General features: G+C 41.8%; 1 protein-coding gene across 4 annotated transcripts; it reads left to right on the forward strand.

Moving 5' to 3' along the window:
- Positions 1-20634: 20634 nt before the first annotated feature.
- CNKSR3 (CNKSR family member 3) lies at positions 20635-120871 on the forward strand. Of its 4 annotated transcripts, none has more exons than XM_068550739.1 (14): positions 20635-21285; positions 83255-83418; positions 90251-90453; positions 90969-91056; positions 96401-96442; positions 98984-99103; positions 101132-101191; positions 105754-105822; positions 106063-106209; positions 111565-111689; positions 114618-114823; positions 115312-115401; positions 117108-117140; positions 118134-120871. In XM_068550739.1, exons 1-14 carry the CDS (start codon positions 21234-21236, stop codon positions 118430-118432), a joined length of 1698 nt encoding a protein of 565 aa, XP_068406840.1. In that variant the 5' UTR covers positions 20635-21233; the 3' UTR covers positions 118433-120871. The 4 variants fall into 4 exon arrangements, with proteins under 4 accessions (XP_068406840.1, XP_068406843.1, XP_068406841.1 ...); XM_068550742.1 differs by lacking the exon at positions 118134-120871 and adding an exon at positions 117936-118103; XM_068550740.1 differs by lacking the exon at positions 117108-117140.
- Positions 120872-144179: the final 23308 nt, after the last annotated feature.

Consider the following 144179-nt stretch of genomic DNA (forward strand, 5'->3'; position numbering starts at 1 on the left):
CTTCTGAGTCTCAGGTTTGCATTTCCATAAACTCCCACGTTACGTTCCTGGTCCGTACCGGACTTGATCACAAAAACCTTAGCTTCTGCTTTACCTAATTTTTTCTGTTCTTAACTCAGAGTATCTGCTTTTCTAATTATTTCCAAAAAAGTTTTATAATGCATGTGTACTGCATCAATCTTTGCGGTGATCTAAATACCACATAAAAGTGAATCCACGTACCTGAAAATGGCATCAGGGAATGTGTGGTTGGGGAAGGAATTTAGTATTTAAAAACTGAAAGCCGGACTCCCCTGGTGGTGCAGTGGTTAAGAATCCGCCTGCCAATGCAGGGGACGTGGGTTCGAGCCCTGGTCCAGGAAGATGCCACATGCCACAAAGCAACTAAGCCCATAAGCCACAGCTACTGAGCCTGTGCTCCAAAGCCTCCGAGCCACAACTACTGAGCCCGCGCACTGCAATGAAGAGTAGCCCCCGCTCACCGCAACTAGGGAAAGCCCGCGCACAGCAACGAAGACCCAACACAGCCAAAAATAAAATAAAATAAATAAATAAATTAAAAAAAAAACTAAAAGCAAATTGACAAATAGACACAACAAAACAAAAAAAATTTCATTTCACTGACTAACATCTTCATACAGGTTGTGCTGCTTAAAAAATTATCATTGATTATTGCTAAATCTGTTCAGAAGATTTTGATAACGTACTGTAATATAGGCATTTTTTTGCCCTCCTTTTCTTTTTTTTAACCTTAAACTTTAAAGAAAATATAAAACTTTTTGTTCTGCAGTTTCTTAGTGCATTGCTAAATGGGAAAAGGCCATAACATCTCCTTATATCACAGTTACAGTATCCACGACTGTCTGACCCTTGTACTATGTTGTAATGCCTCTGAAATCAGGGCTGGATTTTATTTATTTTTGCATTTTCCCCTGGCTCTTAACTTGTCAAATAAATTATGAGGGGAAAAAATCCTTCTCATCACTGCTTTTTCTCTTCCTGGAAGATGATTTACAAAAAGTAATACGGTCACTTGTCAGCATATACCCTCCAGAAAGAAATAAAATTTAATTTGTGCCAACTAGTCATTTATTTCAATAGGAAAGAATAAAGGATGAAAAATCAGGACAGTGTCTCCAGATCCTTTTCTAGCTAAAAAAATCACACAAGGATCTTTTTTGTTTGAATGTTTTAGTTTGCTGCTGCTATTAAAAGAACTCTTAAGTCACTACTCCAGACGCAGTTATTGTGGGCAAGTCTTCAAGATTCACCAACCTTTTCTCTTCAAACTAAAGCAGATCAATAAAAGGGAGAGATGGAAGACACAGAGAAGGAGGAACACACACACACACACACACACACACACACACACACGTGCACACTAACAAATGGCTGCCTCTGTGACGGCCCTGCAGACTCATCTGGTGTTTTATGGCCTTTATTGTCTTGCTCAGGACAGGGAACTGATGACCATACCACATGGTGACCTGTGAACACCCAGATGCAGCTGTGTGCTATTGTTGTCAAAGAAAACAATACAGGTAAGCTCACACATGCCTAGTAATAAACATAATTGTCACAGAGATGCATGGTAATTAAGCAGAAATGTTCAGCATTTTATATAAATTGCTATAATAATTATTATATTTTTACAGAAAACACAGGTTTTTAATTTTTTGCTTGGGTGTATTTGTAATCAGTCCAGAATATTCCCTGTAAAACCTACCATTCCTTTCTGTCATCCTCATCACCAAATCCAGCTGCATTTACTCACAGAGTACCTGGGACCCCTTGCCTTCTGTGGCATCCCTCCTGTATCCCCAAGCCAGTGTCCTGCCTGCGCACTCGGACCCTCGCCCAGCCTCCTCCATCCTCCCACACTACTCACACCAACAGGGTCCGTACACCGTGCTCCCTGCCCCCAGAACCAGGGGGGTGAGCGCGAGGTCAAAGGGCTGTGGACTCCACGGTGGCTGAGAAAGAAGATAATAATCCAGTGTAAAAGGGTGAGTAAGAAGGTAACAGTCCGACATAAAAGGGATGGGAGGCTGAAGTTCAGGGACAGTCATATAGGAATAAAAGGATCCATTGAGATTAAGGGCTGACTCCCCAGAATCCTTGAATTGTGATCACATGTGCTGAGGGAGACGCGGCAGGAAGGAAGGACGGCAAGGGCCTGTCGCAAGCACCGTGTCGACCCTCCACTCAGCTTCGCCTCCCACCCTGACCCGAAGCCACAGACTTCTAACCTGGCTCCCCTTCAGGACTCACAGCGGGTCTCTAGCACCCCCACCTAGTATGGGGCATGCCTAGTGCGCATATTCTACATGGATGTGAATTTTAGTAGGTTAATAATTATACCATGCCTATTGTGTTCGGAGCTATATAATTTTAAAGGACCGTTCTCATTTTACTCCAGTAACCCTGTGTGGTAGGCATTATTATCATTCCCATTTAAAAAATAATTCTTGAATTTCAGCTTCATCGAGTTATAATTGTAAGATACTTAAAGTGTATATCACGGTAATCTGATACGTGTATATATTGTGAAAGGATTCCCCCTATTTGGTTAATGAACATGTCCATCAGCTCACATATTTATCTTTTTTTTTTTCCCCTTGGTGAGAACACTTAAGTTCTACTCTCTTAGCAAATTTCAATTATACCCATTTTTAAACAAGTCAGTTGAGGCTCGGAGATGAGCTGCCCCATAGTTAGCCGGTGGTCAAGCCGGAACCCTGACTCATGAAGCAGGGAACTCAGAGGAGATGCTGTGAAGGTGAAGGGAAAGAAAACGGAAGATGGGGGCCCAAGAAGAGACATTCGTGTCTCCCCCTCCCCATTTTTTTGGGCTGGCCTCAGTTTACCTTCATCTTTGTGCAGTCAGTTAAGAACTGTCACAAGGGACTTCCCTGGTGGTGCAGTGGCTAAGATTCTGCTCTCCCAATGCAGGGGGCCCGGGTTTGATCCCTAGTCGGGGAACTAGATCCCACATGCATGCTGCAACTAAGAGTTCTCATGCCACAACTAAGGATCCGGTGAGCCACAACTAAGGAGCCAGAGAGCTGCAACTGAGACCCGGTGCAACCAAATAAATAAATAAATTAATTAATTTAAAAAAAAAAGAGAGAGAACTGTCACAAAGGGGAATTGGGCCCTTGGAGGGCCTACTTTTTTATCTCAGCAAGAATTATTAGCTGCAGTTTTGAAAAACTGAAAATAAAACTATCCTATCTTTGGAAATTGCTTCCTACAGTCTTCATTCTAGTCATATTATCACATTCTGTTTATAATGAATTTGAAGGGACCATAAAAATCCTTCAACTGTGCTGACATCTGGCATCAAATATTGCTTCTATGAGACATCTTAGGAAGCTTGCTTTCTCTTGGAATAGCTGAGTTCTGTTGTTTTAATGCCACCTATAAAATATTCTACCATAGAGTATTAAATATTGAACCGCTTCCCTGCTAATCCTACTCTTTTCTACTTTTAAAATAAGAAAAGAGGTTCATTTAATTTTTAAATGAGATTAAAAAAATCTGTTGTTTTTATATGGCAAGATATTCTCGGCCCACTCTTAGCAGCTGGGGAAGTTGCTCTTATGGACTTTTGCTTTTTACTCTTGCCTTTTGAATTCCACGTTCAGATCATTTTTCTATGAGCAGAGACAGGTTTATGTTACTTATAATGTACCAGCAGGTCTGTAAATGACCAGATCAGTGGTTCTCAAACTTTTTAGTCTTAGGATCTTTTACACTCTTAAAAATTATCAAAGAACCCCAGAGAATTCTTATGTGGGTTTTTCTGGGGTATATCTACCAATGTTTACCCATAATAGAAATTAAAACTAAGAAAATTGCAAAATATTTATTTATAATTCATTTAAAATAGCAATAATAATCTTAACAGAAGTAACATTTTTTTAATAAAAAAATGCCAAACCAAAAGAATTTTATGAGAATGGCATTGTTTTACATTTTTGCAAATGTCTTCAATATCTGTTTTAATAGAAGACAGCTGAATTCTCATATCTGTTTCTGCTTCAGTCCGTTGCAATATCACACATCATGTAGTTTCTGGAAAACTCTGCTGCAAAAAAGGCAAATAACTTTGTTTTATTATGAAAATAATTTTTTTTTAGAATAACATCTTTTTTTAAAATTATTTTTGGTTGCGTTGGGTCTCGGTTGCTGCAGGTAGGCTTTCTCTAGTTGAGGCGAGCGAGGGCTACTCTTCATTGCAGTGTGCGGGCTTCATTGAGGTGGCTTCTCTTGTTGCAGAGCATGGGCTCTAGGTACGCAGGCTTCAGTAGTTGTGGCACGCAGGCTCAGTAGTTGTGGCACACGGGCTTAGTTGCTCCGTGGCATGTGGGATCTTCCCGGACCAGGGCTTTAACCCCTGTCCCCTGCATTGGCAGGCGGAGTCTTAACCACTGTGCCACCAGGGAAGTTCCTTGACCTGTTTCTTACCCATTTTTTTTAACCTGTAAATTGAAGTTATTGCTAGTATCTACCTCATAAGATTACTGTAAGTATTAAATGAGAAAGTAAAATAATATCTTGTTCTTGGCCCATAGAAGCGTGTGTTTTACTTATTATTGCTAATCATAATTATCATCACTTTATGAAGCAAAGGCTTATTTTGAAAGTCACTAATCATTCTTTAATTTTCCTGTTATTGGGTGATTTGAAGTTTCATTAGACAACTATGGCAATGAAATTGCAATCATGATCTGCTCATTGAGAGGTTGTTAAAAAGTCCAGATTAGTCTATCAATTTTTGACTGCATCTTTTCATCTTTCTGCCGAATATTGTTTGTGCATAATCATACATCCTATGCCTCACACATGTCCTTGGTCAAACTTAACTTGGGCCTGGCTCATAGGTCCATGTTTCCTTTACTCCACGGCAGAAGCCCTAGCTCTAGGCCAGCCAGTCTGAACTGGCTTTTTGCCCTTTTTATGCTTGAACGTGCTTCATTCTGCCCTGTCATTCTTATATTGGATTTGGAATCATCTATTTTTAGTAAACTTCTTATTTCTTGATTATTCTCTTAGCTAGGATAAATTTTTAAGTTCCGGCTCCTCTGGTTTTGATTCTGTGTTTGTTCCTGCCCTGAATGCATTACTCGCTTCCTACTTAACTTAATATCCATATGATTACTTACTGCATGCATCCCATCCCATCATTCGGGTTTGATCCTTGATGGTCACTTCACAAGTATCTGAGCTTCATCTGCTAATTATTGGTGCCTAACAAATCTAAATACTCCTATCTCGGTAATGTAAAGGTTTGTATGAGAAGCGGATTACGTGGCTTGATGAGCAGTGGAGGACATAGAAATATCATTCTCTGATACATGTGAAATACATAGTGTACTCTAGCAGAGATGGGTCTGGTTGAGACAGCATTCTGTAAAGGGTGCTGTTTATTAGATTTTGCCAGAATCTTGGTAGCAATTGTTGTGAGTTCACCCAGCCCAGATATCTGTATAAAATAATAGCTATGAAATTATTAGGAAGACAGAAAGATTTATTGAGTAAGAAATGAGAAATACATGCATTTTTCTATAGACCTATCCTAAATAAATTCTTATGGATTTATAGTAGGTTCAGATATCAATCTTTAGGTCCTTTTCAGTAAGGAGATGGTGGTAAACTTAAGGAGTATAGCTAAGAAAATAGCCTCTATTTCAGTCTAGTTCAGTTTCTCAGCCTGGACACCACTGACATTTTGAGTGGGTAATTCTATGTTGTCAGGGGCTGTCCTGGGCATTGTCAAATGTTTAGCAGCTTCCCTGGCCCAACCTGCTAGATGCCAGTAGCACCCCCTTAGCCACGACGATCACAAATATCTCCAGACTTTGCGAAATGTCCTCTGGGGTTAAAAATCATCTCCTGTTGAGAACTGCTGGTCTAGTCTTTGTAAGTTTATGACAGTATAGTCTAACTTGATTTTTCAGCAAAATGGGTACAAGAATATTGAACTTAATTTCTGCCTTTAATTTTTTCATTTTGTGAAAATATTTTATTATTGTAGCTTTTTGTTTTCATTCTTTTATTTTTTTGTTTCCCTTACCAGAATATTAAATTATTATATTGCACATATTTTGTGAAATTGTTATTATGATTACAATTATTATTAATCATTATCTGTTTTCCCCAGTAGCTTCTAAGCACCGCATGGAAACAAACTTTTTCTAGACCAGTGTATGTCCTTGTCTATATTAATGGCTATCAGTTGGTAGGTGCTTAATAAATATTTGTGAAGTGAGTGAATGAATGAATTCCTATGCTTGAATGGGGAGGCAGGATGTTCACGCAGGACTAGAAAAAGAGTCAGAAGGTCTTAGTTCACTGTGGGATCTTTGGCAAATCTTTTCATTTCACTGGCTTTCCATTTCCTCATAGGTAAAATGATGACCCTTGAAAGATCTTGTGTTAGTTTCCTAGGGCTCCTGTAACAAAGTACCAAGTACTGGGTGGCTTAAAACAGAAATTTATCTTTGCTCTTAGGCTGGAAGTCTGAAATCAAAGTGTCCGCAGGGCCATGATCTCTCTCTGAAACCTGTAGGGGAGAATCCTTCCTTGCCTCTTCTCGCTTATGATGTTTGTCAGTAATCCTTGGAGTTCCTTAGCTTCTAGATGCATTGCTCCAGTCTCTACCTCCATTGTTACACAATGTTCTTCCCGGCATATGTCTCTGTCTCTGTGGCTCTTCTTACCTTATAAGGATTACCTTGTAAGGACACTACTTGTATTGAATTAGAACCCACCCTAATGACCTCATCTTAACTTCATTACATCTGCAAAGACCCTATTCCCAAATAAGGTCACATTCACAGGAAGCAGGGGTTAAGACTTCAACATATTTTTTTTGGAGGGGTGGGCACATTTCAACCCGTAACAGATCCTATTTTGTCTGGATGCTGCTATTATGGTCTTTGCCTTTGTCCATTGCTCTTAAATTATAGATCATAATTAATATTGAGAAGAGAATTAGAATCTGAATCCAGTTTCCTGGTTAGGTCCCTTGGAAAGAAATGGCTGAAATCTAACAGTGCTAGAGGAATCTCTCAGGGTTGGCTTTGTTTCACCGTCACCTACACTCTAATGTTGCTATCATGCGGACACCCACGCTTCATCTCCACCCCCTACACATAACCACACCGTAGAACTTGGGAGGGCACACTGGCAGCCTGTCCACACTTGGGAAGAGGGACTTGAGGAAGAGATTTGCACGGGCACTGACAGCAGACTTGGGTATATTGGGGCAGTATTATTTTCCTAAACTAAGGGCTGTTATAACAAAGTACCACAAATGGGTGGTTTCAACAACAGAAATTTATTGCCTCACAGTTCTGGTGGCCGAAGTCTGAATCAAGATGTTGGCAAAATTGGTTCCTTCTGAGGGTTGGGAGGCCTCTCCTCTTGGCTTGTAGATGGCCGTCTCCTCCCTGGGTGTCTTCCCATCATCTTCCGTCTACCCGTGTTTGCCCCTGTGCTCAAATTTCCTTTTTTTTTTTTTAAATAAGGGCACCAGTCATACTAGAGTAGGGTCCACTCTAATGACATCATTTTGGTACTTCCCTGGCGGTCCAGTGGTTAAGACTCTATGCTTCCATTGCAGGGGGCATGGGTTTGACCCCTGGTTGGGGAACTAAGATCCTGCATGCCACACGGCACAGCCAAACAAACAAACCAACCAACAAAACAAACATACAAATATCTAATGACATCATTTTAACTTATCTTTATAAAGACCCAATCTCCAAATGAGATCACATTCTGAGGTACTGGTGGTTAGGACTCCAACATATTTTTTATTTGGAGGATACAATTTACCCTTACCAGGCAGGAATTCTGGGATCCCATGGAGTGTGGTCCAGAAGGGGTTCCATGGATTCCGTGTGGCCATGTCCTCTTAGCTCCATGTCCTCTATACAGAGGAAGACCACAGGGACTCAGTCAGTAGTGTGCCTGTGAGCAATGTACTCTATAATGTAGCATATATAATTATAAACTGTACCAAATTCTGCCCTACCCTTTCCCCCAGGCTTTGCCATTTCAGAGCAAGCTGGGTCTATGACCTACTGCCAGCATCTACATCCCTCGGCTAAAGGAGCGTGCTCTGTGCCAGGGAATTAACATTCCCCTGGGAGCAGCCCTCAACCCATGACTGAGGACGGCTGGGACACAGATGCCTCAGTTCCCTAGCTCCTTGGGAAGGATAATTCTGTGGAAAGGGTAAGTATGTGGGTCAATATCAAAGACTTTCCCCACTTTGTTTTAAAATTTCGTTGCGAGATATGTGTCTAATGTGAAAAAAATTAACACTGAATTGCCGTATATAGACATATTTTTTTCCTTCTGTATTTTATTTATTGTCTGTTTCCTCCACATTAAATAGAAAGCCCCAAGAATACAGGGATTTTTGTCTGTTTAGTTGACTGCTGGATGCCCAAGCCGACACAGGGCCTGGCACGTGAGCAGGTAAGCAGTGCCTCCTGGGGATGTGGACGATGAGAGGGTGAGAATGACAGCACTCATGGGGTGGGGGAGGAAAGCAAGGAGGCCAAGTTCAGATTACTTTTTAAAAGAACATTTTTATCGGAGTATAGTTGGTTTACAATGTTGTGTTAGTTTCTGCTGTGTAGCAAAGTGAATCGGTTATATATATACATATATCCACTCTTTTTTAGATTCTTTTCCCATATAGGTCATTACAGAGTATTGAGTACAGTTCCCTGTGCTATACATTAGGTCCTTATTAGTTATCTATTTTATATATAGTAGAGTGTATATGTCAGATTACTTATGGTGTTGTGTTTAATCGTCTTATTTTGTTTTTACCATGATTTTCCTTCCCTCTAATATTATGATTATTTGAGAGCTGTTTCTACTTGGCTCATGATGTTTATTGGTATTTACATTTCCAAAATATCTGACCAAGGAAGAGATGTGGTCTTGCCTGACTGGACCCATCCTAGGAACCATTCCGGTTACATACACACCCCTCAACCTACCCCCTGCTCTCTCTCCTTCCACACAAAAAATCATACAACAATTTAAATTCTTTCCCCTGCCACCAATAATTCATAAAGAATCAATTGTCATTTTTCTATTAAAGGAGGATCCCATTATTTAGTCAGTTTTTATGTAACTAATTGACTTGTGCACTATTATTTTTCTCTGTTCATTCTCTTTTTCTTTTTTTATTTCCTAAGATTGTTTTCTTCAAGACGTGTAAGCCAATTTGGTTTTAGCTCAGACAACCCATACAAGACCCGGCATTAAAGTTTTCTCCTTCTGAAATGTTGATCTATTTCTGATTTCACTGAACTTCCACAGTTTCCATTTCTGTGACACAATTCAGCTAGGAAATTGAATTAATTAATATACAACTTCCCCAGTTGCCTAACATAAGACTAGTGTGATGATCTTGTTTATTACAGTAACATTTTGGGGGTGGGTTATATTTCCTTTTAGAAAAGATTATCTAATTAAAAAAAATCTTGTTTCATTTACATCACCTAGAACAGTAGGGGCTGGTGGTAGATATCAACTCCTTGTTGAATTGATAACAAGATCAGCGCAGACTTTTTAAAGCTGTCTTAGACCTGAATGGTAAAATATAGCATAGTCATTTACTCAGCATTTCTTTTATATCCAGTGGGTACAAAGAAAATAAAATGACACAATGACTGCCATGGAAGAGTACAGAGGAATTGTACAACTTTAAAAAAGAGGTAATGTAATAGAGAAAGATTCAGCTGGACATGGGTAGAAAATAATTAGATTGACTTGATGGGTCTTTAGATGCAAATAGGAAAGCTACTGAAATGGAGAAAACCAATGGACATATCTGAGTCTGTAGTAAACACAGTAAAGCAACAGCTTTGTAAGTGTTGAAAATGAACACTGTACTATTTATTTTGGCTCTGAGAAGACTTACCACATTGTACTCATGTTATGGTCCCTCAGCATTTTCAAGTTATGGATAGAGTTAATCACACGATTTAGAGAAGTTTAGTCCATTCTTCCACACTGGATTCTGGGGTGGGGTGTGTGTGTGTTTGTGTGTGTTATTATCTTGATTTTTGTTTGTTGTTTTTTAATTGGATTCTCTTCTCGTACTTATTTGTTTGTTAACACTACGTGGAGAGATTATAGAATTTATCTCCAGTTGAGCCTGTTCCTTTTGTCAACAAATTTCACAGATATTATATCTATCTAATGAAAATTATCTTAACATTAGAAAGGCTATTCCACCCTTACTATAAATATTATTACCACTTAGCCCCCTTACTGAACTTTATTTCGTTTACTACTGATGAAACAGTAGTTGAAAACGTTTTTTTTAACCTGCACTCTTCATCTGATAGAGATTATGACAAATTCATCAAATGAATCATACACTTAAGAAATATTTATTGAGCACCCACTCTGTGCCATGCACTGTTTTCCACTGTAAATGCACAGCACAAAACAGGAATTTTCTGCTTTCAGGCAGCTTACATTCTATTGAGATGGGTTTGACAATGGAAAAGTTAATAATGTTTGAGATAGTGACATATTGTATATTTATGTGAAAGAAATCTTAATGTAAAAATGGTTCAAATATTCTCTATTAGTTACCTAGTGCTGCAGAGCTTAACCCCAAATTTAGCTACTAAATAAATGCCTATTATCTCACCCACTTTCCATGAGTCAGGGATCCAGGATCGGCCTAGCTAATGGTTCAGCCCAGGGTCTCTCATGAGGTTGGAGTCAAGATGCTGGCCAAGGCTGGAGTTATCTGAGGGTGGACTGGGGTTGAAGGAGTCCTTCCAAGGAAGCTGACTCCCAGGGCTGGTATGTTGGTGCTGGTCTTTGGCAGGAGGCCTCAGTTCCTCCCCACGTGGACCTCTCTGCAGGGCTGCTTGGGATGCCCACAGCATAGAGGCTGGCTTCCCCCACCAGAGGGCGATCCAAGAGCAAGAGGCAGAAGCCACATGTCCTGTAAGCCTTGGTCTCAAAATCACTTATCTTCACCTCTGCCATATTCTGTTAGAAGAGAGTCACTCACTCAAGGAGAGGAGAATTTAGAGTCTACCTTTTGAAGGGGTGGTATCAAAGAATTTGCACATTCTAAAAAAACCACCATAATTACTTAGATACATTTAAGAGCAAATTAAGCAAATTAAATGGTATGTTGCAGAGATATTTCACAATGAATTATACCTTGTTTTATACTCATTGTTTGTTAGTATATAATGCCTTGTTATGCCTTATTTTGCAGCTGTTTTTTTTTAATTGCTTTTTAGTGTTACTTTTGGACCCAGAATCATTGAAAATGTAGGTTTCTTCTTACTCTTTTCTTCCTGCTTTGGTTGCTTTGCTACAATGCTGTCAACATTGTTTAGGGTTCCATAGATGAAAATATTTGAGATTTTTTTTTTCATTTCTGGGATTAGTTGATGAATTCAAGATTATTTATATTACTTTGTGTTTGTATTGAACATGATTTGTCTAAGTGACTGGGAGAATGGAATTTCATGGCCCAGGGGTAAAATAAAATCCCCTTTGGTTCTCAAATAAGTTACTTTTGGTGGGGCATCTAAAGTCTACAGACACGTAGCTCCTGTGTGGAATCCACTTAAGCCTGTCTGCACATAAATGCTGTACAATGGGATGACCATTTAAAATTGCGGTCAGCTCCACTTTAGCTTCGAAAGCTGGTGAGAGATTGTGTATGGCTGTTCAGAGGATAGAAATAACATATAGAGAAATGTGGGTGAAGGATAATTCTTTGGCTACTTGGCTATAATATTTGTATATTTGACTAGAATAGATGAGAGGCTCCCCTTTGTGGCCCATGTCTGATGACAGTTCCAGGGCTTATCTCTTAATGACTGAAATGATAAATTTGGAATTCATCAAACTTAACTTTTCTCCACGACTGGACTTCCCCTTTGGGCAGTCTTCCATGGGAAGCCTTTAGTGAGTCATTAAAAGTACGGCAGCTCTACTGGAGATTGACAATGATTTAACCTTTGGACCTTTAAAGATGAAGGACTCTTGTCAACTGTATAAGGCCTCCTTTTCTCAGAAGGGAAGAATGCTTTTAAGTTTCTTAGTGGATTAATTAGTAACTGAAAATAGCACCATTCTTTGAATTGTTCCCACTTTTACAACAAATAACAATGGAAACGAGTGCTGTCAGAAGGAGAAATAAGAAAAAAACATATAAAAGATGATCAAATTTCAGACCTTGTCATTTATGTGGAGATTTTATTCCCACTCCTAGATCCTGCCCTAAATAGAAGAAGCTGTTGACGGAGTCAGGTGTTAAAGAGGAAAGGGGGAGCAGGAGAGGTATTTTTCTCCCCCTGCATTGGTGGGAGTTTAGAGTCTTGGATATTTGAGACATTTCTAGTTGTACAGACAAGGATGGAAGCTTGTTGTCTCGGAAAGACATACTATTTTACACAGTGAGAGTGAAATGAAGACTAAAAAAGAAATCAAGTGCTGATTAAAGCCATGCTTGGATCTGGGAATTCTTTTGGGTCGGAGGAGGCAATCCTCAAAAGTATTTATGTTGATCTTTAAACAATGTTAGGCAGCGTTGCAATGGTTAAATTTATGATGACACAGAGCTGGGAGAGACTTTGTAGATGTTTTGGTTCTGACCCCAGAGAGATGAAATGATTTGGTGAATCATTACTTGGTGAAGGGATGTGGTCGGAGCTAGTTCTAGAAACTTCCAGTACATTTTTTTCTGGAAAAACCGAACCACTGATTTTGGATTTTTACATTTGGTAAAACAGTAATTTAATTAGAGGTTATTTTGTGGATATGTTTTCATCTGAGGGGTAGGAAAAAAAAAAAAAAAGACCAAGAGCCACAGAATTAAATAGAATAGGAATTGTAAAAAAAAAAAAAAAAAAAAAAAATACATTGAAATTATAATTCAAATAGTGTTTGCCTATGAGACCTCTTGGGCTGGGAAGAAGGCAGGGCGAAGGGGACAGGAAGTGAGACAGTGGTTTGGGTCCTAAATGAAATTGGGGCACCTCCCTTCACACCAGGTGACATTTCTTTCTTGGGGAGCCAGACCCTCAAGAGGAGTCAGAGTTGGCATCTGATGACTAGCAATAGTAATAAGCACTTCTCTGTGCATTTAATATTTTTGTTTATTTTGTTTTGATACTGACAGACGTGAGACCCTTGGTTTGACAACCAAAGTATGATTTGCTATCATTACATTATTGATAGCTTCTCACAAATGGCACAACTTCATTCTGACAAATTGCATATCTCCACTCTGTGTTAAAATCTATAAACCATATACACAATACTGAATCTCTGTTTTCTCCTCTTATCATTATTCCACATCCTACTTTCAAAGCCAACGTCAGCAAGTCAGTTTACACAACTATAGTGAGTCCTGCAGATTTACAGTAGACAGAAAGGAAGGGCTCAGGTCCCTCATGCAAAACAGCCTTCCTCCCGGGTCTGCCCTCAACCACTGATATTGCAGCATTAGACAAGAGAATTTTTTAAAAAATTAAATTTATTTATTTTATTTATTTATTTTTGGCTGCGTTGAGTCTTCACTGCTGCACGTGGGCTTCCTCTAGTTGGACAAGCGGGGGCTACTCTTCGTTGCGGTGCGCAGGCTTCTCATTGAAGTGGCTTCTCTTGTTGCGGAGCACAGGCTCTAGGCACACGGGCTTCAGTAGTTGTGGCTCGTGGGCTCTAGAGCGCAGGCTCAGTAGTTGTGGAGCACGGGCTTAGTTGCTCCGCGGCATGTGGAATCTTCCTGGACCAGGGATCGAACCCGTGTCCCCTGCATTGGCAGGCAGATTCTTAACCATTGTGCCACTTGGGAAGTCCCAGAAGAGGGAATTTTGAAGCTAGATGGATCCTCAGAGTTCCTTTAGACCTAAATCCTCAATATATAGGCCCAAAGAAGCTGGTTTTCTCAAGGTTACAGGGCTGGTTATAGACCGCTTCAGGATTGGGGTCATAAAGTCAGCTGGGATCTCAAAGAATTTTCCTTCAAGATGAATTCTCTGAGAAAAGGACCATCTTAGGCCAGAATCTTAGTAGAGATGAAGTTATCTAACCACAAGACATGGACACAAAGGGGGAGGAGGTGGCCCTGGGAGCAGAGGTGATACAGGAGGCGGTCTTGGCCTCCTTGACCATGTTGCCTGGGTCCTCACAGGTGAGGCCAGCATCGTATTTCTCCTCTTCTTATCTCCTGCTCCACCTGGCTGGTGACCGTGTGGCATGCACAGGGGACATTATTTGGAGCAGGACAGAGGTGAGGCTTGCTGGTTTGCTCCCCTGGTGTTATGCAGGTCCCCCCCTTTGTTTCATTCCTCCCAGCACCAAGGATTTCCTAGGACCCAGGTAGCACGAGCTCAACCACCGAAGAGCTTTCTGTTGACCCCTGAACTGAGGTTCCTCCAGCTCCTGCAATCCCCCACACCCTCACCCCACAGTTGTTTTACTGGGGCTAAGCCCAGGAGAAGGAAAACAACGTGGAAAAGGAACGAATACAACCCCATTCCTCTGTAACTCAAAGCAAAACTTATATGGAACACAAATGGAAAAAGAGATTTGATCTGGGAGTTTTTTTTTCCAGAGTGGAATGCATACCGTAAAATGATTACTGTAAAACAATTACTGTTGCTAGCATTTGTGAGTTAGTTGGTTGTGGGTTTTAACAACCATTTTGCTGACTTTTAGGCAGCAAGTGTGAGTTTTCCTGTTCAATTAGACCTTTGGGAGTGCTCTTAAAATCCTGTGGAATCATCTGACTTCCTCCGGGAAAACACTGATTGGTATTAACTTTCATCCTTTCCCTTTTGATGCCGAAGTAGACTGAAATACTTCCTGCTTTTCTAATATGTTCTCTTTCTTTCCACCATTCCCCCATCCCCAATGATTACAGTATTTCCAAATACAAGGGACTAGTTGTGGAAAATTAAGGAATAGGCTCCTGTTACAGGCTCACATGTCTAAGGATCCCAAATGGGAGGCGTAAACGTGCTTTTAGTGAAAATGTGGGCGTGTTGAATAGCAGGAGCTGCAGAATTTAAATACCCTTGATAGGTTACAACTAGAAGAAAGTTTCCTCTTCTGTGTGCAATTGTAACTATGTAATGAAAGAGCAAGCACCCTTTAGACTGAACTCAAAGTTCATTAAAGCTGCTTAATTACAGTCTGGAGCACTTGAATTTATATTTCTTTTTCTTTTTAAAATATTTACTTATTTATTTGGCTGTGCCAGGTCTTTAGTTGTGGCATGTGGGATCTTTGTTGCGACGTGCAGAATCTTTAGTTGTGGCATGCAAACTCTTAGTTGCAGCATATGGGATCTAGTTCCCTGATCAGGAATTGAACCTGGGCTCCCCTGAACTGGGAGCGTGGAGTCTTAGCCACTGGACCACTAGGGAAGTCAAATATTTCTATTTGATCTGAAGTGGCATTATAAAATGTCTCTGTTATGCCAAAGTCAAATTAGGAAAGTACAAAATAGTAAACAAATTATTTTTACATTCTTCTTGTTAACACTTTAGAGAATTTTGTAAAATTGTGGCTTAGTGTGTTTATGACCCTCAAATCTGTTTTTTATTTCTAATGTTAAAAGTGTACTTTGTTTACTATGGAGAACAATATGGAGGTTCCTTAAGAAACTAAAAATAGTGTCACCATATGATCCAGCAATCCCACTCCTGGGCATATACCCAGAAAAGACCAAAGCTCTAATTAGAAAAGATACATGCACCCCAAAATTCTAAGCAGCACTATTTACAATAGCCAAGACACAGAAACAACCTAAATGTCCATCGACAGATGAATGGATAAGGAAGATGTGGTACATATGTACAATGGAATATTGCACAGCCATAAAAAAGAATGAAATAATGCCATTTGTAGCAACATGGACGGACCTAGAGATTATCATACTAAGTGAAGTAAACCAGACACAGAAAGAAAAATACCATGTGATATCACTTATATGTGGAATCTAAAAAATGATACAAATGAACTTATTTACAAAACAGAAAGAGACTCAGACATAGAAAACAAACTTACGGTTACCAAAGGGGAAAGCAGGGTTGGGGGGAGGCATAAATTAGGAATTTGGGATTAATAGATACACACTACTATATATAAAATGGATACAAAATAAGGACCTACTGTATAGCACAGGGAACTATACTCAAAATCTTATAATAGCCTAGGATGGAAAAGAATCTGAAAAAGAAAATATATATATATATATATACATATATATATACACACACACATATATACGTATATATGTGTGTGTGTATAACTAAATCACTTTGCTGTACACCTGAAACATTGTAAATCAACTATACTTCAATTAAAAAAATGTAAAAAGTATTTTTACTTGGCCTAATTTATAGTTTTATTTTTAGGTTTAGCATGACAAACATTAATCTTTTTTCACCCTGAGCTTTTGTGTGTCATTATCAACATGGAACTTATGTTTGAAACAGAAGTCGTTGGGTCTGAAACTCTTGGCATTAGATTTACTGGTTCAGAGATGCTGAGCCCCACAATGTTAAACTGAAACTGTAAGAGCCACTGGTGCAAATGGAATTTGGTTCTTTCTGGACACTCTGCAACTTGATAGCTGGAAGGAAGGGTAGCATAAATCTGGGGGGGAATGTGTAGGATTGATTGTTTCTTTTTGGTCTATAGCATGCTCCCCCTGTTAGCTACTTTAACAGTTGCACATAAAGAAGCTCAACTTCTTTTCTGGGTATGGCCTCATATAACAACTCTTCAAAAATACAGCTATAAATCCTGGAAAAGAGGATTTAACGGTGTCAAATGCTTCTCTTTTGTGCTGGAAAAGTGTCATCAACTTCTTCAAGTCTGATTTAAAATAGGTGAAGTTTTTGAACATTTATCCAATCAACATTGATGTCTGAGTTACAAATAGGGCTCAGTTAAAGAAAGCCAAATATCAGCTTTCCTACTGTTAGGAGGACTTAATTAATGTAACCGATCAGAAGAATTTGAATAAGTAGGGCAGCCCCTGTGAGACTTAAAAAAACAAAAAAAAATGTTGGAGGACTTTCCTACCTGAATTATCTGATAGGGAACCCGGCATATTTAGGGAGATAACTACATGACTATGGGGTGAAGAATTCAGACCAAATGGAATTGAATGAAAGACAAGATCATCAAGAGCCTGGATAATTTACTTAACTGATGACTTTGCAGTGAGGTAATGTCACAGATAAGAATGCTTAATGCAAACCAAGTAGGATATTTCCCAGGCAGCATTTTGAAGAATTGTTTGGGATCTCTCAAGATAAAAGATGGCGTAAGAGACATACATGAGACAATATGTGCAGAGAATGTTAAGTAATTTTGAATGTTCTGAAAAGAGTCAAAAAGCAATGTGATGGGAAAAAAGTGATAATCAAGGGAAAGATCATAGATGGTGAGATACAGCAGATTATTTGGAGCAGCTCCCTTTTTTCATTTTTTCTTTCATTCTGGAAAATATTGTTTTGAATTGGGGAAGGAGCCTGGGTCTTTACAGGTTAATTTGTTTAAAAGCTTGCTTATTTTGCTCCTTTTGTGTTTATCAAACAAAGTATGGTAATAACTACTAATTCAAAATGCTCCATTCCTAGTTCTCAAAAAATTAATAAAATATGGACTGGCTCAAAATGTTGATATCACATCGATCCTTAGAACTCTCTGTCTGGGTCTAGCAGGGTACTTTCCTCTGATTAAAGACCAGAGAAGAAAATCCACCCTCTGAAAATCACATGATATCTTTGATCTACAAAGGCTACTTGGCATTTGTTTCTGAACCCTCCCTGTGCCTAGTTTAGTGCCTTACAAGTACAGAATAAATAAATGACCTAAATGTGCGACCCCCAAGTCAGAAAAATAAAGGTGCTGAAAAGAGAAATCTAGGGAACCTGGGCTCTAGTATCAGTTCTACAAATTCAATTCAATTAAAAAAAAAGGATTTATTCAGCTCTTTGTTCTGTGTCAGGGATTGCGGTAAACATCAAGCTGCCCATGAGGAATTCTGCTTCTCAAGAAGATGGCCTGGCTTCGTTTGGTAATGTGCATGCATATACAGTGTAATAGGATGGCAAAGATTATAGGTAGCAGAGAAGAAAAATTAGCACATTCATAAATGATCATTTTGTATCCACTGTAATTTCCAAAGCTATTTACCTAAGATTCTGCCTTTATTATCTGCCATTAGTGACACTGGATGTCTTCAAGTTTGCATTTCAGACAAGAAGGCCTCCCTCAAACTTTCACGTGCTAACAACTGTAATTAAGGTAGAAGGCCTTATTTAGGCAGTAATTAGCCTTCAGGACTTGAAGTGTAAACAGACTGCTAACTCGTTTAGATAGTTAATTGGTCTTCTGGGTTGGAGATCTTAGCATGGCCTTCCTCTTCAGCAATGGTGCATTTATCATCAACATACAGATAGTGTGTTGACTTAGTGCAATGAAATTTTTCAAACTCTTATTTGACTCTCAGAATTTTAGCTTTTAACTCTCTGGTAATGATGAATGCAAATGAATTTGAAAACATCATGAAAATATCAAGTAAAATTCTGTGGCAAAATCATTAGCAGTTGACTTTTTCTTCATAATTACAGTGTCCATATGGCTCAATCTATTCATGTGATTCCAATGTAAGTATTGATAAATCCCCTTTCAGATTCAGGAATATCTTGGTTTGGAGATAAATTATGTGGTCACACTGATCATCATTAAAGATGATACAAAATACAGTGATTGCTGTAACTAAAGGTGTGGGTAAGATTGGTTACATTTTCCAGTGACTCCAATGACAGATGTTAAGATGCTCCCTTCTTGCTTCCATAAAGAAAAGATGGTGAACAATTGACGTTATTAAGTTTTAAAAGTCATTTCTTTTCTGAAGGACAACTACGCCATCTGGAATTTTGTCATTGCCTTTACCAAGTTTCCTGGTCAACCAGCAACTCTTGCTCAAAAAATGACAACAAAAAATTATTGTATTTGATAACTGCATGTCTTTGTGGCACCTCTGCTGTAGATGAGTTGCATGGAAGGTGAGTCCGATGTTTCACTTTTTAAAGTAGGTTTCTTCTTCTTGGGTACTCCAGCTCATCACACTATGCAACAGACGCTTAAGCTTTCTGCTAGCCATCCTTCCAACATGTGCATCCAAGTTGACCTGTATAAATAGTCCATATCATACTAATTCAACAGATATTTCATGAATGAAGTGGCTGGCACACAGGAGGCATCCAGGTATATATTAAATGAATGAATAAATACCAACCGCACCTTTGACTCCCTGCTAGGTGGTACCAGCTAGGTGGTAGGGAGAGGGAGAGGAGAAAAAGCTCTATATAATATCAGGTAAGTTCTGCCTCCCAGGGCTTAACAGTCTCCAAGGGGAAGATGTAAATAAATAACGCAATGGAAGGTAAGAATCACTAAGTGCCAGAGCATCTGTGAGTGGGAGGTAGAGCTCACTGGGGCTGGAGAGGAGGGGGTGAAGTGAGGCTTGAAGGAGGAGAGGTGAGTATTCAAATTTAGGATTTTCCCCCAGTTCAGGGTTAACTCTGGCCCCAGATTGAGCCCCTGAAAGTAAAAGGGCCCTTCTGTCAGTCGCGGAAACTGCACACAGTATCTTTTTTTTTTGGAGCTGGCTAACAACTTTCCCTTCACGATTGATGACTAATTCAAATGAGCATTAGCTCACTTTGCAAATATGAATATTACAGTATGGCAATATAGAACGCTAAAAGCTACCAGTTTAGTATGATTCATTTTAGTTGAGAAGTTGAAATATTGCAGTAGCATTAAAAGAGAAGTGAGTTACAGACAGAGAGAACGGGTTGCCAAGGGGGAGGGGAGGTGGGAGAGGGATGGATTGGGAGTTTGGGATTAGCAGATGCAAACTGTTATGTAGAGAATGGATAAACAAGGTCCTACTGTATAGCACAGGGAATTGTATTCAGTGTCCTGTGATAAACCGTAATGGGAAAGGATATGAAAAGGAATGTATATGTATATGTATAACTGAATCACTTTGTTGTAGAACAGAAGTTAACACATGGTAAATCAACTATACTTCAATAAAATAAATTTAAAAAGAAGTGAATTAGATTGTCACAATGTCATCCAAAATATAAATGAAATAAAATAATTTTCCCTTAAGAAATGTAAAAGGAGGAGGGCTTAATCGCATAGCAGTATTGACCCACAGCACTTAAAACGAACAGAACGTGCAGGTCTCACTTTAGTTTTGATTTTATTATTACCTTTTTTAGTGCACTGTTGCTCACAGCCGGACGGCCTGTACTGCTACCAACAGGACCCGGGCCTCACCAAAGCCAACGGGCTCTGTAGGATGCACGCGTATCTACAACCCGCCCCCTGAGAAAGAAAGTCCGGCCCGGGCCACTCCGAGTGTGCGGAGACCAGCTGAGAGAGGGAAAGTAACCGGAGTCGGCTGGCTGGGCGGCCCCGCCCCCTCCCACGAGTTTCGCTGGGTGTCCGGCCCCGCCCCTTCTTTTATTCCGAGCGCGCAGGCTGGAGCTGGAACTTTGTAACCGGAGCGCGCTCGCTCTGCGCTCCTCCCCGTCCCGGTGCAGCCAGCCAGGGAGGCGCAGGAGGTGGGACCTGCGGGCGGGAAGACTCCGGACGCCGGCGCGCGAGGAGCGGGGACCCGGGAGAGCTCGCAGCCCAGAGGAGGAGCTGGAGGGGGAGCGGAGCGCGCGGCCCGAGAACCCGAGGCAGCGGTCCCGGCCGGAGGCGCAGAGGGGCGGCGGGGAGCAGCAGGGCCGGGAGAGTCCCGCTCGGAGCCGAGGCCGGGGGATCTGGGCTCACAGCCCTGAGTCTCAGCAGCTGCCGTCGCCCAGGAGCAGCAGCTGTGCCCGGGGTCCCGGCCGCGGCGGCCGCGGGAGGAGGAGGAGGAGCTGCAGCTGGACGGTGGCAGCTGGAGGAGGAGCCGCGCCGCTGTCCCGTGCGCCGGGGAGAGGGCCGCGCCGCCCGGGCTGAGCCGTGCTGGGATGTCCCGCTGACCGCGGCAGTCATGCAGCCTTGACGGGGCGCTCGGGCGCGGGGACCAGCCGCGGGGCGCGCCCTCCCGGGAAGGGGCAACGGGCGCGGGCAGCAGGACTTCACCGCCGACTCCAGCCCCGCTGGGTGCCCAGCCCTCCACCATGGAGCCCGTGACCAAGTGGAGCCCCAAACAAGTGGTGGACTGGACTAGAGGTGAGCGAGCCTTGGGGGGGGAGGGGCTCGGCGTCTCCGGCCCCGGGCATCGGCTGGCGGGGAGCTGGTGTAGGGGGTGCTCAGCCCTTCCTGCAGGCGAGGAGCGTTGAGAGCGCAGCGCGGTGACAATGCAAACTTCTTCCCACTGGCTTGTGCGCCCCTAGCTCTCGTGCCTGCTTGCGGGGGTGCGAGTGGTGACAAGCCGAGGAGAGGCCCATCTTGAAACCGGGGGCGGGGTAGGGGTGGCCTCTGAATGGAGGGAGGGGGCCGGGCGTGCGGATCTCGGACGCGGGGGCGCCCTCCCTGCCCTTCCCGGCGCCCCGGCTGCCTGTCCCGGGGCGCAGAGGCACAAGGCGCCTTTGTGTGGGTGACTCGCCTCGGACGTCGTCAACGCCGCCTGCCCAGAGCAGTTCGCAGGCGTGACGAGGCGGTTGGACAGGTAAAGGGAGACCCCGGCGGCTCGGCGAGCCTCCCTGTTTTTGTCGGAGAGGGAGGGAGGGCAGCGCAAGAACCAACGCTGAGGCATTCGCGCCGGCGACGAGCCTTGAGCCAGACTCCCCGGGACTCGGCGACTTTCGCTCCGGGAAGGCGCCAGTACCCCCGGTGGCGCCGCATTTTTAGGCCATATTTAAATCCTGGGAAGAAGTCGTCTGACTGCTTGGAACCTTTTCCCTGAGTTATGCCGTCATTGGGATGAGGAAAAGCGGTGGGTTGGTTGGACAGGCGGCCGGTGGTAGAGCAGGGGTGGCTGGAAGCTTGGACTCCGAGCTGTCACGGTTACTTTTAAGTACCTGCCAAGATTTCGAGGGAAAAGTGACGGAGGTTCCTCAAGCCTCTTTGAACCCTTTCAAGAGAACAAGCCCTCCAAGAACAACCAGTGTTTTGGTGGGCTCTTCACCCCCCTCCCAACTCAGCATCTCTCTGTTTCAAGTTACTATTTTTTTTTTTTTTACTTTCTTCTATCTGCTCTTCTAGGTGAGGGGAATAGTGTCCTTTCTCAATAATAATAACTAGAATTGTATAGCGCGTTACGGTTTGGTAAGAGCTCTCTCTCTGTTATTACCCTTGGTCATCAGTAAGCCTGAGAGGTAGGTAAACACTGGTAAGATCAGGTCATCTTTCTAACTGTCTCACCCATGGCTGCGGCATCACAAACGCTGGTCATCTCTGCATCTCATTTCTCATGCCTGCGTAGTACACACAGACCACGTGGAATAGGATGTCCCCGATGTATGGGAGGTATGGCACGTGCCAGCGGAGTATGTCTGACCGTTTCCTGCTCCTTTGGGAGAAGGGACAGGGTACATCGCTCCTGAGAAGAGGTTTGCCCAGGGACCAAAATTTCCTGGGCTCTTATTTAAAACAAACATGAAAACACCAAGTACTTGTATATTGAGTAATGTGTAAACAGCAGTGTCACTGCTTGATACGAAACATAAACTTAAAAGCTATAAAGACCCAGATCCTATTTTGAAATGGGGTGTGTTCCCCCATTCAAGATACTACTAGGTCCCCTGTCTAGCGACTTGCCCAGTCTGAGTTGGTTGATCTGTTTTACCAGTGTATCCATCATAGAAGCAAACTAAGAAACTGATGACTTCAGCAGTTTTTGACCTCAAGAGCTGGTCTGTCCAAAATGGTAGCCAGACCACAAGTGGCTTTTGGGCCCTTGAAATATGGCTGGTCCACATTGCCATGTGCTGTAAGTGTAAAATACACACTCGTGTGAAAAACAGCATATAAACTATCTCATTGCTAGTTTTTTATACTTATTACATGTTGAAATAATATTTTGATATATTGGGGTAAATAAAGTTTATTCCTAAAATTAACTTCACCTATTTATTTTTACCTTCTGAAAGGTGGCTCCTAAAAAATTTAAAATTACACAGGCGGCTGACTTTTGCAGCTCACATTATATTTGTACGGGACAGTACTGCTCCTGAGTAAAAGAAAGGGTTACAGTTTATCACTCTGGCTTTTCTGAGCCACTGCCAGCCTACTTGATAAGGTACAACCAGAAAACCGGTAACAGGCAAACAGGGAGATTATGGAGTGAGGTCTTCACACCCTCAAGATTTGTGTCCTTTTTTTTTTTTGGTCCCTCTTGGGATTGGGAGAGGAGAAGCATAAATTCACATCCGGTTATGTTTGTTTAGCATTTAAGTCAGAGCAGATTAAACTGTTTTTGGTATCCTGTTGCCTTGACATTGTGACTTAGTTGAGATCGCTTTCACCCAGGGAAAGTTTTATACTGACCTGAAAGAGGAATTAATGGGTGGTTCAGTATCTTGGTGTCTGGAGCGTTGGATACTGATTAGGTTACATACCTGTGGCTAGTACGTGGCAACTTTATATAAAATGCTTGTGCCCTTTTGGACCCTTAAGTACAGCCTAATCGAATGACCTGGATACTTTTTGTGTTAGAATCTAGAGAAGAGAAAAGGAGGAAGTGTGTGGCGAACTCTTAGACGAGAGGCTGCATTCTCCCAAATTGGGTGACACATTACTTGAATATTTCTCATAGTCATGATGTGAAAATATCGACTTTTTAATGAACTATTGGCTTATGCAAACTTGTTTGCTTATAGGACTATTTTTAGCTGTCTTTGCTAACCTCCCTGCCCAACCCCCATTTTATAAATACATCCTACTGATAAGCAGCTCTTCTTGTAGATTGCCACTCTTGGCATTGCATGAGTGTGGCAGTGGTGATCGTGAGCACTGTAGAAAGCCTTAGATTTAAAACTGTCTAAATCTGGCCACAACCTCTAGCTTGCTCTCATGTTGATGTTATTAGGCAGATGCATATATTAGGAAAAAGGCTGCTGTCTACAGAATGAAGTAATTCATCTGGCTTTTATTATTATTACTATTTTATTATAATTTTTATTTGTATTAATCCCTAGCTCTAGCAACACCAGTGTTATGATATTAGTAGATACTCAGTGCATGTTAGCGCAGGTCTAAGCATTGTACAAGTGTTAGCTCATTTAAATGCGTAAACACCCTTTGAGGTAGGAACTATCATTTCCATTTTGCAGTTGAGGACACCGAGGCATAGGAAGGTTAAGTACTCTGACCAGTGTCACACAGCCACGAAGTGACAGAGCAGCGTTTGACCCCAGACAGTTTGGCTTCATTTCCTTCCATCTTCTTGGGAGGTTCTTCCCAGGGTCACCCCCAGAGGACGCTCTCATCTTCACCACATGGATGAATAGACCATCAGGATCCCTGTGATGAGTTATACATCATGTGTTAGTGGAGGAGAGTCATTTGCTATATGTGTGTCTTATTCTACCTATTCCGTATATGTCAGGAAAGTTATTTGTTAATAAAATTAATTCATAGTTTCATGGCACCTTGCCTTCCAGATGATTTGGTGAAGGCTTTTGCAAAGCAGATGAACTTTTACAATGTGTATCAGGCAAGAATAGGGTCAGCTGCATATAACAGAAAACCCAGTTTTTGGTGGACTCTCCAAATGAGAGTTTTGATTTTTCCTTGGAAAAGAAGTCTGGAAATAGGGAATTCAGGATTGTGTGGGGTTTCCGTGGTGCCATCAGGACTCCACGCTTCTTCTGTCATCCTGTTCAGCCATTCTGAGCAGGGGGCTGAACCCTTTATACCAAACACCTCCGTGCAGGATGGCTGCTCCGCCACCAGGATCACGTTCTTGTTCCAGGCTGGAGAAAGGAGACCCAGAGGAGACAAAACACTGGTGGTAGCCAAGTCCTCCCCTTCAAAGAGCTCTCCTAGAGGTTCCATCAAATGACTTGGCTTACATTGTAGTTGATACAGCTGTCACGTGACTACCTCATGCTACAGGGGAAGCTGGTCACTGTAGTTTTTTTTAAAGTTTCGTACACTGTGGCCTTGAAAAAAATTTGGAGTTTATTCAGTAAGGAAGAGGGGGAGAATAGATATTGGTAGGCAGCCAGTAGTGTCTGACATACAGTAATTTACATGTCCTGATATTCATAGATCAGCTCTCAAAGTAGGACACATGTCACAATTTCCCACTTCCCTCAAGCCCATGGGTCCGCCTTGTTTTAGAAATAGTGTTGTATTTTCATCCCTGTTAAGTTTTCTCAGGTCAGAACCCTAAGCTGATTATGAGGTCTTTGTCTCTAAGCCTGATTTTTTTTACTTGTTATATTTAATATGCTCATTTCATTTACAACAAAGATGTTTCATTGAAAACAGTTAATTGCAACTTTATGGTAAAGAATTAAATTAAAAAATTCACATCTGGAGTTCCTTGTAACAATGGGAAAAGTTGGAAAGAGTCTGACTTAAAGCCAAATCATTCTAAACTTGATTTAAATAAATATTAGAAGTTGCGTTGTAAAATGCCGCGTCCCAAGTTGTGTTCCTGCTTTCAGGCCATTGGAGTGTCTTCAGCAAGGAGGAAGGGTTACTGGTTTGTCCCTGCAGCCCCGTCCGTCCAGCCCTTGGTCATTGATCGGTCTGCGACGGACAGTCTCGAAATATGTGTGTTTGTTGTTGAGAGAGCACATCTATAAAACCAGCTTTAGTCCCAGAACAGAAGTCTCTCTGGCCACCTTCTGGTGCTGACAGTGTGGTTAATGTTTCCCCATCACCAACCAAGACGAAAGGGAGCTTTCTTGTTTGAGGTCTGAGCATGTGCTCAGGACATCTGCTCATTTTCTATATCTGGCCGTGGGCACTGCTTTTTTCCTGATGTGTCTGTAACATGTGGCAGGTCAGCAGTTTTAAAGTGCCTCACTGTCTGGTCACAGAGGAGCTGGAGTTCCCTTGTTAACGGTAGAGATCTTGTTCGTGGCTGGTCAAAGGCCAGTTCTTTTTGTCGTTCTGATTCCAGTTAGGTTGTCCTTCTTCCTTTAGCCTCTAGGGTCGCTGGAAAAGGGAGGTCGTTTCTTTTGGCAGTTGTAGGTCCACCATTTGGCTATAGGTCAAGAACTCTTTTCTTTAGTCCAATTTCTTGCCAGTTCTATCTCCTGGACTCCAGCCACAGAGTTTTCTTAATCATAATAATAGAAAAACATTCATTGAAGTATTTATTATGTATCAGACACTGGGCTAAGTGCTTTATTTAGACTCCCTCGTTGACTCCTCAGAAAACCTGGTGAGGTGTGCGAACAATTATTAGCCCGTATTAAAGGCGAAGAAACTAAAGCAGAGACGGGGAGTCTCTGGTCTCGTGCTGATGGGCGGTGGCGCTCTTAAATGCTGTCCTCTCCTCCATCACTTCATCGCTCCTGTGGCTTGTACCAGGCATTGGAACTTAGAGGTGAGAGTGTGGGCTCTGGAATCAGTCTCTGGCTTTGTATCCCGGTACCACCTCTGCCTGTGTGATCTTATGTAAGCTCTCAATAAATTACTGCTTGTTTTTATTGCTTCCTCTCCTCTTTTATCCTACAGCTCCAGGACATAAATTACTCTCTCTGAGCCGCGTGGTCTGTCATAAGGTTGATTCTTACCATTCAGGGACACCAGTCAGTGCCGTGGAGATTTCCCTGCCATTTGTCAACCACTCAGAGGACCCGGGGTGGGACTTGCAGCTGGTCAGGAAGGTTCTTGTTTTTGTTTTTTGCTTTCTCTATGTTGATGTTTTACTAAATTCTTTACGTTTTATACTCACAACAATACTATTGCATCCTCTGTGCAAAGTAAATTCTAGGTGTATCTAAAGCTTAATTATGAAGAGCAAACTTAAAAATATTAGAACAAGTATACGAAGGACCCTATTAATTCCTCTTAGGCAAATTTCTTTTAAAAATACTAAGAAGCAGAAATAATAAAAAGTGATGAGACAGACAGATGCCCAACAAGTATATAAAAGGATGCTCAACATCACTAATCAGGGGAAGGTTCTTGGTGAGCTGAGTGGTAGATGCCTCTTGCCAGTATCCTGAGCCCTCTTGGGGTAAATAAGTTCAAACTGTATTTTCTCAACTTTTTTCTTATAGTCACTGGACTTCCAGTGAGCATGGCATTAGGACTGGCTCTTGCTTTGGACCGTTGACCCCTCTGTGGCACCTGGTCCATGACTAGTGGTACCCGCATCACCCGGGAGCTTGTTGGAGATGCAGAAGCACAAGCCTGCTAACTTCATTCTAACAAGATCCCCTGGTGATCCATGTGCACATTGCAGCTTGAGAAGCTCTGCTCCAGCAGCCGCTGCAAACGCGTTTTCCCACTTCGCTGGTAGGTCCTGCTGTCTGATCTGACATGGGCTCCACCTATTTTATTTAAGTTCCCTGGTGACGACACTTGACTTGGCCACTAATTAAAACAGAAAAGCAATCTTAGGGAGTGTGCTTATATTTATATATTTATAAGCACCACCTAGCAACAACATCAGGTGATTCTCTGTAAACTAAATGAGACGTTTCCCTTGAGCTGTCTTCCATATTTCTTGGGATTTGAAGAGTTCTCATAACAATCCTTTTTTTTTTTTTTTTTAAAGCCAAGTAGGAAGAAGGGAGTCATGGGGTGGTCAGTGGGCTTGTGTGGTTGAAGTGTGTTCTCAGGATCCTTAGGTGGACTTTGGAGGATGAGCTGGGCTTTTGGCCAGTCACATGGTCCTGTAGTCTGGGACTGCACCGGGTTTACCAAACTTAGATGATTTTGCGGGGGAGATTTCATTGTTGCTGGAAAGTGACACTGAATGTCATTCAGGGCGGTTCTCAAAATTTGGAAGTACGTGCTGTGCCGAGGCCGGGTGTCTGAGTTCTGTGTCGGTGGAGATTGGGAGGTGACCTCTCCTTGTTCAGGCCTCACCTGCATGCTTCCTTTTTGCGTTCACATCATTGTGGAGAGCTGCGGGTACCTCAGTTTTCTGTCTTGCTGTTTCTGTGTCACCGCCTTGATGTTTGTTCATTCCAAGCCTGTTGTGTTCTAGCTCTGGGACATCTATGTTCTCACCTCCTTTTCCTCTTTGCTTTCATTTTGTGAGGTTTCTGGTGTTTTCACCACTGGTATAGCCATTAACTAGGCTTTAAAGCAAGTTTTATTTACACAAGCTCTTCCATGTTTGTTCGCATTTGATATTTTCACAAGACCGAGAGGAGCACAGTGAAGGCCCAGTGAGGATAGAGGCTTTCGGACATGAAGTGAGTTGTCCAAGGTCAGAAGGCCAGGAGTTGGGACCAGACTCCACAGGCTTCTTCTGTTCTCTTGTTCTGTGCAGCCCCTGGTTCCTCCTGTGGTCAACGTGGTGCTTTTCGTTCTCTCTTCATCAAGTGTCGGGAGGGGCAACTTCAAAGAACTTTTGACTTTTGTGTTCCCTGATTATCCCTTCAGGATTTACACTCATGGGATACATTCCTTTTCTTTCTCTTTCTTTTTTTTTCTTTCTTTCTTTTTTTTAATTACACAGCTTAAGCAGGACCCTACGTATTCTGAACCTGACCTTTTAGCATTTGAGACACTTACTGACAGTTATTTATTTTTATTGTAGTTTGTTGACTGTGTTGTATTGTTTCAGAATGCTACTCAGTAATGAATCATTTCTCTTTTTGACTCTCTTAATCTAATTTTTATTTTATCTTGAGTGTCATATGGCAGATTTTTTGTCTGGTACAATTAACATTTCTATTTGGTGGAATCACATCTATCCATCCATCCATCCATTTAACTTTCTTAAACGATTTTTATGGCTTCATTTCCTGCTTGCCTTTGATTCTTCACAGCATTTTCATTTTAACTGCTGAGGGAGAGATTGGGCATGGTAAGTAACACACAGGCTTTGGAATAAAATAGAGCTGGATTCAGATTCTGTATTTTTTTAAAAAAATTTTTATTGAAGTGTAGTTGCTTCACAACAGATTCTGTATTTGATACTAACTGGTTTGAAAACTTAGTAAAGTATCTTAACTTCCCCAAGCCTGCCTTAGGCTTCTCATTTGTGAAATGTGACTGATAATTAACTCACAGTGTTTTTGTTAGAATTAAAAGAGGTAACGTAGGGAAAGCATTTTGCATAATGTATGGCATATAAATGTTCACAAACTCATTATTGATTAATTCATAATAACTCCAAGTTAATATGTAGTATAATTGGATTATTGTTGCTTAAATATTTAATGCTGTTGTGGCTGATAGTCACCTTTCGCGTGTTTACTAATCATTTACGACAGTTCCATCCTTCTCTGTATTGGTGGATAGGTGGTGAGTTAAATTAACTCTATTTTTTGTCTTCTCCTCGTTGTTTCCTTGGACACTTTTCCCTCACTTCCTTTGAGGACCTCGTATGTCCTGGAGGAAGGTGGCGCCATGGAAAGGTTTAGTAGTAGTTCTCTTGGAGACAGCTTTGGAGGAACACTTTCCTCGATGACAAATTCCACCCTGTAGTAATGAGAGAGTTGCATTCATTCAACAAGTGATTACTGAGGACCTACTAAGTTCCAGGTGCTGGAAATCCAGCTGTGTTCTAGGTGCAGGGTTCCAGCTGGCTCTCTCCTTTAATATGGTAGATGTGGGGATGACAGACAACGATACCAAAACCACCACCACAACGAAGCAGATGAACAAGAAGATATTCACTAGTGATAAGTGCTAAGAAGAAAGTAAAGCAGAGAGGTGAGGGAGAGTGACCGGGTGGGAGACTTCTTGGGATGGTGTCACTGGGGAAGCCTCTCTGAGAAGATGACACTTGGGTATGAATGACAAGAAGGAACCAGCCATTGGAAAATTAGGGGGAAGAGCATTGTAGGCAGAAGGCACAGCCAGTGCAAAGGCCCTGAGGTGCAAATGAGCTTGAAGTGTTTGAGGAAAGGAAGCGCAGTGGCGTCATGAGGAGCAAGGACGGTGGGGTTGTGGTGGGTGGGGTGAGAGACACAGCTGTCAGATCATGGAGGGTCTCATAAGTCTTGGACAGGCATTTGCAACATTTTCTCATCATGAAAAGCAGGGGAGTGACATGATCTGATTTGGGTTCTTGGGGCAGAAATGAGTTTAGGGAGCCCAGATGGAAGGCATTGCAGTACTCTGGAGATGATGGTGTCTTGCATGAAGGTATTGGTGGTTCTAGCATTTGTGAAGCCAAGTTCTAGGTAGAGTTGGTTCACTGATAGCTTCACATCCAGATAATTTAAAAACTATATTTGAACTTGGGGTGTAGATTCAGTTTTTTCTTTCTCTGCCAGGGTTAAGAGCTCTCCCTGCCCTTCCCTCATCCTGATTACTCTCTTGTCATTTAAAAGGGAGAGCACAATCTGTCTTTCTGCGTTCACATACTTTGTTTACATCATTGTTCTCTTCTGGCACATTTTGCAGGGAGCTCCAGTTTCTGAAGCTGTTTATTCATCTATGAATAGGGTTTTTGTGAAAGTGGACTTAGCCTAGTTTGTTTTCTTTGACATCAGATGGCTGATGGAACAGTTTTTAACCTGGGATCAGAAGGGCAGATGCAGTTGTGTTTACTAGAGCAAAACAGTTCCTTAGAATGCAGATCAGTAGTTGTCAAAATTAGAAAGTCTTTTTATGAAAACGAAAAATAGTTGAGTCAAAGGAACTGGTCAATAGATCTAATTTAAAATACTTTGCTCTGCTGATAGACTGTCCTAATTTTACTTTGGAAAATAGAGTCATCATTTTTTGATTGAGTAGATGGTATTTTGAGAAATTTCAACAGGTAGGAGTTGAACACATTTTTTTTTTTTTTTTAAACACTCGATGCATCGCTTATCAACAGAGTAGGAGTGAGTGGGAGAGAATCGAAGGTTGGTAGGTTTATATTAGAATAACCTAGAAACTTTACAACACACACCTCATGTCACCCCCTATAGGGAGAGTATCTTTCAGACTTTTAGAGGAAAAACCCCTATATGTCATCAATCAGAAAAGGCAGTGATTATGATCATCTGAATCATGCTTTCCTGAGGAAAACCTTTTAGTGAAAAGAAACACTCTATTTCCTATTTTCAGAGATTTGCAGCAGAAGGGAAATTCAGTGCTTTTGGGTTTAGGAGTGGATGTGTGTACACGAGTGTGTGTGTCTGTGTGTGTTTACGTGTTTCTAACTTTAACCTGTGTTAACTGAACAGATTTTCATGTTCTCAGGGTAATTTTATATTACCGTGTCTTAGGGAGAATCAAGTCAAAAGTCTACCTGGAATATGACCTTTGAAACAGGAAAACTAGCTTAATGTGTAGAGTGGAACAGATTTCACGAGGCACCATCTTAACATGGATTCCAACTGGAGTCTTAAACTAACCATGAGCCGATGACAGAGCTGTGAGTAGCGTTTATGAAAATGACTGTCTACACTAAAGCCTAAAATTGTTGGTAATAAGTGTTAAATAAAAAACACAAATACTGCTTGTGAGTAAGACATCTAAAGACAGATGGTATGAAGTGGTTTGGTTACAAGCACCCCTAGGCCAAGTTGAAGAATCTCATCTAAAACTGATCTGTAAAGAAAGACTCTTTTTGGAGGTGGAGAAACTCTTTGTTCTTCTTATTTGGCGCCATCTAATCGGGATACTTAATGAGCACCTGTAAATCTATGACAATTGTCCCTGACTCCTGATGTTTTTAAACTGAGATTTTCAGGAAACCCTTTCCCAGCCACATATATGTGGCTCAACATCTTGTCACCGTTGTTCTTGAACTTCCTCTATTTTTTTTTTTAGTGTTTGCAAAGTGTAATCTACTTTGTTTTAAACAAATATACACATTTAAAACCTAGATCCTGTTTTAATTATCAGTTTTGTAAAAAATTTTATTGAAGTATAGTTGATTTACAATGTCGTGTTTAATTTCTGCTGTACAACAGAGTGACTCAGTTACACATATACATTGATATATTCTTTTTCATATTCTTTTCCATTATAGTTTATCACAGGCTATTGAATATAGTTCCTTGTGCTATACAGTAGGACCTTGTTGTTTATCCATGGACCTTCCTTTTTCAACATTAGAGCTTAGACATGTAAATTCTCAGGCCCCATCCCAGACTCACAGAATCAGAAACTCTGGGGGTGGGATGCAGGAAGCTGTGGTCTCTCAGTGATTCTAGTGCTGGCTAAAATTTGAGGACCACCAGTCTATACCACTCGTGTGGAGCCTAGAAAAATAAATAATGTATGTCAGACCATCCCTCATAATTCTTGTCTGCAGTTGGTTTTCAGCTAATACATAGTGATTGAGTAGGAAGGAGAACTTTTCTAGTAGGGACAGTTGTTGCATATTTCCGTAGGTGCATTAATGCACTGAGGTCTGTAAGTGTCCTTCCCACAGAGTGGGCAGGGAAGAGTTAAAGCCTTTGTCCCCATGGGCTCCTAGACAGCTGCGCCACCCCAGGCCCAGGGGACCCTTTTGCTGTGTACCTCTGTGAGTGTTCAGCCCCAGGAAGACAGAATGAGGGGAATGTTTCATGGTCTGAAGGGACCTGTTTAGGTTTTGTGTGGAATTTCCAGGCCTCGCTCTCACAGAAGAGTAGAATGTGACACCCCGTCCCCCATTCCATTTGAGGGAGAGTGGATAGTTGTTCTCTTTCACGTAGCACTCAGGTTTTGGCTTTGAACAATGCATGCAGATGCAAAGGGAAATGAGAGGAAGAAAAAGCAGAAGACAGAAATACTCAGAGTGGCAAATATGCTGCAGGCCAAGGTGAAAAGCTCTTTTGTTTTAGTTCATGGACATCGAATCAGTGCAGATGGAGTTTGAGAGTTCCCCATTTCCCCCCCTCCCCGCCTCCCCACCCCCCGCCCCCCTACGCAGTCGACAAAGGCCAAGAGAGTCCAAAATAAAAAAGCTGCTACAGAAGTGAACACTGAGGACCGGGAATGGCCCTGAGACTTGCAACAAGAGTTGCAAACTTAGACGCCTACAGGGGCCAGGAGGCAATGTCAGAAATTGAAATGTAGGGGCAACTGAGACAGTAGGGAGTGGTGGAGACTGTGGCAAACCCAAAGATACATGGGCTGCTCAGTTTCTGCTGACTGTGGACCTACAGTTTCTAGAATCTTATGCTTCTTTGTTGTTGTTCTTGTTGTTTTCAAATGAAGTTGGGTGTCTGTATTTCTTTGTGACATTTTCCAGTTTTTAGAAATCTGTCAACAGTTTTTTTTTGGTATAGGCCAAGCATAACATATCTGTGGGCTAGTGTGTTGATTCCCTCTGTGGACAGCTGTGGTCAGGTTTGTCTTAGTGAGAAACAGACGTATAATATGTGAATACAAGTAGCGGTAGAGCAACTCATTAATTATTTAGTAAATCTGTTTGTTAACCTATAATTTCATTTTGCTACTTAACTAATTACCTTATTTCTAAAATTGTAACATGTAACTCCCTACAGGTATTGTTAAGCCAGAAATACCGATGCCTTGATGAACCCAGCAGGCCATTGAGTAGTTACTCTTCAGTGTAAAAGCAAGAATTTGGCTTCTTCTGAGTGAGTTTACTTTGCCACTCACTGGCTGTGTGGTACTGGTCCCTGACAGGAACTGTTTCTGTTTGTACAGAAAGATTCTATGTGTAAGATAAAGCATATACCTTGGAAATAAGGTATGTGCTCCTAACTTCCGTGCTGGCTTGTGGGGTCCTGTTTGAAATAGTAAGTTATCAGTTTACTCAAGGTCTTTCTATCTTCCTGGTGCTCTGAATTGGGAGACAAAACAAACAGGAAAAGCACTAGTTTTAGTACTTAAACTGGAGTGGTACTGAACCCAGGATACAATCTGCAAAACTTCTCAATAAAAATCTCAGAATGTTGGGCTTCCCTGGTGGCGCAGTGGTTGAGAATCTGCCTGCCAATGCAGGGGACACGGGTTCGAGCCCTGGTCTGGGAAGATCCCACATGCCGCAGAGCAACTAAGCCCGTGAGCCACAACTACTGAGCCCACGTGCCACAACTACTGAAGCCTGTGCGCCTAGAGCCCATGCTCCGCAACAAGAGAAGCCATCGCAGTGAGAAGCCCGTGCACCACAATGAAGAGTAGCCCCCGCTCACGCAACTAGAGGAAGCCCGCACGCAGCAATGAAGACCCAACGCAGCCAAAAATAAATAAATAAATAAATAAATAAACAAATAACTTAAAAAAAAATTTCAGAATGTTTTAACTTTTCAGCTTGTTTTGTAAGTGAACAGTCCATATGCGTGTCTATATACACATGCACACATATAAGTATACAGACTATATTTACATATATATACACACACGTATTTTCATTATGGATGATATTTTGTTAAACCTTCATGAGGTGTTTCTTTCAACCATTTATTCCCTTTAAAAACTTAAAATGAAAAAATATATAGATTTCCTTTTTAGTACCAGTTCCTCCGCTTCATGCTAGGAGCAAAAAGATGAATTAGATGTAAGCAAAGCCTGTCATGAAGAAGCACACGCCTTGGTGAGGGAGGCAGCAGTTAACAGGTGACATTTACTGAGATTTCTTACGTGCTCGGCCCTTGCTATGGCTTTTCGTGAATTATCTCGTTTAGTTCTCACAATACTTGTTTGACGGCAGCACTTTTATCGTCTTCATTTCAGAGTTAAGGAGGCCAGGCCCTGACCCCTCTGAGGTTGTGTACACAGTAGATGGGGTTTGAGTCAAGAAACGTTTGATTCTAGAACCTGACCTTACCTGGCTGCTCTTGGGTAGGCACCGACGTAAGTTCGTCCTGATAGTAAGTTTTGAGGGCAAGAGGAGAGCACTGATGTTAGTAACAGTATGGTCTGAATTGCTCTACTTGAATTTAACCTGTAATTTTACCACTCGATAAAAATAATTGTAGGGAATACTGTATCTATATTTTTTCTCTTTTTAATATTTGATAGGGTGACTGGAAATGGAAGAAGAGGGATTTAAAAATATACTTGATAGGGATTATGCACTTTTGGATAGTCAATGTTTTCAAGTTCTAGTTTTGCCTAAGTTAAATTTCCGAGATTGTATGAATATATATGTACAAAGACTAGAAGGAAATATATTACAATACCAGCATTGGTTCTCTATGGATGATGGAATTAGAGACGATTTTTGTTCTCTTGTTTGTACATTCTAGGGTAATCAGATGATTTTCCTACTATATTCAGAGCCAGGGCTCCTTTCTGCTTGGCCTCATCCTTAGGCTGCTGGGGACTCAGAAAGGCCATAAAGGGCCTCATGGGAGAGAATGTGGGACTCACTTTCCTGTCTTTCTCACCAGGATCTTGAACCCTTAAGTTTGGCAGCCTTAGCGGTTCTCTCTTACCTTCCAACTGCTAGCCCATCTTTTAAAAAATTTCGTTGTTAGTCTTATGGGTTGGTTTGATATGTGTTAATCCAGCACAGCCAGATGTGTCCAGCCATGATGCTTGAATGCAAGACGTAGGGTGTTGGCACTTAGATTTTAGTGGGCCTGAGAGTCACTCACTAATAAGGGTCAAATGATTCCCGGCCCTAACTCCCCAGAGCCTGCTGCCGTAGGTGTGGGCATAGGTGATGCCCTGGTTGCTGGGTGCTTAGCAGGCAGCCCGTGAATCTTTTTCAGGTGTTCTGTGGACCGCAGTTTGGGAGCCACTGACTTTTAGGAAGTTTGTACTTAATTCAGTGGATAATGGAGAAATGATAGAGGGGTTTGAAAGGAGGTGTGTTGCTGGCAGAACTGTGGGATGTAGGGAGGACTTTGCAGGCAGGAGTGATTGGAATCTGAGAGACCAGCTCTGGGAGGCGTTTGGGGTGGTCTCTTGGAGAGAGTTGAAGAGGCCTGAGTGAGAGCAGGGGCCTTGAGAGAGAGAGAGAGACGGGGGAAGGGCTGCCGAGAGAAGCACCGCCCACGAGTGTTCCAGAAGCTTTGGCAGGGTCTGCATGTGAGAGTGGAGAGAAGGGGACTTTCATGTCCACGCTTTGTGCCTCAGTGCCTTAGCATGGCAGTACCATTGAAGTGTGCTGAATTCTGGGAACAGCTGCTTTGCAGGTTCGAGAGTGAGCACACCTTACGGGTAGCAACCTCAAAAGCCGTTCTAGTTTGTAGAGGAGACAATCTTGCATGCTACCAGCATCTTGCATGATTCAAATACTTCAGAAAACTCAGTGCCCTCTCTCACTGCAGCACTCTGATTGTCTCATGTTTTAATGAGGTGGAAATATCATGCAGCTTGGCACATGGAATGTGTTAAAATAGGAGAGTGTTAGCTGAAATTTTGGTCCTCCAACTTGAGTGTGAAATGATGCAATATACATGAATATGGCACCCTGAATTATTTCTGTACATCGCAGTCTAAGACATAGAACACCTAGTGAAGTAGAGAAGATTAGGGTCCTGCAGGAAGCTTGTCAATGGAGATATAAAATCAGTGCTGATAAATGCTAAATGCATCGTAGAGTAATCCCTGCAGTCTTGTCCAGTGCTTAGTGAGATCAGCAGTTCTGGCTGCACTTGCATGTGTGGGACGGGGAGCCGGTTCCCTGAGATCAGTGCCTCCTTTGGGTCGTACCGGCTGGGAGAGAGCCAAGGGTGTGGAGGGCTCTTCCAGGGCGTGCCGCTCAAGGGGGTGGCAGGTCCGTCCTTCATAGGCATGATGGGGCCCGTTTTCTTGTTCGTCATTGGCCCATCCAACCCTTAGAAGTAGATGTGATTTCTTCTGTGAGTTTCAGGTAAAATGAACAGATTCTTTACTTAATAGGATCAGCTATAAAACAGTAGATGATTTTTCTTATAACATCTCCCCGGTATTCTGCACAGCTGACGTTTCCATTAAAATTTGCTCATTTCTGGGACTTCCTTGGTGGTCCAGTGGGTAAGACTCCTCGTTTCCGCTGCAGGGGGGCACAGGTTCAGTCCCTGGTTGGGGAACTAAAATCTTGCATGCCGCACGGCGCGGCCAAAAAAAGAAAATTTTTTTTTGCTCGTTTCTCGTCTATGATTTTTAAAGTAATACTAACTGCACAACCTGGTATTCTGAAATGATGCGCTTGTCTTTCACGTTAATTCGGGAAACGAAGTTTTGGATGAAGTAGTGCACCAGGTCACATTAGGAGAAATAGAACTAACTCTTTGCATTTAACTTTTCGTCTGCTAACTAGAGTGCCCTGTTAACTGACACTTCCACTAAGTCTGATGAAAGTAGCTAGTCACCATGCATTCATTCAGCAGTGCTTATTGAGTGCTGACCCTGTACCAGGAGCTGTTCCGAGAGAGCTGAGGATACAGCAGTGAATATAAGAGACGGTAAGTAGTTCCTGTCTTCCCGGATCTGACATTCTAGTGGGGGTTGACACACAGTAAGTAAAACTCGTAGCACATGGGTGTGGTACATGTTGCAGGCAAGGGCCATAGGTGGATGCAGGAGGGAAGTGGGGATGCAGTGTTAACCGGGACGGCTGGGGGAAAGCTTTCAGTGGGCACTCGGCTAACAGGCGGAGGGATGTCCTTGGCAGAGGGAACAGTAAGTGCCTGAGACAGGCCAGAGCCTGACACGTGGAGGGAGCAGGGAGACCAGCGTGGCTGGAACAGAGGGAGCTGAGGGCAGAGCAGCAAGAGATGAGATCAGGGGAGGGGGAGGCCAGATGGTGCAGAGCCTTAGAGACCGTTATATATGTTTTGGCTTTAATTTGGTGTTTGGGGAGAAATTGGAGGCTTTGGAGCCAAGGAGTGATACCAGATTTACATTTTAAGATTACAGTGGTTGCTGTGTTGAGTAGACAGAAGTTAGCAAGGGTGGAATCAGGGAGCCAGTTAAGATACTGGGGCAATAACCATCTGAAAGATGACGCTTGGACCAGGTGGCAGCTGTGGTCACCATCACGAGAGGCGGCCATGTTCTGGGTGTTCCGAAAGGCCAGTGGGATTTACCCAGAGATCGGGTGGTGGTGTGAGAGGATACCCGTGGCGTCTTTGGTCTGGGGAATTGGAAGTTTAGAGTTGCCGTCCGCAGAGAGCTGGAAGAGTGTGGGAGGAGACGGTGAAGGGAGTATTTGGGTTCGAAACATCCGTGCTTGTTAGTTCGCCAAGTGAAGTAGAGATGTGTGCCTGCATTAATGGGGGAGTTTGGGACTAGATAGAAATTTGGTGGCCATTGGGGTATATACGTGGTATTAAATGTCTGAGACTGGATGATATCACCCAATGAGTGGGCAGAGGGAGACAAGGGGAGAGAAGAGATCTAGGGCGTTCCCACCCTTACAAGTCTGGGGGTTGAGCAACCAGCAAGTTGCTGCCAGTAAGTACAGGAAATCTCGGGAAGGGTGGTGTCCTGAAGCCAGTGAGGAAATTGCTCCCAGAAGGAAAGAGTGGTCAACTGGGCCCGGTACTGCTGGTGGGCTAATAAGGGGAGACTGAGAATTGACCAGTGTATTTAGTGTGTGGAGGACATTAAACTTGAAAGTTAGTTTTGGTGGGTTGATGGGTGCAAGAAACTGAGAATTGACCAGTGTATTTAGTGTGTGGTGGACATTGAACTTGGAAGTTAGTTTTGGTGGGTTGATGGGTGCAAACATCTGAGTAAATTCAAGGGCAAATGGGAGAAGAGGCATCGACGTCCCAAGAGATCACGCTGTGTTAAAGCATCTTCCTGAATGAACACAGCACAGTCTCAGTATGACTTAAGCACGGAATGCATTTTATTTGAATTCTTTAAAATCTGTAACCATGTTTTGGAATAGATGACTGTTTGGTAAAGTAGATGTTTGATGAATTGGGACATGTTCCGCCCTCCCTGAACTGGGTAACAGAACACCATAGATTATGCAGTCTCTTACTTTAATACTAACAGAGCTATTCATTCATTGAATGACTATGTACTAGTGGCTTCTATAGAGAAGAGTTATTCCACAGAAACTCTCTCTCTACTCCACGTTTTCCCACAATTTTTTTTTTTTTGGAAATGAGAGTAAATGCCTCTCTACCTGGGTTCTGTATTATTCCATAGTTTAACCATTTAGGTAGAAAAGATTTGTTATGGACGGACCCAAAACCTTGGAAGAATACCTTGTTGCTTTTGATTTACCTTCATATATTGTAGGATTTATCTGAAATATTCTGAATGCCTTGAAATTTTGTATAAATAATGTCTAGTACAGCCCAGAGGTGGAAGCCATTTGTTAGCAGGAAAATTGGTGCAAATAGAGATTAACTAACTTTAAATATAAGTCATCAAACATATATAGAGCACCTATCATGTGTAATGTCTCTACTAGGTACAGTGAAGTGGACAGGGTCCCTGTCTTTGGCACCTTCCATTGAGTGGAGAACACAGACAAGCCCACAGGTATGTCAGCAGAAAAGTAATTCACTCAGAGTTTGAACAGGCACAGCACGGAGGGCTTCTTGGAGGAAGCCACATCCAAATCCAGACCTGTAGGATGAGCAGGGGTAGTCAGGCCTAGAGGAGGGGAAAGAAAATATTTGGGAGAAAACTGGGAGGCAAGAGAGATAAGGCATTTACTCACAACTGAAAGAACTTGATTGTGCTGGCTCTGTCCTGAGGTGGGGTGGAGAGAGGTGAACCTGGAGGGGTGGTGTGTGGGGAGGTGGGCTATATCACCAAGGTCCAGTTTATGCCTCTTAGTAGGTGGAGGCCAGTGGAGGACTTCATGTCTTTGGCCTTTCTTTGTGGAGGAAGTGCGTGTGTGTGTGTGTGTGTGTGTGTGTGTGTGTGTGTGTGTTTATACGTATGTAATACATATATAAATATCTATATCTATTTATCTATCCTCACACACATGTATAGAACTATACACATATGTGTATGAATTTTTTCGGGCTCCTAAATGTTATTTGATTCAGGATTCTATTAGGGAGGCACTTGCCTTTCTCTTAAGGAACACGGCAGTCTGCTGGGTTTTAGACGGGGGTGAACTGGTCCTTCTACTGTAGGGGAAGCCCCTGAATCTCAAGGAGAAAAACCAGTTAAAGGCTCTGTGCAAAACTTAACTTGACTTCCTGGGTATTTATTTCCTTTGATCTGTGAAGTGTGAAATTGACTGGACTTTTATAGCATAAGGAAACATAAAACCTCTTCATTGAAAAAAGGAGGAACTACTAAAACATTGACTAGAGTGAAAAAAGAGATAGGAGTTTGGGCTGCCAGGCAGTGCGGGTGGGAGAGGGAGAAGGCGGTGAGGACCGGAGAGGAAAGGAGTCTGCAGAGGAGGCTGCTGTGGGAGGTGAGGGCTGAGGGGGTGTGGCCTGCAGGTCACACCTGGAGCTGTGGGTGTCCTGTGTGTTAGCACCTGCAGTCTGCTGCCCGTGACTGATCAGTGATTAACCATCGCTCCTAGCTCCACATATAATGTAGCCTTTATATGTTCAGATTCTTCACTCTAGTGGTTGAGCCAAAGCAATAGCAGAGCATTTGTAGGAATGTATGCTCTAGAAGTGGTCAGAAATAGCGTGCAAGCATTTGTTTGTTTTTTTGGCCACACCTGCGTGTGGGCTCTTAGCTCCCCCATCAGGGGTCGAACCTGTGCCCCACCCCCTGCAATGGATGCCCAGAGTTTTAATCACTGGACCACCAGGGAAGTCCCAATCCAAGTGTTTGGAAGTCTCCCCACTCTTGCCACCCCAGAAGGATGCTGGAGCATGTAAGAAACACTGCCCCCTACTCCCATTTCCACTTTTAGCTTGGTGCATGGTGTACCGAAGTCTTAAAAATATATACTCTGAGCATTTCAGACCCAGGCCCAGAGGAATCATAATGGCTCTACCAGATCCAGAAGCAGCCGCATGGGTGTTCATTTCTGAGGTCTTGAACTCTGGAAGAACACACAGATTATACTTAAAACTAATGGGGCTAGATTATGATAGGATGAAAAAAAAAATGAGGACCCACCTCTGCAGGGTGTGGCTGCGCTTTCTCTTGCTCTGCATTGTTTCCCAGATTGTTGTGGGCGGTTGCCATTGCCACATCATTCCCAGGGTTAAACATATACTCAGTTCTGGGAAAGCTTCCATCTTCAGCCGTCCACAGTGACAGTTCAGGGGAATGTGGTTTTAAAAATAATTTAACAAGGTAAATTTTTACTTTTTAGTAGTTACCACTTAAAAAAACCAACCAGTTTTTCTGCTTCTATTTCCGCCTCGCTCCTTCCCCATGATTTCTGAGTATGTGATCCCTTGGAGGATATTTATAGCTATTACTTTAATCAATTTAACACCTTTCTCTGTATATTTTAGCAATTTGAAATTCTGTTTGGTAACTTCTTCTTGCATCACTGAGGGTGTTTCTGTTTCTCCCTCATCTTTTTTAAAAAAGCCCTAGAATGGACATTGCAAAAGTATTTTATTAACTACTGTATAGCATAGGAACTCTGCTCAATATTCTGTAATAACCTAAATGGGAAAAGAATTTGAAAAAGAATAGATACTTGCATATGTATAATTGAATCCACTTTGCTGTACACCTAAAACTAACACAACATTGTTAATCAACTCTACTCCAATACAAAATAAAAATTAAAAAAAAATCTTATGAAGGTAGCATGCATATTGGTACCTTTTTCCTATTTTCTGATTTGAAAACTAACTTAATGTTACATAATATGTAATGTTCCAGCTCAGCTGTAGAAATTGCATCTCCTAAAATCATGTTCTAATGAATCAGGGAGAAAAGAAACATTTAAGACTAACTAATAACAACAAAAAAAGAAAAGTATAAATGCCTAGAAGCAACCGTAGGAATTCAGGGAGACCGTTGAGGGGGTAAGAGGAAGCGATCTTATTAAATGTGGTTGTGGTGGACTTTCTGGAAGTGATACGTGTAGTGAAATCAGTCGCTTATAATGACTAAATTGTCACCAGAAGATCTAAAAACAGTTTTGTGGGTTAAGGTAGGTAATTTTCATCCTTGGTGGTAACTATAATGACTATAATGTTCTAAAAACATTATAAGATTTTTTCTTATAAAAGCAGACTTCATATTATAGATCTTTTTATTATAATTGTTGGTTTTGTTTGCTTTTTATAGATTCAAAGGTACAATATAATGAAAGTAACATATTGTTGCAGTGAGATGGAAGGAGTAGAGTTGTTTTGTTTTGTTTTTTTTGTTCCATGCAGTTAACATTCTTTTCCTCTTTAAAAAAAACCAAACAAACATTTTCATTCCAAAGCCCAGTGACAGGATTAACATTTGCACTTGAGGTGGTCAGGGATGGTGTCTGTTTATCTGCCCAAATCAGGGCTCGTGCAATAAAGGCCTTTGGTCAACACTTGATGTGGGAGAAGGTAAAACCTGGGAGTCTCCCTAACAAAGTTGGAATTAGTTTTTAAAAATCATGGCTCTCAATGGAATGTGTCTACTTTGGATGCCTGTAGTTAATTGCCTGCAATAGAGGAATAACTGTTTTACTCTTAAGGATTTTGCCTGGAGAGAAAAGGTATTCATGTATCCATTCATAGTCTCTCTGTTTTCTGTCTGTTACGGTTGTCTAAATTTGTCTGTTTGTGTTTGGGCCATTCCTCATTCTAAAAACATCTGTGGCTGCTACAGTAGTACATGGTGGTTAAGACCAGGGCTGGCTGCTTACGTTTGGATCCTTTACCAATCACTTACTAGATGTGTGATGTTGGCCAATTTCTATGCATTGCTTAGTCAACTAGCTTATTTTTAAATTTGGGGTCATGCCGTTACTAAACTTTGAGGGTTTATGTTGAGGATTCAGTGAGATAATGCAGGTGAAGCATTTACCACAATAAATGGTAAAATAAACTGTATAGCATATAGTAAGTGCTGAAAAAAACTCTAGCCGTTGTTTTGTTGCATACATTACAGGGATATCCTGGGGAAGATTTTTCACATTTCTGACAGAATAGTTTCGAAGTGAACACATACGCTGCCTTTTACAGATGGTAAGTTACAACTCAGTGAGAAGAATGGTGAAGAGAAAGATTGGATCACATACCCTTTGCGGAGTGTGTCGACATCACATGGCATTAAAAAGGGGAGGTGCCAATTATACCTCTTAAATTGCAAGATATGGATGATTTCTTAAATTTCTCTCCCTGGTTATTCCGCTAATGTAGTGTTCTGAGGCTTGACAGCTGCTAATAGTAATCTGTAGAATACAGTCACTGAAAGTCAGAGGGAAGGCTGTCGCCAAAGTCAGGCCCTTCAAGTCTGTATTTCCTGTTTTATCACAATTGATGTCCCCGGCTTATTCCATTTCCTGCCTTGCTGTGGCATTTGATAACCGGTGGGTGTGACGGTGATCTCTGGGTGTGTCCCTGGTGTAGTGTATGTTCCTCTGAGTAATCGTCTTCTGTGATCAACTGGCCCATTAGCCCCCGATGGAAGGCAGTCTGTCTCACCAAGTCCAATTAAGGAAACCAGCCCGATTTCTTCTTGGGAGCCAAGAAGTTATTTCGTAAGATGTGCTCCTGTAAGCACTGTGGGAATAGCTGTCAGAATGGTGATTACTTCTGTTCTTTAGTCACCAGAGTTGATGCCCTCAGTTTCAAAACCGCAGAAAGTTGCAAACTTCTCAAAGGACTTTTATTTAGGGTTACACGTGCAAAGGGAGACAGAATGGTCCCCACAGGTCTCAAAGAGGCACCTTTGCAGGTAGGCACCTGGAGTGATGTGGAGCTTGCTGTTAGTGCTAGAGCAGACCCGGGCTTATGGGCAAGACTCATCCCTGATGTTTCTCTGGGAGGCATAGGGAGTGAAAGAAAGAGCTTCAGAGTTTACCTGACTTGCTTATCTATAGATGGAGTACTTTTTGTAAGACGTCCTTGAGCTGAGGGTATAAGTATTTTTATATTTTAGACCATGTGTACCTGCTTCCGGAACAGGATTTCAGCAGTGTTGAATGTAGACAAATTGTCTTAAAACTAGATTAATCTCTATTAGCCAGAGAAGGCCCTTTTCCCCCTTGAGAAACTGTCACATGATTTCTTCTAGATCAGTTTCCAACTTAATATATTTGCTTGATTAGTTTCTATTTATTATTGCTTTAAAAATATGTGTTTGTAAGCTACCTATACTACTCCCCCCTCCCTCCCCCATTACAGCTTCAGAACTCTGTGTAGGGAGATGCAATCCATTGTTAATGAATTAATGCGCAGCATATTTTAGACGCTATCCATTTTTAGCTTATACACTGAATTTTTAAAAAATTATTTATTTTTAAAATTGAAGTATAGTTGATTTACAGTGTTGTGTTAGTTTCAGGTGTACAGCAAAGAGATTCAGTTTTTTATATATATATATATCTATATATATATATCTATATATATATCTATATATATATATATATATTCTTTTTCAGATTCTTTTCCCTTATAGGTTATTACAGAATAATGAGTATAGTTTCCTGTGCTATACAGTGTACACTGAATGCAGAAGTTGAAAAAAAATCCACCGAAAATCCCATAAAGAGAGAGTGAAAATCTGTGTTAATCGGCTGCACTGTCTTCAGGGGACCTGCAGTTTTGCTCTCGAGGAAAGCAGGGGTGACGACTCAAGCTACAAATCCCCCGTGCAGGGGCCTGAAGCAGTCAGGCTGGGAGCAGCCCCCAGGCCTGGGTGGCTACATTACCATCCGTTTACAAGCCTTGAAGACCCAGGGTTCACTGTCAGTGTCCTTTGCTGCTTAAAATTGCAACAGAGGACTTTGCCGCAATTAAGATATTAGCGATTTATTTTTATTTTCATATTTTTTCTTCATTTTGTTTGGAGGAAGGTGTAGGGGAAAATCATATTAGGTTTGAGATAAGGGAGACCAGGAGGATCTTTCTAGTGAAGGACTATTACATGTTTGGAAATGCTAAGATGTTCATCTTGTTTCGGTCTGTGAACGGGAAGACGGCCTGTGTATTGGGAAAATTGGGGTGTTTCTTGACTTCTGTTGGGAAAGGAAAGGACATTTTTCCTAGGGCTGTGGTTCCAACACTCTGATTTCCATGTTTTTTTCCCATCGCTAACTATCTAATCTTGAGGGTTGGTGATAACCGTAGGTCACGCAGTCCAAATACGTGTTCTTTGGAGTGAATAAATTGTTTCAGTTTAACGCTAAAGACACTGTGGCCCAGAGAGTTCCATGGCTAAGATGTAATGGCAGGACCCAGACTAGAATGGAATTCTCCAGACTCGCAGTTCTGGATGTTTCTGAATATACTGTTTTCCCAACCTTACCCGAATTGCCCTCTACCCCCAAATCCTATAAAACTCATGGCCTTGTAGGTCCCGCCCACCAGCAGTAGTGTGGGGCATCGCTTGCCCGTCTGTACTGCCATCCAGGGCAGTGAGCCTGGTTAACCGTGTGTGATGCAGACTCAGTGTTGGCTTATGGGGGTCCAGTGGGGAGGCGCTTTCCGTCTAGCAGGGAGGTAGGTGGCAACACTGATTATGATACCATACTGTGTGGTGCATTCGATGATGGACATGTTTACAGGTCTAGGAGCTGTTCAGAGGAGCATAGAATGCATTATGTGTGTGTGTGTGTGTGTGTGTGCATGTAGTTTAGGGGGAAGTTTGCAGAGGGTTTTCAAGGATAAAGGGGAATTTGCCAGCCAGATTGGGGTTGAAGATGGATTCCTCTAGGTGAAGAGATTTGGGAAACTAAAAACCAGTCCATTGGCAGTGCTGGAGGGTGAACTCGGTGGTAGGATCATGGCCCCCTGCAGATGCCTACAGGTTGTACTCACATCGTTCACCTGCTCCAGCCTGTTTCAGAATGGAGAGAGGTGTTGAAAGTTCATCAGTGATCCTCTGTTTTCTTTCGGGCTAAAGAACATGAAATGTCTTTGAATAGGTATGACGTGGAGAGGCGGTGACGAGTGTGGACTGCCAGGTGCCTGGAGGCTCTGTGACTCAGGTGTGATCAGGGAAGAAAGTTTAGGAATAGTGCTTTGCTTTGGACTCAGAAATATAAAGGCAACAGGTTCTGTCCGGAGCCTTCCTGCCCGTCCTCCATGGTGCCATTGGGGTGAAGGGGTGGATGCAGGTTTACATGTTCAGCTTCTGGAACCAGACACAACTGCCTTTCAGTTTTCACGGCCTTGGAGGAAACAGATAATGAATGATAGGAAACAGCTGCTCCTAACGTGGCAGGCAGAAATGCAGCCTCATGGAGCAACGTGGTAATCACGAGAATATTAATGGAAAGTCCTCTCTGATTAAACACTGGGAGCTGTGGAATGTGATTTGTTTTCATATATTTACCTCTCCCCCCCATTGTCTTTCTGTTGCCTGCAGATTTTATTTTTATTTGTCCAATCATACAGAAATACTTTCTTGTAAAGTATTACAAGAAAGTTATCTAGAGTAGATAATTTTAAAAAAATAGATAATTAAAAAAAAAAACCGAATTTCCTGCTAAACTCTTCACTTTTTTCAGAGTTGAGTGTGAGCACCTTCCAGAATCCTTCCTGGACATTTGCATACATGTTTATACAGATTAATGTATACTTATTTTCATTTACATAAATGGATTCACATGTAGCTTGAATCCGATCCAAAGTTTCTTTTTACGTTTCATACTGTCTTAAGGGTCTTCCCACATCACTCTATTTAGATAATCCTCAACCATTGCAGAAGTAATTTTTTATACAATCAAACTTAATTAACTTTGTCAGTAATGTAGGAATGGCTGTATGGAAATATGGGTGCCTCTTAGGAACAGGAGGGTGTGATGGTTTACCCACATGGGTGCCGAACAAGGATTCAGGATGTCTTACGGCAGACTGGCTGGCACCTGGCAAAATATCTTGGATCAGCCTGACAAGAGAGAACTGATCTCTTGCTCTGAGAGTTTATTACTGTGACACCGGCTCTGCTTCAAGCACACCTTTAGTCTTTTCTTGCCAGAATCATATTAAAGTGAGAGGTGGCCTGATACATAATCTTTGAGATCTCCGACTAAGGCATCAGGAGAATGTGGGACTTGAATCTTTCTCCGAAGCTTGCTTCATAAACCTGCAAAGCTTGTTTAAGAGAAGTTGACCCAAAGGACAAGCGGACTTTGAATTTTAACCCAGAGAAGTGGGACCCAGAATTGATGAGGGGGAACACCCTTTGGAAGGGGAAATGGGACAGGTCATTGTTTTGATACATTCATGGGCTGCTGACATGGGAAGCAGTTGGTGACATCTTGCTAAAATTGTACATTTGAGCTTGCCAGACCCAAACAGACCACGGGCATTTGTGGCAGCTCCCCAGAGCGCAACAGCAGTTGTCCCAGGAGCTGTTGGAATGCCGTCGTTACGACCTCGGTACACGTTGTTTAGACAAAAGGGGAAGACGCCTTCTTGGCTTGACAATTTGCCAACCACCTGCTGTCATTCTTTTTCTCCAGTGCTTTGAAAGTGGCCAGAATCTGGTCATCAGGCCTCTTTTAAAAATAACAACGCAGGCATGTATAAAATCACAAAATCCAAAAAGCTGATGTAATTATAGAGGACACATGGCAATGGGTGCCTATTTTCCTCATCTCTTCTCTTGAAGGCATCGGGTCTCTTATATTTCACGTGGCCAGTTGGCCTTAAAGAGGGAAATTCTAGAGGAGAGATAGACTTTCATGGGAAAGTTCCTCAGATCTTTTACCGGAACGAACTGTTATCAAATAAGCATCAAAATGACCTTCAAATTTCTCGACGATGTGTGGCCATGTCGTGGCTTTATAAAGAAATCGTAATCTCTAGATAAAATGGCACACGCGCAGTGAACTATTTTTATCTGGTTTTCAAGGAAGTTGGGGTTTGTGGGAGATTAAGAGGTTGGGAACGTGGTATTTCTTCTGTTGGCTGTGAAATTGCTCTTTCCAGGTCCGTGGTGTCATGTCACAGTGGCTAATAGGGACAGGCTTACACATTTGTTTTTTTTTTTTCACCCACTGCCTTCCTTCACTTAAGCATCACTTAAACATCAGCCAGTTTGATCACACAGAGGACCAGTCAGGTAAACAGCTCTGTTTCCCTGTATCCATCCTGCTCTTGAGACCCTCCCCCACTCGAGAGCATTACTTGCCTGGGGAGGACACACTGCCGGAAGGGAGCTTCACATGCTGTCACCTGCTGTAGGGAGAAGGTGGAGCCAGCCTGGGGCGGAGCAGAGAAGCCTGTGCGGAGTTTTCACTCCAGTGCTTTCTCTGGTGGGATAACCTTACACATTAAGCCCTTCAGAGCTTGCTTCCTCATCTGCCAAACGGGGATCATAATCCATCATGTGGTCCTTCTGAGAATTAATCAGACCCTGGGAGTGAGTGCCCAGCCCATGTTAGGGACTACAGAAAGGCCTAGGAAATGGTGCTTGGGTGATTTCTTTCTTTTTCTTTTTCTTTCGTATTCCCTGTCCCGAAATTCTGGTGCTTGGTTCTCATTCACCAGGGATAACTTTCTTTTGTTGACAGTCAACAAAAAGAAAGTTGACTTCTCCAAAAATTACCCTTCTGGAGTTGCAGCCATTCTGCCATCGATTTGCCTCCGTCCCTCCCACACCCTGACCTCTGCAGTGCAGTAAACCCCAGATCGGTTCAAGGGCAGAACTAGTTTTAACCACAGTGTGAAGGAGTCTGGGGGCTGGGGGAACCAACAATATAGAGTTACAGTGAGTTGCATGTACAAAATCTCAGATTACTTTGGCACAAGTTTTACATTTGAAAGTCTCTTCCAGGTGCTTGCTCTAGACTGAAGAAGTTAGAATTCCACAGAAAAGGACACTTCAATTTTTGAAAAGCCATTTTGAAATACGTAAACACAAACTTTTCACAATAGGGATGGTCACTGCTGTAGCTGTGGGTTGTACATCTCCGTATTAATCTTTAGCAGGGGGCTCAATTTGTGTGGTGATCGCTGTCAGCCCTGGTTTGACTCATGCATTCCTCACCGCCACAGTAAGATCTGTGTTTATGTGAAATATGGAAACGATTTCTTCCCCCTCTTTCTTTTGTGCTTGAGTTGGGATGGAGCCGCTGAGTTGTTTTCCTTTGTTATTTTTAAAGGGTCTTCAGTTGCAGAGCTCCACTCGGGGCTTGAGCGGTACAACTGGCCGTGTGGCTTAGGCTGGTCCTCGTGAGATCTGGCTCTGAATCCAGCATCCTTATGCTGAAGCAGGAGGCTCTCCTTTCTACAACTTTGATTTGCCCAACCCTAAAAACCGAATGGAAACTAAAATAGGGTAGAGGAATTTTCACTGAACGAAGAGTTTTTTACCCTGAATTTGTCTTCTTTATCAAGACCCATAGGCCTTGTGTCCTGCTCTCTTTCTTTTTTTTTTCCTTCTCCTCAACTGCTTGGGTACCGTGAGGATGGGGAAGGTGTAGGCCGAGTCGTTAAAGGTCCGGAGTTTAATTGTACAAAAAGAAGAACCAAAAAAAAAAAAAAAAAAAAGAGTGTGTGTTCCTCCCCATTTTTGAACAATTTATCCTCCTAAAAAAGAAAGTTTTGTGAGAAGGATCCCAGGCTATAAAAGAGAGGATTAGCTGCTTTCATTGGGTCCAACACCACATTCTCACTGCATCGTTGGCAATCCTTGTAAAGTGTCTTGGCAGATAGGGGCTCTTCCTTCACAGTGTAATGTTTTTCCAACTGCAGAGTTAGAGCTGCTTCATGTGCCATGACGCATGGCTAGGTGTCAAGATCGTTTTATGGGACGAAAAACCCAAAAAGACTTTTAAAACGTGCAGCTTTCGGGAAAAAAACAAGTCAGTTTTACAAAGAGAGTTTTAAATAAAAGGGCATTCATGGGTTTATGTTTTCCCCACGGGCAGATCTTTTCAAAGACGGAATTGTAAAAAGAGGACATACATTTCTTTCATTCATTACCTGAGTCCTTAAGGTACAGCTGTCTTGAAGGACCAGGTGCTGGGGATACAGGGATGAGTGTCACCCTCTGGCCTTTAAGTAGCTCCCTTTTTCTCAGGAGCCAGAGACATGAGTCAAAATACCTGGTCCAGATGGCAGGAAGGGAGGGGGTGATGAACTTTGCTGGGGTGGGAGGAGCTGGGTGGCTGGTGTCCAGAGACGGCCTCATAAAGGAAGAGAAGCTTCAAGTGAATCTCGAAAGATCAGGAGGAATTTGCCGGGTCAGATAGGAGTGTGGTAGGCATTGCAGGCAGAAGAAGAGCAAATGCAGAGGCTCAAATCTATGAAGCAGCAGGGTGTTGGGAGAAGGAATCCCAGCCCAGGGAGGCCCCAGTAGTCGCATGCAGGAGGGACAAAGCAGGGGAGGAGCGTGGCCAGGAAGCCCAGGGCCAACTTCCGGAGGCCTCTGCAGGTCGTAGGGTCATGCTGTCGCCTTCAGGACTTTGCTCCCCTCATGTGAGAGGCCTTCTCTGACTAGTATCATTCTTATTTCCTTTCCCTGCTTTAGCCTTCTTCCTAGCACTTACCCTGACCTGTTTTAGGCTTGTGAGTTTATTGCCTGTGCCCCATTGTTAGAATGAAGACCCCAGGAGAGCAGGGACTTTCTTCTGGGTGGATGGCTATGTCCCCGGTGCCTGGCATCAGTGATGTTACAGAGTTTGGCTTCATCCTCTGAGTGCTGGGGAACCATTGACGATGCTAAATAGGGGTGGGAGTGGAGGTGGGGTCAACATGAGTACATTGGGGTGTTAGGAAGAGCAATGTGAGTGTCACACAGAGCCGATGACAGGTCTTAGGAAGGGAGCTCTTTGGTGCATATGGAGGGCAAGAGAAGGAAGGAGGTTACTGATCTTACTCCTTGGCTACCTTGGATGGTGCCCAGCTTTGCCGACCTGGTTAATTATCGATAGCCAGTATCAATCTCATTTTATGGCAGATGTTTGGAAACTTTGCTAAACATTACAGAGAAGCTCCGAGAATTTTTTTTCCCTATTCTACAAACCCAGTAGCCGCCCAGGCATTCTAGTAGATGTCACGATGTTATATGTGATAATCATTTTCTTCATTTATTGATACTTCCATGATAGATTTGAGAAATCTTAATGAATTATCTTTCTTTGCAATACATTGAATGCTTTGATATAAAATGGATTCTTTATGTAAAAATAAGTTTAATAGTTTCAAGATGGCTGACCTCAGAGCTGTTTGGGTCGTGCAGTTAGGTTGTCTGGAAAGTTAAAAATAAAAAAGATAAGAAAGTGGACATTCTGCAGTTCTTTTGAGAGAATTGATGTGATGTATCATCCTGTTGACTGGGCTTGATGAGGGAATGAACTGTTCCCCATATATAACTTTTCCTGGTAACTGAACTTCATCACTTTAAGACCTGGATATTTAAAATTTTTCTCTTCAATTTTGGATGGAAATCTTTCTAAAATTATATACTTTCTTGTGCTCATAAGCAGAGTGAATTCAACATTCCTTTCTTGGGAAAGAAAGAATTTTGCACAATGATTGAAGTATGTGATAATGTATTGGCACTTGTGAGTGTCTTGCCAAGTGACCCCAGAATGCCATGTTTTCAACATTACTGCCCTTGGTTTTTAGGTAGTGGGTGCTTCTAGCAGCATACCCACGTGTGCCTGTCTTGAATTTACTCAACTTGTCTCTTGAAGCCTGGGAAACAAGATAGCTTACTCGCTTTGTAAAATGAGAGGAAATAGGCCTTGGGGGAGGCTGAGAAGGCCTGTGTAAGTCAAGTGAATGGATTTTATTGCACAGGCTTTATTATATCTTTAACATTTCAAAGAAAGAGGACTCATTTTATATTTTTCAAGTCTTCCTAACATTAAACTATCCGTATATGAAAAAAAAAAAATTATAATATCACCCCTTCTGCTGTCAACGATGCTGGGTTTGCGAAGCGAAAGAAAAATCCCCAAGCCTCTTTAGTGTGTGTCCAGAGGCCTCCTCTCTTCCCTTTGGGTCCAAGGTGTATGAGGTGGGGTCACTGGAGGTGTTCCTGTACTAAAGGTTGTTTGTTATCATCTTTGATTACTTACTGGGCATCTATCATATGTACGGCGCTGTGAACAACACAGGGAGTGCCTTCTTCCTAGAAATTTAAACCCTAGTTTGGAAGAGGAAGTAGTGGAAGAGAAACAACTACAGTACTTGGATTTTGTCAGGGGATGCAGCAGCGTAGTACACACCTAGAAAGTCCAGGGCTGAACAAGAGTCCTTTCTCCAGAAGGTTGACCTTTGACTGAGAAAACAGACAACCCAGATGGAGCCGAGGGGAAGGGAGCAGCCCCAGGGAAGGCCCAGTAGCAGAATCAGCCGCGTCCATCCGTGGGGTGGCACATCGTGGCCAGATCAGCATAGACAAGTTAAAGCTTGTCCTCACATGCCAGGAGAGCGGGGTGGACAGCAAGGGCTACAGGAGTTGGGGTAGGTGATCACGTCCACGTGGGGAGGAGGGTGGTTCGTGAAAACCGCCTGGAGTGTGGGAGGGTTACTGTTGGATCTTGACGAACGAGTACAATTGCTGAATTACAGAAGGGGAGAGAAGTCTGGCCAAGAGGAGAAGACTGCCTGGGATGGGGGGAAGGTGGTGCCGAAAGGCCAGGTGTGTGTTATAACTCTGTTCTGCTCTCTTCCCAAAAAGAAGACTTCTCTCTCTCAGCCTCCCAGTGGGAAGACAAGGGTGCTGGAGTTGGATGAACTGGTCTCAAGACCAGTTCCACCACTTTCTAGTTGTGTCATCCTCAGCAGCTTTCTTAGTCCCTGTTACATCAACTTCCTCCTAAAAGGAAGGGAGATGATAAGACCGATCTGTAGACTCCTCGGAAGAATACATGAGAGTTATATCTGACCATGCACTATATAAACATAGCGTGTGCTCAGTCATTGGTAGTTTCCTTGGGCCAGCCCTTCCTCAGGGCCTTGAGCTGTGGCCTCCTGATGCCCACAGGCTGTGTCCACTTACTGACTCAATTAGAGGTACAGTTCAACTCAGCAGGTGCAGGAGGAAATGCGTTACCTCATCTTCTTCCTACGCTTCTCCTCTCCCTTTTTGGATCTTAATTGCTTGCCCTTCCCTGTTGCTGTTTCTATCTGGTCAGAGTTTGAATTCTTACAGTTAACCCAGCTCAAACCCTTGGTGTCATCTTTGGTTAATTTTTGCCTTTCATGTGACATGTCTAGTCCGTCATCTGATCCTGTCCGTTTCTTTCTCTTGCGATGTTATCGTCTCCGTCTCCGGGGGGCTCACATCATGTCATCAATGGATTGCTCAGCAGCTTTCTGACTTTGGTCAGCCCTGTCCAGCTTGCACATTCTTTAGATACCACTGAACACCTCTGTCCTTCCATAATCCTTTGATTTGGCCGTACCTTTTCCATCTAACCTTGCTTTTCATTTGTTCTTAGAGTAATAACAGACACATTTATTTATGCTGCTTGTGTGCCAGGTATGTGTTAAGGACTTTATTTATATTAGACTATTTTCTTTATTTCAGCCCCCAACGTTGCACAGTTAATCAGTGTTTGAACCCAGGCAGTCTGGGTTCACTCTTTTTTTTGTTTGTTTTTTGCTGCACCAGGTGGCATGCGGGATCTTAGTTCCCCGACTGGGGATCGAACCTGCGCCCCCTGCAGTGGAAGCTCGGAGTCCTAACCCCTGGTCCATCAGGGAAGTCCTCAGAGCCTACACTCTTAAGACCTGTGTGTCTTCATTGTCTTCCATCCATATAAACTCCTAGAGAGCAGGGGCCACGTGATTTATCACTGCTCACCACGTTCCGTGTCTTGTCCTGACATACCGTAGACACCACTGAATGCGTTCTCTGCATAATTTCCTCATTCCTTCTCTGGGCCCTAGTTCACACTGTTCTCTCCCAGCATCATGGCGGGAGGTTCAGGAAGGGGTCGGTGGTCTGATATGAACTCATACAACCTGGGTTCGTATCTCAGACGTTTACCCACTATTTCACCTTGGTTGGGTCACTTCTCTGAAGCCACAGATTTCCTCTACAAAATGGGGATAATAGTAACACCACCTCATAAAGTTTATATGAAGAATCAATGATGTAATGTGTGTCAAATGTTTTAGTCCTGTGCCCGGCACATGAAAAAGTGTCCATAAACATCAGCTCTTGTAAGCAGTTGAATTATGCCCTGCCTCTTTCAGCTCACTTTTGTCTGTTCTTTTAGGCCTATCTCAACTCACATCATCTATCTGGCACTTGTGTAACTTCTTCAGCTCACAAAGAACCAGACACTTGCTTCTTTTTGACCATTTATTAACTGTGTGACTTTGAGCATGTTACTACATTTTACAAGTCGCTGTTGTATTATGGTGATAAAAAAGGGTTTTCTTTGTGTGGAGTAAAGAAGGAGTATGTGACACATGGTAAGCACTCAGTTAATTTTAGTTTTCTTGCCTTTTTTTCCCTCCCTTGTCACCAACTCCTCCTCCACCGACAGACCAGCAGGCCCCCATAAAGGCTCCTTGACAGACTCAAGTCCTAACTTCGTTGTTTGGAAGTTACATGGAAGAAAGGGAGGCTTCTACTGTATGGAAAGGACTAGATTGAGGTCCAGTAGCAGGAAACTCTTAAGTTGAAGAACCCTTGCCCTGTGCCCTTTGGTCTTGTTGAAATGTACTCTTGGTGGTCCTTATAAACATAGCCAAGTTTTACACTGTGTAACAAAATTTTGACATCCTTTGGACTCATTAGTTCAACAGATGATTCTTGAATACCTACTTTGTGCCAAGAACCGTCCTAGCTGTCGAGGGTATGATGATGGAGAAAACCAACCTGGTTTTCGTCTTCACAGAGCTTGTCCTGCTGGGGAGACAGACACCAGCCATGCAAATATTACATTATAAAGCGGGATGTGTTATGAGGGGAAAGCAAAGGTGCTAGGAGATACATGCTAAGGGGGTTTAGTGTTGAAGGCCAGGGAAATATTCCCAGTGAAAGGGATGTTTGAGCTGAGATCTGAGGGCTGAGTACGAGTGCCCAAGGAAGGAGGCAAGGGAAACCTTCAGATTTAATACTCACTCTTTTTCTCTTAATGTAAGATTTAGTGTTCTGTGAAGCTTGGATGATGACAGATGATAATTAGTTTTCAAACCTGGAGGTGCCTAAATATGCTGTCACTGACTGTTTTTATCTCACTTGTGCGTAAATAGTGTGTGTGTTTCGGGCTGGGAGAGGGAGGCTGAATGTACTTGAGCACAATAAGGTGTTGTGTTTTTATTACACTCGGGGCCAATGCTGTCAGCCAGGCTCATCCAGGCACTTCGTCACGTTACGGGTCGTGTTGTCTGGGCTTGTCTGCTCAAGGGCAGGTGCTCTTTATTTTAATTTGTATTATGTATATTTGCTTTGTAAGTTGTTTTTTGTTGGAACTTGGAGAGCCAGGTGCTTGCAGCTAGAGTATGGGCCAACTTTTTGGAAATTTGAATGCAGTTTGCTAACACAGAGAAGGGACACCCTTTAGCCAAGTGTAACGGGCTACCAAAATATGACAGCTGTTAAGGAACAGTCCTTTAAACCCCTCCCTGCCGCCTCCCCTAGTATAATCGTCTCAGTGGAACCCATTTTCTGACCTCTTTCAGGAAAGGTATTTCCTGAAACATGACAGCAGAGTTTTCCAAAGTGAGGAGCCCATGATAGTATTAGAGATGATTTTAGACTGCCTGACTAGGTCAAGGGAAGACTGTGTTTGTAGCTAGCCTTTCTTCAACACCTGTCACTTGTGATTTCCCTTTTGACATCAAGAAGCAGGCCCTAGGACATTAATAACTTTGCTTTGTTGTCATTATACTTATGTTTATGATACTTTCTGTTTATGGCAAGTGATACTAATTTATAGCAGTGATTTACAGACTTTTTCAAAAATAATGTTAAAAATGAATTGATTTTTTAAAAAATAAAGTACATAATAGTAGAAATGGCACTCAGAGTTGACAAAATCATTAAGGTAGTTCTTGAATGACTGAAGTTTGGGAACACTGCCTTGGTGTAATCTGGACTTTTTTCCTGCTATCTGGCGTTTGTATTCTGGTTCTGAGGGCCTATAAAAATTTGGATGTTAAAATCTGATAACACAATAAAATATTATGTTACCCTCACTGTGGCTCTAATCAAAAAGATGGATAATAGTGAGTGTTGGTGAGGATATGGAGAAGTTGGAACCCTCATAAATTGAGAGTAGGAATGAAAAATGGTGCAATTTCTTTGGGAAACAGTTTGACAGTTCCTCACAAAGTTAAAACAGAGAGTTACCTTATGACCCAACAATTCCACTCCTAGGTGTATACTCAAGAGAATTGAAAACCTATGTTCAGGTAAACACTTGTACCCGAATGCCTATTGCAGCGTTCTTCATAATGGCCAAGAAGTAGAAACAACCCATACGTCCATCAGCTGATGAATGGATTAAAATGTAGAGTGTATCCATCCATACAGATATTATCCAGCCATAAAAAGGAATGAAGTATTGATGCATGCTGCAACATGGATAAACCTTGGAAACATTATGCTAAGTGAAATAAGCCAGACACAAAAGGTTACATCTTGTAGCGTTCCATTTATAGGAAATGTCCAGAACAGGCATATCAATAGAGGTAGAATGTAGATTAGTGGCTGCAAGGTTTGGATGGAGAGGGAAGGGAGAGTGGTTGCCAGTGGGTATGGGGTTTCTTTTTTGGGTGATGGAAATGTTCTCAAATTAGATGGTGGTCACACAACCTTTTTTTTTTTTTAATAAACGGCTGAAATTTATTTCTCACAGTTCTGGAGGCCATACGTCCAAGTTCAAGGTGCCGGCATGGTTGGGTGAGGGTCCTCTTCTGAGCTGCAGACTTTTCTTTGTATCCTCACAAGGTTGAGGGACAAGCTATTAAATATACTAAAAATCACTGAATTGTACACTTTTTAAATTAGGATATAATTCCTAATACCATAGAATTTATGGTACGTGAATTGTATCTTAATAATAAAATTGGGCAGCATAAAAAAGTGTAGCTGTCCATATGAAGGCTTTATGTGGCGGTGTTGACTACTACTGCTGCCAGTAGAATGACATTGCCCCTCTGTTATTAGGATTTTGCTTTTCCCAGTGGTGCCCACGTGGCCTTTGGAGCCAGAGTCCTAACACAGACCAACATGGGTAAGTTCTAACATGCTGTGCAAAGTGTAACATTACATTTCCATCTTCACAGTAGTACTCTGAGATCTGTGGGCTATTCATATGTATGTGTATATACATATATATACCTAACTGAATATATATATGGATGTATGAATACATATATTACTCATATGTAATAGGGGGAGATGAGACTAAAGAAGTTGGGTGGTAGAGTAGGGCCTTGAACCAGTTCTTTGTGCTATACTTTCTGCTATAATTTTGAAACGACTTGTCACACACTTGAGAGGTAGCAGGCCAAGGTCACAGTTGCAAAATGGGGTTGAAGATGAGAAAGTTCACTCTTGCCAGATTAACTCACTTATTTAAGGATGTATTCTCATGAACCTTTTCATTGATGCCACTATAAATATTGACTCAAGATGTCTTAAACAGCAATAATAGAATACTTCATAATTTACAAAGCACTCATAAACACAATACTTCATGTTATCTTAGTTTAAATCTAAGGAAACTAAAGTCTGAAAGTTAAGTAACTGGCCCTAGACACATAGGAAAGTCAGAAGTCAAGCTGGACTTTAAGCCGGGTTGCCTGACTCCATGCTTGCTGTGTTTTCGTTCTTTCCTCACGCCCTCCCGTTGTTTTGTCTGGAACGTGTGGATCCATTCATTCTTCATTCATTTGACGGTTACTTACCGAGTGCCTCGTAGGGGTAAGAATCTGTTCTCGGAGCTGGAGCCAGGCTAGACGAGGACCCTAAATCTTATGGTGCAGATGGTGTAGAAGGAGGAGCCCAGCTGGAGACCATTAGCCTAATAAAGCAAGGTACTTTCAAAGGGTGATGTCTTAAGAAGAAAATAAGAAGGTGGTATGGCAGAAGTGACTGGGGTATGTCGAAGGACTTTTTTAGATTGGATGGTCAGGGAGCACCTCTCTGAAAGGTGACATTTGAGTTGAGACCAGAAGGACCTGAGAAAAGTCAGCCAGGCAAAGATCCGGCAGAGGATTTTTCTAGAAAGATGAACATCTGGTGTTCTGCATAGCCCCAGCGTTTCTAATGCTCCTTCTAGGAATCGAATTCTGAGACCTGAATTTAAACCATTGTTCTGGTCTTCTTCTGTATACACATCTGTCATTTTCTACTTTTTGGCAGTGTGTATGTATGTGTGTGTGTACGTGTATATACCTGTATATATATATAATATAGCATGTGTGTGTATGTGTCTACAGATATACACACATGTTGTATTATACATAGTATAAATAAATAAACACTTATAAAAATAAATTTCAAATTAAGTACTTCTTTTTCAGTAGAAAAATATCATTCTAAAGGCGTGGTTTTCCTATCAGGCATAAGCCTTTTGTGAAATCACTTTGAGTGATTCCCTCTTAGGAATCTGACCTGGGGTTTTTGCTTGGTGACTAAACAGTTGCTGGGATGACCATGAGAAGAAGATGGCATCTCCAGTTGTTGGCCCTCCTCAGGACCACCTGTTGACCATATATTTCATGAGACTCCCTGAAGGCATTTGCAAACCCTACACACACAAGTGCTGTGGGCCAGTGTCTATTTGATGCTAAATAAATAGATCTGAGTTGGCTCCGATGGAATGAATTCTTTGTTCTGGGGAAAATGTCATTCTTTCAGGACTTCCAAGCAGAAAGCTTTCGTTTTGTTGGTAGTGCCATGCTTTCTAAAATAAGAAACAGGCCGATGAAAGGATAGAGGTGATATGAGTCAAATACAGTGAGTTTCGGGGTGGGAGGTGGGTGGTGGTGACTGCGGTGGCATTTGGGGAGGATGGGGTAGGAGGTTCCGTGCAAAGGATTTCAGTAGCTGTCATCTCCCTTAAGAACCGGTCTCGGTGATGATGGTCAAGGCTCTCTGGGGCTCTCAGTGGAAACAGAGCCGCTGTCGAATCTGCAATTCCTCTTCCTCAAAGCTTCGCCTCCCTCCTTGCTTTCCCATACCTCCCTATACTGTTTGTTCTCTCTGCAGTTAACTCTTTTCATAGAGCAACTTTCCACATTTTCTTCCCCTTGTAAAAAAATACAAGTGGCGGACAACAGCTCAGGGCATCTCTGCCCCCCTCCCCCAGTCCCATCCCTCCCCAACAAAGGTTTCTCCCCGGGAGTTCTCCATTCTTTCCCTGAGAGAGGAGCCTGGGTCCCAGACTGTGGTAGAACCTTCCAGTTTTACGGTATTTCCCAGTTTTTGCAGCATCCTTGCTCATGCTTGCGTGTGCTTCTGGAGGGCAGGTGCTTCTTTTTGTTTTTGTGTGTATCATGGACGCAAATCAGTACAGGAGCCCAGTGAACTGAGCTATTCTCTGCTTAGAAAGCGTACCACACACAGGGGTTTTTTTCTTTTCTTTCTTTTTTTTTTCTCCTGTGGTTTACTTGGCTGATTTTTTTTTTTTTAATTGAAGTATAGTTGATTTACAACGTTGTGTTAGTTTCAGGTGTGCAGCAAAGTGATTCAGTTATACATATATATATCTCCCTCTGTTCTTTTTCAGATTCTTTTCCATTGTAGGTTATTACAAGATACTGAATGAAGTTCCCTGTGCTATACAGTAGATCCTTATTATCTATTTTATATATGGTAGTGTTTATCTGCCAATCCCACACTCCTAATTTATCCCGCCCGCCCGCCTCTCCCCTTTGGTAACCATAGGTTTGTTTTCTGTGTCTGTGAGTCTATTTCTGTTTTGTAAATAAGTTCATTTGTATCACTTTTTTAGATTCCACATGTAAGTGAAATCATATGATATTTGTCTTCCTCTATCTGACTTACTTCACTTAGTATGATAATCTCTTGGTCCGTCCATGTTGTTGCAGATGGCATTTTTTCATTCTTTTCTATGGCTGAGTACTATTCCATTGTATACATGTACCACATCTTCTTTATCCATTCATCTGTTGATGGACGCTTAGGTTGCTTCCATGTCCTGGCTATTGTAAATAATGCTGCTATGAACGCTAGGGTGCATGTCTTTTTTTTTTTTTTTTTTCTGTAGCCCTCAGGATATACAGGTTGGTGTTGACCTGCACTGACAGCTACTTCTCATTTTCTCTTTCTCTTTTTTTTTTGTAGTATTCTGTCTCTCTGCCTTTGTCTTTTCCTGGGATGCTAATGGCATACGGAAAACTTGCGTATACCCCGTAATCATCCCTATTTTTATTTGATCCTGGAAAGAGATAGCTTGCCTTTTTCTAAATTCAAGTTTTTGAAAAATTACTCTGGGAAATAGAGGTATGTAGAGAATTCTATGAATTCTGCAGATATTTAATCCTTTAAAGGCAGTCATTTTTATTGGTGTATCACCACCCTCTTATGGTCACTGCTGGCCTAAAAGGCCAGTTTCTAGAGTCACCTTCAAAAGTGAAAGAACTAGAAAAGAATTCAATTCAGATTTCCTAGAAAAAAAATAGAATCCATCTCACCTGTATTTTAGAGTGTTGTTAAGAAACTTGGGACAGCAACTCAAGATGTTATCAACAGCAAGCCTGTAGGCGTTGGTGTCCCAAGTTCCTTAATTTTCTCATCGACCCATCTAGGTGGGAGAGCCATTTATATTTACATTACCACTAAAATTTCTGATGGTAGTCACAGACAGTAAACTAAGTCAGCTTAAATGACTTGAATAATTTCCTGGTATATAACACTGTACTTTCTTTAGATCATTTAAAAGGGTGTCTGTGAATCTTCTGCATTGGAGGATGGAGAGGCACTAGATGGTGGTGAAGAGCAGAGACCCTGGCGCCAGCTCCCTGGCTCTCAGCCTGGCTCTGTGTGGCCTTGGGCAAGTCACCTCCCCTCTCTGTGCCTCAGCTCATCAGCTCCGAAGTGGAACACTTATCGTACCCAATCTTGGGGACACGGGGAGGATTAAATGGTTTATATATATTAAATTTTGGCAAGGTGCCTGCCATGTGGTAAGTGACATTTAACTGTTTGTAATTTTATATATTTATTTTTCCCAATTCTAAGAACTTTCTTCTTAATTTTTATCACAGAAAACTTGATATCTTCTCAGCCATAGTATTTGGTGAGATAAATCAACCCTATTTTATTTTGCATTAAAGGCTTTAGAATTTGTTTGAAGCCATCAATTTTGCAGATCTTAAGATCGAAACTCCTCTGTTTATTCACCAAATACAGACCTCTTGTAGGGTTTTCACCTACATTTCCTCCCGTATCCTGATGCCACACCTGAGAGGATCCTGGGAGCTTAGGCTTTATGGCTCATTCTGGCCCTTGACTTTCTTTTTTTTTCTTTTAATAAATTTATTTATTTATTTATTTAGGCTGCGTTGGGTCTTTGTTGCTGCGCGCCGGCTTTCTCTGCTTGAGGCGAGCAGGGGCTACTCTTCTTTGCGGTGCGCGGGCTTCTCATTGCGGTGGCTTCTCTTGTTGCGGAGCATGGGCTCTAGGCACGCGGGCTTCAGTAGTTGCGATGTGTGGGCTCAGTAGCTGTGGTTCACGGGCTCTAGAGCTCAGGCTCAGTAGTTGTGGCACGTGGGCTCAGTAGCTGTGGCTCGCGGGCTCTAGAGCGGAGGCTCAGTAGCTGTGGTGCACGGGCTTAGTTGCTCCGCGGCATGTGGGATCTTCCCAGACCAGGGCTCGAACCAGTGTCCCCTGCATTGGCAGGTGGATTCTTAACCACTGCACCACTAGGGGAGCCGTGGCCCTTGACTTTCTTTAATGTTCTCTTAAAATCTATAATTTGTACTGTATGTCAGTGTGAATGTTTCCACGTGTGGATTTTTTTCTTTTGTGTATCTCAGAAAGCTCTGTAGCCATCGTCTGGTCCCTCGTTGGAGGGAGGCAGAGCGGGCGCTGCCTGCCCTGCTTCGTGAGGAGGGAGTGGATCCAGGGAGGCTAGTTGCACCGCATCCTTAGTCGGTGCTTGCTGAGCCAGCAGAGGGCCAGTCTTTAAATTATGTACAATTCAAAAACAAGAAGTATACTCTTGAATTCTGCCCTCATTCTGGGCCTATATGATCTTATAAGGTATTAACCTCAAAAGTACTATTTTTTCCTCGTGTCCGTTACTGCGTACAAATAGTGCCAACTACCTGCTCTGTGGATGGGAGCTGGCTTTGGTATTTGAGCCCTTGCCCTTTCTGTTAATAGGGGGTTGGATGATGATGGTATCCTATTAATTTGAAGATGGGAAGAGGAAGGCAGTGACCAAAGATTATAGAGCCGTATGGGAATTCCCTGGAGGTCCAATGGTTAGGGCTTGGCACTTTTACTGCCGTGGGCCTGGGTTTGATCCCTGGTTGGGGAACTAAGATCCTGCAAGCTGTGCGGTGTGGCCAAAAACTAAAAACAAAAAAGATTACGGAGTTGTAGAAATGCAGTGCTGGTTGGCCATGGGGTCAACTTTCCAGCCCCTGCCTTTACACATTGGAGAACAGGGGACATGGTCTGCTCGAGGTCACATAGCTCCTAAGGGTTAGAGCCACAGGCCTACATGGTCTTCCCCCTGAACATCATAAAGGCGACTTTGCAAGATGAGGACCTATGAGATCAATGTCACTCAGTAGCATAGGACATGAGGCATTTCATGTTTCCCCAGAGTGCAGTAAAAATGGGATTTTCTGGAGAATGAGGAGAAAGCTTCACTTTAATCACTCAGGAAACCAGAGTGGACATTCTCTCAAGCCACAATTATGGTAAACTTGTGGGGAATTTGTGTTGAAGAACCTAGAAGATTCTTCCCCCGCCACACCATAAGCTGCGAGGGCTAGGACCTTCTCTATCGATTTTCCCATCAGGAATATCTGCAACTCTGGTCTCAGGGGGTTCATGAAAGAAAGATAAGAAGGTGAGAGCCGGACAGGGTCACTAAGAGGAATGTGACAGGTGAGGGGGTCCTACAACCTCAACAATTCACCCCTGTCGGAGTTGGGATCTTCAGCCTCAACCAGGATTTCTTTTCTTTTCTCTCTTTTATCCAGCCAATATCTGAGCGTCTCATTGTGCCAGGCAATGCATGAGGCATAAGGCGGAGTCATCAACACAGGCATGGCCCCAGCCCCATATTTTAGAGAGGGAGAGAGGCAAATGCAGGGTAATGAACAAATAAATACTCACAGGCTTGCTAAGTCCTGTGAAGGAAGCAAACGGGACACACAGGGAAGAACAGTGATTTTGGGGCTCCTTTGCATACTGGGCTCCACTGGAGGCATCCCTGCGATGTGATATTTGAGTTGAGACTGAGGGGTGAGAAGGCACGAATGTTCTAGGTTAAAGGAGCATCACAGTGACAGGCCTTGAGGTAGAAAGGGCCAGATATCCTCAGTGTCCAACGTGGTGGTCTGGGGAGAATGTGGCAGGAGACAAAGTTGGAGAGGTGGGCAGGACCCGGACAGACTAGCCTGGACTTTGCTGGCTGTGGATTTTTATCCCACAGGGCTTGGAGCAAGGGAGTAACATTTAAACTGTGTGTGGAGAAGGTTTTAATGAGTCTTCAGAACGTTAATCTACGTGAAAGATGCCTATCACCCAAGACCGTATATTGTATGACTCGATTTATGTGCAATGTGCAGAATCCATTATGTGAAATAGCCAGGCAAACCCAAAGAGACAGAAAATAGATTAGTGATGGCCCAGTGGTAGGCGGTGGGGTGGGTGACATGGGCAGTGACTGATTTATGGGCCCAGGGGTTTTTTTTGGAGGGGGGGGTGTTGAAAATAAAATCGGTTGTGGTTATGGTTGCGTGAATATACCAGAACTCATTGAATTGTACACTCTATATAGGTGACTTGTAGGGTATGTACATTATATTTCAATAAAGCTGTTATTAAAAAATAAAAAAAGTCTACTGCTGCCTGACAAACCTGCTTCATTGTTCTAGGCAGCTGTCCCCAATATAGCAGCTGTGAGGGCCTTTCTCTACCCTCCTGGTATGTGAGCATCTCCTTCTGCCCCTTCTCCTGTGACCTCACCAAGTAAAAAGCATCAGCTGCTGGATAATGTCAGCTTCTTGCATCAAACCTGCATGTCTCCTGATCCCGTACAGGCTTCTGTGCTGTCCTTTCACAATGCTCAGAAATTGTTTTAAATCCTGACTCTGCGTCTTGTTGGTTGGGTGACTTAGGCCAGTTATTCGACAGGTCCGTGAGCCCCAGTTTCATTTCTTTTTTTTTTAATTTAAAAATTTGTATTTTCACAAACACTTAACTAGCACTTACTATGTACCTATCACTAATATCTGTAAGTGCTTTAAGAATATTAACTTATTTACAAATTTTAACACATTTACTCATCTAGATAACCCCATGAGGTGTAGGTACTCTTAGCTTCTCCATTTTGTGGGTGAAAAAACTGAGGCACAGAGAGGTTAAGTTACTTGTATGAGGTCACGCAGCCGGGAAGTAGCAGAACTGAATCCAGGCAGTCTGGCTCCAGAGGCTTTGCTCCCAAACGCTCTACCTCCATGGTCACAGGTACTCTCCTGGCCTGTAAAATGGGCTTAATATAAGCTCCTTCCCTTGTTTTGTTCATGATCCTTTGATCTTCAATTACTATATCTTATACCATTTCTGCAGTACTCAGCATGGTGCCTGAAGCATAGTCTGTAAATTCATGTACTTAATTAAGTCACTTTCCATCCATTTCTTCATTGACGACCTCAGACCCCACAAGGATTTGGGTGCCCCGTTGATGTTTGGGCTCTGCCTTAGCTCTGCCTTTTAGGGCCATGATGTCCCAGGGAAGGCATGCTCTGCATTTGGGTTTCCTCATCAGTAAAGTAGAGATAGTAATGACCTGGCCAGCATCCTCCCCGGCTCCTCGCAGGGATCAATGAGACATCATCGCACGGGCAGGTGCCCTGTAAACCCTGCAGCCCCCTAGCAACGCAGGAGTTCAGTTTCCTATGCAGCCCAGCTGTTTGGACTGTGCAGTGTTGGTAGATGGTTGAATAGACTGCAGTTTTCCCATGGAAATGTTGATGGACCCAGGTGAATTGGAGGTGATTGATGCATTGTACCTTCATCTCAAGATGGAACTTGCCCCTGGGCAGTAATGACACCCAAGCAATGGGCGAAGCTTCCAGGTTTGTTGCCATGGCCACCGCCTGGTCCACACTCTGAGTTGATCATCTGCAGTTCTATGAACTTAAACTTGCTGCGTGTCCAGGGAACTAGTTAATTCTTCCTTCGGTTCAGGGTAGGCATGCCAGTGACAATACTTGTAGCCAATGTTTGGTTTTTAGACCAAATCTAATTTATAGTTTTGGGAAAATAAACTGTGCTGGGGGTGGTGGAGAGTACAATTTACTGGGTGAAGGACATTCTTTTCTCCTCTTTCACATGTTGCCCCCCTCCCCCCTTGGTCCAGGTGTTCCAGAATTTGGATACAATGGTTTGGTTACTGAATTACAACAACCAACCTTGGAAAGTACACATTTCTTTTATCAGAGTATTGTGGCATGCTTTGTGTTCATCTTCACAATTTTGTTTTCGTTTTTTAGAATCTGAAAACTTGGTTTGCAGTTTTTGTTGAATAACAACTATGATATGTACGTATATGGACGTCTACGCAAACGCACGCGTACACACACATACAACCTCAGACATCTACGTCACTGTTCAATTTCTTCCCTGCCCTTGGTGTTATCTTTCAAGTTCATGATACTTTTTGGGGGTGGGGGTAAGGGAAGAGGAGCTCAATGCTGAGCATTCAGGGCTGTCATTATAGTCTGAATTCTGGCCTTTAGACCATCAGTTCTTCGGTTGATTGTGATTTGCATGTCAGTTTTTTTCCCCCAGTGATTTAGAGCAGTGTCTAAAGATCATCCAAAAGATGATTTCAGACAACACTAACTTCTTTCCTGTCCCCTGTTCCCTCTCTGGGCACTTCTCCCCTTCGTGGCTGGACTCAGGATGCTGGGGGCATGGCAGGCTGGGTCCCTTTCACAGCATCAGAAGTTGTGCAGAGTCTGGGTGGGTGGAGGGCTGGGGGGGGGGGTGGCGGGTGGGTTTGCCAGACCTTCAACTTGGAAGCCAGGCTTTCCTGGTTAAAATCTTCAGCTGGGATGCATTCCTTCCCAGTTCAGAAACCTCAAATGAGAGCAGTCCGTCTGACTTGTTTTCTGGGTAGCTTGAATCCTTGAACTCCTATTTTCACTTCCTTAAATTGTCCTGGCATGGACATATTTGCTATTTCCAAGTTTTGTTTCAGTAATAAATCCTCTACTTATGTAGTAAAACCCAAAGGGTAGCTGTTTTTTGGTTACATCTTCTGATGTCTTCTGAGTGAGGTAAGTCTTAGAAGACACTGGTAACTAGCGAGAAAGTTGAGTTTGCTTTAGAAACAAAGTACTGTTTTTTTGTTGCTTCTTGTAAGAACTTGAAGCCATGGATTTGTTGCTGCATTCTTTTGCAGCTCTTGCATGATGTGTGGACCATCTTTGCCCAAATGTTTAAAAGCACAGACTTTTATTTTGTCTTCAGCATTTCAGTTCTTTCAGCTTGGTACCTTCCTCCCCACCCCAAATGGACAGCCGCGTGTTCCTCCTCCTTAAAATCAGTTGCTCCATTCCATAAACATAGTGAAGAGGCTTTGTTTGTTCTTAATTGGGCTTCCAGGGTCCTCGAGGCTGGATCTGTGGTTGTGTTTGGATTTCACGCAGCTTCTGCTTTGAAGGCAGCGGGAGGCCTCAGCAACGACTTCACATGCTCACAGCTCTAATCAGGGCAGAAGACCTGACAGAGTTTTTCTCAGGACCAAGTTCATTCATTTGCTAATTGTTTTTGTCTCTGAGGAGGTTTGGGATTTAAGTTTCTGGGCAGTTTATTTCCTTCTTCATACTCTGCCACTGTAAGTACAGGTAACATACTAAGTGGAGAAGTGTAGACTTTTAGATCTGAAAGGTACTGAGAGTTCTTTTAACCTGCTTTTCAGGCAATGAATTTAGTTGATGGCCCCTTTGTTCAAATTATATTTAACCAGAAGCCTGGCAGGATGACTGAGAAAATCAGAGCAGCGAGCAGTAGTGTATGTGGGTGTCAGTTTTAAAGGAAGCCTGTTCACACGAGGGGCCCAAGAACCGGAAGTAAGTGGTTTAGCCAGTGTTGTGCATGGCAGGACATGGACTAAAGCCAGACTAAGAAATCAGGTTCCCTTCATTAGAAAGCAGGTTATTGGCTGCCAAGGGCCGTAGGGAAAGAACTGACACAGCAAGAGGGCACAAGGGAACTGTTAGGGGTGACAGCAATGTTCACATCATGATTGTGGTGTGGTTACATGGCTGTATGCATTAGTCAAAACTCATCGACTGGTACACTGAAAACTGGTGAGTTTTATTATATATAAAGTGGATAAAAAGTTGTAAGCGGTCTCCTAAAACATGTTCAGGATTTTTTTGGGGAGGGAGGGAAGGAGATAACATTTTCTCTGCTTTTTAATTCAGTGTAATTATATTAAATGATTCTTTCAAAAATATCAAAAGAAAAGAAACAATCAGATTCACTTCATTCCCAGTGTAGTCTGTTTTTCCAGTTGGCAGATGTACCATCGCTCTGTACTCCTTGCTGCTGTTAGTTATACCAAGGCTTTGCACGCCTTTTCTCTAGAAGGCCAGATAGTAAGTATTTTAGGCCTTGTGGGCATTTGGTCTCTGTCTCAGTTACTGATTTCTGTTATTGTATCTCGAAAGCAGCCAGAGACAATATGTAAACAAAAGAGCGTGGCTGTGTTCCCATAAAACTTTACCTCCAAAACCGGGCGGTGGGCCAGATTTCACCCATGCGCTGTATTTGCCGATCTGTGAGTTACACCTTTGTTCCTTTTGGAGAAACTCAGCGAAATGGGCGTTTTTTTACATCCTCACCAGAAAGATGAATGTTATAGAAAAGTGGGATTGTAGAGGCGTTTGGCAGACAACAGGTCCTCAAGGGCTTGGAATGCCCAGCTAAGCTCACAGATTTCGCTCTGTCAAGGAGGGGATGGTTTTGCTCAGGTGGGATTATGGAGGTTGAACTAAGAGGAAGAAGGGACTGAGCATGGTAACCAGTTTCTGGATGATTGTAGAAACCTGGGCAGCTGTGACAGTAAGACAAGATGGAGGAGATCTAGTGGAGGGATACTCAACATTAAGATGGAGAGAACTCAAAAACCTGAAGACTTGAAGTCCTGGGGATGAAGAATCTGGAGGAGGAGGCGGATGGCTTCCACTTTCTGGCTGGATAACTCTGTACGCCTTGGGGTCATTGACCAAAATAAGGAAAATGGGGGAGAGGCAGGCTTGATGAGAAAGATGAGTTTAGGCTTGAGTTGTGTTGAGTTTTAGATTAGAGAGCAGAATTTGGAACGTGTCACTGTATAGCTCTGTAGCCTTCAGATTTTTGATCGTGCTTTTCCATAAGTAAATAATTTGCAGGCACACACTGACAGTACATAGACATTTATCTCTAAGTAGTACACACATTCTACTGGACTATAGTGCATATTATAAAACCTAACATAAGAATTTCTTCCAAAGGGTAAGAAATATTTTTAAAAAATCACAAGGCAAATATATGTGTAATGTGTGATTCTTCATTAACATTAGAATGTTACATCATTAGATGTGACACCGTATTTCTAGTAGTTCTCTTAGATCTGGTCATCATTTGACTAGAAACATCAATTCACCGTGCTTGATAGTTAGCTTGGGCTTGTGTTACCTTCAGTGTGCAGTTCATGTTGCTTTTCTTGCTGTTCCTTGCCCTTTTGAGATCGGTGGCAGATCCCTGAGCCAAAGAAGGGAGGTCAGGGCTGCAGTTTCCTCCCCTCAGAGCGCACACAGGATATTCTGACAGGGGAGAAAGAGGATGGCTTGGGAGGAAATTGGGTCCTTCCACATCCAGAGGGAGGAACTGTGCTTCCATCAGGGGTCTCAGCAGGTGCAAAGGCAGCGGCACAGCTGGCTGTGTCCTTTTGTCTCAGGCTGCCGCTGGGGCTGAGACAGGCTGGGACCTGGGACCCTTTGCTTCAGTGCCTGCACCTGGACACACGTCTCCTCGGGCAACAGAATACAAAGAAGCTACAAGGGACTAAAAATAACTGCGTGCATGTGCAGCTGGGGCAAATTCTGGACAAGATACAAAAAGACCAAAAACCCAACAGCTGCTTCTGAAGAGCCGGGAGCAAAAGCAGGGTACAGCGCATGCCGCCTGCACTCAACCCCGCCAAAGGGGTGGGCAGACCACCTAAGGCCCCCCTCCAGCCCATCCCTCTGGACCCGCCCCTACCCTCACCCTATATAAGGAACCAGCTCGCCCCACCTCCGGGAGTGAGCAAGGGAACCTGTTACTTGTTTTTGCTCCCGTTGCTGCAGCAGGGGCCCCAATAAAGCCTTGCCTGAATTTTTTGTCTGGCCTCTGATCAATTTCTATTGATTAAGGAGGCCAAGAACCCTGGTTGGTAACAGACTCTCCCCTTCACCGTTCTTCCTAGAGACACTGATTGTAGTTTTGACTCATTAGGAAAGGCCAGTGGGTCAGGGGCCCGTCTGAACAGGCAAAAAGAATTCCTCAATCCTTTAACATTATGGAGCTAAAACTCAGTACACCCTGTGTTTCAAACATGGTGTTATTGCCTGAATTCATACTGCTATACTTAAACCAGTTTTATCAGATAGTTTTTTGTTTTTGTTTTTTTTAAAAATATTTATTTATTTATTTGGCTGCGCCGGGTCTTAGTTGCAGTACATGGGATCTTCGTTTCTGCACGCAGGATCTTTTCATTGCGGCATGTGAACTCTTAGTTGTGGCATGTGGGATCTAGTTCCCTGACCAGGGATCGAACCTGGGTCCCCTACATTGGGAAGGCAGAGTCTTAGCCACTGGATCACCAGGGAAGTCCCCTATCAGCTAGTTTTAAAATTAAGGCCTACAGACTTCAACAAAACGAGGTGACAAAGAAAGTCATTCTACGATAGAGTTGGGTATCTCACTTCACAAAAAGGTACTTGGAGGTCCGAACAGTAGACCACCCTTCTGAATTTTAGGGAGACGTTATAATACATTGAATCAGGAGTGTCAGTAAGTTGAGAAGGCGGAGGAGTTTTGATGTCAGGTCCTTACCATTTATTGTTTTTAGAAGTGTTGGGAATTCCGAGAATATTGTAATTAGATGTAAATGTTCCACCCAAGCCTTGCTTCCTTCCCTTTGGTTCAGATCATCAAGAACTGACCTCCTCCTAAGTCTTCATCTCCTTTGCATTGGAGGTTCCTCCCCAGTACAGTGACTTGTACGTGGTCATTGCTCCATACTGTTGTTGAATTAAATTGAATTGTGTGACCTGTGATTGATTCTCCTAGTCGAAGAATACAGTATACCCAAACCCTGTTTGCATCATCTGTCACTTGGTGGCCCTTTTAGGGGACCTACGTGTGTTGATTTCCGAATCAACACATTTACTTTATTTATTTTTTTTTGAATTTTATTTTATTTATTTTTTATACAGCAGGTTCTTATTAGTCATCCATTTTATCCACATCAGTATATACATGTCAATCCCAATCTCCCAATTCATCACACCACCACCCCCACCCCCCACCGTTTTCCCCCTTGGTGTCCATACGTTTTTTCTCTACATCTGTGTCTCAATTTCTGCCCTGCAAACCGGTTCATCGGTACCATTTTTCTAGGTTCCACATATATGCGTTAATATACGGTATTTGTTTTTCTCCTTCTGACTTACTTCACTCTGTATGACAGTCTCTAGATTCATCCATGTCTCCACAAATGACCCAATTTTGTTCCTTTTTATGGCTGAGTAATATTCCATTGTATATATGTACCACATCTTCTTTATCCATTCATCTGTCGATGGGCATTTAGGTTGCTTCCATGACCTGGCTACTGTAAATAGTGCTGCAGTGAACATTGGGGTGCATGTGTCTTTTTGAATTATGGTTTTCTCTGGGTATATGCCCAGTAGTGGGATTGCTGGGTCATATGGTAATTCTATTTTTAGTTTTTTAAGGAACCTCCATACTGTGCTCCATAGTGGCTGTATCAATTTACATTCCCACCAACAGTGCAAGAGGGTTCCGTTTTCTGCACACCCTCTCCAGCATTTATTGTTTGTAGATTTTCTGATGATGCCCATTCTAACTGGTGTGAGGTGATACCTCATTGTAGTTTTGATTTGCACTTCTCTAATAATTAGTGATGTTGAGCAGCTTTTCATGTGCTTGTTGGCCACCTTTATGTCTTCTTTGGAGAAATGTCTATTTAGGTCTTCTGCCCATTTTTGGACTGGATTGTTTGTTTTTTTAATATTGAGCTGCATGAGCTGTTTATATATTTTGGAGATTAATCCTTTGTCTGTTGATTCGTTTGCAAATATTTTCTCCCATTCTGAGGGTTGTCTTTTGGTCTTGTTTATGGTTTCCTTTGTTGTGCAAGAGCTTTTAAGTTTCATTAGGTCCCATTTGTTTATTTGTGTTTTTATTTCCATTTCTCTGGGAGCTGGGTCAAAAAGGATCTTGCTGTGATTTATGTCATAGAGTGTTCTGCCTATGTTTTCCTCTAAGAGTTTTATAGTGTCTGGCCTTACACTTAGGTCTTTAATCCATTTTGAGTTTATTTTTGTGTATGGTGTCAGGGAGTGTTCTAATTTCATACTTTTACATGTACCTGTCCAGTTTTCCCAGCACCACTTATTGAAGAGGCTGTCTGTTCTCCACTGTATATGCTTGCCTCCTTTATCAAAGATAAGGTGACCATATGTGCGTGGGTTTATCTCTGGGCTTCCTATCCTGTTCCATTGATCTATGTTTCTGTTTTTGTGCCAGTACCAAACTGTCTTGATTACTGAAGCTTTGTAATATAGTCTGAAGTCAGGGAGCCTGATTCCCCCAGCTCCATTTTTCTTTCTCAAGATTGCTTTGGCTATTCGGGGTCTTTTGTGTTTCCATACAAATTGTGAAATTTTTTGTTCTAGTTCTGTGAAAAATGCCATTGGTAGTTTGATAGGGATTGCATTGAATCTGTAGATTGCTTTGGGTAGTAGAGTCATTTTCACAATGTTGATTCTTCCAAGCCAAGAACATGGTATATCTGTCCATCTATTTGTATCATCTTTAATTTCTTTCATCAGTGTCTTATAATTTTCTGCATACAGGTCTTTTGTCTCCTTAGGTAGGTTTATTCCTAGATATTTTGTTCTTCTTGTTGCAATGGTAAACGGGAGTGTTTTCTTAATTTCACTTTCAGATTTTTCATCATTAGTGTATAGGAAGTGTATAAGAGATTTCTGTGCATTAATTTTGTATCCTGCTACTTTACCAAATTCATTGATTAGCTCTAGTAGTTTTCTGGTGGCATCTTTAGGATTCTCTATTGTATAGTATGTCATCTGCAAACAGTGACAGCTTTACTTCTTTTCCGATTTGGATTCCTTTTATTTCTTTTTCTTCTCTGATTGCTGTGGCTAACACTTCCAAAACTATGTTGAATAATAGTGGTGAGAGTGGGCAACCCTGTCTTGTTCCTGATCTTAGTGGAAATGGTTTCAGTTTTTCACCATTGAGGACAATGTTGGCTGTGGGTTTGTCATATATGGCCTTTATTATGTTGAGGAAAGTTCCCTCTATGCCTACTCTCTGCAGGGCTTTTATCATAAATGGGTGTTGAATTTTGTCGAAAGCTTTCTCTGCATCTATTGAGATGGTCATATGGTTTTTCTCCTTCAATTTGTTAATATGATGTATCACGTTGATTGATTTGCGTATATTGAAGAATCCTTGCATTCCTGGAATAAACCCCACTTGATCATGGTGTATGATCCTCTTAATGTGTTGTTGGATTCTGTTTGCTAGTATTTTGTTGAGGATTTTCACATCTATGTTCATCAGTGATATTGGCCTGTAGTTTTCTTTCTTTGTGACATCTTTGTCTGGTTTTGGTATCAGGGTGATGGTGGCCTCGTAGAATGAGTTGGGGAGTGTTCCTCCCTCTGCAGTATTTTGGAAGAGTTTGAGAAGGATAGGTGTTAGCTCTTCTCTAAATGTTTGATAGAATTCGCCTGTGAAGCCATCTGGTCCTGGGCTTTTGTTTGTTGGAAGATTTTTAGTCACAGTTTCAATTTCAGTGCTTGTGATTGGTCTGTTTGGTATCATCTTTAATTTCTTTCATCAATGTCTTACAGTTTTCTGCATACAGGTCTTTTGTCTCCCTAGGTAGGTTTATTCCTAGGTATTTTATTCTTTTTGTTGCAATGGTAAATGGGAGTGTTTCCTTAATTTCTCTTTCAGATTTTTCATCATTAGTATATAGGAATGCAAAAGATTTCTGTGCATTAATTTTGTATCCTGCAACTTTACCAGATTCATTGATTAGCTCTAGTAGTTTTCTGGTGGCATCTTTAGGATTCTCTATTGTATAGTATCATGTCATCTGCAATCAGTGACAGTTTTACTTCTTCTTTTCCAATTTGTGTTCCTTTTATTCCTTTTTCTTCTCCGATTGCCATGGCTAGGACTTCCAAAACTATGTTGAATAATAGTAGTGAGAGTGGACACCCTTGTCTTGTTCCTGATCTTACAGGAAATGCTTTCAGTTTTTCACCATTGAGAATGATGTTTGCTGTGGGTTTGTCGTATATGGCCTTTATTATGTTGAGGTAGGTTCCCTTTATGCCCACTTTCTGCAGAGTTTTGATCATAAATGGGTGTTGAATTTTGTCAAAAGCTTTTTCTGCATCTATTGAGATGATCATATGGTTTTTATTCTTCAATTTCTTAATATGGTGTATCACATTGATTGATTTGCGTATATTGAAGAATCCTTGCACCACTTGATCATGGCGTATGATCCTTTTAATGTGTTGTTGGATTCTGTTTGCTAGTATTTTGTTGAGGATTTTTGCATCTATATTCATCAGTGATATTGGTCTGTAATTTTCTTTTTTTGTAGTATCTTTGTCTGGTTTTGGTATCATGGTGACGGTGGCCGTATAGAATGTATTTGGGAGTGTTCCTTCCTCTGCAATTTTTTGGAAGAGTTTGAGAAGGATAGGTGTTAGCGCTTCTCTAAATGTTTGATAAAATTCACCTGTGAAGCCCTCTGGTCCTGGACTTTTGTTTGTTGGAAGATTTTTAATCACAGTTTCAATTTCATTGCTTGTGATTGGTCTGTTCATATTTTCTATTTCTTCCTGGTTCTGTCTTGGAAGGTTATACCTTTCTAAGAATTTGTCCATTTCTTCCAGGTTCTCCATTTTATTGGCATAGAGTTGCTTGTAGTAGTCTCTTAGGATGCTTTGTATTTCTGCAGTGTCTGTTGTAACTTCTTCTTTTTCATTTCTAATTTTATTGATTTGAGTCCTCTCCATCTTTTTCTTGATGGGTCTGGCTAATGGTTTATCAATTTTGTTTATCTTCTCAAGGAACCAGCTTTTAGTTTTATTGATCTTTGCTATTGTTTTCTTTGTTTCTATTTCATTTATTTATGCTGTGATCTTTATGATTTCTTTCCTTCTGCTAACTTTGGGTTTTGTTTGTTCTTCTTTCTCTAGTTTCTTTAGGTGTAAGGTTAGATTGTTTACTTGAGATTTTTCTTGTTTCTTTAGGTAGGCTTGTATAACTATAAACTTCCCTTTTAGAACTGCTTTTGCTGCATCCCATAGGTTTTGGATCGTCGTGTTTTCATTGTCATTTGTCTTTAGGTATTTTTTTATTTCCTCTTTGATTTCTTCAGTGATCTCTTGGTTATTTAGTAACGTATTGTTTAACCTCCATGTGTATGTGTTCTTTACGTTTTTTTCCCTGTAATTGATTTCTAATTTCATAGTGTTGTGGTCAGAAAAGATGCTTGATATGATTTCAATTTTCTTAAATTTACTGAGGCTTGATTTGTGACCCAAGATGTGATCTATCCTGGAGCATGTTCTGTGCACATTTGAGAAGAAAGTGTAATCTGTGTTTGGATGGAATGTCCTATAAATATCATTTAAATCTATCTGGTCTGTTGTGTCATATAAAGCTTGTTGTTTCCTTATTAATTTTCTGTTTGGATGATCTGTCCATTGGTGTAAGTGAGGTGTTAAAGTCCCCCACTATTATTGTGTTACTCTTTTATAGCTGTTAGCAGTTGCCTTATGTATTGAAGTGCTCCTATGTTGGGTGCATAAATATTTATAACTGTTATATCTTCTTCTTGGATTGATCCCTTGATCATTATGTAGTGTCCTTCCTTGTCTCTTGTAACATTCTTTATTTTAAAGTGTATTTTATCTGCTATGAGTATTGCTACTCCAGCTTTCTTTTGATTTCCATTTGCATGGAATATCTTTTTCCATCCCCTCACTTTCAGTCTGTATGTGTTCCTAGGTCTGAAGTGGGTCTCTTGTACACAGCATATATATGGGTCTTGTTTTTGTATCCATTCAGCAAGCCTGTGTCTTTTTGTTGGAGCATTTAATCCATTCACGCTTAAGGTAATTATCGATATGTATGTTCTTATGACGATTTTCTTAATTGTTTTGGGTTTGTTTTTGTGGGTCCTTTTCTTCTCTTGTGTGTCCCACTTAGAGAAGTTCCTTTAACATTTGTTGTAGAGCTGGTTTGGAGGTGCTGAATTCTCTTAGCTTTTGCTTGTCTGTAAAGCTTTTGATTTCTCCATCGAATCTGAATGAGGTCCTTGCCAGGTAGAGTAATCTTGGTTGTAGGTTCTTCCCCTTCATCACTTTAAATATATCATGCCACTCCCTCTGGCTTGTATAATTTCTGCTGAGCAATCAGCTGTTAATCTTATGGGAGTTCCCTTGTATGTTATTTGTCATTTTTCCCTTGTTGCTTTTAATAATTTTTCTTTGTCTTTGATTTTGTCAATTTGATTATTATGTGTCTCGGCGTGTTTCTCCTTGGGTTTATCCTGCCTGGGACTCTCTGTGCTTCCTGGACTTGGGTGGCTATTTCCTTTCCCATGTTAGGGAAGTTTTCGACTGTAATATCTTCAAGTATTTTCTTGGGTCCTTTCTCTCTCTCTTCTCCTTCTGGGACTGCTATAATGTGAATGTTGGTGCATTTAATGTTGTCCCAGAGGTCTCTTAGGCTGTCTTCATTTCTTTTCATTCTTTTTTCTTTATTCTGTTCCATGGCAGTGAATTCCACCATTCTGTCTTCCAGGTCACTTATCAGTTCTTCTGCCTCAGTTATTCTGCTATTGATTCCTTCTAGTGTATTTTTCATTTCAGTTACTGTGTTGTTTATCTCTGTTTGTTTGTTCTTTAATTCTTCTAGGTGTTTGTTCTTTAATTCTTCTAGGCCTTTGTTAAACATTTCTTGCATCTTCTCGGTCTTTGCCTCCATTCTTTTTCTGAGGTCCTGGATCATCTTCACTATCATTATTCTGAATTCTTTTTACCGGAAGGTTGCCTATCTCCACTTCCTTTAATTGTTTTTCTGGGGTTTTATCTTGTTCCTTCTTCTGGTCCATAGCCCTCTGCCTTTTCATTTTGTCTATCTTTCTGTGAATGTGGTTTTCGTTCCACAGGCTGCAGGATTGTAGTTCTTCTTGCTTCTGCTGTCTGCCCTCTAGAGGATGAGGCTATCTAAGAGTCTTGTGCAAGCTTCCTGATGGGAGGGACTGGTGGTGGGTAGAGCTGGGTGTTGCTCTGGTGGGCAGAGCTCAGTAAAACTTTAATGCACTTGTCTGCTGATGGGTGGGGCTGGGTTCCCTCCCTGTTGGTTGTTTGGCCTGAGGTGACCCAGCACTGGAGTCTACCTGGCTCTTTGGTGGGGATAATGGCGGACTCTGAGAGGGCCCATGCCAAGGAGTATTTCCCAGAACTTCTGCTGCCAGTGTCCTTGTCCCCATGGTGAGCCACAGCCACCCCCTGCCTCTGCAGGAGACCCTCCAACACTAGCAGGTATGTCTGGTTCAGTCTCCTATGGGGTCACTGCTCTTTCCCCCGGGTCCTGATGAGTACATTACTTTGTGTGTGCCCTCCAAGAGTGGAGTCTGTTTTTCCCCAAGTCCTGTTGAAGTCCTGCAATCAAATCCCACTAGCCTCCAAAGTCTGATTCTCTGGGAATTCCTCCTCCTGTTGCCGGACCCCCAGGTTGGGAAGCCTGCTGTGGGGCTCAGAACCTTCACTGCAGTGGGTGGACCTCTGTGGTATAATTGTTCTCCAGTTTGTGATTCACCCACCCAGCGGTTATGGGATTTGATTTTATTGTGATTGCGCCCCTCCTACTGTTTCTTTGCAGCTTCTCCTTTGTCTTTGGATATGGGGTATCTTTTTTGGTGAGTTCCAGTGTCTTCCTGTCAATGGTTGTTCAGCAGTTAGTTGTTATTCTGGTGCTCTTGCAAGAGGGAGTGAGAGCACATCCTTCTACTCCGCCATCTTGAACCGGGACACCAACACATTTTCTTTAAAACATAGCAAAACAAAACAAAATCCTGTGGTTAAAAATACTTTAATGATCAAAGTACTTGATGTGAAGGGCTGTCAGAACAACTCTGGGCTCACTGTCATTGTGGAATTAGAGGTTTTGCTGACTTGAAACTATAGGCTGAGAGCATAGCTTTAGGACATCTTTCTAATGGGCCACACCTGCCAGGACAGAGGCTGATCTAGTCAACAATCTGATTTCAGTCTTGTACAGAAAATTAGAAGGGAATAGCTCTAGAGTTTTTGCACTGGGGCATTTACTCTCATGTCTTAATGTTCATGTACACAATCCTTTCCACATTTTGGAGAGATTAATTAGTTAATAAAAACTAATCCTTAGTACAGGGCAAGTATCTTGTCAAAGATTGGAGTTTTGCTTTGGGGTTTCATTTTGTTTATAATATTTCCCAGTGTAGAAATGACCTCCTTTAATCTTGAAACATTGAAACTTGCAACAAATACCCTGATATCACAATCAGTAGTTCTGTTATTTTTAGTTACTCACTTGCGTGCGAAAATAAAATCAGGTGACTTGTGCGTTGGTATGACATTAATACTTACATGAAGTTCTTTGTCTTTCTTGTGCATTCAGTTATTTATTTCACAAACATTGTGCACCAGCAATGTTCTAGATGCTGGGGAATAGCAATGAATAAAAATGAAGACTCCACTTTCATGGTGCTTGTATTCCAATATAAATTCTAAAACATTTTTAGGTGGGATCAATGATAACGGTAAGCTACCAAATTTGGAAATATATTCTGAGGAAGCTAATAACAAGGGCTGCTGAGATTTTATTTTATCTCCAATTTATGCTGTTCCAGAGGGGGCTACCTAAGCATTTGCGAGTTTGTGTGTCTCTCTAGCAACTTTTGTTCTGAACACCGAGGGGACTGACGACCTGAATAAATCACTTTTTTAATCGAATGAAATATGTAATTATTTGCTTCATAGTGTTCTATGCTCTTTATAACTATTAACACTTAATTTTCATCACAGATCTGTGTAGTAGGTAGTGTTATTATCTCTGTTTTACAAATGAGCCAACTGGGTAACTTGCCCCAGGTACCCAGTTAGCAAGAAGTAGGATTGAGATTGGAACTCAGGCTCTTAACCACTGCCCTGTTGCTTTCTGATATAAATTATAAAATAGTATTTTTAAAAATCGTAAGATATTTCTTTTTTTTCCTTCTTTTTGCCTTTGGGATTTCTCTGAAATTTTAGGGTTATTTACAGGTTTGGGAAGAGGGGAGGAAGTCTGGCTGTCTCTCCCTGCTGCTTCCATTCTGTGGGAACTCCCTCTCCTTTGCCTTCCTGATTCTTTTCACATTGAATTATGTGTTTAATTTGTGTAAATGGAATGTGTTTAATCTAATTTTATTTAATTCTGTGTTTCTCTCAGCGCTGCTAGACTTTCTATAAGTTCCTTGAAGCGAAGAACTGGTAAATAGATACATTTGACAAATAGGTTAAAGTGTACTGTGTATTACAAATTCTAAAACCAGTTTATTTGAAATTGGGGATTTTCCCCTCCTTCGTGGGACTGCGTAATAGTTTGATTTGGCTGTTCATAAATGTGTAATTGTATTCTAAACAATAGGATAACTGAACAATACGCCATCTTGTATTGGAATAATAAAACTGGAGACAATACTATTTAAAACTTAGCATATTCAATAGACATGTCCCTTGAGGGGAAATTCTTTTTATTTTTAAAATTTTTTATTGAAGTATAGTTGATTTACAGTGTTGTGTTTCAGGTGTTTAGCAAAGTAATTCAGTTATATATACATACATATATATATATATGTATTTCTATTCCTCTCCAGAGTCTTTTCCATTATAGGTTATTACAATATATTGAATATCGTTCCCTGTACTATACAGTAGGCCTTTGTTGCTTATCTATTTTATATATAGTAGTGTTTATCTGCTAATCTCAGGCTCCTAATTTATCTCTCCCCACCTGTTCTCCTTTGGTAACCATAAATTTGTTTTCTTTGTCTGTGAGTTTGTTTCAAAGTTCATTTGTCTCATTTTTTAAGATTCCATATATAAGTGATATCATATGATATTTGTCTTTGTCTGACTTACTTTGCTTAGTATGATAATCTCAAGGTCCATCCATGTTGCCGCAAATGGCATTAGTTCATTCTTTTTTATGGCTGAGTAATATGCCATTGTATATGTGTATCACATCTTCTTTATCCATTCACCTGTTGACGGGCATTTAGGCTGCTTCCATAGGGGAAAGTCTTTAAGCCACTCTAGATTCTGTATTTGGGTAGGTAGCAACATGGTGTTTCTACTTGGTAATTCTCCTATATCTCAGGGATCTTCCAATTAGTTGAGGTCAGACCATTTATATTCCTCAGAATCCTCAAGGAGATTCTTGCCCTTTCTCAGGCAAATGTTCTGCTGTTTTGTTCAGTTCCCTCTTGTCCTATCCAGAAACTTCATCACACCTCTCATCTCGACCTTATTCTCTGTGTCTGAAATATTTCCTTAATGCACTGAAGCTATTTCTGAAATCCTGTTTCTTCAGTGAAACTTTTCATAGTTAGTTAAAAGAGAAATCTGGCCTCATCTTTGTTTCTACTTATTATTCAGGGGTGAAATTGTATGAACATCCATAGTGCATGGTTCCTTCACTTTACACTTAATGGACTGGTTTATTCTGCACATGACAGCTAATATGAGTCGGTTTTGTTCTCGTATTTTGAGCAAAGAACTTGCTTGGCACAGTAAACATGAATTGCAATTCTTTTGGTCATTGGGCCCTGTTTATTTTAGGAAAGAGTTTATCACATGTGGATGAACATGAAATAAAGTGTTATTAGGTTTGTGTTGGTTTGTTAGGGCTGTCATAACAAAGTACCACAGACTGGGTGGCTGAAACAACAGGAATTTATTTTCTTGAAATTCTGGAGGCTAGAAGTCTGAGATCGCAGTGTTAGCAGAGATGGTTTCTCCTGAGGCCTCTCTCCTTGGCTTGTAGATACCTTCTTCTCCCTGTGTCTTTACATGTTCTTCTCTGTATATGTGTGTCTCCTCTTCTTATAAGGACTCAGTCATATTGGGTTTGGGCTCATCCATATGACCTCATTTAACTTAATCACCTCTTTAAAGACACTACCTCCAAATACAGTGGTGTTCTGAGGTATTATATTGTTGATTAGAACTTCAACATATGAATCTTAGGAAGATCAATTCAGCCATGACAGGGTTGAAATGTACAATATAGTTGTCTTAAATTTTTATGACAAGTTAAAACAAAAATTCCTTTTAAAGCTTAAAAGTAGGCAAAGGAAGAGAACCTTCTGAAGGAGGGGAGATTGTAGGATATTGGTTTGATCTGGCTTAAAACTGGCTAAGTCATTTAGGGCAAAATTCATAGTAATTAGTCTTTTGTCCATACTTTCCTAACTTTTTGGATTCAGTAAAATGTGAAGTATCTTTTAAGTACCTCTAGGTTTCCATGATTCTATTTTAATAATAACTGTTTTGTAATTAGACCTTACTGCTGATTTAGGAAGGTGTTTGGAGAGGAATTTTTATAATCTCATGTTTGCAGGGTAGAAGGCAAAAGGATCAGGGCTTGTGTCAACAAACCTTGATTTGAATTTGAGCTCTTTTCTTCTGTATTGAGCTGAAGAAAAATGGCTGACAAAATCCTTCTCTTGGCATCTTACCAGCTATGTGACTGTGGACAAGTTACGCAACTTACACGAGCCCTAATTTAGTCATCTATGAAATGGGAATAAAGTTGTAAGGAGGCTCTCCTCGGCTTTTGGCCCTTGTCACTGTTGACTACTGCAGCTGGATTCTGTGCAGCTGCCCCTGGCCGCCCCAGTGGCATGACACTCCATACCTGCGGACTTGTGTGGCCTCCACTGCCTGCTCAACTCACATGCCATGGAGGCCACTTGTGGCTCGAGGCCATCAATGTAGAGCTGGGTTTATATCAGTGTCCCCAACCTTGCTGCTGTGTGACAGATCCCCTCTGCTAGACAGATGTCACTTCAGGGAGGATGGGTTGGTTCTGACTAGTTTTCATAAAATTAATTTTTTCTTAACCTCCTCTTCCTGTATTTATTTGATAGTCCCAGATGGTTATCAGGACATTGTTCCTCTTTCTACATCTTATCAGGAGGTGAAAGCTTTTGCCACTTTCAAAACTTTCAAAAAAGTGGGGCAGAGATATCATTTAGCCTAGGATATCAGATTTTGAGACGCATGGACTTTAGTATTGCCAAAAGTAAGTGCCAGACCTACGTCTACTTTTCTTGGTTCAGAGTACCCACATAGAGAGCTTTCGTGAGAGTTAAATGAAGTGTGTGTGTGTGCTTGTGTGTTTGGGTGGGAAGGGGACAGCAACATGCCTTCCACATACTTTATTCTAGTTAAATTGAGTTTTCATCCTTTGTGTTGGGATTGAATTTATATAAATCTACCTTTTAAAACACTAAGGTGGCTTTTATTTTTAGGCTTAAATAGATCAACTAATTTAGTATAAGATTTTCCAGTAAAACCATTAACGTGTTGACCAGAGTTCTCTATACAGGAGTAAAGAATCCCAAGTTCTTTTAGGGTTACCTATTTTAATCATTATATAAGAACATTAAAATGCAACACTGTTGGCAATAGTATTTGACCTGGAAAAATTCCCATGAACTAACCCATTTAACATTGTCTTTCTCTCGTACCACTGCTGGTACCTACTCCTCTAGATCTTGTATTCATTAGAACTTTTTCAGTTTTAAGGGACAGAAACAACACAGATAAGCTTAAGCTAACAAGGGAATTTATTTTGATTTAAGTGAAAAATGCTGGGGTTAGAAATCTTTAAGTAGGGTTAGATCCAGGGACATGTTGGATATTACTGGGACATCTTCTTTGTCTTGAATAGATTTATTTTGTAAAACTGATCAGAGAAATGACTGCCAACATCCCCAAGTTTGTACCTTTATGACTTCTAATTGGAAAGGAAGAAGGGGACTTTGTCTTCCTATGTTCATATATCAAATATCAGGGAAGATTTTGATTGGTTCTGCTTGAGTCACATGGTCATCCCTGAACCTATAACTGGCTGATGGATAGAATAGTGTGGCCAATCACTGTGGCAAAGCATCTTGATTGGCAAGTCCACTGGGATCACATGGGCTGGGAGAGGGATGGTGTTCCAGAGGAAGACTGCTTAGCAAACAGACAAACATATGTCTAGCACAGATAACTAGCATTTCAAGTCAGCAGGGGTTAGTGTTTATTCTTTTAGCTGAAAGGGAATGGGACGGTAACTGTCAAAATTGTGTAGGATCCATTTGAAATTTCTTTTTTTGCATTTTTAAAAATAAAACATTTTTAATTATTTATTTTTTTAAGGTGGTAAAAGATACAGCACATAAAATTTTAACCTTTTTTTTTGTTGCAGTATAATTGCTTTACAATGTTGTGTTACTTTCTGCTGTACAAATAAGCTGTGCATTAGATTTAAAATCTGCTTAAGAAGATGAGGACACACTTGAAAGATGTCCTTCAGGTGGGATACACATTGTATAGACAATCAAATAGTGGAGCATAATTGGCAATTCCTGAGGTTGATTTAAATGTGGGCATTTTTTTGAGTAAAGGAACAAAAATGACAATAATGGACCCTTTTGCTTTTTTTTTGGTAGGGTTAGATGATTGCCTGCAGCAGTATGTCCACAAGTTTGAACGGGAGAAGATAAATGGAGAGCAGCTGCTGCAGATTTCCCATCAGGATCTTGAGGAGCTGGGTGTCACACGAATTGGACACCAGGAACTTGTGTTGGAGGCTGTCGACCTTCTCTGTGCACTGGTTAGTTCAGGAAAAGGTGATCTGTACCGCCATGATGTTTTTAAGAATTTCATCTTCTAAATCTCCACAGTTTTGCGCTTTAGCTTATCATCATTTTCTTAATGATCCATGGAAGTAGAGCATGAGCTGAAGATAATATCAGAAGGGAAGAAAAGAAATCATTTGCTAGGTAGAGTTGGCAAGCGATGGCCTACAAGTTAAATCTGGCCCGCTATTTTTGTAAATAAAGTTTTATTGGAACGCAACCATGCCCGTTCATTTAAGTGTTATTGTTATCTGTGGCTGCTTTTGTGCTACCGTGGCAGAGTTGGGTAGTGGTTAACAGGGACCGTGTGGCCCCTCAAATCCTGAAATATTTGCTCTCTTGGCCTGTACAGAAAAAGTTGGCCTTTTACGGAAAAAATTTCTGTATTCATCTTATTTTCTTATCTTTTAAAAAGAATAAAAAGATGAAGATGGTCCTGAATGAACATGTCATCTTCTATATTGAGATGACAAATGGGTTCTGATTTTCGTGTCTGTTTTTGTTACTATAAAAAGCATTTTTATGTTTCACAGATATTTGTGATATTTCAATAACTGATACTGGTGCTTGGAATAATCAACCTGTGAAATGGCAGCTAGATGGGAAAAAATGTGAACTTAGTTACATTTTGCAGCTGACTGAGTTTTGGCTTGAACGTGAGTGAGTTAAATCCTGCCAGGTTCCGACTCTTCACTGCATCTGTGGCCGTGTGGGTCGTAGCTCTTTTAGGTGTGGGTTGAAACCACCTCCAAGGGTACCGTGTTTATAAATTGGTTGGCATAGGGTGGGATCCTTGTCAGGCTGCTGTGATGCCATGCGAAGGATGCTGTTTCCTTAACTGTCAGGATTTGGGCAAACTCGGCAGCATTCAGGCTGGTTTAGCTATGCTGTGAACCTGAGCAAGGGGTCTCAATTATATCACTGAGAATGGTGGGAAAAAATGTGCTCCCGATGATTTTGCCATTGCTGGTCCGCGTTCCATTGATTCTTTAACACTTGCTGCATTGGGCGTGTTCTTCTTCTTAAAGTGGATAGAGCCTTGTCTTCTGCTCTGAGAGGTGCTGCTCTTGTTTAGGAAAGTAATGGGGAAATTACTTGTGGTTGATAAATGAGCTGCCACCAGGAAGGTGCTGTGGCCAAGTGATGGGAGAGCTGGTCTGGGAAGCAGGCTTTTGCATTTTTTTTCTTTTTTAAACGGGTTTTTAAAATTAATTAATTAATTTATTTACTTATGGCTGTGTTGGGTCTTCGTTTCTGTGCGAGGGCTTTCTCTAGTTGCGGCGAGCGGGGGCCACTCTTCATCGCGGTGCGCGGGCCTCTCACTGTCGCGGCCCCTCCCGTTGCGGGGCACAGGCTCTAGATGCGCAGGCTCAGTAATTGTGGCTCACGGGCCCAGTTGCTCCACGGCATGTGGGATCTTCCCAGACCAGGGCTCGAACCCGTGTCCCCTGCATTGGCAGGCAGACTCTCAACCACTGCGCCACCAGGGAAGCCCCAAGGCTTTTGCATTTTAATGCAGGCTTTGCTGCACACTCCTGGCTCTGTGACCTCCAGGGAGATGGTGGTGTGTGTTTTCCCCGTTTGTACTGTGATGCTCCCCTAGATGTGGCTGTGTACCAACCTGTAAGTGAGTGTTTTGCACCGCCCGGAAGATACCTGAGTCCTGTTTATTATTAAAGCTGTATGTTTTTCATACAGTAAGACATGTTTGAGTTTAGTCTTGTCCTTTCTGAGAACGCTACTTTTTGGACCTTTCTGCTCTTTCAGATCGTCTCTTTCACTTTGTGGTAGGACTTGGAGGGCAGGTCAATAACTTTGAAATCCATAGCATGGGAGGAGAGCAGGCAGGATGGACTGGGGGCACGTTGTGGGCCTCAAGTGGGATAATTAACATAACAGCTGCCTCCCCGCTTTCCCCCCTTCCCTACCTCTTAAAATATTAGACTAAAGTGAACAGAGCTGGACAGATGCCAGAACCTAAAGCTGTGTTTTATCTCTTACAATTTCCTTCTAATTTCCTTTGTAGACAAAGTTTTGACCTCAGACTCATTCTGGACATGTTTCATGTAGCAGCGTGCCAGTGAATGCATTTGACGCGAGGGTCACGGAGGGTTCTTAAATGAATGTGCCTGTTCTGGGTTGGGGAGGGTTTCAGAGCATTTCACTAAAATATCCTTAGCCTTGCTATAATCTCCTTTTAAAATATTCTTATGGTAATGCATCTATTGATTATACTGTGTTTAACCCATTCACACCATATAGATCTTTGTGTATATAAATAGGTGGTACTTTTTTGCCTTGAACAGTCCATCCCCTGGACAGTTAATGTGTGTTTGCTGTTGTCCCTGGTATTATGGAAGACATTTTTATGTAAACAGTTTAGTGGATGTTGATTTTATGATGGACAGGAAATGAGTAGAATTAGAAGTAAGAGAGGGGGAGGAAAAAACAAAAACCACTGCAAAGTTTTGGAAAGAAAAGTGCCGATAGGATCTTTAGGAACCTAAAATACGGAATAGCTATTGATTAAGGTTCCAAAACCGATGAGCAGATGGGCCACAAAGAGCTGGTTCTGGATAGGGAGCAAGGAGAAAAACTCCCTTTTGTGAACATTGACCTTGGCTGGCTGGGAGTGGCTTAGGAGAGTGACTTGTTTTCTGAGGCAAACCAGGACCACTTCCCAGGATTGAGTTCAGAGTCGGAGCCCAATTTTTCTCCCTGTATCTGGGGCAGAGGGTGACTGGGACGGGCTGTTGAGCTGCTTTTTCCAGTAGCTATTAGCCACATGTGACTATTTAAATTAAAATTAATTAAAGTGAAGTAATAAAATTCAGTTCCTTAGTCACAGAGCTACATTTCAAGTGCTCAGTAGCTACTTGTGGCCAGTGGCTACCATATTTGGATAGTACAGATAGAGAACATTTTCATCATTGCAGAAAGTTCTGTTGGACAGCATTTGTCTCTAGGGTGGGATTGAGAGTAAAAATGTATAATTGTAAAACCCATTTTCGTTGCCAGATCAACCAAACCCTAGTTTCCTAAAGACCAAGGCAGGGGCAGATTTGTTTTTAAGGTTGAGGTAGGCTGAGAAAGTGAACAAAGTTGGAATCCATGCACGTATGAAGTGATACCACCTACCTGTGTGCTTAAGTGAAATACCTGTAATGTATCTACCTGCCCTGGGCGCTTCTGTGCAGTCGTGTACCCCTGAGATGACTCACTGTTTATCGTTTACCCAGCCATGGCAACAGTTAAAAACTGTTATCCTTTTTGTTATGGGAAGAGATAGTGCAGGAAGAGGAGTCTATGCTAGCAGTTTGTATTTAACTTGATCTTGCTTATGAACTTATTAAACTGTGAAGTATACTTCTTAGGTTGAAACTTAATTGACCCAAGTCAGTAAAATGGATTTGACTGTGTGACTGTGAAACTCCTTAATCACCATGTATGTTAGATCACAGACAGAGCTAGTAGGAATGGGGAAAGAAAAGTGGCGGAGAAGTTGTGTAAGGTTTGTCCTTAGCTAAAATGTGTACAATTTATGACGCCAGAAGAGCGAGAATCTGCCTCTTTCCTTTTCTCCTGTCTCATGGGTCGTTTCTCTAGCCAGACCAGGAAATGACCCCTGATGGCTAACTTCTAATGAAGTGAGATCTCAGTGGAAGGTTTGTAGTACGTGTCTAGATTTTTGGAGATTCATTTCATTTCTTAGTTTGTACTGTCTTGATACCTTATCTTAAATTAGCAATTTCTGAAGGAGACAGATACTAGGGAAAAGATTAGTGAAAATAATCAAATCTGGTCTGAGAAATTATTCATTTACTGTCTTTCATTGAGGGACACTTAAGTCAATAATCCTTTCCTGATTATGTTTCTATAGTAGAGGTTCTTTGGAGCTAATATAATCAGTTTCTTGTTCTCTTCTTATTGTGGAATGGGGTGGAAAGGGATGGAATTTTCCTTCCTTTCTTTGTTCCTTCTTTAATGCTTTTTAAAATTATAATCTATGTAGAAAAAGCAAAACTACAGTGACAGAAAGAAGATCAGAGGTTGCCAGGGCCTGGGGGTTGGGGAAAGTGACTAGGCAGGGGTATGAGGGATGTTTTGGGGGCGATGCAAATGTTCTGTATTGTGATGGTGCTTTTGTGACTGTGTACATTTGTTAAAATTGATTATGTCGTGCACTTAAAATTAGTGAGTTTTATGCATCATAAAGTATACCTTAATAAAGCTGATTAAAATCTCTGAAGTACCTGAAAACATAAAATAAAATTATAATCTATTATAGCTACATCTGTCTATCCTTGTAGTCCCGTGATTTGTTTTTTGGGGAAAAAAAAAAAAGAATCAGAGAAACTGAATAGAAATGAAAAGAACCAGTTAACAAGCTACACTCCTCCTTTATTTTAATATTAAAAGTGGTAGGTTTGTAGAAGATTGAGGTTTAAAATTTCCTGTAACACTAAGATGAATTTAATCCTCTTTGAGTTCAAGAAATAAATGTTGTCTACAGTAATAAAAGTTCCGAGTAATTCATGGTGTCATTGGCTATAGAAAGCTGAGTTTCCTGCTTTTTGTTCAGAACTCTTTCTATGAGTCGGCAGGCTGACTAATTAACTGAATAAGGGGACACTTCCCTTTAATCATAGTCACAAGTGCTTCAAAACAAGCTGTGTCATGTGGCTCTTTATCCACTCAGTTTTGAGTCTTTGATTCTCTGATTTAAAAAGCCGTGGTGAAAATCCATCTTTTTACTTTTGTCTTCTCTACTGAAGGACAATGCCATATTTTGGTCTCCAGAAAATGACAGTGGAAAAAAAAAAAAAGAATGAATATCAAATTTAGACGGAACATCACTGTTAATACAGAAGACTCATTTTTGTTCTGAAATTTACATTTTTTTTTAAAGCTCGCAAAGACAATTTCAGTTAATGCATCTGAAGAGTTTTTTTTTCTTTATAATTGTTCTTAACTCTTTTCTATATAAATTTTTTAAAAAATATTTTTTATTTTCTGAGAAGCAACATGCCACATAAATTTAAACTTCGCATAAAATCTAATTAAAGTTTGAAATGTTTTCATTCAGGGTATTGTCTTTTGTTGTTACTGTTGCTACTTACCATTGTTCAACTTGCCAAAAGAAAAAAGTTCTCACAGACTCCCTGGTTTATTTATGCTTTATGTATCTTGATTTGGGGACATTTCTTACCCCTCCCTGAGGCATTAGAGATGGGGCTGTAACAGAGGAGGGACCAAGGGACAGGCTAGATGCAGTGGGGACAAGAGTGAGGTCCAGGTTGGCTGAAGCTGGCTGAAAGAAGCTTCTAACACATCAGAGGGGATGGAGCAGGTCAGGATAGAATTTAGGGGGGTTAAACAGTTTGCTAGTTTGTGCTAGATCCAGGATGACCGGCCACTTCTCTTTTTTCTTGTCCAGCGCCCATCCTGGTTTCTGTCTCATGCTTTGCCCGTTCTTGGACAGGGAGTGTGGAAGGGGGCATATACAGCATCGTGATCCAAAGCTTGTACCCTCAATGCAGACTGCCTTGGTTAGAATCTCCCCCGACTCCCACCGATTAGCTGTGTGACTTAGGAGAATTTATTGAATGTCTCTGTGCCTCAGTTTTCTCACCTGCAAAATAGAGATAATATCACTTCCACCCTCATACGCTGTTTTACCTGAGATAATATTTGCCGAGCAGTAAGCCCGGTTTCTGGCATAAAGTGTTCAATAGTGTTGGCCATATATTATAACCAATTTTTAAATGATACCACATTCTTGCTTTGGGGTGCTATTGACACAGTTTAATATACCCCAAAAATATTTTCACTTTTTTCTTAAAAAATGATGAAACACCAATTTAGGATGTGTACATGCAATTGAATACTGAAATTCACCCTCCCCCCAAAGTCATGTCAGATTTACATGTCGTTTCTTGTTGTTACTTGGGATTTGTTCTTTATCTGGAAGAGAGTAGTCTAGGACAATATTGTCACGTGAAACGGATTTTTTAAAAGCACCCAGGTAAGTCAAACATTGTTCGGAAAGAACGGCGGTTAGAAGCTCACAAGATGGAAATGACCTTCCAGGTGAATTGATGTTTAGTCAGTGCTGTTCTGTTTCTGTGTGACTTTTATCTGATGGAAATTCCTCCATTCAATGACTGCTTTACATCTGCTCTCCTGGAAATGCAGTCATGAGTAATACACATAGAGCCCAGCTCTCGCAGAGCTTGCATCCGACTTAGAAAGACAGCAGTGACCAAGGTGGTTCAGAAATGACAGAGGTGATGGCTAGAGAGTGACCTCAGGAGGTACTTGGCAGTGTCTGGAGACATTTTTGTTTGTCACAACTGGGGACCGTATGCTACTGATATCTAACGAGTAGAGGCCAGCTAAACATTCTACCATCTACAGGAATCCCACCCCCCAACCCAAACAAACAATTATTAGGCTTTAAATGTCATTAGGGCCCAGGTTGAGAAACTGTTCCAGATGGTCCTGGAAGCCTTGAAGAGGAGGGGACATTTGGGCTAATTAGGATGTGATAGGAAAGAGCTGTCCATGCCAAACTTTGTGGGAGGAGAATTTCGGGAATAGAAACTAGCAAGAACAAAGTCCCTGAGGCAAGAGGAACAGAGGGAAGGCTGGTATGGCCCACGTGGGTGAGATCAGCACTGTGAGCAAATCATGTAGGGTTTTGTGGCTGACGTAGGAGTTATTCAGGTAACTCAGTGGTTTTTGGTTATTACGAGAGTTTGGACATTGTTGATTGTTTTGAATTTTTCCCTTTATTTTGTTTTCCAGAATTATGGCCTTGAAACTGATAATATGAAGAACTTGGTTCTGAAACTGCGAGCATCTTCCCACAATTTACAGAATTACATAAGCAGCCGGAGAAAAAGTCCAGCCTATGATGGGAACACCTCCCACAAGCCCCCCAATGAGTTCCTGACTTCTGTGGTGGAGCTCATAGGCGCTGCCAAGGCCTTGTTAGCCTGGCTGGACCGGTAAGTGATGGGTGTGCTTTACTGTCCTGTAAAAGGAGAGTCTGAGATGCATAGTAGTCGGTATTTTGCCTGAGGAAGAGGAACGTTTATCCCTTTCTTGCCCTTGCCATTGGACCTGTCCAGGAGTTTGGGGTCAGTGGTCCATTTTAGGGTCCCTTTGGAAGTTCCTGAGGTGAACAGCAGGAACAAATTAACCTCAGCTTAGAGAAGAGTTAAAGTTGAGTTTTACTGAGGTTAAACATTACTGATTATTTGTTTGTATGAAGGCTGTCAGTTGACTTTTGAAGGGATGTTCATTCTCTTGGCTCATTTTTGGATGTGTTTTTATCTAGAACTTCTCTGTCTCTGTTGTATTCAGATTCCTATTTTGTGTGTTACTTGAGAGGCAACAGTTACATAACAATTTAAACCAGCTTGTTGTGTATCTGTGCTTGTTAACACACAGTGTGGGATCCCAGTGGGTTCATCCTCTCCACTTTTTTTTTTTTTTTAAGAGAATTTTCGTTGCTTTCTAGGGCTCCATTTACAGGGATCACTGATTTCTCAGTAACAAAGAACAAAATCATTCAGCTTTGCTTGGATCTGACCACTACAGTCCAGAAGGTCAGTACATCACTGGTGTTTTCTAAAAGTTTTTTTTCCCTTTTCCTTTTCTTCAAAGGGTTTACATGCAGGTATGAAGTGCCATTCTTTCTTTCTCCCCCTTTCTCCCCCTATCAGAGCTGGGGAGAGATGAAGGGCTTTAAGTTAGATGAATTTACAGATAGTTTCTGTGAAAAATGACCAGTGACCTTTACATCAGAGATTACCTTCTTTTGCTTTAAAATAATTGAGCTAATAGCCCTGTACTTTCTCTAAAATGTTAGAGCACTTAATTTTTTTTTAAATAGAAATTCTGGAGTAACTACATTTCACCATAATCTTTGTTCTGAGTATGTTACTGTATCTGCTTGTTAATTTTCTTTTCATTTTGACCTCTGGTGGTTAGGTTTACCAGTCAGGAGGAGCTTGGTGGTGATTCAGTAACAAACAGCCCCCAAACCTCAGCAATTTATTCCTGGATTATCTACATCCAAATGGGTCAGCTGAGGGATCTGCTTCAGCTCGCCTCACTTCAGGTTGTAGGCTGACAGAACAACCAGTATCTTATGTTGTTTGTCTCTGGGGCAGAGGGACAGAGAACCTCGGTGATTCTCACACTGACAGATGTTCTGGTTTGGAAGTGACACGTCAGTTTCACACACAACTCATTTGCCAGACCTTCGCATCTTAGTGAAGACCAGGAAGATATTAACTGGCATGTAGCAGACTGTTGTAAAATTATTTTTGAATTGAGTTGAGGCCATAAAATATAAGGAAGAACTTGTTCTTTTTTCACATCTCACTAGGTTTGAAAATTCTGTGATTGCACATTTGTTTCCCCTGCTGATTTGGCAAATAGTAAAGAACATCCTTTCCTCAGTTCTAACCATGCCATAAAATAGATGCAGTTCTGAAAAGCTATGTGCTTTCTGTCTGTTCCCGGAACATGAAGAGTGAAGTTTGGCTGTTGTTTAAGGTCCAGTCCTGAGCAGCCCTTGAACTTGAGGCACGTGGGACTTCATCGTTATGGTTTTGAGGCCATGTTCTTCGGAAAACACTCAGAGCAGTAAAGTGGCTCTGAGTTTCAGCTCGTTTTTATGGCGCATAAAATAATTTTGACAGAAAGAGTCTGACACCAATCACGGTGCATTCATCATGTAGCCACCAAGTCCTGGCATTTGCGGTAGAGGCTGCCCAGGGGTACAGATCCCACTCAGAAGGGTGCCCACTGGGCATCCTCATCACACTTACCCCTGTTTACTGGGGCCGCATGATGCCTGGCCCATGATTCATGGTACTTTTTAAATGTGTGTTTAAACAAATGAGATAATGCTTTTGACAAATAAGCTGTTGAGAATTTGTTGCTTATCAGGAAAAATTTAACCCAAACTTAAGGGACACAACAGGTATTGTTTCTGTTTGTGTTTATTTTTTGTTTTTGTTTTCCCTTTGGTGCTCATTGAGCATATGCTTCAGAGACAGACAGCTATGGGTTTGAATCCTACCTCTACCATTACTTAGCCCTGGGACATTGGGCAAGTCACTTCAAACTTATGAGTCTCTATTTTCTTATCTGTAAAATGGGAATACTAACAATTACCTTACCAGATAATTTGCTGGAATTTCTACAAGTTATTGTGGAGTAAGAAAAAAGGGAAAAAAAGTGTAAGAGGAAGACAAATGGTGACCAAAAAATTTTTAAATGTATGTATATATGTATTTGTAATACGCAATACATCTGAAAACCTATATACAAAGGAATATATAAATACAGTGGGCAATTTGGAAGAAAAGTTGGGTTTACTTTGGCTGGAAGAAAAGTTGGGTTTACTTTGGCTGGGAGAAAAGTGGGGAGAGAATGTAGGAGGCAAGCCAAAGAACAGAAAACACTTATTCACTTACAAAAAGCGTATATGTGACCGCATTTACTTATTCATGCAAAATTAGACCTAGAGAAGTAGTATAGAATATTTAAAAAATAGTAATACCTACCTCAAAAGATTATGAAGATTAGATAAGATATATGTATAGCACAGTGCCTACTTAAGAAATAATAGCCTATAGTAGGAAATATAAAAATCTTTTCTGGTACTGCTTTTCTGGAGCCGAACTTGATGGCTTAAGAAGAAGACAAAGTTAACAAATATGTTGGGATTTCTGGTACTTTTTAGTTTATTTAAACTTGAACAATTTTTAAGGATTAAGACTGGCAATGTGTAAATATATATGGGAATGTCATTTTATGAACTTAGATTGAAAAACATGTTTAGCTCTTGACGGATGTGTGTTTTCTGTAGTAATTGGAGAACGTAGTTGCTTTGGCAAGTAGTAAAATTTGTGTGCACAGTTGAAGGATGAGTGGAATGTCTTTTTCCACGTGTGGTGTCGTGGCAGCAGCAAGGCTGAATTTGCCAGGGGCTTCACACCCTCTCACAACTGCGGGAAGTGCAGTTTTTCTCCAAACTTCTTGGCAAAAGATCTTTTGACTCTTTAGGAAGAAACCTGCCTTTTCCATTTATTGCTTTTTTTTCCCTGGGGAATTGAAGGAATAAAAGCTGTGTCTCTTTATTTCTGGTGACAAGGAACGTGTTCTCCTAGAGTCTGTATTCTCCGTGTCCCTGTGTGTGAAGACAGGCATTTGTTTGTCCCTTTTTTCTTTCTCTGTTCCACATATTGCCACTCTCCCCTCCTCTTTCTTGTTACTTTCTCTGCATCCTTCCCTCTGATGACAGTGTGTACCTCTCCAGATTGGAAGGATAAACAGTTGTTGTTTTCTTCCCCCATTAAGAAAATGGCACTCTTCTTCTTCTTTATGCTAATTAACTTTTTTTCTTTACTTTTTTTAGTTGAAGTACAGTTAATTCACCATGTTGTGTTAGTTTCAGGTGTATAGCAAAGCGATTCATTTACGTCCCACGCCGAGTCCATGGATAGACCTTCTATCCAGTTTTCAGGCTATAATTTCAGGTGAAGTCTCCTGGTGGGAAGGGATTCTGATCTCTTTCCTTCATCTGTCCTCCTGAAGTTGTGAGGGCATGAAAACTGGCAGGAGACAACATGGCAGTGGCAGGTGCTGGGTTCCAGTGTAGGAAGAAATGCTGAGCAGTAGAGAGCCCAGAAAAACTGAATGGAAAGAAAGCATACCACCCAGCAGAGGAGGGCAGGTCAGGAGACCATTTATTGGGAGCTGGTTGGGTCTCAGGTATGGAGTATCTGCCTGACGTGTGTCATCAAGTTTAATTCTCAACAGTTCTCTGAGACAGGTTTTATCATCCTCACTTTACAGAGAAGGAAACTGAGCTATGGAGAGGTTAAACCCATCTCCCAGGGCTCCTCTGTTAGCAAGAGAGTAGAATAAGGAAGAGCGGCAGAGAAGGGGCAGCTGCTAGCTGCCCTGGCTGGGTCTCTGCCAGGTTGATTGGCCTGAGTCTGCTGGCCCAGGTGACCAAAGAATGTGACACAGCTCAGGCCTGCTGTCGGGATCATGAAGGGCTGACTTGGTTCCAGTACTTCTTTTTTTCCATTCTGTTGCCTTCATGCCAAATAGCATGAAGTCAGGCCTGCAGCTGCTTCCTCCCGGTAGGAATGGGTGTGGGAACCCACGTTCACGGGGGCGGAAGGTAAAAAGCGGCGCTTTCACACGCTGCCTTGGACAGTTCGTGGAGACAGGCGTGCTCCTCGCCCACTGGCTCCGTCACCACAGGAGCCCATTTTCTTGGTGGCTCCTCGGATCCGTCAGGGAATCAAGTTGGAGGGACCATGAGGTCACACGTGCACCTTGATGCTTGGGCCTTGGTGTTTGGCCAGGAGCTCTCTGCCTGTGGGTGATTACCTCCTGAGGATGGCAGCACTCGTATCATTTGGGATGTGTAGTGAAAAATCATAAACACAAATCATTAGTTTTATTTCTAGCACGAGACTGTGTAAGTATTCTGTTTTGCTAAAGTTGACATTTATTTGAGAATTCCGTCCTTCAGATGGTGTGAGTAGGGGAGGGGCCATCACAGTAGTTGATGGTTTAGTTCCATGCACAAGATGGAGGCCGAAAAGCACATTTTTGAACTGTAATCATTCATATTTTACAGCAGTTGCTCCTGGAGTTTGAATTTATATCAGATTCACACGTGCAAAAGTACATTCCTAAATTTCCTTTTTTTAAGTGTTTTCTCACTAGGCTGCTCTTTTCCTGAGAGTCTGTGTAAATTTTGGTAGCAGTAGAGTGACTGTTATTTCCCACATTTTTACCTAGCAGAGAAAATTTAAAAACCTTTTAAGAAGAAGGCACCTAAAATCTGATGATACAGTCACATAGGGTAGAATATCATACATTTTTACCCCTACCCCCAGTGGCAGTAAAAAATGACCTAAAATGACACTTTGATTGAAGTGAACATCTTTGTCTGATAAATCCAACAGAGTTGATCAGTATCATTCCTGTACATAACATAATTCGCATTTTCCTTAGGGTGCCCCAGTTTGGGATTTACTGAATGGTGCCAAATAAACTGTCAAGAATCTCGTTGATCTCCCTCTTCTTCTGCATGCACTCTGCCATGTTGATTGAAATCTGCTGTAGGTAACGCTTTAGAAGGTTAACTGAGAGTTGCACGTTGGCAGTTTCACTTTGGCTGCTTTTCCACAGGACAATGGTTATTCCTATAATCAGCTAACTGGGTTCATAAGGTTCTGAGTCTTTTGTTCTTAAGCTGAGTAAACAGTGCTTTGCATTCCAGCCCATTCTTTAATGTCATCAATAGCATACCTCAAGACCCCTTTGCTGGCAGTGTGTTAATGAACGTTTTGTTGAACGCTTTTCATCTATTAAGGACTGAAATATCTGATTTAATCTCACTGGTGCTTAAAATAAACTCTGTGGCTAAGTTTACTCAAGCCCTTATTTGAAAGCTATTCTTATGGGCAGGCCCAGAGCTAAAGACTCCAGGCTTGTTGGCCCAGTGCTAGCTCAGCCTGGGGTCACATTTGAGAGTCATTGTCAACTTTCCTGGACTCTGACTTCTGGCTTCCTACTCTCTGTACAGTCTGGATAGTAGGTGGATTTTCAGTTCTGGTGATTTTTGTAGGCTTTCTGATCAAATAATTGGTCAGATGGGTTCCTTGGATGATTAGCCTCCTGGGTCAGGAGAGATTGAAATCTTAGGAGGAGTCAAATGTCAGCTCCTTTCCTGCTCTGCCCTCTTCTCCCATCCAGGTCTCTCCTCCAGATGGTCCAGGACTGCTCAGGCTGCAGGGTGGGAAGTGTGTCAGGGACCTCCTTGGACCCCAGGAAATATCTAGTGAGCTAAGCCAACGGTTTCTGAAAGTTTTTAGCTCTTAATAGTTTTCATTTTCTTCTTTCTTCCTTTAGGATTGCCTTGTAGCAGAAATGGAAGATAAAGTTTTGGCTGTAGTAAGTACACCTTCTAAAAGTTACAGTAAAATTCCTTTTCTCAAAACAGTGGGAATCACATGAATTAAAGTAAATGTACTGTGGCTAATTATTTCCGGATATGCTTCGTAATATCGGCTTTTGGGATATGAGTCTATTAATTTAGGTGGAAAAGGAAGAATAAGTTATTTAACAATAAGACCAACTCCTGTGAAAATTCCTGTGCTTAAATTGGGTATATTGGGGTCTCTGCTTTACTTTTTTTTTCCCTGCTCTGAACCCTTCATCCGGGTACAATTATACTTAAATTACTAACTCGCCTGTTAATCAGGGTTAAACTGTTGTGCAGATTTCACTTTAGGACCATTTTGTTTAAAAAAAAAAATCTTGGCAAAAACCTCATGATAGAAGGGAGATGTACTGTGACTGTTTAAAGAGCATTTTGTAACTATTCATCATCGCTTCCTCCTTTTGACATAAGCCAGCCTGTGCTCTTTTGATAAGGCCTTCCTCCTACTGATGTTGAGGAATTTAGCAATGAAACCGCTCTAAATATATTTTCCATAAATAGGGAAGCTAAACACATGGGAGGAATGTAAAAAGTGTCACTTCTTGGATTCTCCCCCCTTGGGGGGAAAAAAAAAAAAATCACTCTTCAGAATCTCCTGATTTCTTTAGTTGTTTAATTTTCAAAGGTTAGATGAATCTGATCGGGAGAAGTAACCACACGTAGCCACTGTGCTTTCTACACGGGGACGGCTTAATAGAGATCCTCACGTCTCTACAGTTGTACCCGGTCAGTGTTTGGCGTTCAGAGAATGTGAGCCATCACTAAAAAGATCGTACACCTAAATGTAAAACGCAAAACTATAAAATGCCTAGAAATAACAGGAGAAAATCTTGGTGACCTCGGGTTTGGCGATGAGTTTTTAGATGCAACACGAAAAGCGTGATCCATGAGAGAAAAATGGATAAGGTAGAGTGCATTAAAATGAAAAACACTGCCCCATCAATGCACTGAGGATGAAAAGAGAAGCCACGGGCTGGGAGAAACTGTTTTCTGAAACACATATCAGATAAAGGACTTGTAGCCAAAATACACAGAGAATTCTTAAAACTCAATAATAAGAAAACAAACAACCTAATTAAAAAGTGGACAAAAGATCCAAACAGACCCCTCATGGAAAAAGATATACGGCTGGCAGATGAGTATATGAAAAGACGTTCAACACCGTGTTTCATTAAGGAATTGCAAATTAAAGTAACAACAAGGTACCGCTGTACACCTATTAGGATAACTATAATCCAACACGTGACGGCACCAAACGTGGAGCAGTAGGAACTCTCGTTCATTGCTGATAGGAATGCAAAATGGTACAGCCACACTGGAAGGCCCTGTGGCAGTGTTTTACAAAACTAAACACACTCTTACCCTACGATCCAGCAGTTGTACACCTAGGTATTTACCCAAATGAAAGAAGCGTATATCACAAGAACCTTCACAGAATGTTAGAGCAGCTTTAATCCTAACTGCCAAAACTTGGAAGTAGCCAAGATGTCCTGTAGGTGACTGGTAAACAAACTGGTACATCCAGCCAATGGAATGTGATTCAGCAATAAGAAGAAATGAGCTGTCAAGCCATGAAAAGATATGGAGGAATCTTAAATGCATATGACTAAGTGAAAGAAGCCAATCTGAAAAGGCTACATACTGTATGATTTCAACTATATAGGATTCTGGAAAAGACAAAACTATAGAGACAGTGAGAAGATGGGTGATTGCCAGGGCTTCATAGTGGGAGAGCAGGGACAAACAAGTAGGTGGAGCAGAGGGGATTTTTAGGGTAGTGAAACTCTTCTCTGTGACACTGTGATGGTGAATATATGACATTACGCATTTATGAAAACCCATAGAACTGTACACCACAAAGGGTGAACCCTGATGTAAACTACAGACCTTAGTTAACAATAATGTAACACTATTGGTTGATGAGTTATAATGCATGTACCACACTAATGCAAGATGTTAATAAAATCTTGTTATTATTAACCGCTCTAATAATATAACTGTGTTGGAAACTGTGTTGGGGTAGGGAAGGAAGTATATAGAACTCTAATTTCTGCTCAGTTTTTCCCTAAAATTAAAACTGTTTAAAATGTAAAATCTATTAAAAGGTGCAGGCAAAAGTATATATTTTTTTGCCTTGTCCATATTTGGTATGCAGGGAATGTGAGCAATCCCTAAAAAACCACACAGATGGCTGGGGAATACAGGATTCTTCAACTGCTGAAAGGGGGTTTCTGCCCAGCCTGTGTGCTTCAGTGGTTGTAAACGAGTTAATATAAAAGGTGCACTTTTTAAGCAAAGCTGAAATTAGTGGCACTATTCCCACACATTGCAAATATGGAACCCAAGTGCCGTGTGTTCACTGAGCAGTATTATCACAGTACTATCACAACCAGAGCTAAAGATGATGGGTGAAGTGCATTTAAAAAAAAAATTCAGCCGGAGATAAACTTGGTTAATGATTGAACCTTCCCTGTTTGCCTCTCCAACTCTAGGTCAAGGTTTTAAATGGCATCTGTGATAAAACAATCCGATCTACCACGGATCCTGTTATGAGCCAGTGTGCATGTCTGGAAGAAGTTCACTTACCAAACATTAAACCTGGGGAAGGCTTGGTAAGAATTCTGACAACACTTGTGTATTTTCAAATGACATCATCATTTATTAAAGTTGGTGTGTATGTGTGTGTGTTTTTTAAAATTCCTTATTGCTTTCACTAGAATTCTGAATAGTAGAATTCAGTTAGACTGTCTTCCATTATGTAGTTAGGAATTTGCCATCTTGAAGTGTTGATAAGTTTTATGTCTTCAACGTATAAAAAAAATAGTGTTTTAAAACTATATACTCATATCTCGAAGGAATTGTCTTAACAGTTTTATTTTTAGGTCTTAGCAATGCAAGGAGATAGAAAACATTTCCACAAAGGAAAGATGGTCTCTGGGTACAAAACAACATCTGCTTTGAAGTCTCTGTTACCACTTAGGCTGAGAAGAGACTGGCTGAAAGAAATGATTCTTAAAAAAAAGTTCAGAAATGCCTTAGAAGTAATGTATGAGCTCTGTAATAACAGGCCCTGAGAATACATACAGGTAGACTCCTAGATCAGCACCTAGGTACCTACATCTCCAAATACCTAGCAGGCAGCCAATATGGTTAATCTGCTGAAATTTAAGTGAGGAAACTGTGAAGCCCATTGATGAGCTTAGAGGCTTTGAGTCAGAGAGTGTGGTTTAAATCCCAGCGGTCAAGTGACTTTACCTCTTTATGTGTCAATTTCCTCGTCTGTCAAAAGTGAATAATAATAATGATTATAACCCTCAGAGGGTTGCTGAATGTATTAAATTAGATGATGCATGCTGAGTGCCAGATGCTGGACGAATAGTATGTGTGCAGTAATTGGTGGCTGCAGATACTGTGGCTGGTATTGATGAAGAGGAGGAGGGGGAGGGGGAGGGGGAAGGGGAGTGCCTAGTGTGTAGGTAGCTGTGGGAAGATATCAGGGCAGTCTCTGCTCTCAGACAGGAAAACAAAAATCAACCAAATATGTTGACAAGCCCACATTCTTGGTAAGGAGAAATGTACATACCGAGACTGCTTGGCTTCAGAGTAAATGATGGCTTATAATGGAGTACACACAGAAGAGTTCCTGGAGGTGGGTTTATTCACATATTGAAGCGGAGAACTGCCTCGCTTGGGCAGAAATGGAGTTGCCATTTCAGAAGGTAAAGTTACACAAGCAAAGCTCTGGGAAGAGGAGTACTGTGTGGAGGGGGAAGCCAGTTTCTCCGCCGATGAAAGTGATGGGAAAGGAGAGGACAGGCAGAGCGGTTCAGGTGTTAGCATTGGATGAGATGCTCATTGCAGAGTGCAGTAGGTTGCTGAGCAGGGCAAGTTCGTGGTCAAAATGACTTGCGAGGGGAATCTGTGTTATTATCAATATAATATTGGTACCAGGGTGAGCAACTACTCTTTGCTCTGTTTACTTTTGCTCTTTCCCCATCTTATCAAAGTTTAATAAACCTTCTTTTTTATACATGCTGTGTCAAACTACAGAGGTGTTTCCTCCATGCTAGGCATTCACCTCTGAGTTTGCCTATCGGGCCTTTGAGGAAGGAGCGTATTAATCTTTACGCCCCCCCCTTAAAATGCAGGAGTGCCTGTTTCTAATTTATTTCCAATGTTGTGTTACTTAACAGTCTTTGCTCATACATCCTGGTCTGGTTGTTAGTGGCTTGAATAAGTTACCGTGCAGGGACTGCTGAGACCAAATTAACTGAATATATTGTGTCACTACACAGAGAAGTAAGTGGTCGGGAGAGGACCGGCCTTGTTTGAACTGCCTCATTCATTCAACAGGTCTGAGAACATTCTTTCTGAGTCCCCAGAGTTAGACCAAAATTCTGTGCGCCTGGTACACAAATTATAATATCAAAGAGATCTTGTTTCTGATTTCTTTCACCAGTATTTCGCCTTGGTTAGTTCCCCTTCCTGCTCTGTGGGTCTTGTCTTGCAGTGTTTCAGGAGACTGAAAAATGAGTGGTGTTCTGAAGGGACTGCCTTTAATGTTTTATAAGTTTACGTCTCACTTGCGGCTCTATTTCTAAATGTTGGAGTAATGAGTTAATATGTCTGACTCACTCTAGGGCATGTACATCAAATCAACCTATGATGGATTGCACGTGATTACTGGAACCACAGAAAATGTAAGTGCTTATCCATTAAATGTAAAACCATTGTATGGTCAAACAGATTTGACAGAGTCCCTATACTTTTCATTTAAATGTGTGCGTGCTGTGTGCTGTTGTATTACCTGTAGTGGGAGAGACGGTGCCTGTCTTGTTTATTTCTGTGGTAGCATGCAGCTTATCCAGCTGTCGTCAGTGTAATATTTACGTTGTCCTTTATTGCTCTCGTTCACACACCTTGCCCACTTTTCACCGCCACCCTTGCGTTTATTATTATTATTATTATTTTTGCACCCTGAAAACGTTAACCCATAAATACAAAAAACAACGATCTCTTTGTTGTTGAGAATCCCTCTTATAAGAGCTGGAGTTGGTGACCATATGTGTAAAATATAGTTTTTTAAAAATGGAATTTATATGTGTCACCAGAGTGGCTATTTTGGGATTTTTGCATGACAAAGATTCTTTTTATAGAGCTGTATTTCATAATATTTGCATGATATTGAAATTTAGTTTTTCTCCCCCCTAATCCTTTGAATAGAAAAAGCAGGGCTGCTTCTACTGAAAGGGACTTTGTACCCTGTTATCTTCCTTTTGAAAATTCTGCTACATGAAAGGTTTTTCTTTAGCCCCTCAAACATTTTGAATTTGTGAAAAGTAGAGCTAATTGAATACTTTCTTTATGCAACCTACAGTATGGCTAGCTTTTGAACGACATTGATATGAAGCTAGAAATGTCTGAAAAGCTTCCCTGCATCTGTGGAAAAGAAGCATGTGTCTCTGGAATTAGTTACTATTTAATCAATTAAGACAAGAGGAAGTAATTCAAGAAACAAGAGACTTGGCAACTACTTTTCTAATCTGGTGGAAATATGTATTGGAGTTTGAGCTACAGCTGCTAGGTCTGTTGATAAAATAAAATAGCACGATCTTTGATGAGGGTTTGTGACACACACTTGATTTTTGTAATTAGAAAAAAATGGTATTGCTTAAGGCAGTCAATGAGTTATAAATTAATTGTGCAGTTCTGGGAGATGAATGAATAGAAGATGGTAGTGTCTTTAAGCATTCTTTGTTGAGCTCCACTGAGAATACACTGAGACCACTGGGAATTTTTATACCACATCACCTAATAGGCAATAATGGCACAGGACGTTCTTATAGGCTGGGGATGGTGCAAAAGAAAAAAAAAAATCACAACAAATGCTCCTCCCTTATCCTTATCAGAGACTTTATATATTTTAGCTGAACCACAATGAGAACATACTCATGTACCACTCAGTACATTTGGGGGGGGGGTTGGATAGATTCAGAAGAATGGTGAATGTCATTTCAGTTTTTAAGAGAGTTAAAGTTTTGTGTCTAGCAATTTGGTGATTGCATTAACAACCAGACCTGTGCAGTTCCAGACTCAGTCGGGTCTTTGAACCATTTTCAATCTCGGAAGAACACGTAAAACACTATAATATTATTACCAGAAGGCGCACAGATTTCTTCCTTTCACTGTCTACCCCTCTCCCTCACCGCCCCCCTCTGCCCTCCGCCGCCACCTTTAAGGATGAGGTGACGAAACAAAACTGCCTTTGAATCAAATGAAATGTCAAATGATACATTCTGTAGAATTCCTACCAGATCATGGGACTGGGTGAGAGATTCAGGGTTTCCCTGGATGTGGTCGATCCTAGAGCTGCCGTACAGGATGGTAAACAAGTCGTCCTAGAGAGAGGTGGTTTCCATCTTGTTAAAGATCAAAAAAGGGAAAACGTGTAATCCACTTGAAAATGTCCCTCATTCTTTCAGTCAATCACCTTGTGTTCATTGTGTGTCTGGAATATGCCAGATACTTTCTAATTCTTGTCGATGAAAAGTGGGAAGTTAGGTAAGAGTCCACTTCTCAAGGGCTTGAGCTGGATATTTTACACTTAATGCTGGACAGTTTACACTTAAATGACAGTAGAAAACTGCCAGCTCCAGGACAGCTTTCTGGCTATCACTTAAGGTCGCTATGACTTAAGCGACCCTAAGTCAGAATGTTTTAATGCAAGTCTAGTGTTGGGGGGTGATAGTGGACAGAATTCCCAAACTGCATTCCCTCTATCTTGGACTCCAGGCTGAAGCAATGCCAGAAGGTCATCTCAGGCCTCCTGTCCACTTTTTTGGGTTTTTTTGGGGGGTTACCTGAGCAGCCAGGATCATTCCAAGGTGAGACTAACAGGATCTAGTGATTCTCTATCTCCTTTTTTGATGTTGTTCAAGACCTTGGCAGAAGTCTTGATAGGACCTCGTCCGTACTCCTATTCCCCACCCCCAACATGAGTTGGGAAGTAGGTGAGCCTCTGAAGAATGGATGCACTCTTCTCCAGGTCATCACTCTTCTGCAGCAAACCAGAACAAGCATCATTTTTCAATAGTTCGGCACATGGTGAAGATAGGCAAGAGCTACTGCCCTAGGGAGAATTTTGGTTATCAGGCTCTCTCTTTACCAGTGTTCTGCCAAGCACAACTCTTAATCACTTGGTAGGATATTTGAGAAATGAATGGGAGAGGATCCGTAAGAAGGGAAGTCAGTTCAGGACACCGGGGCTTGTTTTTTAGATTGCATATCTATAAACAGGGACTTCCTGGCCTCAGGGCCATCTTTTAGAAAGTGAAGCGTACCTTAGATGAATCCCCAGCCCAGGAAGATTAATTGGACTGGACTGATGACCATCAGACTTACTAAAGTTGATCTGTAACCATGGGTTAGGCATCTGACACCGGGGCAAAAAGGAGCTTTGATACATTCGTTTGTTTAAGAAGTGCTTCAATAGAAAGAGATTTGAGACAAGCCATCTCCCTGTGGTACCCACGATGCTAGTCTCTCAGGTGAGACATTGCTGGTTGTTATGGTAGCAGGTTAAATGCTTTCAAAAATAACTGTAATAGTTACCTATGCTTTACGTTGGCCCTAGGTAAATCAAAGAGACTGTTTCTACAGTTTAACACTACTTGCTCATTTTCTTTCTTTTTTTCTCTCTCTCTTTTTTTTTTTTTAACTTGCTCATTTCTTTGTTGAGCCTATCACAACAGCTGAGTGAGAAAATTCAGCAAGGGTGTCTTGAGTTTAGTTGCTGTACCCATCACTGTGTTCAAAGGTGCTATTTTTAAAGGATGGTTGTAAATTGAAGATTCAGTCAGCTATATAAGTCACAAAATAAAACACTCTGGCTTAGATAACATTTGATTATAATTTGAAATCAAAGTTTGATCCTTTCTTTCTCTTTTGATCATATGAAATATCTTTTTTTTTACATAGTTCTGCTTTATTCCATGCATTTGTTGTTTTTGCAATTAAATAATAATAATAATAATAATAAACTTATACTTCTAGGAAGGATTAGACATTACTCTTATTCTAAAATATTTTTCAAATTTCATGTACAACTAAATGCCAAAATGTTTAAGTCTGAAAAATATATTAGTGAGAGAAAAAAATTTGAGATGAAATTATGGCACAGATTCCTTTTAAGATGAAATAATCACTTCAACATATAATTATAACTTGTCAGGGGAAAAATTTTAAGGTACTACTTTAATTTTAAAAACCACATAATAAGCATAAAATTATATTCTGCATCTTTCACTTACTATGTGTCCATAACACTGGACACATAGTAAGTTATTTAACACTGAATCTCAGTGTTCTCAAAACTCCATAAAATGAACCTAATGATATCTTAGGCTTAGGGAAAGGTTGTTGGCAGAATTTTTTTTAACCATTTTTAGAAATCATCTGAAATATCTTAAACATAAAGAGTTTAGTTTGATTCAGTGAACCAGAAACTATGGGAAAATATTTGACAAATAGGTTACATCCGTTTATCTGTCTGTACACACATATGTGGATGTATATATATTTGTATCAATATTTGCAAATTTGTAGCAAACCATTATTTGAGGGCAACAAAGCCTGGACTTTGTTTTGATACTGTGACAACACATGCACTTAGAATTCCACCTGAAAATGCAAAAAAATTTAAATTTTCTCTAAAGAAGTATTTTCTATTGTCACTATCTTTCTATGTTAATAGCATTATGATAACATGTAAAACAAGTTTAAGTAAAAGTAAGATTTAGTTTTAATAATTGCTTAAAAGGAAACGGTATGACAGAGGTACACTGATGATCTTTACACATTAAGCAGTTGGTCCACGTTAAGCAGTTGGTCGGCTTTTACAAGATTAATTTTGATAGGGATAGAGGTAAGTTTCATTTTAGATGAACCAATGGCTTTGATCAGCCCATTATGTGGACAGTGCGTCCCACTCTTCACGATAGGTTAGATGAACCTTGGCTGTTCCAACTGACAGATTATCTGTTATAACAAACTGCTAATAAAAGAGAGAACACCAGTACCCACATGCCAAGTTCTACAGGCTGTGTACTTTGAGGGAACTCAAGTACACTGTGTAACGTTTCCTGAGAAGATTATATTTCCATTGCTCGTTTTCTGTAGAAAGAAGAAGGGAGACGAAATAGAAGCAGAAAGAAGTAGAAGGTTTAAAAAATATGACAGGTCTCTCTCTGTTTGTTTCTAATAGTCTCCTGCAGACAGATCTCAGAAGATTCATGCCGGTGATGAAGTCATTCAGGTTAATCAGCAAACTGTGGTGAGTTTGTTCATTGAGACTTCCGACTTCATATTTCCCCTCTAGAACTTTTAAACTGTTTTGCATGCATTTTAAAAATTTGCAATTTATGTCCAATTTTCCATAATTTTAAGCAGTGTTAGGATGAACAGATTTGTGTCTACCTATTTGCTCATAGCTGATTTCCTTGAGATAAATTCATAGGTTTGAGTTTTCGTTATTCATGAGCAAGTGCCCTCTCCTCATTTTCTTTCTTTGAAGGTGGGATGGCAGCTAAAAAATCTGGTGAGAAAGTTGAGAGAGAATCCTACAGGAGTTGTGTTACTGCTTAAGAAGCGGCCCACGAGTTCCTTCAACTTCACTCCCGCCCCACTGAAAAACCTACGATGGAAGCCGCCTCTGGTCCAGGTACTGTCACTGGTTGAAATCTTTCCTCTGGCATCGGCGCAAGAACAATGTCCAATATCTGATTTGTCTCCAAAAAGAAAGACTACGCTTTGATTGGTTTCAGGAGTTTGTGTATGGATAATTATCCTATAATCTTACTTATATGAAAATAGCCATGCTGGATCTGCATTGAACAGTATGGCAGCCACTAGCCACCAGTGTCTGTTTCAACAATTAGAATGAAAGCTTCAGTTCCTCTGTCTCAGCGGCTACATTTCAGTGCTTGGTAGCCACTTGGTGGCGAGTGGCTGCCAGCACTACAGAAAGTTCCTTCTGGTCCTTTTCCTCTCTTGTTTCAAACACGTGCTCACATAAAGGAATCCAGTTTGACCACTGATCTTAGAGAGACCGCATGGGGTTGAGTCCTCAGCAATGGTTTGAAAAGGCAGGGGTGTGGGCTGTGAGAACAAGCCACCCAGCTGGGAGCTGTATCACTCCGTTGTTTAGATTTGGCAGTCTTGGGTGATAATAAAAAGCAGACCGGTCTTTAGTGAGTTTTATTATTGAAATTCTCTACAGACAGTGCACTCCTTACTGCCTACACCTGGCTGGACCATGCACCCTGACCAACCTCTTCCTTATGTCATCAGTTCTTAGTGTTTAATTCCTAAATCATGAATGAAAAGCAATCACCTTTTAGTGCCCTTTTATAAGATTGAGATTTGCCATTTATATGTAACTGTCTGTGATTTTATTGTACATCTTCAAGTGGAAGGAACAGCACTGGTGTCAAGCCATCAATTTGGACACTTCGTGATGCATAGAGCACTGGAAATATGCCTGTGTGTGTACCTTAGGGGTGTGGAGGCACATAAAAATAAAGACCAGGATGTGGAGGGTGGAGCCAGGAAGGGGCACATAATTAAGTTCGCTTTTTAAATGATAACGGAACATATCAATCACACCCCAGCTGCTTCTGTTTGCATCGCTCAGTATAAGGGGTACCAGCTTTCAATAGTTTTGGAATTCTCAGAGTGTGTTACGTAACGTCGAAGAGGTCTTCACTGATAGTTGATGGAGTGCTTGCCACACAGCAGCTCTGTCAGCTCCTTGGTGCAGGGGCGTGAATGTTAGGTTCTGAAGAAGGGGCGGCGGCTATGGGCAGGTAGGTGAAGAAGCCTCCTCCTGAGGAGGTGGGAGCCCTTTGGAGCCTGGAAAACTAGGTGGGATTTGGGAGGCGGATGCGAGGCTGTTTGGTGGAGGAGAGGAATGCTGTTCTTTAGACACATGCCCGCCAACCGAGGATGTGCTGCTATCAGGGAAGGGCGGTGCCCAGACAAGGTTTCCTAGAAGCAGAGTGTGTAGCAGACATTCTTGTGAAAGTGATTCAGTGCCTGTGCTTCAGGTAAAACTTGTCTGGGAGGGAGGGAGGCAGAATAAGGAGGGGAAGCCAGCAGATGCTGTCTCAGGTAGAGTCCAGTCTTGGCCTGTTAACCCAGGTGTAACCACACAGCATGGGCCCTGGTAGCTGTACTCAGGGGTGGCAGCTGTCCGCTGAGGGCAGTTTTCCAGAGAAGGGGGCAGCCGTGAGCTTTTAGCAACAGACACTCACAGCAGCTGGGTTCACTGACTGACCAAGGGCTCTGGGTAGACACCACAGCGCTCCTGCAAGAATAAGTAGAGCAGACTCTTTGGGGCAGAGGGTGGGAGAGAAAGCTGGACCAGTGGGCTGAGCTGCGTGGGTAGGTATAGAGTCCCAGGCTAAGGAGTATGGACTTCATCTCACAGGTAATTTTTTTTTTTTTTAATTTTTGGCTGTGTTGGGTCTTCGTTTCTGTGCGAGGGCTTTCTCCAGTTGCGGCGAGTGGGGGCCACTCTTCATCGCGGTGCGCGGGCCTCTCACTGTCGCGGCCTCTCCTGTTGCGGAGCACAGGCTCCAGATGCGCAGGCTCAGTAGTTGTGGCTCACGGGCTTAGTTGCTCCACGGCATGTGGGATCTTCCCAGACCAGGGCTCGAACCCGTGTGCCCTGCATTGGCAGGCAGATTCCCAACCACTGCGCCACCAGGGAAGCCCCTCACAGGTAATTTTTGTCAACAGGTTGACAGTTGATTTTTACACTAATAATTGCATCAGTTTGCTAGGGCCACTGTAACAAAGTACCAACGACGGGCTGACCGAAACAAAAGTTTATTCCTTCAAAAGTCTGGAGGCTAGAAGTCTCAGATCAGGGTTGGCTTCTTCCAAGGTCTCTTTCCTTGGCTTGCAGATGACCGTCTTCTCCCTGTGTCTTCACGTGGTCTTTCCTCTGTGTGTCTGTGTCCTGATCTCCTCTTCTTATAGGGACACCAGTCATACTGGATTAAGGCCCACCCATATGACCTCGTGTTATTTTTTTTATTTTTAATTTTTAATTTTTATTTATTTAATTTTTTTGGTGGGGATGCGTGCTATGCGGCACATGGGATCTTAGTTGCCTGACCCAGGGATCAAACCTGCGCCCCCTGCAGTGAAAGTGCGGGGTCTTAACCACTGGACCACCAGGGAATTCCCACATGACCTCATTTTAAATTCAACATGTCTTTAAAAATCCTATCTCCAAAGTACAGTCACATTCTGAACCACTGGGGGCTTGGGGGACACAGTTTAGCCCATGATACTACTTAAACACAAGAAACACCAGTTGGGAGGTGTTACATGTCTAGGTGATGGGTGATGTGGTTCTGGGCGAGGCTGGGATGGGGCAATTCTAGTGAAAGACTAATGCAGGAGGCCATTTGGAAGAAGCATCAGGAGGACTCACAAAGCAGCACAGCACAGTGGACGGGAAGGGGCCCCGGAGTTGAACTCCTTGAGTTCAAATCCCACCTCTGCCACATCTTAGCTGTGGGACCTCAGATAAGTATTTAGTATTTCTAAATCTCACTCCTCTAATTATTCATGTTGCCAGCAAAGGTTTTGGGGTAGGGGTGAGGAAGGTAGGCAAGGCAAGGAAGAAGCAGATGTGAAATGTGGCAGTGAACCTGGGTGGTAACACCAGCGACAAAAACTAGAAAGTCAGGAAAGAGCCATCTGGGAGATGATAGGTCTTCTGGGCATCACTGAGTTTGAAGTGACAGGAAAATTCAGGTGTATGTGTTCAGAAGGGAAGTGAAAATTATATCTAAGTATAGGCTAGAGTTAGTTCCTTGGCCTATGGAAATTCCCTTAAGAAGGGGCATGCTTCCTTTTTCTCTGGTTTTGTCTACCTTCCTGCCCAGTTCCACTAACTGTGCAATTTGGGGGAAGAGGTGAAGGTGAGGCGTGAGACACCTAGCTTTGCTTCCGACCCAGGGAGGGAAAACCATCAAAATGCAGAGGCCGTTGTACAGCTTAGCTATTAAGCATCCTGGTGATGTGTCCAGGATATTTTCAGAACATGAACTCTGGTAGACCAGTACTCCATACAGTTTCTCAGCCCCTGCCCTGGCTGTTGCCCTGTGTGTCATTCTTCAGGGATCTGTACGCCTGGGTGCCCACCTCTGCTGGGAGGGAGCATCTTTAGTTCTTGTCAACATCATTCGTGTTGTCACTGAAAAGCTGTTCATCACTCTTGTTTTTAGGCCACAATCCTGGTGAACAAGGGTTATTGATTTAGAAGTAACCATCAGTGTTGGAGTTTTTGGAAAATGCCTGTTCTATGGAAATGCTCCAATTTTCTTCTGTTTCTATTTGTTGAGGGCCTGGGTCCTGGCCCCATGTTTTCAGACATTGTCCAAGATTGTCAGAATGAGTTGTGGATCAATTACATAGTTCGGAGAGTTGACAGACTGTGGTGTATGCTCTGGGAGACTGTTTCCCTGTGTCTCGGCATCTCTCCCCAAAATGGGGCTGTCTCTCTGTGAGCACCGGCTACTCCCGACCTCCCAACCCTCAGACTCCCATTCCCACTGTCACTTCCAGGAGATACGGGGTCTTCCATCCATCACCACCTGGGCTAGATAGGGCATAGGTGTCCTTTTATTACTCCCCGGGGTCTAGCACGGTCCTCACGTGCTGCCTCCCACTGGCCTTCACCCAACATCTTCGTGCCTTGACTCATTTTCTTGCTGTTCCTTTACCAACCAGAAAAGGCCAATCATTGCTGTTAGACTGTAGAAGAGATAGGATTGAAGGTCTCACACAAGATTTAAAAATATTTTTTAAAAGCTGTGTGGATTTTAAATTTAAAAAATTAACTTGTGTGTATGTGTCTATGTGTATAATGCTAAATTAGACAGCATAAGGTTGTGTGCTTACTATGCGACGAGCCCTGTGCTAAGCCCGTTACACGTATTACGTTACCTAATTCTCACGGCTACCCTGTGTTGCTGCTATCTTTGTCCCTGTTTATTCCCATTCTATAGAAGAGGCACAGAGAAGTTGAGTGATTTGCCTGGAAGATACACACCTAATCAGAGGTATAACCAAGATTGCACCCAGGCAGTCCGAATTCCGAGCCCATACTCCTAGTGAGTGGCAACATTGTTAGTGATTAGTGTGAACGAACTCATTCTGTCCTCACTGCAGCCCTACGTCAGAGGCACTGTCAGTATGGCTGTTTTTCAGAGGAGGAAACTGAGGCTTGGGAGTTTAAGTGATTTGCTCAGAGCTGGAATTCCAACCTGCCTGGCACCTGTCTCCTGGGCCTCTGCCTTTCTTTCACTATGCACCTAGGCTTTCAGAACTCTTGGTAAATGGTTTATATATACAATGGAATACCACTCAGCCATAAAAAAGAGTGAAATAATGCCATTTACAGCAACATGGATGTACCTAGAGATTATCATACTAAGTGAAGTAAGTCAGACAGAGACAAATACCGTATGGTATCACTCATACATGGAATCTAAAAAAATGATACAAATGGACTTATTTACAAAACTGAAACAAACTCACAGACAGAAAACAAACATATGGTTACCAAAGTGGGGAGGGAGGGAGAGATACATTAGGAGTTTGGGATTAACAGATACACACTACTATATATAAAATAAAAAGGTCCTACCGTATAGCACAGGGAACTATTTTCAATACCTTATAATAACCTTCAATAGAAAAGCATCTGAAAAAGAATATATATATATATATATATATATATATATATATACACACACACACGTACACCTGTATCACTTTGCTGTACACCTGAAACTAACACAACATTGTAAATCAACCATACTTTAAAAAAAACACAAAAAAACTCTCGGTACATTTTGAGTGTCTCAAAGCAGAGTACGCATTGGATGTTGCAGACACGCAAATGACCTGGGCCGCTGTTTACCCAGGGGCTGGGGCTGGTTTTGGGGAGAACGATCTCCGAGGTAACGTCCACGCTTTTACACTTCTTCCCTTTCAGACCTCGCCTCCGCCCACGACCACTCAGTCCCCGGACAGCACGATGGACGCGTCACTGAAGAAGGAGAAGCCAGCCATCATGGATCTTTATATTCCTCCTCCGCCGACCGTTCCCTACTCCCCCCGGTATGTCGGTGCCCATTTCTGTGGTGTGCACGTCTCCTTGCGTGGAGGTGCTAGCGGTGGTGGGAAGACCACGAGTATCTTGAGAGGAGACGCGGCTGACACTCCAGTGTGTTGGGGATGAGTCTTGAATCCACCGTCAAAAAGTATCGCCCTGGGTGTGGGCGTTGGGGAATGGGTGAAAGGGGTCGAAAAGGACAGACTTCCAGTTACAGGCGAAGTCCTGGGGGTGTAATGTACAGCGTGGTGACTGTTGTTAACAATGTCGTGTATTTTTCAAAGTTGCGGAGAGAGTAGATCTTAAAAGTGCTCATCACAGGAAAGAATTAGTAACCACGTGTGATGATTGTTTTGCCGTACATACGTAAATCATTATGTTGTACCTGTGAAATGAATACAGTGTTATATGTCGATTATATCTCAATAAAACCAGGGGTAGGGGAAGTGTGATCCTTTAGGGGGAAGTGTAGGAACAGATCTAGTTTTATGGGCCTTGAAGCCAGCCAGTATGATGGGGAGGGGGTTGATTAAAGCACGTGCTCTCGGGGATTGCATTGTTTTAATTCTTCACTGGGCGTCGGAACGAGCTGTTTGGGGGTCCCTGAAGCTGAAGTTTCATTAACTACACGGTAAATTCGTCTCTGGGGCGGAAGATAATAAATATTTCTGTGAGGTTGATTAAAGTTACAGTTTTATTTTGCTGAGAGGGATGTGTTTTTCGTAGGACTTAAAAAATGTGAAAATAGGTGTGGATGGGCTGTATTTGCATGGCCATGTGTGCTTATGTGTGTGTGTCTATTATAAATTCTTCAGGATCGCTACTTTCTTAATGTCTATCTTAAATGTTTACGGTAAAATGAGGACAGTCATGCTAGATGTTATATAGGGGATGATTAAGGTATGAAAATATAGGCTTATTTATATCATCTTACATATTTACATATGCTGGTAAAAGTAGAGAATCTGGCTCATTTATTAAACATACATTTACTGAGAGTTGGGCCTGATGTACCATCTTATGCAAAACAGATGTAGTTCTTGCCCCCAGAGAACTGCCAATATCTTAGTCAACTGTTCAAGAATAAATTGAGAAATACGTAATCATGCTGTAATATTTCATAAGACACAGTTTGGACTGAACTTACAGTGATGTTTCACTTCAGGGTGGAGTTTTTCATTTGTTTGGTTTTGTTTTAAGCTGAGCTCTTTGCTTCTGGTGTGTTTCTTTCCTGGGCACAAAGAAAAATTAATGTCATTTTCCTCTTCCTTGAGTCTTGGTTTGCCCAGAAGTTATTATGGCATGTAGAGCAGTGGCTGCAGCGATCAGGGGCTTTCTGGTTGGTAGGCCAGGCTCTTCCCTGTATTCACAGACCAGAGTCCTGTGGTCGCGAGATTTAAATTGTGTTTAAAACTACAAGGAGTTGTTGCTTTTGCATATAGAGAACAGAGGGTTTCACTGATAAAACAGACCAGTGTGTGGACTGTTCTATCAGAAGCTGTAGGGAGGATGGCCTCGACTCCCCTAATCCAGAATATTCTTGTCTGGGTCTCAGTGAGGGGTCACAGGAGCTGTGGTAAGAAGAAGGGTATGTACATAGTAAAGGTGAAAGGGAGCTGGCGCTTTGATTCTATCAGGGGAGACACGTGGGCACATGCACACCATTAATGAAGGATATTTTATTTTATTTTTTAAAAATTTATTATTTATTTATTTTTTGGCTGTGTTGGGTCTTAGTGGGTCTTGTGGCACGCAGGATCTTCGTTGAAGCATGCGGGATCTTTCATTACAACGCGGGCTTCTCTCTAGTTGTGGCGTGCGGGTTTTCTCTCTCTAGTTGTGGCACACAGGCTCCAGAGCATGTGGGCTCTGTAGTTTGCAGCCCGCAGCCTCTCTAGTCGAGGCGCACGAGCTCAGTAGTTGCAGCGCGAGGGCTTAGTTGCCCCACGGCATGTGAGACCTTAGTTCCCTGACCAGGGGTCGAACCCGCATCCCCTGCATTGGAAGGTGGGTTCTTCACCACTGGACCACCAGGGAAGTCACTGAAGGATATTTTATTAGGAATGAAATGTGCAAATGGTCACAGAGAACAAGTGGTGAGTCATGAAAGCTTTGTGAATGGGGAAGTTATATGCCAGGTTTAAAAGTATAGAAGAAGATAGATTCATGGTGGGGAAGGGTATGCAGACAGCAGGCTCACTGGGAATACCAATAGGCAAGGCTGAGCCTTAGACTGTTATTGAACTCAGTGGATTCTGGGTTTATCTAGTAGTTTTTCAATGAGCCCCTAATGGAATTTACTCAGTGCCAAAAATTTAACTAGCTGGTAATCTGGGCTCAACTAAAATTAATTTTAAGTTTTTTTATAAGCTGACATTTAGAAAGAATGAAGTTGCAAGCAGTGGTCCAATTTTTGCTGGTTTTTGTACTTTGTTCAGAAAATAGACTCTTTCCATTGGCCACTCTAAGGCCCCTTTGTAATTTTTGACATTATTTTCAAATCTAACAACTGCCATCAACTAACAACTAACTACTAACAACTGCTGGATCTTGGCAAAGATACTACTCTTGGCATGAGAAAAAAGGTTCAATAGATCATACCTTCACTTGTGGTGCCTGTAGTAAGGAGGAGATTCAACTCTAGGATAGATGTACAGGAAAACCAGAGCTAGCTTTTCAAGATATATGTGTATCCCTTAAACATATATGAAAAAAAAAAATCTCATTTTCTCTTATTTAGTAGGTATTTACTCTTATTTAATAGGATCTCTATGTATTTGAGAAGCAACTGTGATTGAAAAAGTGTTGCTTTTTCCTCCAGAGGAAAAGGAGGATTTGTTTTCTTCTGTGTGCTAGAAGGAGAATGTATCCTATAATTCTTTAGTGTGAGAGGATCTTCGTAAGCAACTTAATTATTGCCCTCTATCTTGCAGGGAAGAGAATGGGAGTTCCGTTTACGGATTCAGTAAATGTAAACAGCCGCAGCCTGGTCCGAAGGGTTCTGAGTCCCCCAATTCCTTCCTGGACCAGGAAAGCCGGAGACGGAGATTTACCATCGCTGATTCTGATCAGTTGCCTGGGTATTCCGTGGAAACCAATATTCTGCCCACAAAAATGAGAGAGAAAACACCATCCTGTGGTACGTTGCTGAGTGTTTGTTTTGTTTCTCTTCCCCTCCCCCTTCCTTATTTGGAACTGTTGGATGAATTCGGCAGACTTGAAGGGTAATCCAAGGAAAACATAAACCTCAATGAAATTCTAAGTATGAGACCTTTGTTCATCTTTCTAAAAGCGAAGGCTTGTTGAGTCATTACACTGCCTGGCATCCAAGCCCAGCGGGGTGAGATCATGTTACAGTTTCAACTTTCAGTGCCTGCATTTTAACTTGGAGCTGCTTTGCTCCGTGGACCCACAGACGCAAGCTCAGCATGCCTCTGTCCTAATGGTTTGCTGTGGAAATACAGTGCCTTAAAATACTTTTCTTATTTTTAAACTATGTTATTTTGCTTATGCTGAAGTGAGTGTGATGTCAGGGTGGGGGAGGGTCTAGTTCTAAATAAAGGGAAGGATTCTCTAAAGTCCAAAAACTCTGTCAACTTTTCCGTTTTTATTCCCCTCCTTCTGAAGGCAAGCCCCGGCCTTTGTCCATGCCTGCGGACGCGAGCTGGATGGGGATTGTGGACCCTTTTGCTAGACCTCGAAGTCATGGGAGGAAAAGTAAGTTTAATCTAAGCAAACTGAAAAGCACCAAACCTGGAGTCCAAAGCCCAGGCCCTCGTTTCATCCCTTTTGTGCTCTAATGACCATAAAATCATCTTCTCATCTGCAAAATCACGGGGTGCTGAAGGCCTCTAAGGTCCTATCTATGTGTAGAATGGCAGAATTATATATTCCTAGGTAGTGATTGTAAATCTCCTAAATAGTGCTGTGTGCTTTAAAAAGGCTGTAGACACTGATGGTCCAATTTCTGAACACATAGAAATACACTATTCGTTAAACAATCTCATCGTCAATTTTATGCCTATTATTATTGGAATCTGTTTGATTTTTGACCAACAGACATGGGTGTTTTTCTCCCCAATCCTTCTTGTGTTAGAGAGTAACTACTATTGGAAAAGAAACTTGTGTTTAATTTACCCTGTAATCAAAGTTACAGGTGATAACACTTGTCTTTTGAGGAAAATGTTTATAAATAGTCTTATTTTTGGCCAGATTACATTCGATTGTTAGGGCATCGTAACATTGCTTTTGCGGTGCTGAAACAAAGAGCTGGTGAAAAGTTAGAGAACAGTAGGCCTCAGATTGTAAAAGGAAGAAGAGAAAAGTTCTGGAGGCCTAACTTCCAAAGTGATCAACCCCTGACATTTCCCGGCGACTTGGTAAAGTTTGTCACCTAAATAACCGAATCACCTGGATTACACTAAATTGGAAAAGGGAGAAGTTGCCTTCTAAGGTCCAAGATACCCTTAGTTGACACGAAAATCTGTGGAGCAGACAGCAGGGGGCAGGGCAGTTCTTTGTTTAGATTTAGAAATGTCCACATCTTCTTTGCCATTCTTTTTAGCATTTGAAGTCCCTGATTTAGACTTTTATTTCCTTTAAGGTTGAGATATGGGGTGTATGGGTGGGGAGTGTGAGGTCGGGAAAATGGAAAGATACTTGACCTCCATCCCACCTTCCACATTTTTTTGGTGTTATCATTTTAGAAAGACAGGTACCTGCATAATGGGCAATTAAAAAAAATAATAGCTTTTTTGAGAGACAACTCGCATACCATAAAGCTCACCCTGTTAAAATGTACGATTCAGTGGTTTTTAGTATATTCATAGAGTTGTGCTAATTCCAGAATATTCTGTCACTTCAACAAGAAACCCCTGTAAGCAGTCATTCCTCATTCCCTCCTCCTTCAGCTCCTGGCAACCAAAAATCTACTTTCTTTTTTTTTTTTTTTTTTTTTTTAATAAATTTATTTATTTATTTATTTTTGGCTGCGTTGGGTCTTCGTTGCTGCGCGCGGGCTTTCTCTAGTGGTGGCGAGCAGGGGCTACTCTTGGTTGCGGTGCACGGGCTTCTCATTTTGGTGACTTCTCTTGTTGTGGAGAGCAGGCTCTAGGCATGCGGTAGTTGTGGCACATGGGCTCAGTAGTTGTGGCTCGTGGGCTCTAGAGCGCAGGCTCAGTCGTTGTGGCGCACGGGCTTACTTGCTCCGCGGCATGTGGGATCTTCCCGGACCAGGGCTCAAACCCACATCCCCTGCATTGGCAGGTAGATTCTTAACCACTGCGCCACCAGGGAAGCCCTGAAAATCTACTTTCTGTCTCTGGATTTACTTTTTCAAGGCATTTCATATAAATAGACTCCTACAAAATGTGGCTTTTTGACAATGGGCACTTTTTAACGTAACTTTTCCCCTTTGATTACAGAAACGAAACAAATTGTTGGAAAACCTCTAGAAGGTACGAGAAAACTAATCTGTAATCTGCTTCCCCAACCTAGAAATAATCACTCTGAATGTTTCGTGTATCTTCTAGTTGTTCCTATATTTATGTATTATACGCTTAGAAAAATGTGCAAAATGGAATAGATAGATATTCAGTAATACTATGAAAGGGGAACGTTAACAGGTGTATTTTTGGTAATAGCCGCATTAGTAATCCATCTTATGGCAATAGCACCTCTTTATTCAGTCTGCTATGGTTGAGCATTTAGGTTATCTGTGTTTTCCCCCCCAATTGTTAATATTGCTTCGATAAGCATCTTGTACGTAGTTCTTCGTACGTTTTTAAAAGTGGAATTTCTGGGTCAAAAGAATGCTACATGTTGCCAGGGTGCCCTGCATTTTATGTTTCTATTCAGTTTCTTACTCCCCTGCTCCCCATCCCAGGGCGTCTACTGACTTTTAGGGTGAGGTCATTCTTCCTTCTCCAGAAATGTCCCAAGCCTTGCAGAGCATTAAAATCTTTGAACCCCATCCATTGAAGGTGAAGAGTGCCTGCCCTGCATTCAGAGTGATAACCAAAGGCATCCCACCTCCTAAATGCTCCTTAGGGATGTTCGGGAATAAGAACCACTGTTACAGGGGCACGTGCTCTGGGCTGCAGGCATTGAGCAAGGACAGATGTGGAAGGAGTGATAGAATTATAAGATTTTCTCTCTTTGGTTTTTTGATTTCAAGTGAAATTATGAAAATTCTACACTGATTAAAAAGTGCGGGCTCTCTGATTCTGCTCTGCCCCTGTGTTACCTCTCAGATGGAAAAGCAGCCTGAAGTGTGCGCCTACCTCTTCCGTTTCTGCTTTCTCAACACCCAGTGGTGTGGGCCTGGCCGCCTGGGGGGCCTGGTAGCCCATCCCTGGGAGGAGGGCCGGGTGTGCTGCCACCTTCAGAGGCAGCGCCGTGCAGAGGATGGGTATTTTAACGGACTACTTGTGGGCTTTGTCTGAAAACAGGTGAGGACGGCCTTTGCCGGTATTTCAGTAATGAGCTGATCTCTCCGATCATCGAAGAAAGGTCATCCCCCACATACCGTTTCTCAAGGCCCACGACCGAGAGGCAGCTGGTCCGAGGTGCAGACTACATCCGAGGCAGCAGGTGCTACATCAGTTCAGATCTCCACAGCAGCGCCACGATTCCATTCTCGGAGGAAGGGACCAAAAAGAAAGCCAGCTCCTCGGCAGCCAAGTCCTCTTCTCCAGAACCGTCCCTGCTGGTCAGCTGGTTTACTCGCCTGAAACTGTTGACTCACTGAGCCCTGCATTCCCGGGACCCTCCCTGTCTCCTGCTACCAAGTGCCTTGCTTCCTCAGTCAGCAACTTGTTCTGATTTTCATCCACAGTATTAATGCAGCAACCTTATGCGATTTCGTGGGTTTTCTTTTTTCTTTTTTTGGAAAGTTGTATACTGCACTTGGAATTTTGAACTCATTGGATGGGAACAAATCCAGAGGATCTTAGATGCTGGCTTATGGAGGCCAAAGGAGAGAAATGGGGAGAGTCCGCTTTCTTTTTGCTTCCTTAAGAGTCAGGACACGGAGACACACTCTCTAAACCAGAGCCTTGGCCAGGAATGTTACGGTCGTTATGAGGAACTGGGCCATTGTTCTTTTCAGGGGGGTGGGACTACAGTTGGTGGCCACTGTCACACAGATGTGTTGGGTTTTGGTCCAACTTCTTCACCTGAAAAAGCCAGTGGAGAAAACAGTTTTGTTTTGATTTTTCAAGCTACATACTATACGTGTAAGTGTAGCAGCTTTGACTTTGAAATAACACGTGGGAAGCATCTGATGCTCTTTCAGAGCAGAGATTTGAGTGTAGGCCAGTTACACTTAGTTAATGCCCTTTTCATAACAGTCTCAGTGTAAGTCAATTAATACAGAAACACGTGAAAATGTTTAGATAGGGCTTACTACACACAAAGAAGTGTATGGTTATTTGTGAAGGGTGTTGTATATTATTGTCTTTAAGGGAAAAGAAGCTATAAGATTTGCTGACAGCCAAAGTATCATTGAGAAAAATGAAGCAACCATACTTAGGTTTATGAGAGAGACATCAGTTTGCATTTTGACCTGTTCAATGACTATCTTCTAGAAAAGAATGGACAGTTTTTCAAAATTGTACACATTTTGCTAATTAGAAATCTCTTGGAAAATCTCACGGTCACTCATTTTCAACTAGCATCAGGTATTTTGGAAAAGTGTGTCTGGATATTAACTCTTGTTTAAACTGAATGTATGATATTTTGCTAGAATGGAAAAGTACTATCTTGTTAATTTAAGTGTTTTAAATATAGTTGTATATTTTTCTTACTCTTAGTCACATGTAATTGATATATTTCTGTTTTGTGTCCTACATGAAGCTAACGAAAAAAGTGTTCAAGGTGTTTTCAGGTCTACCAGTGACCACCTTGGCTGTTGCCACTGTGGGCACTATTGTTAAAAAAACAAAATAAACCCTCCCAACCATTTTAGGATTTTATGGATTAGAAATGGGGGCGTTGAGGGAGCGTGTGTAAAGTAAAATTACATTCAGGGAATTTTCTGAACTATATCCCTGGGCAAAGCTGGTATCTCCTATTCAAAAATATTTTCCCCTCACCCCTTGAATTGTCTACTTTGCTGAACTGCCTGAAATTGGAGATTCCTTGGAGTTAAACATCTTCGTTTTAAAATGCCTCTGGTGGGACTTCCCTGGCGGTCCAGTGGTTAAGACTCCACGCTTCCAATGCAGGGGGTGCAAGTTCAATCCCTGGTCGGGGAACAAAGATCCCACATGCTGCGCAGTGCGGCCAAAAAATTTTTTTAAAAAAAGCCTCAAAAAAAAAAAAAAAAACAAACCCTCTAGTGGGGTTAAGGGAGCTGGCAACCACTCGCATATTAGTGTGAATGAATTCAGTCAGGCTGTTTTCCTGTCAACCAACCCCCAAGGGAACTGCAGTGAAGATATAGTTGTTTCATGGGGGATGAAAAGGGGTTTGGCCAGTGGAGGAAAGAAGAGGCTTGGAATGCGTGATTCATTGGGTGCTTGACAATACAGTATAAGGGCAGAGCAGGGGCGGGGAAGTCTGGTAACAGGGCACTGATGACTAGGAGGGACTTTGGAAAAGGGGGAGAGCCAGCCCTCGCCCTTTGACTGTTAGCGTGGCCCAGAAAATGGAGTGGCAACTCTTCCTCTCACTCTCCAGATCACTCTCAGATCCCCTGAGTAATGAGTTTAGTGGTTTTGGAGGTCTTAGCTGGAGGTCAGCCCCTTTTCTGTGGAGTAAATGTCCTTTGTGATCAAATGACCATCCTCAAATGAATTTTCAGTGCCCAACTCAAGTACAATACCTGTGCCCAATCAGTGTTTTTCAGACTGTTCCCTGAAGTCCAAAGGGGAGGCCACAGAAGTTTCTGGGTTCTCTACCTTCAATCAGCCACCACAGCTTCATTTTTATTTTTATTTGGGATTTTCTCCTGAAATGTGTTTGAGAAATAGATTGCTGCTTAAAGAAGTTTCTATGTATCTTTACTATTGACATATATAATTAATAGTTTAATACTAATTTCTTAGAAATTAATGGAAACTGCTTGCCTCAGTAATAATCCAGGTTTAATGGTAGACATGTGTGAACATATGAAGATGTAGAATGACACTTTTTGACATGATCCTTTAAAACAGTTATTTTTGATTACTACCAGACCTAACTCAACACTAACCCTTTTTGTATAGTAAATATTTTATAATATCACTACAATCATCAAATGAAATTCATGGATGATAAAACCTTCTTTCATACATAAAAGCATCATCCCCATTTGCTGTTCCAAAATGAAATTAATAGGTAATATAACTGACCTCTATACATCCCCATCAATATAATGTCCTAACTGAATGTAAACAAATATACATATATAAATATCTTGTAATGAAATCATTATTTTAATATGTAAATGCTCTAGCATGATTATATTACAAGATGTATGAAATAATGTAACAAAGCACATACTTGTATCTGTATATGAAATCACCAGGCCTGTGGCAGCTACACAGGCCTGCTGTGCTGGCAACTCAACACCAGAAATGGGATTGACGTCAGCAATGCAATTTTCTAAAATGTGGCCAATTCTTTTTTTTTTTTTTAATTGAACGAACAATTCTTTAAATTCTATAGTGCTTTACAATTTTTAAAAGTTTCACACACATGATTTCATATAATCCCGTAATCTTTTTTCCCCCTACCCCTATCCTGTCCCTTCTCCTTTCCCTCTCCCCACTGATAACTACTAGTTTCTTCTCTATATCTGTGAGTCTGCTTCTTTTTTGTTTTATTCACTGGTTTGTTGTATTCTTTTAGATTCCACATATACATGATATCATACAGTATTTGTCTTTCTCTGTCTGACTTATTTCACTTAGCATAAAGCCCTCCAAGTCCATCCATGTGGACACAAATAGCAAAATGTCATTCCTTTTTATGGCTGAATAGTATTCCATTATATATGTATATGTATTACACATCTTCTTTGTCCATTCATCTGTTGATGGACGCTTAGGTTGCTTCTATACCTTGACAATTGTAAATAATGCTGCTATGAACATTGGGGTGCTTGTATCTTTTTGAATTCGTGTTTATGGTTTTTTTGGATGTATATGCAGGAGTGGAATTGCTGGGCCATATGGTAGCTCTAATTCTTAGTTTTTTGAGAAACCTCCATACTGTTTTCCACAGTGGCTGCACCAATTTATATTCCCATCAACACTGTACGAGAGTTCCCTTTTCTTAAAATGTGGCCAATTCTTGATAAGGTTCTAGACAAAACAGAATTCTATAACAGTTACATCCATGTAGTGTATACTGGGTGCCTGGCATTGTTCTAAATACTTACCTAACAACTTTATGAGGTGGGTGCCACTGTTATTCCCATTTTACATATGAGCGTACAGGGCTGATAAGGGCAGAGCTGGGATTAAAATCAAAGCAGTCTAGCTCTGGCAACCTTGTTCATCATCACTTTGCTGTACACTTTCCCTCAGTTTATAGAATAATTGCATTCCTGAAAAATCCAATGCATATTAAAACTGGGCTAGAGATTCCCTGTATGTTTATATATAAAACAAAATTAGATTATAATTTTTAACTAAACTCAGTTCTAAACTGGCTTTCCATCTACATGAATATTTGGTCGGGCAATTGACAGTTGTGCTGATGGGGGACAGTTTCTTGCTGGGAGGGGTCTAACCTGTAGAACTTGTGTAGCATCCGTGTTCCATCTGTTGAATGCAGGTAATGGCCCTCCTATCATTAGCACCTCAAAAGCCCTTACAGTTCCAAAACCACATCTAGGGGGCAGTACCATCCCTTTGAGAACAAGTGATTTAAAAGAAATCCTGTTTCATCTTTGAGTAGAGTTCCAGTCTTCATGTTATATATTTGTCCATTTTCTGTCTCTACTCCTGTCTCCTCAGTTCTCTCCCCACCACACCGGAAGTTTTAGAATCTGTTTTGTGAGGGTTGTTTTCATTTTTGTTTTTCCACCTGAAAGTCAAGCAGTTGTTGCCTCCTCTGGCCCAAAGACCATCAGTATTCCCAAGTTTCAGTTTATTAGCCCTCAGAAAACTCTAAGAGGTATTTACTCATAACTTTTCATCCCCCAAAGAGCTGGTGTAAGTAAATGTCTTTGACCCAAGTATGTTGCTTTTTTGCCACCAGAGGCATAAATGGGATGGCCATGCAGGCCTAATTTGGATGTTTCCACCTATTCAACCTGTGGTTACTTCTTACAGAGAAGTGGGTCACATTTTGCTCCCACTCTTTTTTTTTTTTTTTTTTTTTAACTTTCTGTCCTTTATGTACCAAATTTTTTTTTTAACATCTTCATTGGAGTATAATTGCTTTACAAGTGTGTGTTAGTTTCTGCTGTACAACAAAGTAAATCAGCTATACATATACATATATCCCCCCATATCCCCTCCCTCTTGACTCTGCCTCCCACCCTCCCTATCCCACCCCTCTAGGTGGTCACAAAGCACCGAGCTGATCTCCCTGTGCTATGCGGCTGCTTTATGTACCAATTTATCTCTTTCAAGGTAGAATGGATTCATCAAATCTGTCTTAAAAGATTAAATTATTTGATTACATTACAAGGGGTGACACCTGGCTTCTCATGACGATGGCACCCAGTCAAGTAGAACCTTCCGAGTGTGCCTACTCCCCCAACACCCCGCCGCCGCCCCAGGTGCCATCCATGCGATTGAACCTTGTAGCGTTGTAGACAAACGCAGAACTCGAGTTAATTTAGAAAACACATGCATAACCTGCCCATTCTTTTCCTAACCCCAAACATCCAAGACTCACGCAAGCCATGAACATGTTATTTCAGCTGTCAGAGTAATGAAACCAATAGCCAGGAGGTGCAGGTAATTCAAGATTATTGAAGACACAGCATCTTAGCAGGGCATTTGAGTAGGTGTGTGTGTTTTTTCAGGCTCATATTTTAAAACTGAGCATCATTCAAATGAATTGTTTAAAATGACTTTTTGTAATATATTATGAATATACTGGAAAGTCAAAATAGAATGCCCAGTGAGAGCATAATTGTCAATGCAACAGACAAGGTTATAGAAAGTGTACCTGTCATATCCTTCTTAGGGTCTATATCTATAATCATGTTATTTTCCCAGTGACTGGCTTTAATCAAATTCTCCCATCTCCTTCTGACCTCAGTGCAACTGTCTTCATAACCGTGTTTGCTCCCACTCTTATGAAGAGAATCACTGCATCATTTCCTTTGGGATGAGACTTCTGCCTGCTACTTCCTTGGAGATTATATGGAAGGTGGGCACCTTGAAAATGAAAAAACTCCTTTTGGTAGGGCCACTTTTTGAGTTGGCCAATGACATTTGATTTTATTCACCTTTGGAGTTACCCTGCTTGTGTATTTTTTTGATACATTCTTGCTAATCACCTGGAAGGTGAGTACTTAAAAATCTATTGATTAAAAACTGGATTAAAGAGAACACAAAGCTGACCTTTCCAATGTTTCTCCTGGATCTGACGGCCCTGGGGTCACTGCGCAGAGGAAGACAGTTCCCAGCCCGGGCCTTCGTGTTATGCTTGCAGCTGAATATTACACATGCTCTCCTTTCCCAAGCTTCCTGTTTCTCTGAAAAGTTGTGAAACTGAAGCTGTAGGAGAAAATTAAGAAATAAACCTCAAAGGTATTTTAAAAAGAAGAAGGGCTACATCACCCCTCAAGTCCAGGGATGTTGATATTCTCATCATTTTCTCTCTCCTCGCCTGGAGCATTGTACACACTCAAATGTCTGTGAAGGAATGATTTAAAAGGAGAGAACATTAGGGAAAAATCCCATTTCTTCATTGTTCTTCCATTGACTAGACCCATTAAAAAAGATTTCCCATTTAACTTTGTTCTTAGGGTGACAAATACTGGATTTTAAGATAATCCTTCAGCATTTTGACATATCTTAGTCTGAACATTTTGATTTATCTTAAAGAGAAAAGACTTTAAAAATGAAGTTCAATATGAAGTAATATTGTGCCTGAAGTAAGAAATTGTCCTTTTAATTTCGTGGGTGTGGGGTTCTCTTTTCTTACTCATATATACCTCTCTGTCATTCCAGCTGAGGCCCTGTCAGGATAAGAATGGAGGGATTTCAGGGATTAGTACTAATTTAGAAGTCTTTGCCTTTTGGAAATGCATCCAGTAGTTAGAAGCAGTCGAGGGCTCAGCTTTTGAAGTTAGATAATCCAGCTCTCTCACAAGCTCTGTGACTTGAAACAAGTTACTTAATCTCTCTGCTCCCCGGTTATCTATGAAATGGGGGTAATAACAGAATCTCATTCATAGGCTTATGGGGATTAAATGAGACAATGTTTGTAAGGCCTTTAGGATAGTCCAGCACCCAGCACTTAGGAGATGTTGACTCTTGCTGGAACACTCTAGTAGCAGTGTTTGCTCCATCTTAACCTTTAGTAAATAAGACATTCAGAGGTGGCCAATAGGCTTTCGTCCATAACCAGCAAGATAATGCCATGGCCACACTGTCAGAAGGCGGCTGTGTAGTCCATAGCCTGGAAATGTGGCTTTTGCTGGTACAAATCTCAGTTACTCAGAAGTTTTGGCTGAGTCAGAACCCAAAAAATGATAAAAGTTTATGATTGGACACACTCAGAATAATAGAATTATTTTAGAATTATTTAAAATAATAGAATTACTTTAATATTGGCTTGATTTATCAGCAGCATATTTTCCCTCTTTAATCCCCCCAACTTTCAACAGAATAATGTATGAAAACAAAGGAAATCTGAGCACTTCTCCATCTCTTAGTTGGCTGAATGACTTTTGCCTCCCATCCCTGGTTTGAAGTGGTACCCCCGAATTTATTTCTGTGTTTCATATTGAAACCGTGCACCTCAGATTGGGACTTGAACCCACGTGGCCGGGACTCGAACCCAGCCAAAACCCATGGTCTTCCAACTGAGATCACACACCTGGTTTCAGGGCTTAATGAAGCTCAGGTTCTTGATGTCTCACTGCAGAAGGAATTCAGTGAGACACAAAGTGATACGCAAGAAGTGGATTTACCTAGAGAGAAACACACTCCGCAGACAGAGTGTGGGCCATCCCAGAAGGTGAGAAAGGCACCAAGGTATGGGGTTGTCAGTTTTTATAGGGGTGGGTAATTTCATAGGCTAATGAGTGGGAGGAGTATTCCAGCTATTTCAGGAAGGGGTGGGGATTTCCAGGAATGGGGCCACCGCCCACTTTTTTGATCCTTATAGTTGCCTTAGAACTGTCACTGCACCTGTGGGTGTGTCATTTAGCTTGCTGATGTGTTGCAATGAGTGTATGCTGAGGCTCAAGGTCTGGTGGAAGTCGACTTGTCCACCATCTTGGACCCATTTGGTTCTAGTCCGTTTATGTCATGTCCTCAGGCTATGTCATTCTTTCAGAGGTTGTGCCCTGCCCCCTTCCCTCCTGTTTCAATATGATTAGGAAAAAAAAGGAATCATGTAGCATGGTTTCTGTGTTGGAAATGCTCACGAAAAGGAACTCTTTCATACATATAGACCGAATAGATTGTGTTGCCTTTGCAGAAGCTGGAAAGGATTGTCCTCTGATGCCGCTCCCAACTAATGCTTTGGTAGGTCCAGGGAGAAAAAGGGAAAGAGATTCTATGAGACGGACAAAGGGAACTAGAAGATGGTGGTTAGGCTCGGCTTTCATTTGGTTTACTGAGTTTTGCTGACTTTCAACCATCTGGACACATGCCGTGTATCAGCCAGGCTGTGAGCACACAGACCAAGAGATGCTTAGCTAATACAGACACAGCAGCGCCCTTCCCTGCTTGAGCTTTTGTGTTTGTCTTTCTCATCTGTTTAGCAGAGCCGTATGAATTTGTGAATATTTGGCCGTATTAAAATGAAAACCTACATAGTCAGCAGTCAGTGTGATTCAACCTAGTAGATTACAGATGCCCCAAGGACAGAGATCATATTTGTTTCTTCTTTTTACTTTCCAGCAAAACTCAATTCTCTTCTGTGCCGTGTGTCACAGTTATATTTTGTAATAACTGTTTGCCTCTGTGGAGCTCCCTCCCCAACTCCACCGAACACCCAAAGAAGACCCTCAAGTTTGATCCTACTTATCTGTTTATTTCCTAGGAAATAATCTGTTTAATTCCTAGGAAAAAGGGAAGACAATCATGGGTGAATGACTAGAGTGGCATTTTTCCATTTTAATGCTCATGGCAATGCCAAGGATAAATAAGGGTTGGCCGTGGGTATTTAGCTCAGATGAGCAATTAAAAAAACAAAAGAAAAAAGCCCACAAAACAAAACAAAAAAACAGAACAAAAACCCTAGAACCTGATTTTTGGAGAAGAAAAGAAATTAACCTAGACCTTTCAATATTTGCTTCTCCTTTTAGCTCTTATGACAATTTAATAAATGGAAAAACATTTAAGCCAATCTTGTTTAGAATACTGTATTTTACCTGGAAGTGCTACTGCTTTTTTTCAGATTTCTCCTCAAGGAAGGAATGTCATTGAACCTCCCCTTAGAGGGTATTCAAGGAAGTTAATTGAATTATCCTCTTTAGACAACATAAAATACAAATTATCAAGGTGTAAGGTTTGGTTTGTGTGTTTTAATTAACTAACAGCTAGTCAATTTTAGCTAATGCTCTTCCTTAGGCCCCTGACTTAGCCCTGAGTTCTGGCTTCTTAACCAGAGGATGGACTCACCCTTCTAGATCCAGTCACCAACGGGACTTCCAGGGTCATCCCTATGAGACCCTCCTTGACCTTCCTCTGGACAGAATTCATTAGTCTCTGCTGTTTTTCTATAGCACTGACTCATCTTGTTAGATGTTTGGCTCTCCAGCTTGAATTATGAACCTTTCTAAAGCAGGGTCTGTATAACTCACATGGTAGGGAGAGTCAATATTATTGAAGTAACTAGATGGTAAAATTAATGACCTTGCAGTCAGAAAAAAATTTTTAAAAATTATTAAAGTGTTATGTGAGTAAAAAAGATTTTATATTAAGGTTTTTTTTGCAGACAACTACATATAGAATTTCATTGCATTGGCTCACATGCTAAAGAAAAACATTATACCAGGTGTCAGAACTCAATCATATTTATAGGAAGAATAAACCTTGCCTGTCAACCATAGCTTCTTTGGTTACAGGATTACAGTAACTGCTGAGAATGTAAGCACTTTCCAAAGTCTACAGAGGACTCATTTAAGAATCATACAGGCAGTTTTAAATTAGCCATAGGAAAATTAATAGTGGGGAGTACTGGCAAAAGGACGTTCCTATAAAGTTAAGCAAGGTGGAGGACAATTCCAGTTGTATGACGTTTGGCTGAAGGAGAAGTAGTTTGGACCTGAGAAAACCAAGTGTATAAATACTAAAGCTGTTGACTAGACCGTGAAATATTATTAAGAACCTTCATCCAAGTGAAGGAACTACCGAGAATATTGTCGCTGTGTTTTAGAGACAACAAGCAACGCTGCTGATACTGTGTGAGATATAAAAGTCTAGTTTTAAAATAATGTCCTTTGCTTGAGGCTACATTGGGCTCACCTGAGTCTGTGGAATTCTACTTTGTTGATGTATGAAAACAAGCAGAAACTCTGCTCCCCCAGGAATCCGACTCTCCAAAAAGATGACAAGTAGCAGGAGACATTCAACTAGGATGTAGTTCAACAACCAATAAAAAGATTAAAAGGAAGAAATATCAGATGATTAAGTAAACTGCAAATTGAAGTTAATGATGTTGATTACTGGGTCTCTGTGGGGCTGCATTTCCCAATAAATACAGCTACGTATTGTACTTTTATCAAAAGCGCTCTTGTAGAATTAGCTGAAAACGTGGGAAATAGGATTGGATCCTCTTCTTGGCAATGGAAAATACTTGGTGCACTCAAATGACAATACCTATTCTGTTTGTGTCTTTTCTCATTGCAGGGGAGCCCTTGCCCTGAGCGCTCCAGGAAACCCTGCTTCCTGCTCTGCTTGTTTTTCTTCCTCTTGCCCTTTTTCACCTTCAGTCTCTGACTTTTGGCCTCTTGCTCTGCTCTCTTGCCTTTGTGTTTTCCTGATGCCGCTCAAACCCCAGTCACCCCTGTTCCCCAGATTTGCTCTCCATGCTCGGTCCATCTCCAACCTTTTTGCTTCCTGAGTTGAGAAAATACAGCACATTTATTTGGCAATAGAAAGAATAAGAAACAAATAATCCAGCCCATTCAGCTTTATATATGTGGGCTCTCAATGTGTTCTTTGGAAGAGTGTGGAGAGATGAAGACACATTTGACAAGGAGACGAAGACCAGAGTTGGGCAGTTACCTGATGGCTTTTCTAAGGCTCAGGAAAGAACAGCTGTTCCTCTGTTGAGTCTGCTGCTTCTTTGTTTTCCATTTCGTTGATCTTTGCTCTTTCATTTTCTCCTTCCTTTATTTCCTTTGGGGTTATTCTTTTTTTTTTTTTTTTTAACTTCTTGTTTTAGGCTCATGCTGTAACAACCCCAGTATCTCAGCGACTTAACACACTAAGAGTTTACATTTTCCACATGCAAAGTCCACTGTGGGTGTTCCGGGATGGACAACACTCTACGATGGCCCTGCTCCAACCAGTGACTCAGGGACACAGGCCACACTCCTATTTCTGGTTTCTCCCACTTGGGGCTTCAAGCTTACCCTGGCATTATCCATCTGGTAGATTGGGGTGTGAGATATGAGAAAGTGAAACTGAGTAGTTAACCAACTTGGCCTAGAAATGACGATCATGGCCACCTTAACTGCAAGGGAGGTTGGGAAAGGGATATTGGTGAGGGCTAATGGTCTCTGCCATGTTCGCTAAGTCGGATACTTAGTTCATTAATATATAATTTTTCTTGTCTAATATTGACACTTAAGGCTATAAATTTCCCCCAAATCATTACTTTTGCTATATTTCACAAGGTTTGGTATGAAGTGTTTTCATTATCGTTCAATTCCAACTAATTTTTAATTTCCATTATGACTTATTCTTGGTTCATGCTTCATTTTGAGGTTTATATATTTTTATGATATTGGAATAGGGAAGAATTTCTTAACCAAGACAATAAAAAGGCCAACTAAAAAGATGATTGATAAATTCAATTACATTAAAGCTAAGAACCGTTCATCAGAACACACTGTAAAGAAAATAAAAGGAAGGCTACAAATTGAGGGAGGATAGATAACACATCTTAAAGATAATCATCAAGAATATATAAATAATCCTTACAAATTGGTTAGAGAAAGATAAATCAGTACAAAAATGAGCAAAAAGCATTTCACACAAAAAACCACAAATGGTCATTATGCACATGAAAAGCTACTCATTAGTCATCAGGCAAATTGAAATCAAAACCACAGGGAGGTATTCTTCCATACCTAATTGATCACCAGAAATGAAGTAACTGAAAAATACTAGGAGGATGTACTCGGAGGATCAGTGGGACCTCACATGCATTGTCTGGTGTGAGATTAAATTAGCACTGAATATTCATACCATATGACCCAGCAGTTTCACTCCTGGGAATATATTCTGGAGAATAAAATGGTAACTACCTGAGATGTAAATGCTAACATGTCAAAGACTGATACGCTATAAGCTGTTATCCCAGTAAAGGAGTTGGGCTTCTGCAGAGCTCCATGGAAACTGGCTATCACCCATCATTTAGGGCAATAAAATCTGATCAAATGCAAGGCTTAGAACCTACTTTCCTGGTGCTACCAGGGGAGGAAGGGGCTGGTTGTTCCCGACCATGGGTGCTAAAGAAGCAAATCCTGCTGCTGGTTGGCAGTGTCACTCAGCTGCAATCACGACCCCTCATCATGCCAGGGGAGGGCCTGCTGCTTCCTTAATGATGCAGCTTGAAATCCCCACAGGTCTAGTGACTCTGTCCCAGAGTCTGAGATTGGGCTCTGTCGACCTTCCATCTACTGCCCTCGATGAAACGGACAACAGGACCCTCACTCCTTCTGCTGCCTTTTCGGAGGGTCCCCAGCACATGGTCTCTAAAAGGCTTGTTTGTGCTGCTTGGCCATCTGCCTTTGTTTGCACAACACAACCTAATGTCCATCAGCAAAATAATGTTTATACTATGGTTTATTCTTAAAATGGAATAATCTGCAGCCAGTGAAAAATGAATGAATTATAGCTGTTCACATCAAAGAGATGGGTTTTATTAACGTAATGTTGAGCAGAAAAAGTAAGTGCCAGAATGCAGCATATAGTGTAACACCCTTTATAACATTCTAAAACAGGTAAAACTGAAGAAAATATTATTTAGTCACAACATATAAGTGAAAAGAGAAAAGAAAGGGGATGAAAACACCCAGTTCAGGATGTTGATTACCGGTGGAGTGGCAAGAGCGTAAGAAAGGGAGGAATCCACAGGTGGATGTACGTAATGGATTCTTGTATTAGTCCAATTCTCACCGGAGTCAAGGATAAAAGTATTGATACTTTATCTGCAAGTTAGAACTCAGGGCAACTAGAATGAGAAAAAAAGGGACGTGAAGCAAAAGAAGATGTGCAGTGGTACGTGGTGTTACGGGCTGAATTGTGTCCCCCACAAATTCATGTGTTGAAGTCCTAACCCCAGTATCTCAGAATGTAACCATATTTGGAGATAAGATCTTCAAAGAAGTAATGAGGTCTTTAGGATGGGCCTTAATTCAGTATGGTGTCCTTATAAGAGGGAATTTGGACACAGACGTGTGTGCACAGAGGAAGGACCATGTGAAGACACAGGGAGAAGACGGCCATCTGCAAGCCAAGGAGAGAGACCTCAGTAAAAAACAACCCTGCTGACACCCTGATCTCAGACTTCTAGTTTCCAGAACTGTGAGACAATAAATTTCTGCTGTTTAAGCCACCCAGTCTGTGGGACTTTGTTACAGCATCCTGAGAAGACTAAGACACAAAGAGATGCATGGTCTCATCCACTGTCACTTCTGAGATGAGCCAGGAAGACACAGAGTGGGTCTCTGGGCAATGGTGTTCCACTCAGTGGGGGTCCTCTGGGAGCTCTAAGGAGGGAGCTGAAGGGGGAGATTTATCTTCCAGGTCAGGGCAGCCCATGAGAAGTTAAAGTCCCTGTACCTTTTCATGTCACCTAGCGTCTCTGATGGCTGCTCAAAGTGCCAGTGCCCATGCTGTGCAGTGTAGCTTTTCACCTGAGTCCACAAAAGGCAGGAGGAGCTCGATATGCAGGAGGTTGGCCCGGCTGCATGCTCGGTGGTCAAGGAGATGCCCTGCACTGATCTGCCCTGGACAGTGGACCCGGGAAGCCAGGTGAGTTGGATTTGTGACTAATTGGGAATATTCCAGTCCTTGGTTAGGATAGTGGGTCTGTAGGTATTCATTTATTATTTTTTAAATGAAATTTAAAAAGTAAAAGAAGGACAGGCATGGACCAATGATGGTAATGATGATGTATAAAGCATCAAAGACTAAATTATGATTAATTCAATTCTGTGTTCCTGAGTGTTTGTTTTTCTGTACAAAAGAGAATAGAGGCTGCTTTTCAATTCTGAGAACCCCTTGCTCTTCCTTACATCCAGGAAATTAGCTGGTTATTTTGAAAAGCTAATTTAAACCTATTTTGAAGACAGAAGGAATCAAATCTCCAGTAAAAATTCAACGATTAAGTCTTTGACCAGTTTTATTCATAAGCTATTATTTCAAATGTTAAAAAATAATGTACAATACATTTGATTATAGAAAACCTTTCTTATTAAAGCCTAACAAAATAATTAAATACATATGTTTCTAACTTCTAAGGCTTGCCAGTTTCTTATGTTTCATTAAAAGTGGGGAAATTGTTGCATGTGCGTGTTCACGTCCATTGTGAATTACTCATGTGGCTGCAACAGGCAGCAATCTATGGTATCAGGGACCCTGAACTTGACAAACATTCCTGCTTTTCTTAACATTCCTTTCCTATTGCCTTGATTAAGTAATGCACACAGTGAAACAGCTTTCTTTAATTTTCTTTGCAGCAATGCCTAAATTATTTTGTTAGTTATGTAAAGTTGTGCACCCTGTGGTTAGCTTATTCTTTTCTAATTTGCTTTCATTTGGAAAAGAGTGGAATACTTGATATACTGATACGAAGGCTAAAAAAGCCAGTCACGCACAGTACTGGTCATGGTCATTGAAGGAAGCAGATGGCACCCTCAAAGGGGACCCTAATGAGAGTCTCATGAACGGGTTGTTTACAAAAGTGTCAGTAGATGCAGGGATTCCACAAGGGGTGGTGAAGCACCCCAGGATCAGCAAGAAGGAGGGATGGTTAGGGGAGGGAAAGGTCCAGGGAACCCAGGGAGAATGTGGCAGTTGGAGAGGGGAGGGGATGCCCATCAGGAGCCATGATCTTTGGTAGAAGATCACTGGTAATGCAGAGGAGGTGGGTGGGAAGGGAGAGGGAGGAAGGGAGGGAGAGAGAGAGAGAGAGAGTGAGAGGAGGGAATATGTGTTCTGACCTTTCTCTCCTTCTGTGAGTACCCGCCAATTGGCAGGACCCAACCAGAAGCCAGAGGGCTGAAGAGCCCCGTTGATGGGTAGTCCATGGAGGGCAGTGTCCTTGGCCCAAAACAAGGGAGGTTTGAGGGCGTGAAGGGTAGCTCTGATGGGACAAACAGAAAGCATTTGGTACACTCACAGGGCAATTCTACAGGGGTAAATACATTTTTAATAATTCAATCGGACTTAGTCCGATTTCAAAAGTGAAGCACTCTACAGGGGGAACTTGCCTTTGGATTTCGGGGGATGGCTGTTACCGTTTTTGATCCTGGGGATGGACAGGTGGAAGGATGGTGTCAGAAACACGTGCTCTTTGTTAGGGAGGAGGGACACAGGAGGGCAGAATGCTAATAATTTCGTATGAATCTTTGCATTTATGTAATCCATACGTGCTTTAAAATTACTTTTTTTTTTTTTTTAAATTTCTTGGGCTATGAAGTACCTATGTCTATGGATTTTTTTTAAATTATTTAATTTATTTGTTTATTTATTTTTGGCTGTGTTGGGTCTTCGTTTCTGTGCAAGGGCTTCCTCTAGTTGTGGCAAGCGGGGGCCACTCTTCATCGCAGTGCGCGGGCCTCTCACTATTGCGGCCTCTCCTGTTGCGGAGCACAGGCTCCAGACGCGCAGGCTCAGTAGTTGTGGCTCACGGGGCCTAGTTGCTCCGCGGCATGTGGGATCTTCCCAGACCAGGGCTCGAACCCGTGTCCCCTGCACTGGCAGGCAGATTCTCAACCACTGCTCCACCAGGGAAGCCCTAAAATTACTTTTAAATGGAAGGTTTTAGGATTGCTAATCTGTAATGTAGAAAGATGTCTTTGGCAAATACTGCATGATCTCACTTATATGTGGAATCTTCAAAAAACAAAAACAAAACTCAAGCTCATAAATGCAAAGAACTGATTGGTGGTTGCTAGAGGTGGAAGGTGGGGGGTGAGCAAAAGGGGTGAAGGGAGTCAAAAGGCACAAATTTCCAATTACAAGATAAGTAAGTCCTGGGATGTAATATACATCATGGCGGCTGCAGTTAATAATACCATGTTGCATATTTAAAAGTTGCTAAGAAAGTAGATCTTAAAAGTCCTTGAGACAAAAAAAAGTTCTTGAGAAAAAAAAATGTTGTATCTATGTGTGGTGCTGAGTGTTAACTAGACTTACTGTGGTGATGATTTCAAAATACATACAAATACCGACTCATTACGTTGTACGCCTGAAACTAATACAAGGGTATATGTCTATTATGTCTCAAAAAAGGAAGATGTTGTCTTTAAGAAATTTAGATATTTCAAGATGGAATAGACTCAGGGCTCTACTCCATAAACCTAGCTGCTTTTGCATTGTGCCTTTTTCTTTTCAAAGGATTCTGATAGATAAGAAAAAGGAAGTTGATGCATATAAATAGGATTATGCGTTTGAGTGAGTCTTTAGTTTGGATGGGGTAGGATTACTTTTTCTTCCTCTAGAAAAGAAGAAAGTTTCTAGGATGTATGTAAGCTCTAAAGAGTCTATTTGAAAAAGCCATTGCTTTTGGCACTCCTACTCTCCTTTCCTTGGAAGGTTGTCATTCTCTGTCACTTGGGCAGTGTTCCTTGCAGTCAAGGCTTTGGGGGAGCCCTGGACCCACCCCTCCTGTGTAAATCACCAGGGGCTGAGATTTGCTTCTGGATGCTATTATATCATAAAACCACGACGCTGACAGGATGAAAAGTCTAAAATCTGAAAGTAATGCCTGGGCAGGCTCACAATCCATGTTGAGTAGATTTGGGGAAGATTTAAACAGAAGGAGATTCCAAACATCTAAAATTTGGAGGGAAGATCATTCCTAGAGCCAGATGGCTGCCCTCTCCCGGTGTGCTGTTCCCAGGAAAACTGAGGGGAGTCGGGGGGATGAAGAAGAAAAAGAGTAAGACAGAGGCTTCCTCCTTGAACTCCTGTATCACCGGATTCTGTGTCTTCCTGCAAGTTGATAATGGGGAGAGGACATGAAGAAAACCCACCACGAGGTCAGAGAAGTTTCCCGCACTGAGCAGGGATGCACTAATTGCCGAAGGGCAGGATCTTAGCTTTCTTATTGCCTCCTGGAAGTCTAGAAAAATGTCTGGCACATTCTGGTGGTTGATTCTCTCATAAACATCTCTTGAATTTGATTATTCAGGAGGAAGAGGGGGCTTAGAAGTTATTACTTTGTGATGTTGATGTGCCTTGTGGAAAGATCCACCAGTTCTTCAGAGGTTTGGCAATTAAAGTTATATATAAATATTTTATAACCACTGCTTTGTTGAACTGTCAGCTTTCTGGCTTGCTAACCTAGCAATGACAAGGCTCCCATGGTTTTATAATTAGACTTATGACTTCCCACCTCCTTAGAAGATTGTAAGGAATTTCCAGAAACTCTGCAGGTGCTACCATATCAAGCATTCCTGAAAGCAAAGCAAAACAAAAAAATGGAGTCTGCCATTATTCTGCCAAAACAAAAAAAATGGAGTCTGCCATTATTCATTAAGATGACACTTACTGTCTGGAGTAGAAGGGCAAGATGTTTTTTCCATTAAATGGAGCTTATTATTCTGTGGAAAAATAACTAACCCAAAAAACTCTCGAGAGGCATACTTAGGAACCTTCCAATAACAACTTTCTGCCGTACCCCATTGTTTCTATCAGCTTGGCTGCTTCTTGATCTTTAGTCATGAAATGTAATTTCATTTTTGGAATCTCAAGAAAGATGTAGGTGATAAGCCCCAAAGACATGAGATTTCTTGCAAAAATGTGAAATCGTCTTCTGCACAGGAAATGTAAAAGTTCACTTTCTGCTCTTTATTCAGCATATTGGAGTAGCTTACAAACCTATCAAGCTTCAGGCTTTGGGAATCTTTGGCTTTATATCCCTTTCAAAGGAAAAATATTTGCCAGGCTTAGTAGGCAGCCTAAGGAATACCTCCAGTGATCTCCATTACCAAGTGTTCAACCCCCTGTGTAATTCCCTCCCACACTGAACAGAGAGGACTTGTGATACGAATTGTGATATTGTGGAAAGGACAGCATGTGACTTTTGAGGTAGGTCATGGGAGATGTGGAGGCTTCCACCTTGTTGTCTCTTGGATCACTCATCCTGAGGGAAGCCAGCTGCCATGTTGTGAGGACACTCAGCCATGTTGTGAGGACACTCAAGCAGTCCTTTTACGGAGAGGACCACGTGCTGAGAAACTGAGTTTCCCTGCAGCACTTAGCACTGACTCACCCGCATGTGAGTGAGCCAACTTGGAGATGGATCCTCTGATCAGTCAAGTCTTCAGATGACGGCAGCCCCAGCCGACACCCTGACAGTAGCCCCATATGAAATCTGCAGTCCCTCAACTGATCATCCCCCAATTTCTGACTAACATAAACGGGGTCAGACAATAAATGTTTATTGCTTTTCCAAACTGTTCAATTTTACAGGATTTGTTACACAGCAATAGATAACAGATACCAAGTAATGATTATTAACTAAGAATTAGAATTAGTGATTAAGAATGATCAGAATAGGACCCGAGATGAGGCACAAGTTCATATAAAAGTGTTTTTTGGTTGCATACTTTTTACCAGGATTTTAAAAATCAAGGCAATGCAAAGACTTTGAGTCTGAGGAGGCCACTTTGTAAGCAGTACATGAGTTACAGCACTCACTTGAATGAGTGAAGGATGAGATAAGAAATGGGTTAGGGAGAGAAGATGTTTGTTTTTTAAATTCCTACAATCTTATTAAAGAACAGGGCTCTGAAGGTACATCTAGGTAATCAAGGTCTAATCCTTGAAGAGTGAAATACCAAGAAATATACATTCATCTGAAAAATGCAGAGGTTGGAACTAGGGCTGTCAAGGCTAAATTCTTGTTAGGCTGTCACTCATCGCATGCCTACTCACAGTAGAAATTGAGCATGCATTCCTGAAGAGTTTAGAAAAAAAATCTCAAGTCCTTCAAGACAGAATTTCAGGTAACCACTACCAACTATTTGAAACTGTTGTAGATAATAAAACTCTTAAGCGGTAGTAGCATTTGAAATAGGATTTGTTGTAATCCTTCCTTATAGTATAGCAAGGAAGGGTGATACTATCGCAAGACCAGAGGCTAGAATTATGAAACCACAGACTTCTACTCATAGTAGTTTGGTCTACTAGCCACTATGAAGAACCCTCCTGCTACACTACAAATAAATCTTGCATTCATCACCGTGAAGATATTTTATAAGGCATTGCTGGATTTGTAAATGCACGGGACCTCTACCAGTGAGCTCAGAATGACGAGGAGGGACACGAAAGTGTTCCTGAAGGCAAACTCTTACATCAGTCCTGAGAGGTGGAGCCTAAGCCTTGTCCAAATAATACAAAGTCTCACCAATAGGACTCATAGGAGGCAAAGGTGGCCCAGTAGTCACCCAACTCTCAGCAAATGCAAACACACATCCTCTTTGGCAGAGGCAAGAAGGAAAGAAAGGAGACAGATAGGATCAAGCAAGAACACACAGGTAACTTCAAGGATATTGTGATAGTCTCGTTCTTAAATTGCAGCATGGGTTGTGTTTGTATTTGCATCATTAGTTACATAGAGTTTGCATATATATATGTAGCATTTTTATTTAAACCAAATATAGGAAAATGAATAAATAAAACAACACAGTCTCCCTTCCTTACCTGTCCCCACAAACCAAGAACCCAGAAGATAGATTTAGGAGTTCAGTAGAGTGAGATCAGGTATAGGAGTCCAGCCATGCAGTTCAAATTGCCAAGCTTTAAAGTGCTGCTGCCCTGACTAGGTCCCTTCCAAGGAAAATGAGGACTCCAGGGTCTGGGAGGAGAGGGGATGAGGATGAGAGGGCTCCCTCATCGAGGGTGAAGATCTTGAAAACTTCTGGGACAGAAAACATTTGTAGTTGTGAGATTTACTTGATAGAAAAATGGCGTTGGGGAACAGAGGAACGTTGGATTAATAATAATGGGTAATGTCTATTAATTCCTTCCACTAGCTCTCACTTGATAGATAGGTTTTCACTTCCGCATGGTTTTCAGGGCAGGCTGGGTATTTGTTTTGTTCTGTTGCAGGACGAAGGGTAGTCAGAGCCTTGTTTATTCTTTTGCACCTTGTTGTCCATGTAAATAAACCTTCTGATTTTATGACTCAGCCTCCACAGCTCTGACTTCCCAGTGCTTTGCAGTTTTTAACTCTGCCCTTTCCCATGGAGGCTGCTAGAGTACAGTTCTGAGAGCAGAATTTTTACGTCACCTTTAAAAAATCTTTCTATGAATCGCCTTTTGGTCTTATACATTGCTAATGAGAATGCAACATGACACAACCCCCATGGGTTTATTTGGCAATATTGGGCATAATTATACCTGCATTTACCCTTTGGTCCAGCAATCGCACTTTTTTTTTTTTTTTAGATTGATTGATTGATTGATTGATTGATTGATTTATGGCTGCGTTGGGTCTTCGTTGCTGCGTGCGGGCTTTCTCCAGTTGGGGCTACTCTTTGGTGCGTTGCGTGGGCTTCTCATCGCGGTGGCTTCTCTCGTTGCGGAGCACGGGCTCTAGGCGCGCGGGCTTCAGTAGCTGTGGCTCGAAGGCTCTAGAGTGCAGGCTCAGTAGTTGTGGCGCACGGGTTTAGTTGCTCTGCGGCATGTGGGATCTTCCCGGACCAGGGCTCGAACCCGTGTCTCCTGCATTGGCAGGCGGATTCTTAACCACTGCGCCACCCAGGGAAGCCCAGCAATCGCACTTCTAAGAATTGATTCCAAAGTTACAAGGGGTAAAAACACGAAAAGCAGCAAATAGACACCGCACCATTCATTGCAGCATTATTTATGATAGCAGATAACAGAAGTAGAAATGTCATTAATGCCCATCAGCAGAGGGCTGGTTGAACAAGCTACAGTGCATCCACATGATGGAGTGCTCCCAAGCGAAGCGATGAGGTGCTCTCTCTGCTGCTCGGGTGTCATCTTCTGGTGTATTAAGTATCCTGATATATTAAGTTTATGAAAACAAAGTATGCCTCGCCCCCTTTCCTCTTCACCTTTCTTCGGTGGGTGGATTCTTTCGCATCCTTAAGAAAGTACAAGTAATTGCCTTCTCAGGAAAAAACCTTTCTTTCCCATTCATTCTCAAGATGGATTAGGTGCCCCTCCCCTCTGCTTTTAAAATACCCTGTGCACATGTCTGCCACCGCACTCCCTGCATTGTGCCGTAATGATCTGTTTGTGTATCTGTCAGCTAGTGCAAACAGCTGACTCTGAGAAGAGTGCCCTTAACCTGTTCGTAACACACCCAAAGATGAATATATCCTTGTTGAGTGAAAGAATGGAATAAACAAAGAACGTCAGTGAAGGAGTTTGAACTTTATCTGAGATACTGAGGACACAGGAGAGGTTTGTTTTCTTTAAAGAAGGGCAATGATTGCAACTTACTTTCGAAAGAACGAAGATAGGGAAGTATGAGCTGCAGAGGTGAGGCGCCTGGTCCAAGGTCCACATGGTGGAGGAGGGGAAAGCTTCTTAAAGGAGGTGTTGTCTGAGGTGAGACTTGAGGATTCAGTCCCTCATTCATTTATTCAAAACTGATTTTACTGAGCACCTACTATTTGGTAGGCTGTGGCAGAGATTGAGGCTATAAACATAAACAGACAGGTCACTGAGTTAGGCACTCAGACACTGGGGGGCGGGGCAGGCATTCTAGAGGGGAAATGACTCTGTGAATATCAGGGCTGCCAGAGAAGGAGGCTTTCTAGTGCGTAGCTCGTAATTCAGGGTAGAAGTAGAATATGTGCAAAATGTAATATGTGAGACTAGACTGAGGGGAGAAACTCCTGCATCTCCCTTATTTTGAGGCTGAAAACTGGCATGAAGATGACAACTACACTCCAGGTACACTCAGCTTTTTATGGGGAAAGATGCTTGCGTGGGGAGCACCCAAGGTTTTAGAAATCTGTCTCTGAATTGCAGATAATCACCAAGGGGGTGGTTGCTGAAATAGTTTTCTTTATATGTGAAATAAGAATGATGATCCCTGAAAAAGAGCACTGATTTTCAGTTTAATAGTGTGTATGTTAACCTGGAGGAAGGGTGATGACCATTTATTTTCTCTTTTCGGGGGGGACACATGGCAATGCAAGGTAGGCAGGAGGTGATGTCGCCTCGGGAATTCTCATCAAGAGCGTACGTATCAGTGTCTTGAGCAAAAAGCGGAATTTATGTTCCCGTTTAAAATAGAGTAGACAGTTCTTGCTTTGCACAGTAGTGCAGGACCATGAGTACGATCATGCAAACCGACACCTTGCAAAGTGATCTTAATAATCAACGGGCAAAGTTACAATTCTTCTGTGACTTTTAAACTTTTTTGTCAAAACATCAAACGCTCCCTTTCTGTCAGTTATAAATGTATAGGGAAATGAAACAATAGTAAAACTGATATATATATTTAGTACCTGGTAATTTCAAATGTTAGAAAGATTGAGACTGAAAGCATTTTATTTCTTTGTAAAAGACTTTATCAAGAATAGTTGCTTGCCTTCTTTGGCCCTAACACATTTACATTTGGTTGGAAATTGACTTCCAGCGTTATTACTTTTTATTTCTTTGCTGCACTTTTTGCTATTACATGTTTGTCCATTTTTGTACACTGATCTTGATGTGCACCTGCTATTTACGTAGTGATTAGGGGACTGAAAGGCTAGCAGTGAAGTTTATACTTTATGCAATTGCTCACAGTTAATAAACTTCGGTAACTGCCATTTGCACCACGTTATTGGATGTCTGGTGTTGTTTAAACCATAGTAACTGAAATTCATGCATATTGGAACTATGCAAAGTGTGGACTATCTGTATATAAGATTGCAATATTTGGATGTGTTGCTTAATTTTTGATAAGGACAATCATACAATAAAGCCACCTATATTATCCTAATATAAAATTTTAAGTTTATTTGCAAAATGCTGTCACTGCTAATAAGTTAATTAATCTCTGACACCATTTCTCCCAGGCTTCTTCTTTCTCTTTCTCTGGGTCAAAAATGATCCCAATAGCATTTCCCGCCCCCCATACTCTTTATTTATTTATTTATTTATTTATTTACTTATTTATTTACTTACTTACTTATTTATTTATTTATTTATTTATTTCATCGCGGTGCGCGGGCCTCTCACTGTCGCGGCCTCTCCCGTTGCGGAGCACAGGCTCCAGACGCGCAGGCTCAGCAATTGTGGGTCACGGGACTAATCGCTCCGCGGCATGTGGGATCTTCCCAGACCAGGGCTCGAACCCGTGTCCCTTGCATTGGCAGGCAGATTCTCAACCACTGCGCCACCAGGGAAGCCCCTGCCCCCCCATACTCTTAATTTCAAAAACTGAGGTGAAGCTGACGGATGTGATCTCGAATTCCACATTCAACTTCATGTTAACTTATCCCTAAATGCATTTTGCTGCCAGTCACGGCCTTTCAGTTATAATCTTAGTTTGGACTCAGTCTTTCAAACAGAGCCAGGGTTTTCAGCCTTTGTTTTCCTTCTCCCAGTGCCTGCAAGGGCTCTTTGTAAACTCCCGTCAGGAGCGAGACATGAGGATTCCAGTGAGAGGTGCTTGGACCACCCTGCAGGCGGGCCGTTTGCTGTTGGCCTCACAGATCTGGGGAGCTCGCACAGCCTTTGGTGGGAGCAGTTCAGTCTCTTGCTCAGTGGTGATGCTTGGGGTGTGTCTTATGAGCTTAACCATGCGTCTGGTTCCTTCTCCCTCCCTTTTTGCTCTCTGGAAGGATGTCAGAGCAGGACAGCCTTAGGGGTCATGCAAGGCTAAGAGCAGTGAGCCTTCAGGAAGGTGCTCTGGAATTCTTTTCTCCTTGAAATGCAGAGCTTAGAGCCACAGGCAGCTCTGTAGGAAAACTGGGTTAGATCCGTCCCATAGCAAGGATGTTGATGATACACGGAGGAACTTTTCTACAGGAGATTTCATTATAGAAATTGCTGACAATTAACTTGAGAGTTGAATGACGTTAGGTCCTGGGTGTTCTTTTGCTCAACTTGTAGGGGAAAATAGTCTTTCCAGAGTCCAGTCTCTTTGGGATTTCTCCTGCTTCTCTGCTCTCTGGCTGGTGCAGCCTTGGCCCTAAATCTTACTGGTTTGGCTCTGACATTCAATTTTTTTCCCCGATTATTATCAACATGTGAAAATCTTCTCCACTTTACTTGGGTCTGCAAAAATTTAAATCCGAAATGCCACGTCAAAAAAAAAAGGCAAACTCAGCTATATTTTAGCTCGTTTCAAGTTTTGCGGCTACCTAGATTTCCTGGCTGCTTGGGCACCCATTTAGGACATATTTGAGGCAGTAACAGCGTAATCATTGAGAGGTCATAGGTGAATAATTTGGGCTTCAGAAATGTCCTGAGTTACTAGCTCTGTCTCAAACAAAACTGAGGGCTGGCATTTTACCAAGAATTATAATCTAAATATACCACAATATTATTATAAATATTTTTAAAATCTCTAAATAGACCCAAACAAGAGAAAGGCAAAAGGCAAAAGATAATGGACAGTGTCTGCATAAAAGGGAAAATGAACCATGTTGTGATTCTGATACTAGGGCCCTTTAGTACACTATTAGCAGCCCTTGCATCAGATACTTCCAAGTAGCTTAGAGAGGCTATTCCAGAACTATTTTTTTCAAGAATCACATTTTCCATCCTGTAATTTTAAATGTCAGAAGTATTTGATGTAAACTAGGAGTTAGAATATGGAATCAGAATTATTTAAAGTTTTCTGAACAGGATCCCTAACCATATCCTAAGAAACATTTGGCATACCAATTTTATGGGTGAAAACATAATAAGACCAATTAGTTTATATTCATCATAATTAGTAGCTCCAAAGACTGTTGTTTAGATTTGATGCCAGTGACTACAACCAATGAAAAACAGAAAAGAGATAGTCAGAAATCCACACATCAAATACAGATCTTATTTTTTAGTTCCTCATTACTGCCTCGTTAATTAATGACTGCAAATCTCAGCTCATATATTCAGAGCACAGGAATAGATTCTAGGAGACCTGGCTACTAGTTTGGCTCTGCCACTAATTCTGTGAATTTAGTTGAGATGCTTCTTCTTCTTCTTCTTCTTCTTCTTTGTTTGGCCACGCAGCTTGTGGAATCTCTGTTCCCGGACCAGGGATTGAAACACAGCCACGGCAGTTGAAGCCCAGAATCCTAACCACTAGGCCACCAGGAAACTCCCGAGATGCTTCTTCTTTATTTGCATTTTCCCATCTGTTAATAATGCACCGTCTTTATCAACTCCTTGGTTGCACCAGTCACATTTCAATAGTCATGGTGTATCTAGTGGCTGCCATATTGGACAGTGCAAATCATGAAACATTTCTATCTTTGCAGGAAGTTCTGTTGGACAGTGCTGGGCCTAGAGGTATACTTTTCAAGTATAGCTGAATTTGGGTGTTTGAACAAAGCCTTCGGGACTCTTGCTTCCTTCTATCTTTCAACTATTTTTTCTATTGTGTTGGCTCCATTCTCAGTCCAGTAAGATGGCCATAGCAGCTGTAATCTCACCTCTTGACAAGTTTAAGTTCAACGTGAAAGAGATTCTCTGCCCAAGAGATCCTGTACAAATGCTGGAATCGGGCTGATTGGACCAGCTCAGATCACAAGGAAGTCTCTGATTGGCTTAGGCTTAGTCATGTGCTCTAGCCCTGGACCCTGCAGCATCAGTGAAACACAAATGAGCAGAAAGCATAAAACAAGCTGACAGAGGAGCAGATATAGCAGTTTGGAGAAACACAAGCAGATACAAAGTCTTAAAATATGTTTCTACAAAGTACCAAACAATATACTACAAACAACAAAAAACACCAAAAATGAAGTTACTTAGAGGTGTAAGAAAAAAAAAGATGGGCAAAGATTA

The sequence above is a fragment of the Eschrichtius robustus genome, chromosome 9, assembly GCF_028021215.1.
Source record: "Eschrichtius robustus isolate mEscRob2 chromosome 9, mEscRob2.pri, whole genome shotgun sequence".
NCBI lineage: Eukaryota > Metazoa > Chordata > Mammalia > Artiodactyla > Eschrichtiidae > Eschrichtius > Eschrichtius robustus.

What these genes read in the sequence shown, in the direction of transcription:
- CNKSR3 (XM_068550739.1), top strand. Translation starts at nt 21,234, where the DNA reads ATGGAGCCCGTGACCAAGTGGAGCCCCAAACAAGTGGTGGACTGGACT. An exon ending in GGAAGCCGCCTCTGGTCCAG is followed by an intron (nt 106,210 to 111,564) that starts GTACTGTCACTG and finishes CTTCCCTTTCAG; the next exon opens with ACCTCGCCTCCGCCCACGAC. An exon ending in AGAGAAAACACCATCCTGTG is followed by an intron (nt 114,824 to 115,311) that starts GTACGTTGCTGA and finishes CTCCTTCTGAAG; the next exon opens with GCAAGCCCCGGCCTTTGTCC.